Below are 125,668 nucleotides of genomic sequence, written 5' to 3' on the forward strand. Positions count from 1 at the left end.
TGTGTTTCTTTTTTTTTGTGTGACTGCTGGTAACATAATTTCGTTCGGTACCTCGGTACCGAATGACAAATAAAGCTCTGTATTCTGTATTCTGTATTCATCTGGTAAATCTTTCTCCACTTTCTCCAGTGGCTTCAGTGATATAAGAATCAAAACTTTTCAGACTACTCAAAGTATGATATTACAAAAGTTAAATCGACTGGATAAAATAAATATCTCTGCAATGGGCCAATCTTTACCTTTTATTTATTCCCAAAATTAAAATTCATAGTGAAAATCGACATTTATTGCCCATCCTTTTAATTGCTCTTTTACTAGGTGACACAACAGAAACTTATGAATCAATCACAGCACTGCAGGTAGGGAGTTACCAATGGGCCAGATAGGGTAAGGATGACTGAATTAATTCCCCAAAGGACATTAGTGAGCCAGAAGTACATCTTTGCACATTCCCTATCCTGGACTTTCCACTCGTCACTTTAATTTCATGTTTCATGTATCTTGTTGTGTTTTTATGACTGTTGGCAGACCCATTTCCCTCCTGGGATAAATAAAGTTCTAACGTATCGTATCATATCGTATCGTATCATTCTCCCAAAGGACATTCATTAACCAGTAGTTTCTTGATTATCGTTATTTAAACAATTTTTAACTTCAGGTTATTTAATTACCCAGTGTCAAACTTCCAGTTGTCATAATAGGATTTGAACTGAAGTCTCAGGACCTTTAGTTAAGGATGCTGCCAGAGTCAGAGGCAGTGGTGAGGCAGATATGATGGTGGTGTTTAAGAGGCTTTTGGATCAGCATATGGAAGTGCAGGGAATAGGGGGATATGGATCATGGACCGGCAGATGAGATCATTTTAACTTGGCATCATGATCGGCACAAACGTCGTGCGTCGCAGGGTCCATACCTGTGCTGTATTGTTCTATGTTCTACCTTGACAATAAATAACCACTACGACACTCTTCCCATCATAGAGTGCTGCTGCTTATACACTATTTAAGCCTCTTTCCATCCTGCATCTTCTAACTCCGTCACATAACCTTCTATTACCTTCGCACAATTAGATTTCCCTTAAATTACTGAGTGCCACAATTGCACTCTGTGAAAGATATTTTCATTTCCCCACCATTTCTGAGTAAATTTCTGTGGCATTTCCTACTCAATTTTTGAATGTTAGTGTTGTCTGATTTTGTTCTGTTCACAAAGAAACCCTTTCTTTGGGCAGAGAAGTGGCAGATGGAATAAAGTGTGGCAAAGTGTGTAGTCATGCATTTTGGTAGTAGGAATAAAGGTGTAGACTATTTTCTAAATGGCGTGAGAATCCAGATATCGGAGGTGCAAAGGGACTTGGGAATGCTGGTGTAGGTTTCCCAAAAAGTTAATCTGCAAGTCAAATCAGTTGTAAAGGAAGCAAACTGAATTTATTTCAAGAGGGCTTGTATGCAAAAACAGGGATGTAATTTTGAGGCTCTATAAGGCGCTGGTAAGGCCGCAGTTGGAATATTGTGAACAATTTTGGGCTCCGTATCTGAGGAAGGATGTGCTGGCTCTGGAGAGGGTCCAGAGGAGGTTTACAAGAATGATCCCAGGAATCAGTAGGTTAACCTATGATGAGCGTTTGTCGGCACTGGGCCTGTACTCGCTGGAGTTTAGAAGAATGAAGGAGGACCTCATTGAAACATACAGAATAGTCAAAGGTTTGGATAGAGTGGATGTGGAGAGGATGTTTCCACTAGTGGGAGAGTCTAGCCCACTTTAGGAAGGAGATAAAGAGAAATTTCTTTAGTCAGAGGGTGATGAATCTGTGGATTTTTTTTGCCACAGAAGGCTGTGGTGGCCAAGCCAGTGGATATTGTTAAGGCAGAGATAGATAGATTCTTGAATATTACAGGTGTCAGAGGTTATGGGGAGAAGGCAGGAGAATGGGGTTAGGAGGGAGAGATAGATCAGCCATGATTGAATGGCGGAGTAGACAAATGGCCTAATTCTACTCCTATTCCTTTTTTCTCTCCCCTTCATGTATATTTACTCACTCTCTTATGCAATTTTTTTTTAAACCTTCATTAAGATACTTCTCAACATTTACTTTTGAAATTCATCCTTTACATTATTGGTTTCTCTATATTTTTCCCAGTTTCTCATTTAGAAATATGTTGACTGACCAATTATGCATTAGATAAACTTGACTTTCTCTATGTATCACATTAGTTAACTGCCTGATTAAATGAGTATAATTGTGCTTCTGCTAAACATACTGAATTTGTTTAAAATTTGTAAATGCAATCCTTCAACAATAGATGTTTTTCCTTGTTTAAGTTTGATTACTTTACTTAATATCACTCCTCTCTTTATTTAAATAAATTGTGTAATTTCTATCTAATGTCATGGACACCGAATACCAATCACAGTTACTGTGACCTTAACTATTCATATAATTCCTTACAAATTTCTTCTTCCTCCCTTCCACTGTTAACTAGCTCTGTCATTCAGCACATGAGCATGATCGATCACTTCATCCTTTATTTCAATCCATATTGAACCCTATCCTTCCTTTGGTTAGGGTTAGTCAATAGTGCGGCACAGTGGTGTAGCGATGGACCTCTTGCCTTACAGTGCCAGAGACGCGCGTTCGATCCTGACTATGGGTGCTGTCTGTAAGGAGTTTGTACGTTCTCCCTGTGACTCGTGTGGGTTTTCTCCGAGATCTTCAGTTTCATCCCACACTCCAAAGACATGCAGCTTTGTAGGTTAATTGGCTTTGTATAAGTGTAAAATTGTCCCTAGTGTGTGTAAGATCGTGTTTGTGTGCAGGGATCGCTAGTCGGCGCGGACACGCTGCGTCAAAGGGCCTATTTCCGCACTCTATCTCTAAACTAAACTAAAAAAAACTAAACTTAAGGTTACTTCTAATCAATATTGCCACATAACCCCTATTACCTTTCAGAATATTTTGAAGATGCAATAATGAACTGCTCTGCATATTCTTTAACTGGAAATGTTGCTATTATTCTCCTTTCATGGGGGACAGTGGGGGTGGGGGGAAGAGAGAGTGGGGGTGGGGGGGAAGGGGGACAGTGGGGGCCAGGAGAGAGTGGGGGTGGGGAGGAGGGGAGAGTGGGGGTGGGGAGAGGGGAATGAGGTGGGGGTGAGGGGGGAATGGGGGTGGAGGCAGGGCTGGGGAAGCGGGGGCAAGTGGGGGTGGGGTAGGGGGGATGGAGTGGGTCAGTGGGGGGAGGAGGGGGTATAAGGGGGATTGAGTGGGGGGGGGGAGTTCAGGGTGCTACACCAATACAGGAGAGGCTTTGGGTCCAGGGCTCACTCAGTTACATCCTCTCCCCTTCCCTGTCCTCCCTCTATGAGGAATGGACCCAACGGGTCCACTTGGTCTAGTTCTATCTAAAAGTATTTACAGTTCACTGTTCTCTATACTCAAAATAACACATTTTGATTGGTGGGTACATGAAACAATTGCCAATGGAAGTAATTGAGGCAGGTACAATAACAACATTTATAAGGCACTTGGACAGGTACATGGATAAGTAAGGTGTTGAGGCAAATGGACAAAATGCAGGCAACTGGAACTAGATTAAATGGAGCATCTTGGTTGGCATGGGCAAGATGGGATGAAGGGCCTAGAGCTGTGCTCTATGACCTGATGTATCTTCAGAATAAATCTTGGTTCGTCAATCAGTTATGGTAGAAACTCATGTACAGACTTATACAATGTAATTCAACAGGTGTGAACCCTAATGAGAATGTTGACTCCCTTCCAGTGGCTAAATTGATTTCCCTTAAAATTTGTGTCCACTTTCTTGTAATATTAATGGGAAGGCTGATCCTTGCCTGTTTCCATTTGGCAAGTAAAGCTGCCTTCCATTGGAATAGCAGCAAACCAACCAGCAATATGAATCTCTGTATCTGTAAGGTACAATAGGTTGTTGGTGAAGGGAAGATCTTTGCCATTCGTGATCCTTTTTATATGCCCGAGGTTAGATGCTAACTTTTATAAAAGTAGAATCATGATGTTATGTGTTTTTGCTTTTTTGAGCGTGGATCTCTTTTGGAGCAGAGTAGAAACTGTTGTATTCTGATCCTGAAACAAGGATTTTTCTGCTTTTGATTGGACATATTTAGATGGGAGTTTAGAGGAAGGATTCAACCTGAAGATGTCCTTCATATGGCTGCATATGGCTGCATTGTTTTCCTAACTGCAGCATAACTGGGTACATACTTTTTAAATAAAGGGTGCTAGCCTTTAAATGCAAAGTCCTGTTCTTATACCTTTGTGAGTTCTGTAATATCATTCATTCATGCTAGCTTTATATTCAGTTTTACATCTGGCACTGATTACCCAGCCATTATTGAGGAAATGGGGATTTATAATAATGTTAGCCCATGGGTTTAGCTGCTATACCTATGCAAAATGATGGATTTAATGCAATTAAATTTCCCATTCACATAAGACTTTCACTTACTTTTGTGGATCAGTGCTGTAGTCAAAGAGAACCAGAAACACTAGAGCTTATGTGGATTGAACAATTATTCTATCTGGTTAACAGGGTCACCAGACGGCAGGATTTCATGCACGGATCCAGAGACCAGACTCTAAATGGTTCGGTGCTAACTATTATGTGAAGTCCTATAATGTGATTACTACCTATCACCCTGGATGTAATAATCCTGTCAGACCATTTAGCTTTGCATGTGCCATAGTTTCATTTAGAAAGACTGAGGAATTCACCAGTACTGTTATTAAATATTCACAACAACGGCAATCTGTCCAGTTGATATGGACCATAGATAAAGATCTTATATTGTGAAGTATCGATAAAACTAAATAAAATGAAGCAGGCCATCATGTCAATGCTTGCTCTTTGAAAAACAATAGCCAATCTGTCATATTCCCCATTGCTTTGCAAATTTTCATCTTGTTCATTTACAGAAACTATGGAATCAATGGTACAGTGCAAAGCAGCTTATGTTTAATAATTCTAATGACATACATAACACAGGCAAGGCGAACACACTTTACGTCAACTTTTTATTCTCTCATAAAGATAATGGTGAGCAATTTTCTTGAACTGCAATAATCTAAACGGGACCATTAAATAAAATGCAGTGCCTTTTCTACCTTCATTGCTTTTCCAAAATCATGTACTGATGAAAGACAATTGATTCAGTAGCCGAGGGTGATAATCAGCGGGAGATGTTCTTGCTAGTGATCGACCTGAGAACCATGCAATACACAATCAATGTTACTTCCCAAAGTTGACCGGTAATCACTTTGTTGTCTGTCTGTTGGGCATTCCACCTCGTAGAATATTGGCTGATTCTACCAAAATGATTAAGACATATCTTAAGAATTGTTTAACCAATGTTTCCACAAACTCCAATATGTCAAAGAGAACAAATCATGGTAGAATTTGAGTCCAATGCTACGTTGATGCATCAGTGATCTGTCCAGTTTTATTCTTTCCACTTAGCTGTTTGATACCATTGGGTACATCGGTGAGCCATTTTAGAGGATAGACCTGCAAGTCTAGAGTGACATGGTAAAACCAAGATGAATGTCAGACTTTCTTACCTAAAGTAACCGACTGGTCCATTCAAGGGATTTATAACTATCCAATAGTTTTAATATCACTTTTAGGAATCTTTTATTCCAGATTTGTTTTAACTAATTGACATACAATTTGAAAACTCTCATCAAGAGAATTGTTCTAATATCACCATATTGTTAGTTGGGGCTACTGGGTTATTTATCCAGTTTGTAACAACCTTACTGCCATAGTCTGCAGCAAATAACTGATTCCACATTATTACAGGTCACTGAAGGTAACAGTGACAAATGCCGAACATACCTTCAACCCTGTTGCCCATACTATTCAGTAAAGGAAAAAAAAATCAAGATCTTTCTCAGAAGTAATTCTGGACAAACTTGAAATGTTTTCTCTGGAAAGTCAGAGGCTGAGGGGAGACTTGATAGAAGTTTAGAAGATTATGAAAAGCATAGATAGGGTGGATAGTTACAGTATTTTACTCAGTACAGTAATATCATACAGGAGGGCATGACTTTAAGGTGAAAACCTGCTTGGATCAAACTACAGAGTTAAAGAACATACAGATGACTTGAGTGGGTGAGGTGCTCGAGGCATTTTCAGCACTCTTCTCCCAGAATCCGATACAGGCAAGGTTAAAATCAACTTGCCATCTCTTTCTGTCAGGTCTTGTTTCGTCGCATACATAATTTATTATTGGAGAGTTTTCAAAATGCTAATGAGTCTAACATTTCAAAAATGCTGTTTGAGGAAACAGAACCAAATAATAACATGCTTTAGCACATTCTATTAATTATGCAAATTGGTTTTTTGCATTTGCAGTGCTTTTGATCAGAACAGGGGAATTGGGCTCACTGCTTACTGCAGATAAACTTAAGGGAGAAGGAATATCTGTTTTTCCACTCACTGAATCCAGAGATGCACATTTGCAAGCTGCTTAGCAATTGAAACACATTCCTCCTCCTGACTCTCAGAAGTTTTTACTTGTTCATTACCTAGAAAATTCTGTTGTAGTTAACTTCAATTAAGAACTTCAAGGAGAATCAAGCCAACTTTTTTAACCTCCATGGCACGGTTTAATTGCTGTAGGAGGAACCTGTGTATATAATGTCAGGCAGCGGACTGACCAATGGAGCATCAAATGTAATAATGGTACAATTAAGTTACTTCTTCTTCTTGCGTTTGAGGCAGCAGAAGTTATGAAGTTACTTAAGAACTGAAAAGGTAGTTTGATCGAGTTTACAAATAAACCCCTGGTCTAACAATATTGTTGCAAAATGCATATTTCCAGAGCTTCATAAAATAGATATCCTCGAGTCCAAGAGAATTGGAAAACTGAAATCTAATAGCAATATTCAATAAAGTAGAAAGAAAGTAAGAAACAAAAGGCTATAGATAGATCAGTTTGAAGAAGGATCTTGACCTGAAACGTCACCCATTCCTATCCAGAAATGCTGCCTGTCCTGCTGGGTTACTCCAGCATTTTGTGTCTACGGTTTAAACCCATCATCTGAAGTTCCTTCCTACACAGAAACAATAGGCCAGTGTACCTAACATTTGTCATTGGTACACAAAGTGCTGGAGTATCTCAGCAGGTCAAGCAGCAGTGATGAAGAACTTGGATAGGTAGAATTGTGGGTTGGGAACTTTCTTTAGTCAGCAGATGGGTACCGACCCAAATGTCACCTATTCATGTTCTTCATGGATGCTGCCGGAGTTACTCCAGCATTTGTGTCTTTTTTTATAACCAACAACTGCAGGTCTTTGTTTCTACATCTGTTATTGGGAAAACGCAGGAATTCATTACTAGGAAGGTAAAAGCAGAATATTTAGAAAATCATAAAACAATAAAGCATATTATTTTATGTAAGAGAGACCACGATTGCCTAATTTGCTAAGCTTTTATGAAAATATAAAATATAGGGTAGATAAAACTCAGAAAGTCAGTGCAAAGGTACATCAGAGTATATTTCTCATGTTCTTACTTCTTAATCTCTTAAACCTTTAAATTCTAGCCAAGTACAGCTAAAGCATTGACTGAAGATCCAAACCACCGCTAAAAAACATATCATATCATATCATATATATACAGCCGGAAACAGGCCTTTTCGGCCCTCCAAGTCCGTGCCGCCCAGCGATCCCCGTACATTAACACTATCCTACACCCACTAGGGACAATTTTTACATTTACCCAGCCAATTAACCTACATACCTGTACGTCTTTGGAGTGTGGGAGGAAACCGAAGATCTCGGAGAAAACCCACGCAGGTCACGGGGAGAACGTACAAACTCCTTACAGTGCAGCACCCGTAGTCAGGATCGAACCTGAGTCTCCGGCGCTGCATTCGTTGTAAAGCAGCAACTCAATGAATCTCAAGATATACAGCTTTGCATGGTATTGCAACTCTCAACTACAAATTACTCAGATAATCTCCATATGCACTCCAAAAACTTATTGAGATAGCTATGCTCTCCTATGTCATACCTCCAGCAAACTTTAATATAATTCACGTGCGAAAATACATTAAGAAAAAAAAAATCACAGGTGGGATCACTGTGTGATCACGTAATTCATCAATTTAAAACACATTAATTGGCAATAACCCTTTGCTTCTAGTTTGTGAGTTATTGATCTCCCCCTGTAAGGAAGCTCAGGGTGCCGTGAATAGTGTCACATCTCCAGCAATCTGAGTCCAATCCTGAAACATCCTGATCTCTGTTGCTGGTTGTGTGAAATTTGCACTTTCTTCCAGCAACAATGTACATTTCCACTGAGTCTCCAATTTCCTCCCAATGTCAAGCAAATTAGTAGATTAACTATAAATTAATCTAAAAATTATATAGATTTATAATTCTATATATATACATAAATTTCCCCTTGTGAGTATGTAAATGAACAGTAGAATCTGAGAGGAGTTTATGGAAATATACAGATAATTTAAAAATGGGTTAAGGTTAATGGGTTTAGGGTGGCGCAGTAGGTAGAGTTGCAGACTCATAGCACCAAAGACTCAGGTTTGAGCCTGACTTTGGGTGCTGTTTGTATGGAGTTTGCACGTTCTCCCTGTGACCACATGGGTCTTTTCCAGGCGCTCCGGTTTCCTCCCACATTCCAAAGACATGCAGGTTTGAAGGTTACTTGGCCTCTTTAGAATTTCTCCGCTAGTGTGTAGGACGGAACTAGTGTGCATGGGTGATCACGGTCAGCATGGACACGGGGGGCGAATGGGCCTGTTTCCAAGCTGTATCTCTAATCTAAACTTTAAATTAAAGACACTGAAAACTCAGTTTCAACTGTTTTTTGTTTTTTTAAACACAGTACAGGCACTCCATTTAGATTATATTTGGAATAAAAATATCAGATTGCTACTTGGCGTCACATCCACTGGAAAGTAAGGTCGACTCTGATCCACTATTGAAGAGTGGCAATCAGAAGTTAAACCTAATCAAGCACATTCACATGAAGGACTTGTGCAGAAAGATTGCATTGTGCCTTGAGGATTTATTAACAAAACTGAGAATTGTGCTTTCCTTCTGTCATAGAAAATTTAAATTTGCTCCGGGCAGTATTCACAATCCTTGATGTTTTAAAATGAAACATAATTTGGCCTCATCTGCCTCCATTTGCTCATCATCCTTCACCCCTCATTGCTCCACCAAGCAACACTGTATCCTATCTCATTCCCCCCCCCCCCCTCCTCTTTATACTAGCCCTCGTGTCTCTCCATCTCTCTGTCCTTTGCAGTGTCTCAACCCAAACTATGACAATTGCCTTCCGCTCCACAGATACTCCTTGACCCACAGAGTTCCTCTGATTGTTTGTTGCCCTAGCTTCCAGAATTTGCAGTTTAGTTTATTTGGCTGCCTCACAAAAACAGCTAGCATCATCAGAGACACACAACACCCTGGACACATTCTCATTTCACTCCTGCCATTGGGAAGAAGGTACAGGAGCCTGAAAACTGTAACATTCAGGAGTAGCTTCTTCCCTATAACCATCAGGCTATCAAACACTACAACCTCCAAAAAGACTCAGAACTATGTAGACTTGGGGACAGTATTTATCCACTATTATTGTCTATTTATTTGTCCATTTATTTATTTTATATATCATAATCATAATAATTATAATCATAATTTATTAGCCGTATGTTTTGCAACATACGAGGAATTTGGTTTGCCATACAGTCACATATATATATATATATATATATATATATATATATGCACTGTATATACTGACATTTTTGTTGTTGTTTATTAAGGGTTTTACAGTGTATGATGCTTACATATCTGTTGTGCTGCTCCAAGAAAGAATTTCATTGTTCCGTTTCGGGACATATGACAACAAAATACTCTTGACTCTTGAGTAAAATCTTTCTTTACCAACTCCAAGATGAAAAATAGAGGACAAAATTATTGGTATTTTTAAAACTGCATTTGCTTTTTTTAACTTGAGTTAACCAAGGGAAGAATTCAGTTTCAAATCACCGCCTTTTATAACACATTACGCGATTGAAAAGCTGTCAAAGCCTGCTGACCTGAATGCCTTTTGGATGATACTGGTGAATTTTATCTATTCTGATGCCTCAGTTGCTCAAAAATATTGGTTAACATTGCAGAAAGCATGGGACTGATTATGGAATTAAAGGACTCAATTTTGGGGTAATGAAGCCACATGTTTGTGCTCAAAATGATGGGTGGGTGATTAGGTTAGAAGGCAGCATTTCCAAAGGATAGTTGAGCCTCATATTTCATGATCAGAATTTATTGGGGGAAACGGGGGAAAAAAAGCTTGCAGACCACAGGAACATTACTGGAAATGTGGTTTGGATAGGAGGTCTCAGACCTCAGCAAGTGGCCAAGGGATCAGTAGCAGGATTGGAGACCTCATGAGCACCATGAGGAGTCAGAAGTACCATTAGATGTGGGGATTAGGAAGTCACAACTGGGATGATTGGGAGATCTAGCAATTGAAATCGGCGGGGGCAGGGTTGTTGGTCAGGAAGCAACATAGTGGTGCACCTGATAGAGCTGCTGCCTCACAGCACCAGAGACCCAGGTCGGATCCTATCCTTGGATGCTGGGTGTGTTGCCTTTTCACATTCTTCCTGTGACTGCATGGCTTTCATCTGGGCGTTCCGGTTTCTTCCCAAATTCCAACACATGCGGAGTGGTAGGTTAATTGGCCTCTGTAAAATCGCCCCTGATATGAAGTGGATGAGAAAGAGGGATAACATAGAACTAGCGTGAAAGGATGATCAATTGTCGGCGTAGATTCAGTGGGCCAATGTCCTATTTCTATGCCATGTTTCCAAATTAAATAAACCAAACTGTAGCCATTATGGTAAGCATTTTCCTTTTACTTATCTGGTGCTTGGAGCTCGCAGTCACCTGTCCCTTTACCTCCCCCCTCGACCAACACCTGTCCCTTTACCTCCCCCCTCGACTCCATCCGAGGACCCAGTCTTTCCAGGTGAGACAGAGGTTCACCTGCACCTCCTCCAACCTCATCTATTGTATCCGCTGTTCCAGATGTCAACTTCTCTACATCAGCGAGACCAAATGCAGGCTTGGCGATCGTTTCACTCAACACCTTCTCTCAGTCCGCCTTAACCAACCTGATCTCCCAGTGGCCGAGTACTTCAACTCCCCCTCCCACTCCCAGTCTGACCTTTCTGTCTTGGGCCTCCTCCAGTGTCATAGTGAGGCCCACCGGAAATTGGAGGAAGAGCACCTCATATTTCGCTTGGGCAGCTTACAGCCCAGCGGTATGAACATTGACTTCTCTAACTTTAGATAGTTCATCTGTCCCTCTCTTCCCCTCCCCCTTCCCAGTTCTCCCACTGTCTTCCTGGCTCCAGCTATATTCTTTCTTTGTCCCGCCCCCACAACATCAGTCTGAAGGGTCTCGACCCAAAACGTCACCCATTCCTTCTCTCCTAGATGCTGCCTGACCTGCTGAGTTACTCCAGCATTTTGTGATACCTTCGATTTGTACCAGCATCTGCAGTTATTTTCCTACACTCCTCCTCTACAAGTAAATGCCTGAAGGCAAGCCGAAGTTGCAGCAAGGAGCAGAAACAAGTTATAGTCTTTTTGCAGTTGGAGAAGACTATCCCTCTAAAGACTATTTAAGTAGGGGTAAAGAGCATTATCTGCAAAGAGCAAGATTTGCATTATTCCGTGCAGAAATCTTATGCTATGCTTGTATTTATGTATGAATTTAAAAGTGAAAGACTTCTTGATTAAAACATATAAACATCTAGCAATTCTTGACAGGGTGGATGTGAAAAGCATGCTTCCTCTTTCAGGAGATCTAGAACCAATAGTCACTGATTCAAAATATGCTACTATCCATTTAAGATAGGGTAAATCTTATTTTCTCACGCAGAATGTAATGAGCCTTTGGAACTCTCTTCCACAAAGGACTGTGGAAGTAGAATCTCTAAAGTGATAGATTCTTGATAAGCAAAGGAATGAAAGATTACCAAGGGTAGGCAGGAAGGGAGAATTCCATACACAAACTTTAGGAACAGCACCTCATATTCTGCTTGGATAGCTGGATACCTGAATTCAATGGGATGAACATCGAATTCTCCAATTCTCCAATGGGATGAACATCGAATTCTCCAACAGCACCTCATATTCTGCTTGGATAGCTGGATACCTGAATTCAATGGGATGAACATCGAATTCTCCAATTTTAGGTAAACTCCGACTAATTTACCCCCCACCCCCGTGCCCCAACCTGAACTCCCACTTATTTCTCCCCTCTAACCTCCTCCTCCTCCTCCTCTTGCTACCTTCCTCCCTCTGACTTCACAATCTATAATTCTTCAAACTATCTCACACCTTCTCTTATTCACAAAGTGCTGGAGTAACTCAGCAGGTCAGGCAGCATCTCAGGAGAGAAGGAATGGGTGACGTTTCGGGTCGAGACCCTTCTTCAGACTGATGTCAGGGGGGCGGGACAAAGGAAGACCTTCTCTTTGTATCTCTGGCTTTGTTCCAACCATCAGCATCAAATAAACCCTTGCCACGCTTTGTTGACCTGCCACACTTTGTTCTGCCTCTCCCCTTTTCCTGCTTTCTTCTCTCCCACTACAAATCAGCCTGAAGAAATGTCTCCCGACACGGATTGTCTCCTATTCATATTCTCAAGCGATGCTGCCTGACCTGCTAAGTTACTCCAGCAGTTTGTGTCTTTTTTATAGAGAATTGAGATTACATTCAAATTCGTAGTCATAGAGTCATACAGCATGGAAACAGGCCATTCGGCCCAACTTGCCTATGCCAACAAACATGCCCCATCGACTTTAGTCCCACCTGCCTGCACTTAGCATATTTCCCTCTAAACCAATCCTACCCATGTACCTGTCTAAATATTTCTTGAACGTTGCAGTAACAGGATCGTTCCGAGTCAGCATGGATTTACGAAGGGGAAATCATGCTTGACTAATCTTCTGGAATTTTTTGAGGATGTAGAGAAATTGACAGGGGAGTGCCGGTGGATGTGGTGTACCTCGACTATCAGAAAACCTTTGACAAGGTCCCACATAGGAGATTATTGGGCAAAATTAGAGCACATGGTATTGGAGGTAGGGTACTGACATGGATAGAAAATTGGTTCAGACAGACAGAAAGCAAAGAGTGGGGATAAATGGGTCCCTTTCAGAATGGCAGGCAGTGACTAGTGGGGTACCGCAAGCCTCGGTGCTGGGACTGCAGCTACTTACAATATACATTAATGACTTGGATGAAGGGATTAAAAGTACCATTAGCAAATTTGCAGATGATACAAAGCTGGGTGGTAGTGTGAGCTGTGAGGAAGATGCTATGAGGTTGCAGGGTGACTTGGACAGGTTGTGTGAGTGGGCGGATGCATGTCAGATGCAGTTTAATGTGGATAAGTGTGAGGTTATCCACTTTGGTGGTAAGAATAAGAAGACAGATTATTATCTGAATAGTGTCAAGTTAGGAAAAGGGGACGTACAACAAGATCTGGGTGTCATAGTGCATAGAAACATAGAAAATAGGTGCAGGAGTAGGCCATTCGGCCCTTCGAGCCTGCACCGCCATTCAATATGATCATGGCTGATCATTCAGCTCAGTAGCCTGTACCTGCCTTCTCTCCATACCCCCTGATCCCTTTAGCAAAAAGGGCCACATCTAACTCCCTCTTAAATATAGCCAATGAACTGGCCTCAACTACCTTCTGTGGCAGAGAATTCCACAGACTCACCACTCTCTGTGTGAAGAAATGTTTTCTCATCTCGGTCCTAAAAGACTTCCCCCTTATCCTTAAGCTGTGACCCCTGGTTCTGGACTCCCCCAACATCGGGAACAATCTTCCCGCATCTAGCCTCTCCAACCCCTTAAGAATTTTATATGTTTCTATAAGATCCCCCCTCAGTCTTCTAAATTCCAGCGAGTACAAGCCCAGTCTATCCAGTCTTTCCTCAAATGTAAGTCCCGCCATCCCAGGGATCAATCTGGTGAACCTTCTCTGTACTCCCTCTAAGGCAAGAACGTCACTGAAAGGAAGCATGCAGGTACAGCAGGCAGTGAAGACAGCCAATGGAATGTTGGCCTTCATAACAAGAGGAGTTGAATATAGGAGCAAAGAGGTTCTTCTGCAGTTGTATAGGGCCCTAGTGAGACCGCTGCTGGAGTATTGTGTGCAGTTTTGGTCTCCAAATTTGAGGAAGGATATTCTTGCTATTGAGGGCGTGCAGCATAGGTTTACTAGGTTAATTCCCGGAATGGCAGGACTGTCGTATGTTGAAAGATTGGAGCGACTAGGCTTGTATACACTGGAATTTAGAAGGATGAGAGGAGATCTTATCGAAACATATAAGACTATTAAGGGGTTGGACACGTTAGAGGCAGGAAACATGTTCCCAATGTTGAGGGAGTCCAGAACCAGGGGTCACAGTTTAATAATAAGGAGTATAATAATAAGGAATAATAAGGCCATTTAGAACGGAGATGAGGAAAAACTTTTTCAGTCAGAGTTGTAAATCTGTGGAACTCACTGCTTCAGAAGGCAGTGGAGGCCATTTCTCTGAATGCATTCAAGAGAGAGCTAGATAGAGCTCTTAAGGATAGCGGAGTCAGGGGGTATGGGGAGTAGGGAGGAACGGGGTACTGATTGAGAATGATCAGCCAATGATCACATTGAATATTGGTGCTGGCTCGAAGGGCCGAATGGCCTATTGTCTATTGTTACGATAGTACCTGCCTCAACAACCTCCTCTGGCAGCTCGTTCCATCCACCACGTTTTGTGTAAAAAGATACCCCTCAGGTTCCCATTAAATCTTTCCCCCCTCACCTTAAACCTAGGTCCTCTGGTTCTCAATTCCCCTACTTTGGGCAAAATATTCTATGCATTTACTGATCTATTCCTCCCATGATTTTGTATACCTCTATATGATCACCCCTCATTGTCCTGCGCTCGAAGAAATATAGCCTGCCCAACCTCTCCGGATAGCCTAAGCTCTCGAGCCCTGGCAACATCCTCGTAAATCTTCTCTGCACCCTTTCCAGCTTGACAACATCTTTCCGATACTAAGGTGAACAAAACTGAACAAAATACTCTAAATGTAGCCTCACCAATGTCTTATATAATTGTAACATGACCTCCCAACTTCTATACTCAATACTCTGACTGATGAAGGTCAGTGTGCTGAAAGGCTTTTTTGACCACCTTATCTACCTGTGATGACATAGGCAAAAGATGGGCAAAGAATAAACCTTTCCCATCTGTCATTTATAACAGTTGCAGAAGTGCTGCTTATTCAATCTGATCAGTGGTGCTGCATAATGGATCAAAGGTCCTTTGGATGTGAAAAGGGGAACATGTTTCTCTCCAAAGTCAGAGATTTTGAAAATATTGTTCTTTTTATTCTGGACAGTTACTAAACTCATAAAATAGCTGCATCAAATCAAATATAAATTACTGATTTCAAGATTAAAACCATGCAAAGCAATTTATTGCTAAGCTCCAATCTTATCACCAAATATTAAAAGATTTGTTTATCTGACCTCAATTATAATGGATAGCAAAATAATGTGTTGGGTCATTGAAAATAAATATCATTAAAATCAGATATGGATTTTAAGATATCAACATGTTAATAAATTTGCAACCAAATTATTCCAGATTTCCAGTATCAATAGTAATGTGTTCTTTAATAGCTTTTTTGCTCAATTATGGATGTTAAATTTTCATTATAATCCATTGTTAAACAAATCCCACATCTCAACCTATCAAACACATAATTCATAGCCAAATGTATGTTCCAGCATTTCCTTTTGCGTTTGTGATTGCAAATACAAAATGATTTTCTACAGGACACAAGAGTACTTTGGAAAGAAGTTTACATTATTAAATTGTAGCTCAAATGCCCTTGCAGATGACAATTAAATTTGCTCAAAATGTATTTAATGTTCTCAACAAAATGTATAAAGCTTTTCGAGCACATATCCAAATCACTGATTGCTTTGAACCACCAAAGGGGAGTGCAGCATAACTGAAGTAATTTTACTGCTATCATACAGAGCACTGCAGCTCAATAAAATAACAAAGTGATTTGAAATACAGAGTTAAAACTGATTAAAATACCCAGACAGAACTTTTTCCTTTCTTGATAAAATACAGAAGATAAAACCATGCAGGATAAAAGTTTGATCATTCTGGTTGAAGTGTAAGAGTGACTTCCAATGAAATGAGCCATTAATGCACTTCAGACAATGTTGCCAGCAGTGCACTGTTTAATTTCGCTTAGCAGACATTTACAATTAAATGTTAGTTGGCATCATACAAATCAAATCTAGTTATGGAGATCATGAAATGATACACTTCAGAAGGGTTATCAAAGACCTATGAAAAAGTTATTTCATTAGTCTCACTTCCCTCTTCTTTTCCCACCGCAAAAGCTTACTCTCCGACTCCAAATTTATCCACTCGGCCTTTGCACAGCTAAAACTAAACTTTAGTTTCACTTTCACAAATCCGTCTCACTTTCAGGCAGTGCAACCTGATCACAATTCGATGTGAATGGTTTTTTTCCCCTCCACGTTTAGTTTAGTTTAGAGATACAGCATGGAAACAGGGTCTTTGGCCCATAGTTATTGTTGATCACCAATCTCCCATTCACACTAGTTCTATTCTTCACACAATAGGGACAATTTAAAGAGACAATCTACCTATAAACCTGCATGTCTTTGGAATGTGGAAGGAAACAGGGGCACCCGGAGAAAACCCACGCAGTCACAGGGAGAACGTAGACAGGATCAAACCTGGGTCTCTAGCGCTGTAAGGTAGCAACTCTACTGCTGCGCCACTGTGCTGCCCCAAAACATCGTCACCTTTGGTTCTTTCATGAATTGCCTTAAACGTGTTCCCTCAGGTCATATAGAAATTTAGGAGAAGGCGGAGGCCAACCCACAACTTGAGATTACTTCACCGTTTAAAGGGATCATGGCTCAACTGCCCCAGACCTCAACTCCTCCATCTTGCCTGTTCCCTGAAGCCTTTCATTCCCTGACCTTTCAAAAATGCAGATTTTGAAAAATGTTAATTTATCTTTTCTGGATCAAAAGTGGATATCTGTGGATCTTGATGACAGATTTAAGCTATATTTTTCACCCAATGCCAACTGATAAAATAACAGCTCTTTTCAAGTACCCTGGCATTCCCTCTCTCTGTCCCTCCCCGACTCAAGTCGCACCGACTTCTCGTTTTCACCCAACAGCTAACAATGGCCTGTTTCCTTTGTCAACCGTTACTTTTTTACATATCTTTCATTCATTGTTCTTTATCTCTCTACATTATCTATATCTCTCATTTCGCTTTCCCGTGACGTCACCATTCCTTCTCTCCAGAGATGCTGCCTAACCTGCAGAGTTACTCCAGCCTTTTGTGTCCATCAACAGCTCTTTTAACTGGCATCATTAGTGAGGATGAATATATGACTCTATTCTTTCCTCCAAAGTGCTCATTTGAATTCTGAGTAGTTGAGGCCCCTTTATCACATTCTACTGATCTACCCATTCCATTGCCCCAAGCTCCCAATAACACTTTTATAGAGTGCTTCTGCTGCAAAGAAAATCCTTTGGCTCCTGTAAGGACATTAGCAAACAAAAAATTGATGCAGCCACAAAAGGAGATATCAAGATAAACAACAAAATCTACATTAGAAATATATTTTAAGAAGCATCTTTTAGCACAGGAGAGATAGAAAGGTCGGGTAGAGAATTCCAGAATCATCATTGTTCCCTCAAACATGATTTAAAAATTAGGTGTTTCTTTTACCATCAATGCCATGTACGTTTAGTTTTTTTGTGGTACAAAACCTTACCAAATGTCTTCATAAATTTCACATGGGCAACATCCATTCATGGGCAACATCCACAATGGGCAACATCCGTTCTCGGCGCCCCCCCCCCCACCCACCATCGTATCCCCCCTTTGTTCTCGACAGCCTCTGATGCAAGAGGTGTGAAATAAAGATCGTAGAAATAGTCAAGTCAAGTCAAGTCAATTTTATTTGTATAGCACATTTAAAAACAACCCACGTTGACCAAAGTGCTGTACATCTGATTAGGTACTAAGGAAAAAAATGAAACATACAGTAGCACGCAAACAGTTCACAGCGCCTCCTCAATGAGCCTCAAACGCGAGGGAGTAGAAATAGGTTTTGAGCCTGGACTTAAAGGAGTCGATGGAGGGGGCAGTTCAGATGGGGAGAGGGATGCTGTTCCACAGTCTAGGAGCTGCAACCGCAAAAGCGCGGTCACCCCTGAGCTTAAGCCTAGACCGCGGGATAGCGAGTAGCCCCAAGTCGGCCGACCTGAGGGACCTGGAGTTAGAGAGGGAGGTTAGAAGATTTTTGATGTGGGGGGGGAATGTCCATTTAGGGCTTTACACGTGAATAGGAGGAGCTTGAAGTTGATTCTGTACCGTACAGGGAGCCAGTGGAGAGAGGCCAGAATCGGGGTGATGTGGTCCCTTTTACGGGTACCCGTCAGGAGTCTCGCTGCGGCGTTTTGGACCAGTTGCAGGCGGGACAGGGAAGATTGACTGATCCCAGTGTATAGGGAGTTGCAGTAGTCTAGGCGGGAGGAAATGAAAGCGTGAATGATTTTTTCTGTGTCGTCGAATTGGAGGAAAGGTTTGATTTTAGCTATGGTTCGAAGTTGGAAGCTGGCTTTTACCACAGCGTTGACTTGCTTATCAAATTTTAATGCAGAGTCAAATATCATGCCGAGGTTTTTGACATGCGGTTTGACTAGGCAGGATAGACTTCCAAGACTGCCTGTTAGGTAGTTAGGTAGAAATAGGTATGACAACAAAACTTGGGGGTGGGTAGGAGGGGGGAGGCAACTTTCTTCCCTTCCTGCTGGAACCGTGTTTTAATGTGTCACTGGTCACCTTGTAAACTGATTTCCATGTTGCTACATTTATTGGCAAAATTGCGAGCACACTTGCCACTGAGGTAATCAAGGGCAAAGCCCCACAAACTTCAACACCTAATGGGGAAACTAACTTAGGCTTGCAGTAGCTTACAAAAGTTGAATTGAGTAGTTGTTTGCGGGTAAAGGGACATCCACAAATTGGGATGTTTTGAAAAGTGTCATAGTGAGAATTCAAGATGTGCATGCTGCTCAAAAGGGCAAGGCAGGTCAGAGTAGGAACCGTGAATAACAAGAAAAAAAATCAGGCTCTTGCTAGAAAAAAGGCATGGGTCAGGTATAGGCAGCAGTGATTAAATGTATTAACAGTAATTAACTGTTTAGTGGGAATCATAAGCATACTTAAGGAGGAAATCAGGAGTGCAAAAAGGGGGCAAGAGATTTGATCAGTATATTAAGGGGAAATAGGACAACCAGAGAGAGTAGGCCCCCTCATTAACCAGAACAGTCCTTTATGTTTGGAACCATAGGAGATGGGCAAGGTCCTCAATATTTCTCCTGTTGTTACCATGGAGAATAAATGAAGACTTGGGAACATGAGAAAATTAAGGCCCATCTCTTGAGGGCAGTCCATGTTACAGTCGAGGAGGAGCTGGATGTCGTAATATGTATCAAGGGCCAGATCAGCTACATGCAGGGACAATGTTGGGAACCAGGGAAGAAATTGCAAAAGCCTTGGCTGAGATATATAAATTTCAAGAGAGTTAGATTTAGCTCTTAGGGCAAAGGGAATCAAGGGATATGGGGAAAGAGCCGGAACGGGGTACTAATTTTGGATGATCAACCATGATCATATTGAATGGCAGTGCTAGCTCAAAAGGCCTGCACCTATTTTTCTATCTCGATTAGATATGGCTGAGGTACTGGAAAACTGGAGAGTGACTAATGCTATTTAATAAGAACTACAAAGAAAAATCAAGAAGGGTCTCAACGCTAAGCCCTTCAAGCCAGCACCACCATTCACAATCACAATGAATGGCGGTGCTGGCTCGAAGGACCGGATGGTCTCCTCCTGCAACTATTTTCTATGTTCCTATGTTTCTATGTCACCCATTCCTTCTCTCCAGAGATGCTGCCTGTCCCGCTGAGTTACTCCAGCTTTTTGTGTCTATCTTCGGTTTAAACCAGCATCTGCAGTTCCTTCTTACACTTATAGAATATTATGCCTAACTGAGAGAGTATTCTTTTTACAGAACATTAAAAAAAATCCATAGCACTATTTCAAAAAGGGTTGAATTATTCCTGGTGCCAGGATCAATGCTTATCCTTAACTCAACATCATCAAAGCAAATTATTTGGTCATTATTGCCTTGCCATTTGTGGGAACATATGCACAAATTGTCTGCTACATTTCCTGCATTAAAGGGATGATTAAACATCAAAAGTGTTTCATTGGCTGTGAAGTACTTCAGGGCAGCTTAAGGATGCAAAAGCAAGGCATTTAAAGACTTTTGCTGGAACTTCTATTAAATAATGGCAGCACAATTGACTGCCATAGGGTAAATGTGTACCAGAGATCGTTTTCGGCTTAGTTTTTAGTACTGCAGATGAACCACTTTCAGGTGTCACGAGTTTTTTTTAATGCTGTTGACATGATTCTCTAAGTTTTTATAATGTTCTATGAACTGCATTAATTAAACAGCAGCAAATGCTAGCTTCATTACCAAGCTGTTTGTTATATCCAATAAAACTTCATGAACATTACACTTTCATTGTGTGCACAATGGACAGCATGGCAGCATTATCTTTGGTCTCATCCTCAAAATCACACTTTTAAGTATAACTAGACCAAGTGGACCCGTTGGGCCCATTCCTCGTAGAGGGGGGACAGAGAAGGGGGGACAGGGAAGGGGGGGAGACAGGGAAGGGGAGACAGGGAAGGGGTGGGGAGCGCATTAGTTAAAGGTCTGGTGGGGGTGGGGAGCGCATTTGATAAAGGTCCGGTGGGGGGTGGGGGGGTATCGCATTAGTTAAAGGTCCGGGGGGTATCGCATTAGCTAAAGGTCCGGTGGGGGGTATCGCATTAGTTAAAGGTCCGGTGGGGGGGGGGGGGTATCGCATTAGTTAAAGGTCCGGGTTGGGGGGGGGGGGGGGGGGAGGGAGGGGGGGGGACGCAAGCTCATCTCGCAGTCGCACGGGTGCCATTGTGACGTCACACGCTGAAGACCTTCAAGAAATGGGTTAGAAAGGAAATTTTTAAACTTAAAAATGTCTGTAGCTTTAAAAATGTAGCTTCAATTTGAATGAGAGTTGTTAGACATTATGCCCAGGATAATCGTGAGTAACGTGGTGCAAAAACTGTGGCGCTATGGTGTACCGTTTTGGCTGTGCGAACCATAAAAGTTATGCTGTGCACAAACACATGGACAGTTTTAGTAATATATAGATACCACTACTAATTATACTCAAACCAGTCACCCGCTGAACGATGTTATGCATAAATGCAATCCCCCAAGGTCTTAACAGGATAAAGAGCACCACCACTTGTGGGATTTAAGTTATTGCATGGCAATTTACTTATGGTCTATAAATCTGTTTTTAGTACTGCTGGTCCTTTAGTGCTTAATTTACACATTAGGCACAATGAAAGGCAACACGAGTTCATACACTTATTCTTTCTCATTCAGTAAAATGAATCTAGTGTAGAAAATATTCCTGCTTTGCAAATGTTTAGCAGTTATAGACCAGTTTTCAAATGTTAATTTAGGCTTTATTTGTCCAGACTAATATGAATTTTATCCCAATGTGCCTGGTAAACTTTCATTAATGGACCAGTACAGCATAGGAATAGGCCCTTCAGCCCACAATGTCCATGCCGAATAGGATGCCAAGGTAAACGAATCTCAGCAGCCTGCTTATGATCGATGTCCCTGCATTTCCATGTGCCTATATAAAAACATCTAAAACGCCACTGTTGTATCTGCCTCCAACATCACTCCTGGCAGTGCATTCCAGGCATCCACCACTCTTTGTGTAAAAACTTGCCCAAACATCTCCTTTTAACCTTTAATGATTCAATTATACTCTATTGTCACAGCGTGTGTACCCAGGTAGTGAAATGCTTTGTTTTGCATACAACCCGGTAAAATCATACGGACCTCACCCAGGCAGTGCACAAGAGTTGCCACGGTCCTGGCGCCGACAAAGTCTTCCTTTGTGATAGGTATGGCTCCAACCAGAGTACTTTACCCTTGACGCTTATTTTTCCAGGAAGCTTTGATGCTATACTTGGGCAAATGCTACCTTGATATTAAAAGTAGGTACTTACCTAACCACCAGAATTCAGCTCTCTCGTATATGGTTCAACCATGTCTGTGCTGTATCTATTCACCTGGTTCAAGCAAAACCCAAACTGAGCATCAGATGACAAGACCCATTTGATAGCTTGCTGATTATAGAAGCCACTTTCCATTAGAGGTCATGTTTTTCAGTGGACAGATTGGGTGATTCCTATGTGGATTTGTTCTGCTTTTTATGGATAGGACCTGGACATTTTCTTCATTCTGCGGTAGATGTTGCTGCTGTGACCATACTGAACTAAATGTTTGTGGGCCAGAAGCACTGGAATGTATGTTGCCAGTTGACTAAGCTTAACCTTCTCTGCTCTATCTCCAGGTCCCTCAGGTCGGCCGATTTGGGGCTACTCACTATCCAGCAGTCTAGGCTTAAGCTCAGGGGTGACCGTGCTTTTGTGGTTGCAGCTCCGAGACTGTGGAACAGCATCCCTCTCCCCATCAGAACTGCCCCCTACATTGACTCCTTTAAGTCCAGGCTCAAAATCTATTTCTACTCCCTAGCATTTGAGGCCCTCTGAGGGGGCGCTGTGAACCGTTTATGTATGTGCTGTTATGTCTGTGTGCATTTCTTAGTACCTGAACTGATTTACAGCACTTTGGTCAACGTGGGTTGTTTTTAAATGTGCTATACAAATAAAATTGACTTGACTTGCTCCCAAACCATCAAATTATGCTGTGTTTGGGAATTTGATCCACACCTCGTATTCCCATTAATATAGCTCAAAGTTTCCAACCTGCATTCTAATTTATAGCCTCTCACAACATTCCCACTCTAAAAGAAACCAAATGTAGAAACAGGAATCAGAGAAGGGAAGCACTGAGAGATTGTCTCAATCCTGAAACGTCATCCATCTATATTATCCTGAGATGCTTCCTGAGTTACTTCATCCAGCACTGCAACTTTTTTTAAAAAAATCAAACCTGTCAACAAAATTGACTCTAAAACTCAAAAGCATCTGGCCAAACAACACACTTCCCTATTTCTGCTTGGGTAAATCGCTCAATCAACCGTCAAGATTAATTTATGTTTTCAATCTGAGGTATGGGTCCAATTATTTATTAATGTCGCTCAAGTTCACTTGATCGGCATTTCATTTGTAATCTTGCCATATTTTGGATAATACAATGGCAATTGTAATTTAATATTTATACACAGAAATGTGTTGAATTCAATCAATAACAAGTTTTCATAGTACACAAATAATGATGCTAATCACAGGATCCTTGTACTGTCATGAAGTTAGAAAGATGTTTCCATTTTGGATTTGTTCGTTAAGTAAATCGTCTCTCTGACTAGTCCTCAGTGTTTCTTTTATTCAGACTGTTTGACATACTTCATGTCTTCCAAATGATCCAAACAGAGGTAGACCTCAATTAATGCTAATGAAACACAAAACTGCCTACCGGTATTATATTTCTATCACATTAGAATTAATATAAAAATGGAAAAAATGCAGTCAACATCATTCCCAATTTATTTCATAAATTTTACAAGAGTTGGTTCATCAGAATTAAAACTGCTAAAATGAAACAAGTGGAGGAAGACATGCCAATAGCAGCTAGTTACCTTGCCAATTTAAGAAAATGTCCCAGAGAAGAATTAGAATTATTCAACCAAAAACTGCTTCCTCTGATGGTTTTAAACGCAGAACCTACCTGAAGCTAGAACTTAAATGCATGTTCTTGCAACATTTCTATTCCTCCAAAATGGCGATGTTTTACAAAAAAATGAATGGTTGAAGTACAGAGAACTGAAAGTTCCTGGTCAGAACACTGCAAGTAATGCAAAGATTAGGAACATCAAGGCCATTACACATAGTACAGAAAGAATGGGGAACTCTTCTCCTGTGGTTTAAAAATAAACACCATCTTGCTATTATCTGAAATTCTTCAAAATAAAGCAAACAGAAATGAGATGAAAGCAGATAGTTCTAAGCCAGTGAGTAATTTGGTCAAATTTACCATTTGAAATAAAGCCAGTTGATTTTGCTGATAGCTGTGCATGAAAAAGAGAACATAATATCATTTCTTAGAAGTTTTATTACTGTACATTTTTCAAAAGCCCTCGGTTGCTTCTGAAAGACAGATTCACACACTCAGAAGTCAAAGTTTTCTTATAGCTTTGCATAATCTTTAAGGATCATTTCAAGCTTCTGGCTGTGCATGATATTCCCTTTAATTTGCAGCTTGCCTGAAAAGAAAGCCTGTGAAAAAAATACACACAAAATTGAACGAGGTATTAAGATAATAGGAACATTTACATTGTAATACCGATGTGAGAAAAAGCAAGTTGAATTCCAATTATGCACATTTCCCACATTCAAGCAGATACAAAAGGATGGGAATCCATTATGTTTGGTGTTTGGTGTTTATGTTTGGCCCGTTGACCTTTCCGCAATTCCAGCTTTTTCCTGTAGATGGAAATGGAGGCAGGAGGTTCTGCAGCCTCAAACAGGCAAAAGTAATTGAATAATATACAATTGCTAGAAGTATCGTACGCCTTTCATCATTTTTTTTAAGAACCTGGCCAAGTTTATCCTCTTTTAACTCCATCCAGATTTAAAAGATTGGGTAATCACAATCATTTTCTGAAATTCTGACGCAATGGGGCACAAACCACCCATTTATTCATCATTGAGATTACCAAAAAGTGACAGTTTGTGTGTTTAGCATTTACTTTTCAAACGAACTGTTGGAGAACAGGTTGGGCGGCAGGGTGGCACAGCGGTAGAGTTGCTGCCTTACAGCGAATGCAGCGCGGGCCCGGGTTCGATCCTGACTATGGGTGCTGTCTGTACGGAGTTTGTACGTTTTTCCCATGACCTCCGTGGGTTTTCTCCGAGATCTTCTGTTTCCTCCCACACTCCAAAGACGTACAGATTTGTAGGTTAATTGGCTTGGTAAATGTAAAAATTGTCCCTGGACACAATTAAGGAGGGAGGAGGGATGGAGGGAGTGGGGGGGGGGGGTGCTGCACCAATGCAGGAGAGGTTTGGGCCCAACAGGTCCACTTGGTCTAGTCTATGATAAAGTCCCTCTCAATTGGGTACTTATAAAAGTGCATGATGCGAAGTACCATGCCATAGAAGGAGTAGGAAAGCTTAGGCCATTTTGTATTTACATATGGACAGGCCATCTTGCATTCCTTTTTTGTTTACCATTTATATATTTAAAACATTTACCTGTTGAGGATTAAGTTTTCTTGATACCAGTTGCATGAAATCTTCATCTGACAACATGAAAGTAGTGTCAACCTGATGCCGTGCAGCCCCCCTGTACAACTCTCCAGAATCATTCTTCAGATCGATAGCTAAAAAACACCCAAAGGTAATTAGAAGAGATTCTAGGAAAAAAAATATTGGATTAATATCTCAATGTGTTCATACTTTATTATTGATTTCAGAAACTTGCAAGGACAAATTAAACGTGCACAATTTAATTTAGGAAAAATGTCAGAAATTGTGTTAACAATATACTCTATAAAACAAATATAATGAAAACTGGCATAAAACACATCTTCCAGTCAGTTTCCATTTCCCATTAAAATCTAGGGGGACAACAAGCCTTTGTTAATTTTATTAAGTGTTTGATTCACAACTACAGATATAATCATCGTTCCTTGACATCAATGTTCAACTCAATATACAATAAGAATATGGTCAATAACTCAGGGGAAGGTTTATTTTATCAGTGCAAAAAAAACAAAACACAAAATTACGTGAAATACTTTGCAATATAAATTTGACTGTAGACAAGTTTAGTTGAATAGTAAAATGTTTAATAAAATGGGACAACTATCACAAAATGTGTCCAGTTCACTACCCATCAAGGTAATGAATGAGGGATATCAGGCAGACATCTTTATCAAGTCTTTGGCAATGCCCTTACACCTGAAATATGCAAATAAGTTAACATATCTCAAGCAAAACAAGAAAATCAATGGGTACACCATTCTTGTTTTGGATCAAAGGATATAACACTTTAAATCTCAATCACAGGGCAAAACCTGAAACTGCTCCTCTAACCTAATTTACAGCTGTCCCCGTGGTATGCTTGGCTTTACACTATCATAGACACCCCCTCCCTGCAACTTAACAAACATATTTTGGACCCTTCATAGGTTCTGATGAAGAGTCTTCAATCTAGAATACAGATTGTCTCCCTTCCCATGGGTGAGGTCCGACCTGCTGAGTATTTCGAGCAATTTCTGTGTCTTTTTCTGTCACATTATTACTGGTTGTGGTGGATGTGCTATATTTTCATTTTTGTAAATAGAGGTTGCAGCCAAGAACCTGGTTTTAACTGCCCATTTTGTCGGATGATCAGAGAAATAGGGCAGCACAATGGCGCAGTGGTAGAGTTGCTGCCTTACAGCGCCAGAGACCTGGGTTCGATCCTGTTTAAGGATGCTGGGTACGGAGTTTAAAAGTTCTCCATGTGACAACATGGGTTTAGTCCGTGTGCTCCGGTTTCCTTCCACGTTTCAAAGACGGACAAGTTTGTAGGTTCATTGTCTTTTGGAAATTGTTCCTAGGATAGAGGTAGTGTATGGTTGATCGATGGTCAGCGTGGACTCGGTGGACCTATTTTCAGGCTGTATCTCTAATCTAAATAAAAGTAGACTCTAGAGCAATAACCCCAGATCTACCAAGCAAGTCGAAACAATTAATATGAAGCACAGTCTGGGGGCCACTCGAGTCCAAAACAATTAATTTTGTCTCTTTAATTGATTTATTGAACTTCAGTGTTTTTGTCAATCCCTAAATAACTTTTAGAATGTGTTGATAAGCCATCACAAACTACAACAGTCTATCAGCATGTCCAGAATCAATTTAGCACTTGAAATATTTTAAGCTGAACTACTTTTATTGTTCATTAAACCATATCTTCTTGTCAACATTCAGGAAGTCAATTCAAAATTCCTAAGGAAACAGCTTAAAGAAACAGCTTAAACCTTGCTGTAACATTTGCTCCCAGTCTTCTATGAAGAGACATTTTATTCTCCGAGATAATCCACATTGGGTGGATGGAAGGCATGAGTCAGCAATAAACTTAAATCAGAAAAGGTTCTACAAATCTACAGTTTCAAAATAGTCAGTTGTTTTTAAACTTTGTAGGAATTTATTTTCTATTAAATGTAACTGCACTGATTCTAAACCGAAAAAGGACATTTCAATATTTAATACGGTTGCACCCTGCACTAAGGCAGCTCATGTCGACTTGAAATTGCACTGTTTTCCTTTTGCTGTCTAAATGAAAATTCAAATTATCTCAAACCTGCCACATTCACTTTCCCCGACCTCAAGGACATTAACTGAAGATGCCTCAGCTTGACTATGTTGCACATGACAGTAATGAACTAAAAGGGCTCACATTATTTATTTTGCTGTCAATTTCCATGGCTCACTGGTGCCATTGTGCAGGAAAGAGGCAACAAGTCACACCTTACATGTATGGCAGCAGAGCCAACGGCACATTTAACATCAGGTACAGTACTGGAAGGAAATATCGATGAGCATAGCCAATACTTTGTTAACCCTGAGAGTTGATAAATTGGAGCGCATATTGCACAGTATTAAGGAAAACAAACCCCATGTCAGAGGCACAATTGTTTAACTATTAGCTAATGGAAAATTGACAATCATGGGTCAGATCCCAGCACAAACCTTGAACTTGCTCAGCCAGGCACCCTTTAGGTCATGCAGCAGCGATCCCAAACAACACAAAAGGCTGTTTCTGTATGTGTGTGACCTGCAGATGGTCCTGGGGAGGGGGGGGGGGGGGGGTGGGATTTTGCACAGCCAGGGTCCTCCATGGATGATTGTCAAGCAATTGCAATACCAAGAAGAATGGGATTTTGGAAAGTGAAAGTTTATGTTTTGCTACTCGTATACAGTAATAATTGGGAAAGGTTAAAGAAAAATAAATTAAGTTAGAGGATGAAGATAAATTTGGCCATATTTCAAATATTACTAATAATATGTACTTCCATCACGTTCCATGGAAGATTATTTCTAACTTTAATAAGCATACCTTCAGGGATTTCATGCTGTCGTTTAATTAACTATTCACAATTCCATAATTCTGCTCTTAGCAACAAGTTTGGAATTCCTCATTTAGCAAATTCATAACCAACGTCAGCACAGTTTATTATTTTTAGCTACATGGTTTAAGCATCCCATGTTAAGGTAATATTAATACAACAGAAATCCTGCTCCATGGACATGACTCATGTTCAAATGAATTTAGGACTTTCACATTACAGAAAAAAACTGGAAACCCTCCGCAATAAGTGAAGATTCATTGTTGATATATTGTACGTAAATAGAATTTAGAACTTTTAATGTCAGCATCCACATTTTGGTGGAAACACTTCTTTTTAATTCTACTTGATCAGTTAATTCTTTCATCAAAACATTCAGAAAGATTCACCTCATAGATGTTAGCCCCAGTGATTGCACAAACTTCCTCTTAATCCTTTTCAATAAAATGGAAAATTTGTGTCTTCAGTATCCTCTCAACTAACTTCTTAATTAAAACAAGAGACACAAATGATAATCATTCTTCCTGATTGCATTGAATAAAGCTCCACTCTGGCAGGATACCAAATGGCTGCAGATCAGACTCGCTCAAGTCAACAAAATAGGAAAATGATGTAGTGCACACAACAGGCAGCCAATTAAATGCTGCTCACTGTCTAGCTTTAAGTAAACTTCCCAACCAATTAATTCAATTCAATCTGGTATTCCCTCAGCATGGTCTAAAGGAGAACCCCACATACTTAATTTGCAACTATACATCCATTTCAGAATTAAACAAAAACTTGAAAGCATAACAGACAGTCATATAGCATGAAAGCAGGCCCTTTGGCCCAACTCGTCCATGCCATCCGAGATGCCCCATCTACACTAGTCCTGCTTGGCCCATATTGCTCTAAAGCGTTCCTATCCGTGTACCTGTCCAAATGTCTTTTAAATGTTGTTTCGTACCTGCTTCACTGACTGCTCTGGCAGCTCATTCCATATATCCACCACCAGCTGTGTGAAAAGGGTGCCCCTCAGATTCCTATTAGATCTTTCCTTTCTCACCTTAAGCCTATGTCATTTGTTTCTCGATTACCCTACTCTGGGTAAAAGTGTGCATACCCTGTCTATTCCTTTCATGATTTAATAAATTCTAAAAGATCACCCCTTAGCCTCCTGTTCTCCAAGGAGTAAAGTCCTAGCCTGCCCGACCTCTCCCTGGAGCTCAGGCCCTTGAGTCCAGGCAACATCTTCGTAAATCCTCCCTGCACTCTTTCCAGGTTAACGATATCCTTCCTGTATCAGGGTGACCAAAACTGAACACTATACACCAAATTGATTAGTAAGGGTGTCAGGGACTATGGGAAGAAGCCAGAAGAATGGGGAAAGATAGAATAGCCACGATTGAACGGCAGAGTGGACTTGATGGCCCAAATGGCCTAATTCTGCTCTTAGAACCTATGAACCTACACAGCCTTGCCAATGCCTTGTACAACTGTAACATAATGTTTCAACTTCTATACCCAATACCCTGACAGATGATGGCCAATGTACTAATAGCCTCTTGACCACCCTATCTAACCATTGCGCTACCGTCAGGGAACTCTGTACCTGCACTCCAAGATCCCTCTGCTTTACAACAGTCCCCTGCCATGGTTTGACTTCAAAAAATGCAACACCTTGCACTCATCTGCATTAAACTCCATTCCTCAACCTAGTTACCTAGCTGATCAAGATCCTGCGGTGATTTTTGATAACCATCTTGAATTGAATTGAATTGAATAATTTTATTAGCCAATATGTATACATACAAGGAATTTGCCCTGGTGCTTTGCTCACAAGTAACAATACGATATACAGTACACAATTAAAAATAAAACATTATAATTTAAACATGTGAAGAAGGAAATAAAATACCAGAGCAAAAGGAGGCTACAGACTTTTGGCTATTGAGTAGAGCTACTGATGAGCTACTGCATGTGGAAAAAAAGCTGTTTTTATGTCTGGCTGTGGCGGCTTTGGCAGTCCGGAGTCACCTTCCAGAGGTAAGTGCTTCAAAGAGTTTGTGGCCAGGGTGAGAGGGGTCACTATCTATACCACCCATTTTAGTGTAATTTGCTAACTCTGCATGCCTTTGCATTCTCATCCAAACTGTTGATGTAGCTCAAATGTGAACTTTACAAAAAAAGTTGTAAATGAACCAACACTTCATTATTATAGTTTCCATTATCCTAATCATTGACACCCGAGGATGGCAATATACTGTGTGCATCGATGCCCTGCACAGTTACCTCTAATCTAGGCCTCATTTTGACCTCAGCACAAGGTGCGTCGGATCATTTTTAAATGAGTATTTAGCAAAGGTCAAACACTAATTTATGGCAACAATGCAAGATGTCATTGGTTATGTTAGTGACTTAACTAACACGAGGAAAACTGTCATGTCTGGATGAATAGCATAATTACTGACAACCTCCCACCGATATCATTCATCTGGGAAATGTCACTTACATAATCTGCCCCATTCAAATCACCTTTGAGCATGGTTTGAAAAGTTAAAGAAAAGTGCAAAGGTATCCAAGTTTTCGGGCCCAACACTTAATTATTTTGTAATTCATTTAGATGCACGCACTGTAAATTTATTAAAGTAATGCATAAGCCATCACTTTCTAACTTCAAACTTAATTATTCTTTTCTAAAGCAAATATTAATGTAGATGTTACAGGCTCCAAACTTATGGGATCCAAGCTATGTCACCCTGAACATCTATCCATAATTTGTATTTTATCTGCCAGTCAATTATCTATTTTGCCATGTTTCCCTGACTTTTTATGCTCTGACTTTATTTGCGGTATAGTTGAATCTTTCTAAATCTAGATGTATTGCATTGATCTAATATCTACACTCCCTTCTCCTACACTCTCTTCTCCAGCTCTGCTGGAGAGAGGGTGGGGTCCCTCAAGACATGCGTAACGTCAACATTGTCACATTGGACAAGAACAAGGGAGATCGCAGTGACTGCAATAACTACAGGGGCATTTCACTCCTAAGCACTACAGGAAAGGCCTTTGCCAGTGTGATCCTACAAAGACTCCACAAACTCGCTGACAGAATAAACCCTGAGGCGCAATGTGGTTTTCGTGGAGGTAGATCTACGGTGGACATGAGCTTCTCCCTGGGTCAAATTCAAGAGAAATGCAGAGCTGCAAACCCCATTATCATCATCATATCATATATATATATAGCCGGAAACAGGCCTTTTCGGCCCTCCAAGTCCGTGCCGCCCAGCGATCCCCGTACATTAACACTATCCTACACCCACTAGGGACAATTTTTTACATTTACCCAGCCAATTAACCTACATACCTGTACGTCTTTGGAGTGTGGGAGGAAACCGAAGATCTCGGAGAAAACCCACGCAGGTCACGGGGAGAACGTACAAACTCCTTACAGTGCAGCACCCGTAGTCAGGATCGAACCTGAGTCTCCGGCGCTGCATTCGCTGTAAAGCAGCAACTCTACCGCTGCGCTACCGTGCCGCCCATTATACATCACATTCGTGGATCTCACAAAAGCATTTGATTCTGTCAGCAGACGCGGCCTTTACCAGGTGCTAGAGAAGTTTGGGTGTCCATCTCACCTTCTAAACTTCATCCAGTCCTTTCACAAAAACATGCATGTACACTGCAGTTTGATGACGCTACGTCAGAAAGCTTCCCCATGAGAAGCAGAGTGAAGCAAGGATATGTCCTAGCCTCAACTCTGTTCGACATCTTCCTATCTGCCCTTCTGTCCTTTGCCTTCCCGACAGACACGGAAGGAGTCTACCTCCACACCAGAAGTGCTGGGAAACTCTTCAATCTACCAAGATTAAAGGTCAAGACGAAGGTGAAAACTGTGCTCCTCAGAGAACTCCTGTACGCTGATGATGCTGCATTCATCGCCCCAACGGAAGGTGGACTTCAAAGGCTAATGAACAGGATGTCTCATGCCTGCAATGAATATCGACTGACAATCAGCATTAAGACTGTGGTCATGGGTCAGGGCACTCTACTCCCCCCTCAAATCTGCCTAAATACCTCTTTACTGGAATCCGCCAAAATATTCTCCTACTTGGGATCCACAGTGACTGATAGCCTCTCTTTGGATGAGGAAATCAACTCATGCACAGGAAAGGCAGCAACCACCTTCGGGAGACTAACCAAGCGGGCATGGAAGAACAGGAAACTCACAACCAAAACTAAGGTCACTGTCTACAAAGCCCGTGTATTGAGCACGCTAGTTTACAGTAGTGAAGCTTGGACGACCTATCAACATCAAGGGCGGAAATTGAATAACTTCCATTTTCGCTGTCTTCGCCGCATCCTGGGAGTTTCTTGGCAGGACAAAATCACCAACGAATCTGTCCTCTCTCTAACCAACATGCCTAGCTAGCATCCCTGCTATCCTCAAGCAGAAGCACCTCCGCTGGCTTGGACATGTACACAGGATGGACAATGGGCGTATCCCCAAAGACATGCTTTATGGGGAGGTTGCCAATGCTCGGAGACCAAGAGGAAGACCAAAGCTCGGCGACAAGGACACAATTAAAAAGGATATGACAAGCTTCAATGTCGACACTGTCAACTGGGAAGCGGCTGCTGAGGACCATGGCAGGTAGAGGAAGGACCTCCAGGCGGTCATGAAACATCACAACAGCACGTGGTTCAAGACCCTGAAGCACAGGCACTAACACTGCAACATGGTCAAAGACAGCAGCCACGGACTCTCCAGAACAATGACCAGAGACGACTCACCTGTGGAAGGATCTGCCTGTCACGGATAGGCCTAGTCAGTCACACAGGGAAATGTAACCACAGATGAAAAATCCCCCTCTCCAAGCAGGACAACGCCAAGCCGCACCATCATCTCCCGCAGATGGACGGATGCCAGAGAGAGAGAGAATTGTTCAAGGTCAACAGTCTCTGCCAAACCCCATGCATAAAAAACAGGATTCAGCCATTCAGTGCCTCAAGTCTTCTCTGCACTCAAACAGTTTCAGCTGATGTTTAACAGCTGCACTCCTTTCCCAAACTCACAATGTACTCCTGGATTACCTTGATATTTAAAATTTTATGAATCTCTACATTTCATGTCCCAAACAGAACCTCTTTTGCCATCTAGGTTAAGGAATTCCCTAGATTCACTTCAACTTGTGTGAAGAGGTTTCTTTGCATCTCTGTCTTTAATGAATAAGCCCTTATTTTGAGATTGTAAACACAAAGAAACTGCAGATGCTGGTTTACAAAACAAGGCAAAATACTGGAGTAATTCAGCAGGTCAGGCAGCATCTCTGGAGGACATGTGGTGTGAATTGTGAAGCTACAGGAAGGAATATTGGTGGAAGCGGAGGTGGAGAGGAGAAGGGGGGAAAAGGGTGGAAGTCCAGGTGGAGCACAGGGAAAAGGGGGGGTGAAAGGAGGTTGTTTGTGGGTCGGCTGCCTCAAATTGGAGAATTCAATGTTTATACCGTTAGGTTGTAAGCTACCAAGCATGTGTCAGAGTGTAGCTACATGCAAACTGGAGAAATAGCACCTCATATTCTACTTTGGATTACAACCTAACGGTATGAATTGAATTCTCCAATTTTAGGTAACTAGCCCACAAACAAATCCCCCTTCTCCCACCTTTTCCCCCTCTCTTCACTAGGTCCCACCTGGACTGGCACCCATTTCTCCCCTTCCACGAATGTTCCTACCTCTTGCTTCACAATTTACTCCTCTTCCGTCCTTGTCTCACATGTTTTGTCTTTTCATCACTGGTCTTTGTCCAAACATCTGGCTATCCACCCCTGCTGAATTACTCCAGCACTTTGTGTATTTTTTGAGATTGTGATTAAGGTTGTCTATCCAGGCTGAGAGGAACATCATCCTTGCATCTTCTGTCAATTTCCTTTGGAATTTTGTATGCTTCAATGAGATCAACCCTCATTCCTCTGAACCCACGACAGAATAAAGTGGAGAACTTCTCTGACAATGAAAATACATATCACTTTGCAAAACTGCAATACTTACTCCACTGTGTTGCCATCTTCCCTTCCTTAGTGATATCCCATTGGAAGATTGCATTCACCTTTTTTACCAGCTCTCTGCCAACATCTTTAATGCGGCGACCTATTTCTGCAAATACAAGGTCACTTTGCAGTTCTCCTCTCTGTTTAAAAGAAAATAATTCAAAATCAAAGTACATTTGCAGATTCACAAAAATGCACTGCTTCTAATAAATAAATACTACTAATGATATACCTATATCAGCAATGTCAGTGCAATGGGTAATGGTATTTAAACATAGCAATTTTCAAACATTGCATCATATGCCATTAGGTTAAAAAGTGCTGAATATTTGGGAACAGAATTAAAATCGTTGCAAACATTAGCGACTCAGTGGTGCTAGTTTCGGACGGGCAGGGTGATGGAAACACTGCCATAACTCGAGAGTAAATCTCCATCCACAGATACGACCCGATCAATATAATAATAATAATAATAATGCATTACATTTATATAGCGGTTTTCAAACACTCAAAGACGCTTTACAGGGATTACTAGAACATAGAGAAGAAAAGAAATAGATAAATAAGTAAACAAACAGAAAAAGGAGACAGAAGGTGAGGTGACGGTCAGTGGTTGAAGGCAGTGCTGAACAGGTGAGACTTCAGTGATGTTTTGAATGTGGTGAGTGAGGAGGAGTCTCTGACGGTTTGGGGTAGTGAGTTTCAGAGGGTGGGAGCAGCTATATGGTTCACTACTGTTAATGTTCACTTTGCAACAGTAGACTAGCTTCAAATTTATTTAGATAAAATTGAGACCGCCCTGTAGCATTTTAACCTTCTTTTTAAAATTCTGCATTTAGATTGATGTTTCCCTTAGGTGTGGTTGTCAAAAATGCCCGTCATGTTCTTGACGGCTAGGCTTTCAGGATATTTAGCAGAAAGACTAACATCATCAAACGCCACTGTAGAAGAACTAAAATTAGATAAAATGAGCAAAAAGTCTTGACAAAAACAGCTTTACAAGTGACCATGGATTGTAGAAAGGTATGTAGGAAAATAACTGCAGATGCTGGTACAAATCGAAGGTATCACAAAATGCTGGAGTAACTCAGCAGGTCAGGCAGCATCTAGGAGAGAAGGAATGGGTGACGTTTCGGGTCGAGACCCTTCTTCAGAATGATGTCAGGGGGGGCGGGACAAAGAAAGGATAACGGTGGAGACAGGAAGACAGTGGGAGAACTGGGAAGGGGGAGGGGAAGAGAGGGACAGAGGACCTACCTAAAGTTAGAGAAGTTAATGTTCATACCGCTGGGCTGTAAGCTGCCAAAGCGAAATAGGAGGTGCTCTTCCTCCAATTTCCAGTGGGCCTCACTATGGCACTGGAGGAGGCCCAAGACAGAAAGGTCAGACTGGGAGTGGGAGGGGGAGTTGAAGTGCTCAGCCACCGGGGGATCAGGTTGGTTAAGGAGGACTGAGCAAAGGTGTTGAGCAAAACGATTGCTGAGCCTGCATTTAGTCTCGCCAATCCAATCCAATCCAATCCACATTCCCTACTTTACACATTATGACCAATTGCATTGGGTAGATCTCCTCTCCTTGTCCTAATGTATGGACTGCAGGCCGTGAGTACGAGACCCATTCATACCTAAACTTTGCAAACAGGATTTATAACTTCAGAACTTCAGCTTATTTTCCCCCCCAAACACAGTCAATCTTTGCCCAATGCAGAAACTCATGAAAGATCACATTTACAGGCCTATTTAAAATGGTTTAAGCAGATAGAGCTTGGATTCCAGGAAGCAAAGCATTGGTTATTGCCTAGTTCGGGCATGGACTGATTGAAATTACTGATATCCCATGCAAAATGAGGCTCGTGGCCATGTGCAAAATGTCATGGAAAATTACTGGCAATTATTCAAAAACCTTGAAGACATTCAATAAATAGGTTATGCTGTGATTTACAAAGACGTGATTGCAGTCCATAGGACACAAGGGTGTCAAGAAATATGGGGAGAAGGCAGGAGAAAGAGGTTAGGAGAGAAAGGTAGATCAGCCATGATTGAATGGCAGAGTAGACTTGATGGGCTGAATGGCCTAATTCTACTCCTATAACTTATGACCTTTTTATGACTTTCGGCTGTTCCGGGAACCTCACCGTCAGAAGTTTCTATTAGTATTGAAGGGAACACATGTTGATAATCAGACTTCATGGGTTAAACTACATACTGCACAAACTAAGGTTATAAAGCTGGGGTTATGATTTTATTCAGGATACTAAGGGAAATTGATAGTGTAACTGGGCCAGAGTGCAGCTGGAAAACCATTTCTGATGGATAGACCCCAGGAACTGATAATCTTTCAGAAAACAGTTACACAGGCAAAGAATGATAAAAGGTTGGAAATCTCTTCTGGGAATAGCATATGATGCATGGACAATTATTTTTAAATTGAAGATTGATAAATTATTGATTTCCAAATACACTAAAAGTTGCTCTGAGCATTTTGGTAAGAGCTCAGCTCGTAGTTCACTGGATGATGGAATGGGCACAGAGGTTAAACATTTACTCCTGGTACAACATTTCACTGTGGGATCTGTCTGAGGAACCAGTCTAAATCAATGAGGACTGCAGTGACTTTGAATTGTAATAGAGAATGCTGTATTAGTTGCTTACATATCTTGTTGCAAAAGGTGACAACTTGCATCAAGAAGCACAACTTTTATTATCTATTTGCAATATCTTGACCCTTAAGTATAGTTGAAGGGCAGAGATCTCTGCATACATTGACTGGTGTTGACTTCCATGCAACCTTTTATATCCTCCTGTGTTTCTCCTATCATCACAGGAGAGCCCCAGGGAAACCTCTCTGAAGAAATATGCACAACATTGACATATCCAAATCATTTCAGGACGTTTCACAAGTACTTTGAAACAAAAACAAAAACTCGAATGTTTTGGTGGCAAATTGGCACACTATTCCCCCACAGCTTGAGCAACCCAAATTCAATCCTAACTTCTTTGTAGGATTATGCATGTTCTCCCTGTGACTGTATGAGTTTCCATGGGATGTTCAGATTTCCCCAAAACACCTGCAGGTTGGCCAGTTAATTGGTAATTGTAAATTGTCCCAGTGTGCATGTAGAATCTGGGGTTTGATGAGAATATGGGGAAGAACAAAATGGATTAGGTAGGATTATTGTAGAAACATATGTATGAGGGCACAGTGCTTAATCACAGAGAATTGATGGGCCTGTTTCAATGCTTATCTCTCGATGACCAAGTTCCTTTGGATACTATATCCAAGAGCAGGAAAGGATTGTTTAAATATCATTGAAAACGATCATATCTTTGTTCCACCCATGTGTGTGGGCAGGGACCAGAACTAGCATTAACAACCGGGATGATACGGAGAGGGAATTTGGGCAATATTTTTTCAGATATGAAGAGTGAATGCAAGGAATAATTTTTCACTTGATTGAAATCTGGAATGAAAGGTTATATTTGAAATGAATGTTAAGGAGGGATTCCCTCAAAACTTAATGCATTTAGATAAGTAGAAAACACCAAGGCATTAAAGGCTACAGGTTAAGTGCTGGGAAAAATGGTTTAGCATAGATAGGTACTTGGTCAGTATAACCATAGTGGGTTGAAGGGCTCTATGACTCTATATTCTATGACATTGATTAGGGACTTAACATTGTTAGTATAAACCTGCAATCTCATTGTCTGTAAAAAAGCAAGGCTAATAACAAGATAGGTAACTATTTCAGAATATGTGTTCAATTGAAAACAACTTCTCAGAATACTGCAGCATTATGATTAGTGATTATTAGTATTGCATGCTAATTCAATTGATTGTTGTCTTTAGAAAACATATTCAAGGATTAGGAGCAAAGTATTTGCTTCAATCTAACTCTGTAATAAACCACTCAATGTTTTGAAAATCAATTTTAACTATAGTAAAGCAATTCTCCAAATGTAATGCTTAAAGTTAAGGGAGTGTTTTATTATCCCATGCCCTGAAACAGAACAATTAAATTCTTGCTTGCAGCAGCAGTACAACAAACAGGTTGTAAATACAGTATGCAATAGAAAGATAATCTGCAATTGTATGCACATCTCTTGTAATACGAGGCAATGTCTATAACATTTCAAAAAGCAGGGTGTTTTTTCACCTCAATTAATACAACTTACCATGCTGGTACCATCATCTCCGGGCTTATGTGTTGTGTCCACCAGATCAACATATGCTCCTGTAAGCACAACCTCATTGTTTTCCTTTACCTAAGGAAAAGGAGGAAAAAGCCAATATTAAGACTCAAATTCAAAAGGGAATTAATTCTTTAAAAAAAAGCAAAACTGAATGTTAAGCAATTCAGTTTTAGTGGCTAGGCAAATGATGCTATGTAATCTTTAAAACGACAATGTTGGTCCTGCCATAACATCTGCCATAACATCTCCTACCTTTGCACTTACCCCATCCACCAAAGAAACCGAATTCCATTGACCCAAAAGACCCCAAACTCTCGCAGTACAATTTGGACAATGATAAGAAAGCCCTACCTCAAAATGCTTCTGAAAACTTTAACACATTTCTAACTTTGCTGGTACTCAATGTTATTTAGGGTACTATATATTTTTCAAGACAGTTAAGTTTATTGTAATATGCACAGGCATGGTGAGGTACAGATACCATGTAAACCTTGCTTACAGCAGCATCACAGGCACACGGACTCAGACAACACACAATAACAAATTATACATAAAGTACACATCAATGGTACTTTGTCACATTTACCTAGGAACAGTGAAATTCATTTTTAGCACACAGGTCATTAAAGATCTTACCATACATAGGTACGATCATACTTAATTACAAGAGTGTAAGAACAGATTACACTGAGACAGAACACAAGAGTGGCCACATTTGTGGCACCATCTTGCATCGTTCAAGTTCAAAGTTGTTAAAAATGCAGTGGCCATAAAGGCTTGCTGTCCTGGTGGTGGCACTGGGTTAGTCGCAGCGATTCACTCTACCTATTGTATTTGAGTTTGACATGATTGTATTTACGTATATTATCTGATCAGATTGAATAGCATGTAAAACAAAGTTTTTCACTGCACATTGGTACACATGACAATAATAACCGTAAACCTGAGATGTCCTTGAGTACTCTAGCCAGTTGGTCTGCACAGGGTTTAATACTCCACCAGGTAGGTCACCTGGGTTGGATGATTTGCATGGATTCGCCCTCTAGAGGGATGCTCTGTCATTGACCTCAGAGACTGTGGTTATCAGGTATTTGGGGCTCTTGTGGGCGTATTGTTGTTCTCTCTTTCAAAGAGTGCATAAGAGGCGTTGAGCTCATTGGGAAGTGATGCATCCTTGCCACTAATGCTACCTGGTTCACCTTGCTGGAGGTAATAGTGTGCCACGATCTGCTCGAGCTGTCAAGCGTCTGTGGCTCCAACTTATTCTAGAATTGTCTCTTTGCAATCTGGTGGCTTTCACAAGGTCATTCTTGGACAACTTGTGTGCTGCTGAATGACCTTTCTTTTTTAAACTAAGTCTGAGCTTAAGATATCAAATTTACTTCTAAAATTGGAACAAATATTTTTTAAAAATACTTAAAAGGTAAAAAAAACAATAAAAATAATGAACAAGTTCAATAAAAACAAATTCAAATACATACTCCCAATTTACAGTCCAATAGTTCTACTTTAATTCACCTTTCTAGAATTCTGTGCAAAGTCAGTGTGCAATTCACCAGCTTAAATGGCCAGAAATCTTAGCACACTTAGGCTTTCTCACGGCAATCCAAATGCAGTATAGTTAAAGATGACAAATTTAGTATTCCTCGAGTTACAAATTGCTGCCTTTTGATGCCGGATTTATCCTCATTTTATATGCTTAACTAAAATGCCTGCATTCAAAACAACCAGCATTAACAAGATCAAACTCAATGTCATAGCTCTGAAAGAAGAAAGTTAATTATGAAACATTTTATGTTATAATTTGAAATAACTATTTTACATTAGTTAAAAGTCTGAAAAGTTAACATTGTGAAACAGCAGAGATGAATTTCAGAGGGATTCTTCCTTTCATCTGGATGCAGAATAGCTTGATCTGGCATCTGCCCAAAATCACAAGAAATAGCATGGAGTTGTGAATGCAAGCCCATTACATCAGGGCAGACCAACCTGTCCGAAATCGACTTCATACGTACATTACATTGCCTTGGAAAAGCAGCCAACACAACCAGGAACTACTTACATTCGTTATCTCTTTTTTTCTCTCTCACCAGGCAGAAGATACAGAAGCTTCAAAGCACATTGCTCCAGTTTCAAGTATAGGGGGTATGGGGAGAAGGCAGGAACGGGGTACTGATTGAGAATGATCAGCCATGATCACATTGAATGGCGGTGCTGGCTCGAAGGGCCGAATGGCCTCCTCCTGCACCTATTGTCTATACGTTTCTTTTCCTGCTTCATCACTCTTGAATGGACCTCACATAAGCTAAGTAGTTATTCTTGATCTTATGATCTACCTCATTGTGGCCATTGCACTTTCTTTTATGCTGCACTTTCTCTGTAGCTATAAAACTATATTCTATTCTATTTATTTTCATTTTTGCACTACCTTGATGCACTTTTTCACTGTATCTCAACACACGTGACAACAATGCCAATTTCATCAGATTTCTCAGCTTGATTTCTTGGTGATATCCAATCTGTTTGGTTTTGCTAACCCCTGTCATTGGAAGCACTGTCTCTCTTCCTTCCTCCATTAACAGTGTCAAACCCTCTTAAAAAGTTAAAGTTTACTTTAAGGTCACACCTCAGCCATTCATTTTAACATACACGCCCAGCCTTTATATCAGTTCCTCATGGGTATGATCTTCCTATATTGGGTCTTCCTTTGTAGTGCTTTCTGCACCTTCTGTCGTTCCTCTTTATCCCGTTTAAAATATTGTAACCAAAACTGTGTATAGAACTGTAATCAAACCAAAATGTAGGATGCAAGGTCTGCATAGCATAGGCGTTACAATTCTGCCCCTCCAGAAATAAAAAAATTATTTAAAGAAAAATGTTTTAACCCGCATGACTGCAATGTCTGGTGATTTTTTAATGCTTGTAAACAATAATTGACATGCAATATTCGTGGCCTCTCACGCAGATTCCTTCAACAGGACATAGTGAATTATAAATATAACAGTAAAAAAGTGCTGTTCTATTTATGAAAGTTACATAATTAAGCTCATTCTGCTGACATAACTGAGTATATTTCGAATTGTTATCTCTGGTAAAACTGAAAAGTTCTTATTTTATTCTCATCTTATTACACAGGAGGGAAAAACATTACCTATAATTCTGATTTTCACTTCTGCTGATGATTTCACATTTTCAAGGACTGGAATGTAGACGAGTTTCTGAAAACATCAACCCCTTACTGAAGAATTAGAATCCAATCCAGTAAAGCAAATAATTAAGCCATTGCTGAAATTTGATTACTAGTTGTAATGATTTTAATATGCATTCACAGACATTTCACAAATGCAGATAAAAAGTCCTGACCTTTGCCCGAAGATGTATTCGGTTTCCTTCTTTCCACATTTCAGTTTCTAATGTTTGTCCCGGAACGACTGGTTTCGCAAAACGAACCTGTTTAAAAGATTATTGCTATTTGTAACCATTCTATCATGACCATCTTATAACCCATTCACAACAATTGAAAAATAGATTAATGTACCAACTCGCCTAATATGCTCTTTCACTACAACATGATTAACACATTCTCAAAAAACATTAAAATATTTATAAAGACACTGTACTAAATTACTGATGATGTGCATGTATCAATGTGCCATCAGATTTATATGCAAGGACAAGCAGTTTATTTCATTTCATTTTCAACATGATGCGCGTCTTATTCAAATGCACTAATATAAATTTACCATATTATTCTTGCATGAAATTTGCAAATTATTTTGAATTGCAAGCCACTGAAGTAGGAAATGCAAACATAATTTCAACATAAGACACCAATTGAGCCAGGCAGCATACAGAATGCATGCCTTCATTAGCCAGAATAGCAAAGCAAGGAGTTATGGTTCAACTTTAGTTCGGACACAGTATAGGAAGGACATTATTGCACTAGAGAGTGAAGAAGATGTTTACCAGGATTTCGCATTGGATGGAGTGTTAGAATGAATGTTTGGAGAAATTAGGTTTGTTTCTTTTGGATGGAGGAGACTCCTAATAGAAGTGTACAAAATTCTAAAGGGCTTACACAGAATAGAAACATAGAAAATAGGTGCAGGAGGAGGCCAATCGGCCCTTCGAGCCAGCACCACCATTCATTGTGATCATGGCTGATCATCCACAATCAATAACCCGTGCCTGCCTTCTCCCCATATCCCTTGATTCCACTAGCCTCTAGAGCTTTATCTAACTCTCTCTTAAATTCATCCATAGATTTGGCCACCACTGCCCTCTGTGGCAGAGAATTCCACAAATTCACAACTTTCTGGGTGAAAAAGTTCCTTCTCACCTCAGTTTTAAATGGCCTCCCCTTTATTAGAAGACTGTGGCCCCTGGTTCTGGACTCGCCCAACATTGGGTACATTTTTCCTGCATCTAGCTTGTCCAGTCCTTTTATAATTTTATATGTTTCTATAAGATCCCCTCTCATCCTTCGAAACCAGTGAATACAAGCCTAGTCTATTCAATCTTTCCTCATATGACAGATAGACAGAGAGTTTCCCCATTATTAGTGGTCTGTAACCAGAGGGTATAGGTTTGAGAGGATGGAGAGGGTAGAAGTAGTAAGAGATTCAGAAGGGATTTAAAGATAACGTTTTTCACCCTGAAGTGGCTGAAATCTGAAATGCACAGAGTGAGTGGTGGAGGCACGTATTGTCAAAACATCTTGAAAGATATCTAAATAAGCCCTTGAAATACAGCAGAAAACTGTCTGGCTACTGAAAAATAAAATTAGTATAGATAGGTACTCGGAGATCAGCATGGGCATGGTGGATCAAAGGGAGATTTTCATGCTGAATGACTTGAAACAAAATGAACATGTTACTTCATGTACAATCGCTAAATGTAACATATGATTAAACCAAGTGCTACATAAAACCATAGCTCAGTGAATAACACAACAGAAATGTCACATCAAATATAAAATAGAATGTCTTATACCTTGATCGCTTTGAATTTTGTCACATCGTTATTTGCATACTGCTTTAAGACATGCCGTGCAGCAAACCCCATGGTACACAATCCATGCAGAATAGGTTTTTTGAACCCTTTACAAAAAAAAAGACAAAATTTCCTTGATCAATCTGGAAGTTTTTCATAATTTTAAACTTAATAGGCAAATATATGTTAACTGCCTGTTACATTTACACTGCTTTAACAGGCATGAGTTTTCACTTCAATGTTTAGTAGCTTATTGCTTTTCTGTTTGTTAAATGGCAATACCAATGTAATTTGCCATGGTATACTTGGCATTCCACAAATTGCACATGCGTTAGAAATTTCTCAGTCCCACGGAAAACGATGTGACCGTCAGATTTTCTTTAACTTATGCAAATTTTGTAAAATTGTAATATGGAAAAATTCTGTTTCTGTTCGACCCGAAAGTGGATTCTACAATTACAATACAATTTAATCAACATAAAGATATTAAACAAATGAAAGCAATTAATGTTAAAAATCAGCATTTTGTTGATCAGTGGAATATCATTATCAGTTAGTTTTCACAATTGAAAACCGGTCACTTTACAGTGAAAATCCTATAAATCGACAAGCTTGGGACTTCAGTGGTGCAGAAAAGCTGATTTTCCAGTCTACTGGATATTATTCCATCAAGATCCTTACGAACCTTGTGTTTTAGACTGTATTATAACAAATTTTTCAGTGAACCGGGTATGTTTAGTGCACAGGGACTCAGCGAATCGGAAAACGATCATAGCAAACATCACGCAGTGAGTCAAGTTGTGTAGGAACATCAAGTTGTGTAGAAACATCATGTAGTGAGTCAATGTCGAACCATAAGGATTTCCAAATAGTTTTACTATAATAATTATGGTAATCCCAAAGTTGGGGAAGAGTAGAATAATATTTGTATTGGAACACGGAGAATGCAAGAAGAAGGAAATACACACTAAGGCATTTCAACAAGTCTTACACATAAGGTGTGGCTTGATCTGCTTCTTACAACAATCATAGATATTGATTATTTCTACATTGCTCCATTTCAGCATGCTCCTGACTGCCAATAGGTTCTGCTTGGTAGGGAAAGTTAGACTGCATGGGATCTAGGGAGAGCTAGGTAACTGGATAGTGTTGGCTTCATGGATGGCAGCAGCAGGTGGTGATGAGATTGTTTTTTGTTCTGGAGATGTGCCTCAGAGATTGGTGCTGGGCCTATTACTATTTGTGGATTGTATCAACGATTTGGATGAGAATGTACAAGACAGATTAGCAAGTGTGCAGATGGCACTAAAGCTAGTGGTATCAAAGTGAAAATGGTTGATCAGCTAGGCCGAGGAATGACAAATGGAGTTTAATGGAGATAAGTGTTTACGAAACAGTTAGACAGGTACATGGATAGGACAGGTTTGGAGGGATATGGACCAAGCGCAGGCAAGTGTAGCTGGGACATTGTTGGCCGGTGTGGGCGAGTTGGGCCGAAGGGCCTGTTTCAACACTGTAACACTCTTTGACTCTAAGTGCAAGATGTTGCATTTCACTAAATCAAACCACAGCATGACCGTCACAGTGAATGACAGGGCCCCGAGAAGTGTTGTAGAGTAGAAGGATCCAGGAGCACAGGTACATAGATCCCCAAAAGTGGTGCCGTGGGTAGATAGGATGGTCAAGGCAGCTTTCGGTTCACTGGCATCATCAGTCAGGGTAGTGATTATATTATTTGTAATGTTATGTTGCAATTGTACAACACTTTCGTGAGACTGCATTTGGGATATTGTGTTCAGTTTTAGACATCCTTCTATAGGAAGGATGTAATGAAGCTGGAGAGAGTGCAGAGATTTACGAGGATGTTGCCAGGACTCAAGGGCCTGAGCTTCGGGGAGAGGTTGGGCAGACTAGGACTTTATTCCTTGAAGCGCCGGAGGCTGAGAATGTGAGCTAAAAGTGGTGCAAAAAATCATGAGGGGAACAACATTTACCCAGAGCAGAGGAATCAAGAACCAGAAGGCATAGGGGAGAATGTAAAGAGATATCGGAACCCGAGGGGCAATGTTTTCCACACAGAGGGTGGTGGGAACATTGAACAACTTGCCAGAGGAGGCAGTTGAGATAGATTCCAAAACAATATTTGAAATATGCTTGGATAAGAAATGTTTAGAGGGAGTTGTGAGCAGATATGACAATAAGTGCAGGAGTAGGCCATTCGGCCCTTCAAGCACCACCATTCAATGTGATCATGGTTGATTATTCACAATCAGTACCCCGTTCCTGCCTTCTCCCCATACCTCCTGACTCCGCTATCATTAAGAGCTCTATCTAGCTCTCTCTTGAATGCATTCAGAGAATTGGCCTCCACTGCCTTCTGAGGCAGAGAATTCCACAGGAAACATGTTCCCAATGTTGGGGGAGTCCAGAACAAGGGGCCACAGTTTAAGAATAAGGGGTAGGCCATTTAGAACTGAGATGAGGAAAAACTTTTTCAGTCAGAGAGTTGTGAATCTGTGGAATTCTCTGCCTCAGAAGGCAGTGGAGGCCAATTCTCTGAATGCATTCAAGAGAGAGCTGGAGAGAGCTCTTAAGGATAGCGGAGTCAGGGGGTATGGGGAGAAGGCAGGAACGGGGTACTGATTGAGAATGATCAGCCATGATCACATTGAATGGCGGTGCTGGCTCGAAGGGCCGAATGGCCTCCTCCTGCACCTATTGTCTATCCATTGCTCAAAGTCTCAGGTTGTGCCTGCCAGAACTCCTTGCAGCCGGCTGCAGTTGTAAAACTAGCTTCTCGCATTGTTGAGGAAGCTCCTGCACAAATCCAGGTGTTTTATCTGCAGTGTGGTATAATTGCCCAGATATCTGATCATGCAATTACAGCGAGAATTGTCCTCATGATTTTATACATCTTTAAGATCACCCGTCAGTCTTCTGCACTCTAAAGAATAGACTTAACCTGTACAATCTTTCCCTGTAGCTCAAGCTCTCGATTCTTGGTAACATCCTCCTAAATCTCTGCTTTTTTTTCTGTGTAATGACATCCTTCCAATAGCAGGGTGACCAAAAATGAACATCGTACTCCAAATGCCCATTCACCAATGTCGTGTACAATTGTAACAATGTCCCAACATCTATCCTCAATTCCCTGACTGCTGAAAGCTAGCATGCCAAAGGCTTTCTTAAGATCATAAGATAGGAGTAGAATTAGGACATTCGACCATCAAGTCTACTCTGCCATTCAATCATGGCGGAGCCATCTCTCCCTCCGAATCCCATTCTCTTTCCTTCTTCCCATAACCTCTGACACCTGTACTAATCAAGAACTGATCTATCGCTGCCTTAAATATATCCACAGACATTGCCTCCACAGCCTTCTATGGCAAGAAATTCCACAGATTCACCACCCTCTGACTAAATAAATTCTTCCTCATCTCCATCCTTTAATTGTGAGGAGGTCCCCCCATATTCTTCTAAACTTCAGTGAGTACAGACCCAGTACCATCAATCGCTCACCTTCCTTAGCAGCCTCCCATGCGGCACCTGATCAAAGGCTTTTTGAAAATCTAGGTATACAACATCTACTGATTCTTTTTTGTCTGTCCTGCTATTTACTTCTTCAAAGAATTCCTGCAAAATAACTATCCCATCTGTCTGTTGCGCCGCCTTCAGGAAATCATGTACGACGACTCCCAGACCCCTCAGCTCCACCATACTCCCCAAGCCTGACTGTTCACTGTGACCATCCTGCTGTAGTTTGACTTCCCAAAATGCAACACCTCACTCTTATCTCAATATAATTCCATTTGACATTCCTTGGCCAACTTGCCCAGCTGATCAAGATCCTGCTGCAATTAGTGATACATCCAAGGAAATGCAACACCTGGCCCTTTACCTCTACCCTCAACTCCATCCAAGGACCCAAACAGTCTTTCCAGGTGAGACAGAGGTTCACCTGCACCTCCTCCAACCTCATCTATTGCATCCGCTGCTCTAGATGTCAACTTCTTTACATCGGCGAAACCAACCACAGTCTCGGCGATCATTTCGCTCAACACCTTTGCTCAGTCCGCCTTAACCAACCTGATCTCCCGGTGGCTGTGCACTTCAACTCCCCCTCCCAGTCTGACCTTTCTGTCATGGGCCTCCTCCAGTGCCATAGTGAGGCCCACCGGAAATTGGAGGAACAGCACCTCATATTTCGCTTGGGTAGCTTGCAGCCCAGCGGTATGAACATTAACTTCTCCAACTTTAGATAGTTCCTCTGTTCCTCTCTTCCCCTCCCCCTTCCCAGTTCTCCCTCTATCTTCCTGTCTCCACCTATATCCTTCCCTTGTCCCGCCCCCCTGACATCAATCTGAAGAAGGGTCTCGACCTGAAACATCACCCGTTCTTTCTCTCCTGAGATGCTGCCTGACCTGCTGAGTTACTCCAGCATTTTGTGAATATATACCTTCGATTTGTACCAGCATCTGCAGTTATTTTCTTACACCAGCTTCACTGTGTGCAATAGCACCCATTCTTGTGTCATCTGCAAATGTACTCATCATGCCGTGTCCATTATCATCCAAGTTGTTGATGTAGAAACCAAAGGACAATGAAGCCAGCACTGACCCTGGAAGAACACCAAACGAGGGTATACCAGAAGGCTCTAATTCTTTGTGGGAGGGTTCCACACTTCCCACTTCGAATTTCTTAACTTCCAAGTGTTGTTTCAAGCACTGACTAATTCTTATCTTCTAAATGCAGCTCTTATACGGGAATGCACAGTCCACAATTATTCTTAAGTGATTTGAGCAATCAGTGAAGGGACATTATTTCAATCAATGTTTAGATTTTGATTTGTGTCACTGAAACGTAAAAGATTTTGTGGTACTGTGACCTGAACCCATCAATCTTTTCCCTCCAATTTTACAACCTTCTTGCGACTCTTCGCTTCTCCAGGCAGTAGTTAAAACTGCATTCCTTCATCTAGCTTTTGATCGTTGCATCTTATGCCTCCTTCTTGTCAATTTATTTTTGACTGATTATGTATTGGGAGATTTTACTTTCAGGGCGGTATAAAAATAAAAGCTACTCTTGGCAAACAGATCCTGACTTTGTATTCGATATACATTAACTTGCATTCTGTATCACTAAAGTTAGACATAAATACTGAAGTTACTCAGCAGGACATAGAGCATCTCAGGAGAAAAGGAACGGGTGACATTTTGGGTCGTGACTTCTTCAGACAGTATCACTATCCTGATTAAACATATTTGCAGTGCAGCATTCTACCCATTACGGCTGAAGACAAGGTGATACTCCATTCAATTTGATTCTGTCACATTGAATGTCATTGAATTTGATTCTATGTCACATAGAGTCATAGAGAGATACAGTGTCGCACCAGGCCCTTTGGCCCAAGTTTCCTACACCGGCCAACATGACCTAGCTGCACTAGTCCCACCTACCTGCGTTTGGTCCATATTCCTCCAAACCTGTCCTATCCATGTAAGTGTAGGTATCTATTCTAATTAGTGCATCTCACCATATCCTTTCAAAGTCTGCACATGTTGTAGTGTATTGAACAAAAACTCTAAATTGCTCCGAAATTTATTTAGTTATTACTGCATCAATATAAATTATGGATTAAATCTATTTCTAAAATGAAATCCTGAGGCTAATCGCTAGTCCAAACCAGTTAATGATCACAATCTGATAATCGTTTTAATTTTTACCATCAAAGGCTTACATACTTAAAATTTGTGGCACATCTGAGGCAAATTCGTTATTTGACAGATAGACACAGAAAATAGGTGCAGGAGTAGGCCATTTGGCCATTTAAGCCAGCATTGCCATTCAATATGATCATGGCTGATCATCCAAAATCAATACCCCGTTCCGTTTTTTCCCCCATATCCCTTGATTCCCTTAGCCCCAAGAGCTAAATCTAACTCTCTCTTGAAAACATCCAGTGAACTGCCTTCTGTGGCAGAGAATTCCACAAATTCACAACTCTCTGGATGAAAACGTGTTTCCTCATCTCAGTCTTAAATAGCCTACCCCTTATTCTTAAACTGTGACCCCTGGTTCTGGACTCTCCCAAGATTGGGAAAAAAATTCCTGCATCTACCCTGTCTAATCCTCAAAGAATTTTATATGTTTCTATAAGATCTTCTCTCAGCCTTCTAAATTCCAGCGAATACATTAAATACCATTGAATTTGATTCTATGTCACATAGAGTCAATAGAGACATACAGTGTAGAAACAGGCCCTTTGGCCCAACTCAGCGATCAAACATTTTTGCAATCTAATTTATTGCAGCTAATTGCTTGTGGACATTTTTTTTGCTCACTCATTACCAGTAGCAAAAATCAAAGTGATTTAAATAATCAACTATTTCAACTTGTTCAATTGCCACCAAATTTCCAGTTATCTGTTCCAGGAACAGCAACTCATTTTTCATCCATTGACATATTGCAGCTTTCCAGACATTTTCAAATTCTCCAACTTTCAATAAGTCACTTTCTTGCACTGCATCAAAACTGGTAATGTTTTAATGCAAGTTGTCCATTTGTCTCAATTTTTTTTAAAAAGGTGTTGTGGCGGCTCCCGAGGGTCGGGCCATACCACTCACGACCCCTCGGCACGGGAATGGGTCGAGCCAAGGAGGCGGACTTCGGCCGGGAGTATAAAGGTCAAGGACCGCATGACTCTCATTCCCTTTTGGAGTTCCAGAGATACAGTAAACACGCTTTCGTTAACCTTGCCTACTTGTCGTTATTTTGGCCTACTTGGCCCACTACATTGGTGACCCCGAACGGTCCATTATAGAAAAATGGACAAGACATGGGGCTCAGCCTTCGCCTCGCTGTCCGAGGGCGCTACACCGGCTATCGAGGCAATTTCTGTAGCCCTCCCTACCTTTTGGACCCACCGACCCCACGTCTGGTTCCAGCAAGCTGAGGTATATTTCCAGCTCAAATCCATCCGGTCGGATGATACACGGTTTTTCTACCTGGTTGGAGCCCTGGACCAGGACACGGTCCAGCGGGTAACCGAGTTCCTCGCCGACCTACCGACCCAAGGTAAATACAAGGCGCTTAAAGATCTATTGCTGGAAACTTACCGGCTCCCGAGAATGGAGCGGGCTAAAAGAATCCTCCAAATGCCTCCCCTGGGCGACCGGCGCCCATCCGCGCTGCTTAGTGACATGCTCGCGTTGCTGGACGGTCACAAACCTTGCCTCCTTTTCGACTATGTATTTCTCCACTTACTGCCGTCCGACATTCGCATGCAGCTCAGTGAAGGGCCTTTTGATGATCTCCAGGCCCTCGGCAGGCGTGCAGACGCCCTTTGGGCGGCGCGCAGTGATGACGTCATGACGCTGCGCGACACTCCGGCAGCGCCCGAAATAGCCTGGTCGGGAGGGGCGGCTGTGGAAGGAGTCAAACCTGCGCCCCGGAGGCCTGCACGGGCTCCCCCGGCGGCAGCCGCAGGTACTGCACCTGCTTTTCAACGACAGCAGGCTTCAGACAACACCTTGGTTAAGAACTGGTGTTATTACCACCAGCGCTGGGGTGCTGCAGCCCGACGATGCCGCCTGCCATGCGCGTATCCGGGAAACGCTGTGGCCGGCTGCCAGTAGACCCCGCGGCGGCCGGCCAGATTCACCGCCTTTTTGCTTGGGATCGGGTTTCGGGTAATCGTTTTCTTGTGGATACCGGGGCAGAGTTGAGCGTGCTGCCTCCTTCGATGCAGGACATTCATTCTGGGAAGCGCGGTTCCGCCCTCACCGTTGCGAATGGAACCAGCATTCGCACCTATGGCGTGCGCACGGTGAAGATCACCTTCGGCTCTTGCCACTTTACTTGGCAGTTCACCGTGGCCGACGTCTCACAACCGTTGCTCGGGGCGGACTTTTTGCGGGCGCATTCCCTCCTGGTGGATGTCAGGAGGCAGCAATTGGTCCACAGTGCAACAATGCAGCCCATTACATTAGGGTTGGTCTGTCCTGTTGCTCGACCGCTGTCATCGGTCGAATCCACCTATGCTCGAATCCTGGCGGAATTCCCGGACATCACGGCGCCGCAATTTCATACGTCAAACCCCAAGCATGGGGTGGTGCATTTCATCGTCACGACCGGCCCACCCCTCCACGCACGAGCGCGCCGACTTCCGCCGGATAAATTGCGTCTGGCGCGGCAGGAATTCCGCGACATGGAATCCTTGGGGATCGTTCGACCATCGAACAGTCCATGGGCGTCCCCACTTCACATGGTCCCCAAGGCAAGCGGTGGCTGGCGGCCTTGCGGGGATTATCGGCGACTGAACGCCGCTACCACGGCGGACCGATACCCCGTACCCCACATTCAGGATTTCAACGCCCACCTCGCCGGGGCTACTATATTCTCCAAAGTGGATCTGGTGCGGGGTTACAACCAGATCCCCGTCAATCCGGACGACGTACCAAAGACGGCGATCATCACACCGTTTGGCCTGTATGAGTTCGTGCGCATGCCATTCGGCCTCAAAAACGCGGCGCAGGCATTTCAGCGCCTGATGGATGGCGTGTGTCGTGGGCTGGACTTCATATTTGTGTACCTCGATGACATATTGATAGCCAGCCGCTCGCGGAAGCAGCACTGTGCCCACCTTCGACAGCTGTTTCAAAGGCTGAGTGAGCACGGCTTGGCTATCAACATCGCCAAGTGCCAGCTCGGCGTGGAAACCATCGATTTCCTCGGCCACCGCGTGGCTTCGCAGGGTGCGGTTCCTCTGCCGGACAAAGTTGAGGCCATCCGCCGGTTTCCCCGTCCCTTCTCGTTACGTGGCCTGCAGGAATTCGTGGGCATGGTGGCTTTTTACCACCGTTTTTTGCCATCTGCGGCCCACATCATGGAGCCGCTGTATCATCTTCTGGCAGGCGGACGTAAGGACATTGCGTGGACCGATGAGGCGGCGACGGCTTTCGATGGCGCAAAGGAGGCCCTGGCTCGGGCTGTGCTGCTCGTCCACCCACGGGAAAATGCCCCGACGGCCCTTACAGTGGACGCATCAGAGGTAGCTATCGGCGCCGTGCTGGAACAACTGACAGACAGGGGTTGGTGTCCCCTGGCCTTTTTCAGCCGACACCTTACCAGCGCCCAGAAGAAGTATAGTGCGTTTGACCGCGAGCTCCTGGCCCTGTACCAGGCGGTACGTCACTTCCGCTACTTTCTGGAAGGACGTCCGTTCACAGCATTCACGGACCACAAGCCACTAACTTTCGCCTTCACGAAGGTTGCAGACCCGTGGTCCGCCCGACAACAGCGTCAGTTGGCGTACATTTCAGAGTACACAACCTCCATCCGTTTCGTGGAGGGGAAAGAAAACCGGGTGGCCGACGTGTTGTCGCGCCCCGCCGTCGAGGTGGTTTTGGATGTGGCGCCTGGCATTGACTATTCAGCCCTGGCGGTGGCTCAACTGGTGGACGACGAGATACCCGCCTACCGGACTGCCATCTCCGGCCTCCGCCTTGGGGATGTCCCTCTCGGCCCCAATGGAGCGACAATTTTGTGCGACGTGTCATTGGGCCAACCACGCCCCATCGTGCCTGCTGCCTGGCGCAGGCGGATTTTCGATGTAATCCACGGGTTGGCTCACCCATCCATCCGGACGACAGTCGCACTGGTGGCCACACGGTTCATGTGGCACGGTCTCCGCAAGCAGGTTGGCAATTGGGCCCGCACCTGCGTCGCGTGCCAGACGGCGAAGATCCAGCGCCACGTCCGGGCGCCTCTCCAGCAAATCGGTCTGCCAAACCGCCGATTTGACCACCTGCACGTGGACATTGTGGGTCCCCTCCCGACTTCGAGGGGCATTACTCACCTCCTCACGGTGGTTGACAGGTTCACCCGGTGGCCAGAGGCCATACCATTGACCGACACGTCCACGGCCACGTGTGCTCGAGCGTTGGCTGCAAATTGGATCGCACGCTTTGGGGTGCCGGTGGACCTTACATCAGACCGGGGACCACAGTTCACCTCTGAGTTGTGGTCAGCCATGGCTGAGCTGTTAGGGGTTCGGCTTCACCACACCACGGCCTACCATCCGCAGGCTAACGGCCTGGTGGAGAGGTTCCACCGGCAGCTCAAGGCTGCGTTGAAGGCACGACTCTCCGGCCCCGATTGGATGGACGCACTGCCGTGGGTCTTAATAGGCATCCGGACGGCACCCAAGGAGGACCTCGCAACGTCATCAGCCGAGCTCGTCTACGGGTCGCCGCTCACCGTGCCCGGGGAGTTCGTGCCCTCATCGCCGGGGCAGCAGGAACCGTCCTCGTCCACCCTACAGCGCCTTCGTGAGCGAGTGGGAAAACTGGCACCCGTCCCTACCTCTCACCATGGGACGTTCCACCCGCACGTCCCATTGGCCCTTCGAGATTGTGCCTACGTTTTTCTCCGCCGCGACGCCCATCGAGCACAGCTTCAGAGACCTTATGAGGGCCCTTTCAAGGTGCTGAAGCACGGTGAGACAACTTTTGTGTTGGACATGGGGGGCCGACCGGAGGCCGTGTCAATTAATCGCCTCAAGCCAGCGCACTTGGACATTGACCAGCCGGTGCGGGTTGCACAGCCTCGGCCGCGCGGGCGCCCCCCTTTACAAGTGCCTCCAACACCGCACCCGCCGATCCCCTCATCTCGACCGGTATTTGTACCCCCTTCTCCGCCCCCGTTTGTCCCTCCAGCAGTGCCCCCGCCAGCCCCCCCGGTTGTCCCTTCAGCTGAGCCCCCGCCAGACCCCCCGCCGGACGGGTACCGTACACGGTTCGGTCGACTAGTGCGACCACCGGTGCGCTTCGTGCCTCTGGTTCTGGGGGGGGGGTCCTGTGGCGGCTCCCGAGGGTCGGGCCATACCACTCACGACCCCTCGGCACGGGAATGGGTCGAGCCAAGGAGGCGGACTTCGGCCGGGAGTATAAAGGTCAAGGACCGCATGACTCTCATTCCCTTTTGGAGTTCCAGAGATACAGTAAACACGCTTTCGTTAACCTTGCCTACTTGTCGTTATTTTGGCCTACTTGGCCCACTACAGTGTTATTTTTTCTCTTCTCCATTATTGCACCCTGATCTGCAACACATCACACATCTGACTATTCCACTAAAAAATCATCTCAACCACAGTACAGGCTTTAACCTGTGGCAGTTACACACTTTGGTTGTTTATCCCACCCTCACACAACCTCTCTGCAACTTAAAGCTGGTTTATTTTCCCAACTTGTTCTGAAAAAAGGGTCTTTCATAGAAGCTACTTGACTTTCCAAGAGTTTCTAGCATTTTCCGGTTTTATAGAGGTTTGTTAAAATGAGGGTTCAGTAGATAGATCTTTGGGGAAAAAAAATTGAGATCCAAATAGCAGAGATGAGAATACAGGTCCACCACCAATTTTCCTGCAACTAGTGGTCTGGCACCTCCTTTAATCTGTAAAAATTCAGAGTGCACTCTTGAAATCCCCCCAGAAGTGCCCCCTGAAAATGTGGCGCCTAGGCCAGGGTGAGGCGGGCGATCTCGACCTCATCGAGATTTCTGTGGCGATTTTGCTCCCTGTGGGCAAGGTTCTGGATCTCTGGCTGGCAGATCTGTTTCTATAGCCGACTTCCGAGGCCTACTTTGCAGGCCGGTATCTCGGCTCCTCAGCTGCCTAGGTCGACCGCTGTTCCACTCGTCTCAGAGGCAGTGACCACTGTTGGTCCAGCAAAACGGATAATCCAGAAAGGCTCCGGAATCGAGGATGCTGGGGAAAAAAAACTAAACAAAAAACAGTGGTGTACCTATAGTTACCGCTAACATCATTGCAGCATTTACTGGAACATGATACCAATGAGTTCTAACAAAATTGGCCAATCAGAACAAAATGATAAACCTTCTATATGTCAATATCTTACTTGCATGCAACAAGATGATTACAATTACAGGAGACTAGCAATCAGCCATGGCTACAAGACTTCGTCAGGAAAGCATCATCAGACCAACTAACTTCCACTTGTTCAACAGCAAGTCTTCATCACCTCAGGAATGAAGCAGTTTACAGTTAATTCCACTCTCCGTTCAAACCATAACACAGATAATGAAGAAGCAACAATGTTAACCCACCATATGAACACATTCTAAGTGAATAAGTTCTAAAGGTACCCATATCTCCCAACCAACTCTATATGAACCAAAATCTCATATAGCATTTTCCACTACAAGCCCACAGGGAGATACCATTCAAGAACTGGTTCACATTTGCCTGGTAATGTATATGTAAATAATTTAGCAAATATAAACAGCTCAGTTAATTGTAGAATCTTAGTGAAGAAGAAAGAATCTACTCTTAGTTATTGCTGCCCAAAATCTGGTTGGATCATTATTTCAATGCAGTAGCTAAAAGCACAGAAGCACTCACTGCTAGTTCAATTCCTGGCCCATCAATGTCTCCTCCCTATCTGTAAAGGTTATATTCACCACTTGCCAGAAGTTTCCATTGACACGTCATGCCTTTCCTTCGATTTATATTATGAAGAGTAGAGGACACACCATCACAACCCAAAAACAAAGTGACACATCCACGACTGACAAGAGAAATTACAGATAATATCAAACCAACAGAACAGGCTTATCACGTTGGCTGAAACTGCAGAAGGTCTGAGAATTGGGAACATTTTAGAACTCAGGAAATGAGGACCAAGAATTGCATTAAGAAATAGACAATAGACAATAGACAATAGACAATAGGTGCAGGAGTAGGCCATTCAGCCCTTCGAGCCAGCACCGCCATTCAATGCGATCATGGCTGATCACTATCAATCAGTACCCCGTTCCTGCCTTCTCCCCATACCCCCTCACTCCGCTATCCTTAAGAGCTCTATCCAAGATAGATTATGAGAATGGAGTGTCACAAACCCAAACGATTGACTCAGCTTTTAGGAAGTAAAAAGGAAAATTCTAGTCTGGTCAAATGTGTGTCCTTGTAGACAGAGGCGGGACTATTTATAATAAGGAACTAAGAAATGGCAAAGGAATAAAGAAATGCATCTGTCTTCAACGATAAAATCACAAGAAAATTTGCCAGGTGGTGAATATGAAGGAAGGTGTGGAGAGACTTCAAGTGGACATGGACAAGCTGAGTGAGATGGCAAAAACATAAATGCAATACAATGTCAAAAAATATGAGACCATCCACTACTTTGCACATAATAGAAACAAGAGTTAAATGGTGAGAGACTGATTAAAGTCAAGAGTGTTTTATCATCATATGTCCCAGGCAGAACAATTAAATTCTTAGTTGCTGCAGCACAACAGAATATGTAAACACAGTATGATAAACGAGAGGAAAAAAGTTCAGTATGTATATATACAAATACTCACAAGTACACACACACATACACCGATCTGCAAAAACATGATCACTGACAGGTGAAGTGAATAACATTGGTTATCTTGTTACAAGGGCACCTGTCAAGGGGTGGGATATATTAGGCAGCAAGTGAACAGTCAGTTCTTGAAGTTGATGTGTTGGATGCAGGAGAAATGGGCAGGAGTAAAGACCTGAGCGACTTTGACAAGGGCCAAATTGTTATGGCCAGACGGTTGGGTCAGAGCATCTCTGAAACGGCAAGGCTTGTAGGGTGCTCCCGGTCAGCAGTGGTGAGTATCTACTGACAGTGGTCCGAAGAGGGGCAAACCACAAACTGGCGAAAGGGTGTTGGGCGCCCAAGGCTCATCAATGCGCGAGGGCAACAAAGGCAATCCCGTCTGGTCCGAACAGACTGTGGGAAGACGACGTGTGATGCTTTGGGAAATTTGCTGCTGGGAAACCCAGGGCCAGGCCATTCATGTGGACGTCAATTTAGCACGTGTCATCTACCTAAACATCGTCACAGACCTGGACACCACTTCACGGCAATGGTATTCCCTGATGGCAGTGGCCTCTTTCAGCAGGATAATGCGCCCTGCCACACTGCACACATTGATCGGGAATGGTTTGAGGAACATGATGAAGTGTTCACGGTGTTGCCCTGGCCTCCAAATTCTCCAGATCTCAATCCGATTGAGTATCTGTGGGATGTGCTGGATCGACAAGTCCGATCCACGGCTGCTCCACCTCGCAACATACAGGACTTGAAGGATCTGCTGCTAATGTTTTGGTGTCAGATGCCACAGGACACCTTCAGGGGTCTTGTAGAGTCCATGCCCCGGCGGGTCGGCGCTGTTTTGGCGGCACACGGAGGACCCACAGCATATTAGGCAGGAGGTCATAATGTTTCCTCTAAGATTCACCACATTAGATCCAGCGTGGCAGGTTTACTGTATGCAAAGAGATTGAATACAATGGGATTCTTCTCTGGATTCTAAATACGATAAGAGACGAGACCTTGTTGGAACCAAAAATTCTTAAGGTGCTTGATAGGTTGCTTGAAGGGGGAAGAGTCTAGGACCAGCAGACACAGTTTCAGAATAAGGGGCAGGCATCTAGGACCAACATGACAAAATATTTCTTCACTCTGAAAGTGTGAACTTTTGGAATTCACTATCCCAGAGGCTTATTGAAAACATTCAAGACAAAAATCCCTATCTCTGGACGGACAAAGAATCAAGGGACAAGGAAGCAGCACTGGAAAGTGGCATTGTTCAGCCATAACTCCTACTCTTTTTTCATGTATTCTTATATATTATTTCCCATTTTACATCAGAGAACAACCTATGTTGCACAAATGATCATTCCTTACTAATGCTGTGTCAGAATCTTGAAATTCCCTCTCTGATACCAATGTAAAAATTATCTTTGTTACAAGGACCTCAAGGAGTTAAACAACAGCAATTGCCATTATTATGCCATTGCATCTAGTCAAGGATCATAATGGCACCCTTAGTAACATTGCCCATATCCTATTATCAAAAAGAACATGAAAACTGTGAATCCTATTAATAATTAGCAGTTATATTATAATTCACTGTTAGATATAATACATAAATAACAAAATCAGTGAGCAAAACATTTATTTTGATGAAGTTATTTTGCATTACCTCCAAATGCTGCAAAATTTGGATCAATGTGCAAAGGGTTCCAGTCTCCATTCAGTCGATATAAAGCAGCCTGGAACAGAGGAATCATTGTGTAGGAAAGCACTGCAGATGTTGGTTTACACTGAAGATAGACACAAAATGCTGGAGTAATTCAGTGGGTCAGACAACATCACTGGAGAAAAGGAATAGGTGATGTTTTGGGTCTCGACCCACGTTCAGACTGAAGGGTCTCGACCCAAAATGTTACCTATTTCTTTTCTCAAGAGATGCTACCTGACCCGCTGAGTTACTCCTGCATTTTGTGTCTATCTATTGAGGAATCATTCCCATATTAATCATTACAGTATTTCATGACATTTAAAAGCACATGTCGTGCATTGATAATTTTGCAACATTTCCAAACACATTTCACAATGAATGAAATTTGCAATGTCTTACTCTTGCCCCCTCTGCATGTATGGGGCTGGTTCAGCAAAGTTTAATATCTGGCACTCTTGTGGTGCGCATATTACTTGCCAATTATCAAACTATGACTGAATGTTGTTTATATGCAGGCATGGGCTGCTTCTCTCACTGAGTTGTGAAATTTGTGCAAACATCAGTAAATATTTATACTTCTTATCTCATGATGGAAGGACAATTATTGGTGAAACAGCTAAAGATGGCTGGGTCAAGAAACTGCCCAAAGGAACTCCTATAGTGATGCTCTGGGGTTGAAATGATTGACCTCCAACAACCACAGACATCTTCCTTCATAAGAGGCATGACGGCACGATGGGCGGAATGGTGGAACAGCGGTAGAGTTGCTGCCTTACAGCGAATGCAGCACTGGAGACACGGGTTCAATCCCGACTATGGGTGCTTGTCTGGACTGAGTTTGTACGTTCTCCCCGTGACCTGCGTGGATTTTCTCCGAGATCTTCAGTTTCCTCCCACACTCCAAAGACGCACAGGTTTGTAGGTTAATTGGCTTGGTAAATGTTTTTTTTTAAATTTTTAGTTGGCCCTAGTGGGTATAGGATAGTGTTAATTTGCGGGGATTGCTGGTCGGCACGGACCCGGTGGGCCGAAGGGCCTGTTTCCGCGCTGTATCTCTAAACTAAACTAAGACTCCAAATACTGGACTATTTTCCCTTTGGTCCAACGGACCAGTTTCATCAGGCCCCTTGATGCCAATCTACGTCAAATGCTCCTTTGTATCAATGACCTGTTCGTTAAACGGTCAGTGCAACACCATAGGAGTGCTTCCAGTTTAAAACAAATTCCAAGCACACAGTATAATTTGGGTGAAAAGTAACGAGTTATTGTAGAACAGATAATATTGCTAGATAGATTTCCTTTTGTCCAATTAATTGAGATAATCTTTCGAGTCCTTCATTTTATAAATTACATTGAGCTTACAGAAAACAAACTCGTCATCCTGATCTATCTTTTACATAAAAGAAACTCATTAATTGCATCCATTTTGCAATACCATACCAGTTTAGCAGAATTCTTAAACTCTGCCAGGAACTGCACACATACCCCATATTTATGTAGTTGACATCTATAGCTTATAATATGGTAAATTAGTAATTCAAGTATATTATCAAAAAATAATGAACTGGAAGCATGTTGTGCATTGTTATAATAATACATTAGTATTTTAAATTCATCCAAGTTAGGTTTTCTAAAAATAGATTTTCCATTGAAAGGAAGCTCATAAAAACTGGCATAAACCAAGAAAGATATACCTGGTTTATACTAGTTACATCAGTCATTGTGGCATCAGGGGGTCTACTGGGAGGATTCACAGTAACCTGGACAAAACAAAACACTTATTTTATTAATGTACTAAAAAAATAAACAAGATGTTCAAAAGTAAACCAATAAATTACTGACTGTCAAGCAATACGAATTTTGTGAAATAGAACATAGAAAAGTACAGCAGATGAGCAGGTCTTTTGACCCACAATATCCATGCCAAACATGATACCAAATTAAACTTTTCTTTGTCTGATCCATATTCCTCCATTCCCTGCATTTCCATGTGCCTATCTATAAAAGCCTCTTAAATGCCACTATCATCTCTGTCTCAACCTCCACCACTGGCAGAACGTCCCAGGTACCCATCACTCTATGTTCAAAACTCATGCCGCACATCTCCTTTAAACTATGCCCGTCTCACATTAAAGCTATTCCCTTTAGCCTTTGACATATCCACTCTGGAAAAAAGGTTCTGGCTATATTTTCCTATCATAATTTTATATATTTCTATCAGGTCTTCCCCTCAACCTCAGACATTCCAGCCTCTCCTTATAGCTTACACCGTCAAAGTGCATCAGGTAGCAGTGTTGCAGCAGGCAGTGTTGCTACCACACAGCTCCAGTGACCTGTATTCTTCCCTGACCTCCTGTCTTTGTGAAGTTTATACAGTCTCTCTGTGATTACATGGAAGCTCAAGTTCCCGCCTGCATCCTGAAGATGTTAAATTGGCTGCTGTAAATTACTTAGTGTCGGTGAGTGTTTGAACTTTATTCAAAGTGCTAGGACTTTATTCCAACACCTCACACCTTATCTGTACAAGATCAAAAGAGGAACTCAAAGGGCAAATGCACAGAGCTTTTTACCCAGAGCAAGGCAAATCAAGAACCAGAGGACATTGGTTTAAGGTCAGGGGGAAAGATTTAACAGGAACCTGAGGGGCAACTTTTTCTTTTAAACGCAAAGGTTGGTGGGTATGCGGAACAAGCTGCCGGAGGGGGTAGTTGAGGCAAGAACTATCACAACATTTAAAAAAACATTTTGACAGGTGCATGGGTAGGATAGGATAGGTTTACAAGGATATGGGCCAAACACGGGCAGGTTGGACTAGAGTCGATGGGGCATGTTGGTCAGCATGAGCAAGCTGGGCTAAACAGCCTGTTTCCATGCTGTAAAACTTAGAATAAGGAGAAATATAGGAGGTTGGAAACATAGAGGTCAAATAATATTCCAGTAACATAAACACTCTACCTCGATATGTGACAAGGTAAATATATTTATGATGGGGCCATAATCGTCAGCTTTAGGGGAAATTGTGGTCCATCCAGGACTAAACTCTGGGTACGATATCAACAAAAAGCAGATTGCAGATTAGACTGAGGTGTTGTAGAAGTTGAGCAAGATTTTTCAGTGATACACGTAAGAGGTGCATATAACACAAAATAAGATTGAAATTCTTGGAAATGTTCCCAAATTTTAGAAAAATGCCTTTGTATCCCAAACACTTTCTGCAGCCGTGATTTAAGCGCATGACTAATAAAATATTTTTGCTAGAAATTAAAATTGAACATTATATTCTAAGAACCAGCAAATTTAAAAATACATGAGCTTATAAATGTTACTATGAAATATGCCATGTTTGACAAAGCCACATTTTCATTAAATTATATATTCATCTTGCTTGGACTGGTTTGTGTGAACATACATAATCTTGCAGTTAAATAGTCTGAATTTAACATGACAGAAGGAATTTTTAGAAACATTCTTCAAACATACAGACCTTAACTTTATCAGACATCCTCTTTCCACCAAAGCCTCCAGCTCCAACAACAAATACAGAGAACTGGTTAAAGCAGACCAGGTCTCTCTCATTGTAAGTATGAACTGAAAAAAAGCAGTATTACTGTTAACTTTGTATATATCCAGTCCAAGCCAAGTTTCTGTAAATGTGCTGAGATAGAAAATACATACAAATTTAAAAAATGACCAAGCACATGGAGAAGAATAATATTTGGTAATTGGCAGGATAATTTATGACTTAAAACCCTTCAACAAGTCAATATTCAGCAGCCTCCTTGTATAACCCTTATTCTTCCTTCCAACTGCAGCAATGTACTGGTATTTTCGAAATTATTGCTTTCTAAACAAGGTGATGGTGACCCAGAAATGATGCGCACATAAAACTCCACTATATGGCTGCTGAATGGTGTGCAACCTACTTGATTGCTGGTCCACTACAGCAAACCTCAAGTACTACTGAAAAAGAGACACAAAGTGCTGGAGTAACTCAGCGGGTCTGACAGCATCTCTGGAGAACATGGATAGGCGACCTTTCTATAACCTGAAGGGTCATGACCTGTTCCTATTCATATTCTCCAAGGATGCTGCCAGACCCACGAGTTACTCCAGTACTTTGTGTGTTTTCTGTAAACCAGCATCTGCAGCTCCTTGTTTCTACTCAGGTGCCACTGAATTGTCTTCACATTCTCCTTTGCATATCCAGATCCAAAGTTTGGTCTCAAATGTTAGGAGGAAGAAAAGGTGAAGCTCAGCAGTCAAAGGGTTATGGGAATGCCAATTCTGGTGCCCATGGTTGGGGGCAATGAAGGTGGATGCTTGAAGAGATTGGCAAGTTCTGCTAGGTGGAGATCAAAACCCACCTTTGTGTTTTGGGGAGTGGAAGGGAAAGAGATGTTGGAACCCGAGCAGGTTATTACTGTGATCGGTAAATGGACTGCGGCACAGGAGGTGAAGAGCCTAAAGGTTAGAGAGTAAACAGTAGGACTTGCGTTCGTTGGTTTCTACTATTTAAAACATATTTGTCCAAATGAGTGCTCAATGATATGCTCAAATGAACCAATTTCCCCAGTAATACTCAAATTATTTCACATTTGAAAGTGCTCATCAAATTTCCAAAGTGATGTGAGTTGACCTAAATATGGTTGCCTTTGCATTTTGCACCATGCAAAGTTTAGTTTACCTGAGAGGCACAGCATGGAAACAAGCCCTTCAGCCCACCGAGTCCATGTCAACCACACGTTCACACTCATTCTATGTTATCCTACTTTCACGTTCCCTCCTTACAAACTAGGGGCAATTTTGGAATGTGGGAGAAAACCAGACCACCCGAAGGAAACCCACGCGATCACAGGAAAATGTGCAAACTCCGCACTGACAAGAACCCACAGTCAGGATTTAACCAGGGACCTTGGCATTGTGTTACAGCAGCACTACTTACAAGTTGAGCCACTGTGCTATATTCAATTGCAAAGCGCCAAAGTAAACCGGCAATCAAATACATGTTCAAATAACTGTTCAAATCTCATGGGGAGCATGTTTAGATCAGAATTATATAACAGTGTTGCTATTTTCATCCAATCTCCCTTTTTATTTCTTGGCAATACATATGTTCTTTTTTGCACTGCAAGAATGAAAGAAATAGCAAACAAACTTTAAAGAAAAAAAAATGTCAAAGGCTGACAAAAAGTGCAAGATTACTTTAAGTAGATAAGAGTTGCAATGAAACTCAAAGTGAAAATGATAATGACACGAGACTCACCATCTAGAAGTATGACAGCACCAGATCCTTTATCAAGAATATCTGTAATGACGCTCTCTGATTTCAGTGTCCCTACCAATTACAACAAATACAGTTAGCATTAAAAGATTAAACTTCTTAACTTCCAAAACATCAAGGCTGGTTTGGGAAAATGCTTTCACTTTACAACAGATCAATTACGTCACAGTATTAATAAGCAGCAATGTGAATTACACAGCTTTTAATTAAACATTTCTCAACACTGGGAAGTAAGAACACAATTGCACAAGAATTTAGGCTTTGCAAAGAAAATGAGCAAAAGCAATAAAGGATGTGGGTCAAGGTATGCAAAGAGTTTCAATGGTGCAAGTTAATGTTTTGAATGAGAAACATGAATCCAGTTTTCACGGACACAAAAAGCCAGGAGTGCTTAGGAAGGATAAAGTTTGTAAGAATGCACAGTTTAGCATTTTGAGCGGCGAGATGAGGCATTCCGAATGGTCTGCAGGTAAATAGATTGTCAGAGCAGAAATGCTGTGAAATTAGATTTTGTGAATGCATGGATTAGATGGTCAATAGTAGAGAAAGATCTGTGAAAGCAAAGAGAATTGAGAGCATATGTTTGGGAATGGATTAGTTGTGGATAAGAAAAATTCCGCATGAGGAAATTTGGAAATCGCTTCTGTAAATGTCAATTATTTCTAGGTCAATTATTAACTTGATCGACAGAGGCTTACGCAAGATATGAAGTAGAAACAAGGACAGATTTATGGAAATATAGTGCACTCCATAATGTTAGGGACATAATGTTTGATAAATAATCATTTATTTATTTCTCTCTGAACTCCACAATTTGAGATTTGCAATAGAAAAAAAATCACATGTGGTTAAAGTGCACATTGTCAAATTTCTATAAAGGCCATTTTTATACATTTTATACAATTTCACCATGTAGAAATTACAGCAGTTTATACATAGTCCCCCTATTTCAGGGCACCATAATGTTTGGGACACAGCAATGTCATGTAAATGAAAGTAGCTATGTTTAGTATGTTGTTGCATATCCTTTGCACGCAAAGACTGCTTGAAGTCTGTGATTCATGGACATCACCAGTTGCTGGGTGTCTTCTCTGGTGATGCTCTGCCAGGCCTGTATTGTAACCATCTTTAACTTATGCTTGTTTTGGGGGCTAGTCCCCTTCAGTTTTCTCTTCAGCATATAAAAGGCATGCTCAATTGGGTTCAGATTAGGTGATTGACTTGGTCACTCAAGAATTTACAATTTTTTAGCTTTGAAAAACTCCTTTGCTGCTTCAGCAGTATGTTTGGGATCATTGTCTTGCTGTAGAATGAACCGCCGGCCAATTAGTATTGAGGCATTTAATAGACAATAGACAATAGGTGCAGGAGGAGGCCATTCGGCCCTTCGAGCCAGCACCGCCATTCAATGTGATCATGGCTGATCATTCTCAATTTGTTTGAACTTGGGCAGAAAGGATTTGTCTATACACTTCAGAATTCATTATGCTACTACCATCAGCAGTTGTATCATCAATGAAGATAAGTGAGCCAGTACCTTAAGCAGCCATACTTGCCCAGGCCATAACAACCCCACCACTGTGTTTCACAGATGAGGTGGTATGCTTTGGATCTTGGGCAGTTCCTTCTCTCCTCCATACTTTGCTCTTGCCATCATTCTGATACGTTAACCTTCGTCTCATCTGTCCACAAGACCTTTTTCCAGAACTGTGGTTGCTCTTTTAAGTGCTTCTTGCAAATTGTAACCTGGCCATCCTATTTTTGCAGGTAATTTTGTGGTTTGCATCTTGCAGTGTAGCCTCTGTATTTCTGTTCATGAAGTCTTCTGCGGTCATTGACAAATCCACACCTGAAGAGTGTTTCTGATCTGTCTGATAGGTGTTTGGGGATGTTTCTTTATTATAGAGAGATTTCTTCTGTCATCAGCTGTGGAGGTCTTCCTTGGCCTGCCAGTCCCTTTGCGATTAGTAAGCTCACCAGTGCTCTCTTTCTTCTTAATGATGTTCTAAACAGTTGATTTTGGTAAGCCTAAGGTTTGGCTAATGTCTCTAACAGTTTTATTCTTGTTTCTCAGTCTCATAATGGCTTCTTTGACTTTCATTGGCATAACTTTCTCAATAACCAAAGTCTGTAGTCTCTTTTTTGCTCTGGTTTATTTTCACCCACATGTTTAGACCGTAATGTTGTATCCTTATTGTTTTGATGTGTTTATGCTTAATTGTTAACTATGTTTGTGTTGTCATTTGTGAGCGGAGCACCAAGGCACATTCCTTGTATATGCATACTTGGTCAATAAACTTATTCATTCATTCATTCATTGGTCCTCATATTTATAAACAGCAATAAAAGTTTCCAAAGGTGATGGAAAGACTGGAGGAAAGACTGGGTGCTGAGAGCTTTTTTATACCTGCATTAAGGAGGCATTTAAACACACCTTGGCAATTACAAACATCTGTGAAGCCATGTGTCCCAAACATTATGGTGCCCTGAAATGGGGGGACTATGTATTAACAGAGTTGTAATTTCTACATGGTGAAACCAAAATGTATAAAAATGGCCTTTAATAAAATCTGACAATGTGCACTTTAACCACGTGATTTTTTCTATTACAAATCTCAAATTGTGGAGTACAGAGGCAAATAATTAAATGATGGGTCTTTGTCCCAAACATTATGGAGCGCACTGAAGATCACCAATTACTCAAACTTTAAAATTTCAGAATATGCTCAAGGGTTTCAAAGGTCTAATACTTTGGTTGTGTAGCATGTTGGTTGAGAACCTAAATTGTTCAACATGGGGAAAAGGGATTGGTCGGGATTCGATTTTATGATTTCACTGTGTTTACGATTCATTCACAATGTTCGATTCCCATCAAAAGTTGCCCAAACATCCAATGGGTTCTCTCCCATGAAAGGCAGCCACGTTTTTACAACATTACTATTCTCTTGGTTCTAAGAAACAAATTAACTGATTTACAGAACCAATTCCACAGCTTAGTGTGGAAGGGGGCGTGGCTGTGTTCTGCAGTTGCGGCTCACCGGCAGTCTCTCCGTTTTTTTGTTTTTGTTTTTTTGTCATTGTCGTTGTTAAATGTACGTTTTGTTTTATTTTTAATTCTGTGTATGTAGGGGGGTGGTGGGGGGGTTGGGGGAAACCTTTTTTTCAAATCTCCTCCTCAACGGAGATGCGACCTTTACCGTGTCGTGTCTCCGTTCGCGCTACGGCCTAACATCGTGGAGTCGGCGGCCTCCAGCTGGGATCGACCTTGAAGACTCCGGTCGCAGGGCCTGGACTTACCATCTCGGAGGCTTCGGCCGTGGGCCCTGCAGACCGCAACATCGGGAGTTCGCAGGTCCCTGGCTGGCGACCGGCTTTTGGGAGCTCCAGCCGTAGCAGCTTCGACCGCCCCGAAGCGCGAGGTACGATCAACCCGCCCGCAGGCCCTTCATCGCCTTGCGTGGCCCGGCCACAGCACTTTACATCGCCCGGTGGGGGCTCAGGACTTTCATCGCCCTGCGTGGCTCGGCCGCAGCACTTTCCATCGCCCGGTGGGGGCTCAGGACTTTCATCGGCCTGCTCGGCTCGGCCCTGGGACTTTCCATCGCCCGGTGGGGGCTTCAAAAAGTTGGGAGCCTAGATCACCTCGTGGCACCGCGGGAGAAGAATGAGGAGGAGAAAAGACTTTGTCTTCCATCACAGTGAGGGTATGCCTAGAGCAATCACTGTGATGGCTGTTTGTGTAAAAAATTATATCTGTGTGTCTTGTGCTTTTTAATGTCTACTGCCGGACCCTGACGTGAGAGGACGCTGGCGTTGAGTATTCGCCGCTTTTCCGTCAGGATAGTTTGTCTGTTTGTTTCTATGTTAATTGTTTTTGTAAAGCACTTTGAGCATGTGATAAGGCGCTATATAAAATAAATGGATTATTATTATTATTAGTGTAGTTGCAAGTTGATGACCATGACCTCTACAAAACATACTTCAGGTTACTTACTGTTATACATCTTCTTGTTCGTAGCACAATTTAATCTTAAATCAAAACTAGCTTCTATTTGTCCTTTTCAAGGTAATTTGTGGATTTTGCACAAGGAACATTCATTAAACGTAATCATGGCTGGAAAAGCTGACTTCATTTAATGACAGAACAAAATTCATTCAACCTATTGCATGCAAACCTGTTATTTAAAGGACTTGGCTATTTAGTCCCACCTCAAAAGTCCTTCACATTTTAAATTTCCAAGCATACAGCCAATTTAGTTCTGAGTTACTGCCACCTTGCAATAATTGCCAGATCCTTTCCAATTTGCTACATAGAAATAAATCATCTATCGTTTGGTGTTTCTCTGAATAGCTTGAACTACTGCCCTCTGGAATGAGTAAACAGCTTCACACCTATTGACTTTCAAGGCTATTGTACTGACACTTGTTTTTCAGTAAAAGGAACTATTTTCAGATTATTTGGTTTTGGAACAACAGTGGTAGTTCAATGCTTGGATTCGAATTAACTTCTATATTATAAAAAACTAGACCATGTGGACCCGTTGGGCCCAAACCTATCCTGCATTGGTGCAGCACCCTCTCCTCCCCCACTCCCCTTCCCCTCTCCTCCCTCCGTCCCTCCTCCCCTCCCCCTCCCTTTCCTCATCCTCCCATTCCCTCCCCACACTCCATCCCCCTCAACCCCCTTTATCCTCCCTCCTCCCCCCCTGCCCAGGAAATAGATTTAAACTTTAAAATGTGAATAACTTAAAAAATATAACACCGATTTCAATGAAGCTTCTTCCATTAGCACCAAAGGGACGACGGTGAGTAAGATGGGGCTAAAATTGCCGCGCTAACATGTACCGTTTTGGCTGTAGTTCAGGAACAAACAAACAAATTAGAGTCTTAGTATATAGATGTAGTTACCTGAAGTAGGCAGTGGTTTGTACAGTTCCAGATATTGTTCACCATGTAGCACCTGTAATAAATGAAGGAAACCAAACACACGTTTATGAATCTCTTGATAAATCTCAATTGTTATAAAATTATATTGGTAGATAAAAAGGAAAACAGAAAGACGATGCAGATTCTTCACAGAGACTGAAGATGTTATTTTGAGGTTAAAATAAAGTGTCCTAACATTGTTCATATGTTGAAAGTGGGGCACTGAAAGCCTTCAAAGTCTGAACATAAAGCATTCGCTGGGTTTCTCTTATATATTCTGTTGCAACATCAAAACAAAAGCTCAAATAGATTTATCCAGTATGATTTATCCATTAATAAATCCACATTGACATCACCCACTCAATTATTGCTTTCTAAATTCCCTGTTACCACATCTTTAAGATAGTCTTGAAATTTTCCTATTACTGTATCGCAATAGACAAAAGGTGCAGGAGTAGGCCATTCGGCCCTTCGAGCCAGCATGACTATTCAACGTGATCATGGCTGATCATTCACAATCTGTACCCCGCTCCTGCCCCCTCCCCATACCCCCTGACTCCGCTATCATTAAGAGCTCTATCTAACTCTCTCTTGAAAGCATCCAGAGAATTGGCCTCCACTGCCTTCTGAGGCAGAGAATTCCACAGATTTACAACTATGAGTGAAAAAGTTTTTCCTCATCTCCGTTCTAAATGGCCTACCCCTTATTCTTAAGCTGTGGCCCCTGGTTCTGGACTCCCCCAACATTGGGAACATGTTTCCTGCCTCTAGCGTGTCCAATCCCTTAATAATTTTATATGTTTCAATAAGATCTCCTCTCATCCTTCTAAATTCCAGTCAAACACGCCTAGTCGTTCCAGTCTTTCAACATATGACAGTCCCGCCATTCCGGGAATTAACCTACGCTGCACTCCCTCAATAGCAAGAATGTCCTTCCTCAAATTTGGAGACCAAAACTGCACACAGTACTCCAGGTGTTGTCTTACTAGGGCCCTGTACAACTGCAGAAGGACCTCTTTGCTCCTATACTCAACTCCCCTTGTCATATAGGTCAACAGGCCATTAGCTTTCTTCACTGCCTGCTGTACCTGCATGCTAACTTTAAGTGACTGATGAAATAATTTGTCTCGGTACATATGACAATAAGAAAACCATTAATCTGCGCTGACTATTCCTGATCAATCCCTATCTTTCCCCCATGTAAATTAACCCCGTCACCTAGAATTTTTTTCAAGTAATTTCCCTCCCGCTATGGTGGAATAAGTGGCTTTTGATCATCTGGCTTTTCATTGCCCTTCCTGAATAAAGGTAGCACATTCAGTCTTCCAGTCAACTAGCACCTTCCCTACAGCCAAACAATAGACAATAGATAATAGGTGCAGGAGGAGGCCATTCGGCCCTTCGAGCCAGCACCGCCATTCAATGTGATCATGGCTGATCATTCTCAATTTGTTTGAACTTGGGCAGAAAGGATGTGTCTATACACTTCAGAATTCATTATGCTACTACCATCAGCAGTTGTATCATCAATGAAGATAAGTGAGCCAGTACCTTAAGCAGCCATACATGCCCAGGCCATAACAACCCCACCACTGTGTTTCACAGATGAGGTGGTATGCTTTGGATCTTGGGCAGTTCCTTTGCTCCTCCATACTTTGCTCTTGCCATCATTCTGATATGTTATCCTTCGTCTCATCTGTCCACAAGACCTTTTTCCAGAACTGTGGTTGCTCTTTTAAGTGCTTCTTGCAAATTGTAACCTGGCCATCCTATTTTTGCAGGTAATTTTGTGGTTTGCATCTTGCAATGTAGCCTCTGTATCGTTTCAGTATCTCAGTCAGGACCTCGGGAATCTCCCCTCTTGCCACCCAAAAGTATCTAGGGTACATCGCATCAGGCTCCGAAGATTTATCCACCATTTTGCTCAATAAGACATTAAAGAACTCATCTTTCAACGCCCCGATTGAAATCTCCACCTAGATTCTTTCTCCTAACTGAATACAGATGAGAATATCATTTACCAGTTCATCCATAGCCTTGCTCCCATGTGTAGATTGCCTCCTTGGCCCTTACTGGGCACTCACTCTTTTTCTGGTTACCCTTTTGGGCTTAATAGACAAGAATTTTCCTTTATCCTTTCTATTACTGGTGTTTCATGGTCCCTCTTTATCTTTCCAGTTATTTAAAGCACCATCTAACACTCTTTACTCCTGAAGGTTCACCTTATTTTCAGTGCTTCCTTTTCTTCTGTTATCAAATGATCAATATTCATTGACATCCAGGGTTCCGCAGAACTACCATCCTTAAAGTTCACCCTTATGGAGGGTGGAATTTTGTGTTTAGTTTAGTTTGGAGATACAGCATGGAAACAGCCCCTTCTGCACACCGAGACTGTGCCCATCAGCAATTATATCATATCATATCATATACATACAGCCGGAAACAGGCCTTTTCGGCCCTCCAAGTCCGTGCCGCCCAGTGATCCCCGTACATTAACACTATCCTACACCCACTAGGGACAATTTTTACATTTACCCAGCCAATTAACCTACATACCTGTACGTCTTTGGTATGTCAATTACCCTGCACATGAGTACTATCCTACACACTAGGGACAATTTACAATTGTTTTTACCAAAGCCAATTAACCTATGTCTTTGACTTTGTAATGGAGGAGGAAGTCGGAGGAAACCTACAGTCACGGGGAGAACGTACAAACTCCGTACAGGCTGCACCTCCAGTCAGGATCAAACCTGGGTCTCTGGTGCTGTATGGCAACAACTCTACTGCTGCACCACCGTGTCGCCCACGTCAGCAAGTGAATTTACCTGCAAATAGCTGGTCCCAATCTATTTTTGCTAGGTTCTGTCGAAGAAAAATGAAATTAACCTGCTCATTTAAGCTTTCCCCCTGAGGCAATATCAGTCAAAGATGAAGTTCAAATCAGTTCAAATCATCTATTACGACATGTCTATTCCTCTTGTACATCAGCGCATTGTTTACTTAATGGCTCGTGTCGACCACTGACTGTTGCTAGGCCTCATTACCAATGGAGGACTGTTGGAAGAATCTTCAAATTATTTCATAAAAGAAATGCTGGTCTCCTTGATTAATTATGCACACATACCCCAGATTGCATTGACAACGTCATTGAAATGGTCGAAAATGTCAATATCGCCAACAAATTCTGGACCACCCATATTGAAGCAACGACGAAGAAAGCACACTAAAGCCTCTACTTCCTCAGAAGGTTTAGGAGGTTCGGCATGTCCCCTACAACTCTCACCAATTTCTACAGATGCGCCATAGAAAGCATTTTATCAGGATGCATCACAGCTTGGTTTGGGAACAGCTGCATCCAGGACTGCAAGAAATCGCAACGAATTGTGGACGCAGCCCAGTCCATCACACAAACCAACCTGCCTTCTATTGACTCCATTTATACCTCACATTCCCTCGGCAGGGCCAGTAGCATAATCAAGGACGAGTCGCATCCTGGCCACTCCCTCTTCTTCCCACTCCCATCAGGCAAAAGGTGTGGAAACACACACCTCCAGATTCAGGAACAGTTTCTTCCCAGCTGTAATCAGGCAACTGAATCATGCTACCACTCCAGAGAGCAGTGCTGAACTACTATCGACCTCATTAGTGACCCTCGGACTATCCTTGATCGGACTTTGCTGGCTTTACCTTGCACTAAACGTTATTCCCTTACCATGTGTCCCAGGGAGCCGCACGCGCGGCGGGTGTGTCCCGGGGAGCCACACAGGCCATATCCACCTGCCGACGACCTGAACGACGACCAATGACCGGAACGCGTCCCGTTAGGCCTGACTCGCCCCACAGGCCTCCCAGGGGACTGCGGTGAAGCTGGGCAGCGAGGACTGTCTGGGCCGAAGGAGCCTCAGAGGTGGCAGCGGGAGCATCGGTGGCGGTGGGGCCTCGCGGTCGATGAGCGTGAGGGGGGGAAGGGGAGGACAATGGGGACTCGGCATGAGGGGACCGCCGAGAGAACAAAGGGGGACCCGGTGTGGGGGGCTCTAGTTTAGGATCCTCGACCCAGGGGATGTCTGCGTTCATTTGTTTGTTTGTTCATTTGTTCCAGTGAAGGCGCTGTGTACACGGCAGCCAGCCAAGTCGCTTGGCTTTTTCTTTTTGTTTTCACTTTTAATTTCAACTTTGTGTACCTCGTGTGTTGTGAATGTCGGCAGACCAATTTATCGTATGTAACTAAACACAATAAATGGCTCTATTGTAATCATGTATAGTCCTTCCGTTGACTGGATAGCACGCAACAAAAGCTTTTCATAATATCTTGGTACACGTGATAATAAACTAAACTGAACTAAACTGAACTAATGCCCTTCTCCTCTCCTATACTTCTCCCCATCATACCTGCAACTTTTAAGCCTTGGGGAATTTTGAGTTCCCAGCCCTGCACCTCTTTCAACCACATCTTAGTGACAATATTATATTCACACATACTGCTCAATACTAATATCATCTCCCTTCCCAGTCAGACGTTTAATACGCCTGCGTGCTTCATCCTACTCACTTATTCACAAGCAATACCAATTATTTGGATGAGAGATTAGGTGTAATACATGCAAATTAGTTGATGATACTCGGATGGGAGTCAATGATAATCGTGCGGAGGATGTAGAGAGGCTTCAAAGAAATATGGACAGGGCTAAATGAATGTGCGAGGTCATGGTATATAATATGTACTGGCATAAAAAGCTCTCCTGGATGCACATTTAAGATTCCTATACATCTATCTCTTTCACACCAAGCCAATCCCAGTCAATGTTATCCACTCTGCTGCAAAAATAAACGCAATGCGTTAATAAAACATTTGGATAAGAAGATAGAAGGCAGAATTAGTAAGTTTGCAGGCAACACTAAAGTGATCTTGATCAGTTGGGCAAGTGGGCCGAGGAATGATTAATGGAGTTTAATGCAGATCAGTTGGGAACACAAACCAGGGCAGGACCTACATAGTGAATGGCAGTGCCCCAGGGAATGTTGTAGTTCGCAGAGATCTAAGACTGCAGGTACATAGTTCCTTGAAAGTAGCATCACCGATAGGGTGGTCACAAAGGCTTTTGGTGCATTGCCATTCTTTGGTCAGGGTGCTGAGTGTAGAATTTGAGATGTTATGTTACAGTTGTACAAGATGTTGGTGAGGCGATATTTGGAGTACTATGTTCAGTTTTGGTCACCTTGCAATAGAAAGGATGTTGTTTAGCTGGATAGAGTGCAGAGAAGATTTACAAGGATCCAGCCTGGATTTGAGGCCCTAACTAGAGAAAGACTTTGAGCAGGCTAGCACTGTGTTCCTTGGAGCACGAGGATGAGAGGTGATCTTATAGCAGTGTAGAAGATCATGAGGGGAATAGATAGGATGGATAAACAGTGTCTTTTGTCCAGAGTAGGGTCATCTAGAATAGTTTTAAGGCGAGAGGAAAAAAAGTTAACAGGAACATGAGGGGCAACTATATTTACAGAGTATATGGAACCAGCTGCCAGAGAAGAGGAGGTAGTTGAGGCGGGTAACATAACAACGTTTAAAATACATTTGGACAGGTACATGGATAGGAAAGGTTTGGAGGGATATGGGCCAAATACGGACAGGCGGGACTAGTATAGATGAGATGTCTTGGTCGACAAGGGCAAGTTGGGCCAAAAAGCCCTCGTCTATGGTGTATGACTATTTTTAAAAAATAGAAAATACTGGAAACACTCAGGTCTGACAGTAAATTTGGAAAGAGAAATATTTAACACATCAGGTCCACAATGCTTCATCCAAACTCTGAAAGAAAAAAAGTTAGTTGGGTAGCTGAGAAGATGGCAGAGAGATGGAGTGGGGAGGAACACACAGAATTTCTTTGATAGGGTAAGACCAGATGACATAATGAGGCAGTTAAGCAGCAGTCAAGAACAGATCTCATGTAGAAATGAACTGGTCAGATGAAATCTCAAATATATAGTACAGAATTAATTTTGAGAACTTCTCAGAGGTAATGCAGTAAACATCAATTTGGGTAGTAAATGCAATTTTGATCAATAGTGCACAAAGTTTTTGATATAGTACAGTGAACCAAGTGTCCTAACTGTGCAAAGTCTCAGAGGGATCTTATTCATCCTCACGCAGTCACATTTCTTAAGTGCACTATGATCGACAGAGTATTACACAATCAATTCACAGATTCAGATGACATACAATAACAAATTATTACTGGATACTATAAGGTATTACTGGTTATGCTGCCTGCAATTGCCAATCAACTCAAATTAGACAAAAACACTTGTTCAACAAGATACAGCACAGCTTTCAAGCCTTTCCCGAACAAGAAGAAATACCTTCATCGAGTAAAGGTGAAAAAAGCTGCTCAATATTACAGATTTGGCATCCAATGGTTGAAAACAAAATCTTAATTTCCTTCAAAATAGCAACTTTTGAGCACCCATCTTTAAAATAATCATGATGCACATTTATAGATGAATGAACTCTTGATTGAACAACTGTACAGTTATTCAGGAAGAGCACTACAATCTTTTTTTTTGGTTCAGGCAGTTATTAATGAATTTCTATATCCTGCAATCTCATTAAAGTGCAAGCATTGCACTGAAATAGTGCTTCAGCATAACTTTCCTAGCTTAAGGGCAATAGGGAATAACAGAAAATTAGATGAAAAATATTCTTTTGAGACAAAGAAAAATTCCTTTGAAAACTTTCAAACACAAATACATAAGATAATTAAGATTTTGCATGTGATCTCATTTAAAAAATACACTTGATCCTGAAAGCATCAATAATATAGAAATTATTTTGATATTAATTTGGACTAAACCTAGGGGATCTTAAATCCGTTGAAGACAACATATTACAAGAAATTAATGGTAGGAAATTTATGTATGGCTTTAGAAATCAATGTAAGATTATTCAAAATGACTGCTAGACTTGCCTTTGTGAAGTCAATGTTCAGTCCAGGAACAGATGCAAGACCACCAAGCATGACAGCTTGGGCAGGAATTACCCCAAAAGAAGGCAAACATGAGAACTCTTCATTTTTTTCAAAAAGAAACTTCAAGTGATCTGGATCTTTTGTTGTCATGCCAACTCCAAGAGCATAAAGAATAGGCTGTAGATTGGTGTAGGTATATTCAGGTGCAGACAATCTTTTACCTATAGCTTCAATCTGCATTAAAAAAAATTAACAAAAAACAAGGCACGGTGAGGATACTAGACATATGCAGTTTCAAACTAGATCCCTACACAGCTCAGGGGAAAAAAAACTCATTATCTGTACTACTAACGCATACTACCTCGTTATGAACTGGTCCTAGATCAACCTACTGCCCCTCGCTTAATGCACCAATTTGCCTTATGATATTGTTTTAATGCAGAAAATGGTCCTGGGCACTTCAAATTCACAAACAAAAAAGACACCATTCTAAAGAAAGAGGTAACACTCAACTTCTGGGTGTACTTGAGGCCACAATATACTTGACATTGAGACAGGTACATGGATAGGACAGGTATAGAGGGATATGGGCCAAATGTGGGCAAGTGAGACTAGAATAGATGGGGCATCTTGGTCCGCTTGCACAAGTTGGGCTGAAGAGCCTGTTTCCGTGCTGCATGTGATTGGCCTATTTGAGTTTCAACTGTGTCCACTCTGGAGCATTGAGGACAAGCGATGTGCCAATGGTAACCACTGTCAAAGAGATTTTAGAGATACAACGGGGACACAGGCCCATGGGCCAACCAAGTCCACACTGATTAGCGATCGCCCCCCGTAAACTAGCACTATACTACACACTTGGGACAATTTACAATTCTTTTTACCAAAGCCAATTAACCTACAAACCTGCACGTCTTTGGAGTGTGGGAGAAAACCAGAACACAGGAGAAAACCCATGCGGTCACAAGGAGAATGTACAAACTCCGTACAGACAGCACCCTTAGTCAGGATTGAACCTGGGTCTCTGGCGCTGTAAGGCAGCAACTCTACGGCTGTGCCCACTGTGGGAGATGATCATTGCATATGGACGAATTTACATCTGAGAAACTGAAAATGGAACTCAGCACCCAAACAATCAAGATGCAGGTTTTATGACTATCTATAATCAACATATTATCTTATCTATATACTAAATCGCTCAGGTTGTTTGTGTTTATGTGTTTACGTGTGTACCATGCCCCCAACACAGCCAAAACGATACACGACAGTGCAACAATTTTAGGCCCACCTTACTCACCATTCCCCCGTGGTCTGAATGAACCCACTTTTGTTACTTTTTAAAAACAATTTACCTAATAAACTTCAATAAATGCGCTCCCCCCCTCGGGAGGACCAGTGGGAGGACCGGCGCCCGTCGTAGCGTGCCCCGCGCCTGACCTTCCTCTCGTGGTGCAGCGCCATCATCGCCAGGGTGAGTGGCTCCCTCACCCCTTTCCTCTCCCCCCTCGCCTGCCCCCGACCCCGGGGGCGACTCCCCGGCAGGCAACGGCTCCACAGCTCGTCAGTTGGGGAAGGATTGCCGGGCCCGCAGGAGAGGTTTGGACGGCGTATGCCGGGCCTGCAGGAGAGGTTTGGACGGGGTTTGCCAGGCCTGCAGGAGAGGTTTGGACGGGGTTTGCCGGGCCTGCAGGAGAGGTTTGGACGCCCGTCTAGTGATATTTAAAACACATTTACAGGTCCTCCCCAGCTATCAACCAGTTTTCAGGAATGTATCCTTAGGAGTTCAGGTAATCAGTGAATCAATTGGCTCTTCTCTGACACCCTGGTGACAAGCAGTGTGCATTAAGATAAAGCACATTTTTCTGAACTTCCCTATCCAGAGAGCTAAAAATTCCAAGGAGATAAACCAACTGGATCATCTGACAATCTGAAGAAAAGCCTTTATGGACAAACTTATTCAATATACGAGAACTACCAACACCTTTTATTAATGCATGACACCTACTGGATTGATGCCTGAAGTGCTAGTTTGTCGTGAGCCACTGGTTGGATTTGTGGAGATTCCTTGTTTCGTGCCCAGCTTGTTCAGTACCTCATGGAGAGTCATAAGTGAATCTGTAACAAAACAAAAGAGCATAATCTGGAACTTATGCTCACACATGACACATGTTATTTACAACCAGCAAACCCGTGAGTTGCACTTGGATTGGATTGAAAGTATGATGTACATAATGGCTGCATTGCTTAGCTGAACAAAGCAAGTGCAGTGGAACATGGTCAAATGATCGAAGATAGACACAAAAATCTGGAGTAACTCAGCAGAACAGGCAGCATCTCTGGAGAGAAGGAATGGGTGACATTTCGGGTCGAGACCCTTCTTCAGATGCTTAGGGATAAGGGAAACGAGAGATATAGACGGTGATGTGGAGAAATAAAGAACAATGAATGAAAAATATGCAAAAAAATAACAATGATAAAGGAAAAAGGCCATTGTAAGCTGTTTGTAGGGTGAAAATTAGGAACTAGTGCGACTTGGGTGGGGGAGGGATAGAGAGAGAGAGGGAATGCCAGGGCTACCTGCATATGATCAACACTTGGACATTTGGTTAATGTCAATGTGAGGAGGTAGAGTTGCGTGACACAGCTGTGTGACCTGACCCCGTGCACACGATCCGCAGATAAAGCTGTTGTGATACGAACAGGCATCCTTATAAATACAGAATTACATATCATTTTACAATGGCAGGCTTGCAAAGTAGAGGTCTTTGGAGTTTCAGAAAATGAAATTATCACAGACAGATAAGTAAGTTAATGTACACATGAGGCATTTTATGAAGAATTTTAATAGTTGGGAACTTATTGCCCATCCCCCCTTGCTATTCTTATTTTTAAGCACATCAAGTGCTGGTAAGGATAATGGAAGCGATTCAACAATAGTTTTGAAATGGAATTATGTATGGAAAAAAAAGCTTGTATATTTTAAGTATCCTATATCCTTGCTTCCCAGTTGTTAGTAAACAAAACTCAGCAATAGCCCTATAACAGATTATTCCAGATGTGACTAATCATAGATTTTAAAGAAGCATTTTTAAAAGAATTAAAGATAGGGAAATGGAAGCATTTAAGAACAAATTCAAGAACGTAAAACTTTGCAAATGATGCTGAGAAGGTTAGGCAATTGAAAGTGAGGACATTGAACCAAGAACTGGATGGTTATGGAGCTCATAGGTGGTTTCAAGGATGGAGGGTGTGAGATTTGGTAACAGCAAAGCACAATGGGATTTAAAACTAAACAACAAGAACAATAATCATGTATTGTCTTTCTGCTGACTGGTTAGCACGCAACAAACTCTTTTCACTGTACCTCAGTGCATGTGACAATTAACTAAATAAACTAAACTCAAAGTTAAAATGAAGCCAATCTAGGTCGACTAACACAGGAATGGCAAATAAATAAGAGGATGAGTGTTACGATGTGGGGGATAGTGGTTAACCATGACTTAGCACTGTTTAGTTACAGAATGGGCCAATACATTTCAAGGAGCCCAAACATGTGCAATTGGTGGAATGACCTATTTCCGGATAATTCTTCACATGTTTCAAATATTACCTTCCAAAATTCAGTGGTTAAAAATCAGCAAATTCACCTTGTTTTAACTCTGCTGGTAATTAAAACATTTTAATATTAAAACTTGCACTGTTTACAGTATCAAGGTATACTACTATTTGTGTTGTTAAAAGTGGTCACTTCAAAACTAGACCGTCAGCACTTACATTATTCACAAACATAATCTTCACAATCTTTCTGAAAATTACCTCTGCCACTTTTGGGTTTGATTGCATTATCAAAGTCACAGATCTGTTTCCAGTTGTCACGCACCGCTTCAGGGGTCATTTGTTGATTGTTCTGTCTTACAATAGCTCCCAACGTTCGCTCCCAACGCACTAAAGAAAGAAAAATAATTAAAATGGATGAAGAGTCAAGCCAGGCATAATGCAAATTGTTTTCCCAGAATCATAAGCACTGTGGGAGAAAAACTATTCACATTTTCATTTCAAAGTTTTCAAAATTACAAAAGATTTGTTTAATTTCTAAAGATTTCTCAACAATAACGTTTGAACACAATTACGCAGCTTAAAAAAAGAGCTCAAAACCACCTGAATACATGTCCTTTCAAAACTGAGGAATTTAACATGTCAGTCTTCATACATTATTCCCTGTCACATTCCTGACAAAATAGTTACTGCTGCCACTCTGTCTCAGTCAATAGTTTGTAACGCAATATCAACTTACTATATATAGCCCATAAAATAGATTCAGCACATAATCCTGACTGATATTTCTGTATTATGCTGAAGCTTTGCATTGTTAGAGGCGATATTAAACCAAGGAACCACTGTTGATTCCAGAGGATTGGCTGTAGGTCTTCTTGGCAAAATGCATCCCATCAACAAAGTGGTTATTTACCTCATGCAAAATGCAAACAGGAAGCCATCTTTATCTACATTGCAGTGACTAACTTCAAAAGTAACGAATTGGATCCAAAATTATTTGTTATGTCCAAAAGACATAATGGCTAATTTTCCTGAAAGGTAAAGCTATGTATCCTAACTATCACTACCTTAAGCAGCTGCACCAAGTTAAAATTTCCTCAAATATGTGTCGAAATGGGTCCCTTTCAGAATGGCAGGCAGTGACTAGTGGGGTACCGCAAGCGTCGGTGCTGGGAGCGCAGCTATTTACAATATACATTAATGACTTGAATGAAGGGATTAAAAGTACCATTAGCAAATTTGCAGATGATACAAAGCAGGGTGGTAGTGTGACCTGTGAGAAAGATGCTGTGAGGTTGCAGGGTGACTTGGACAGGTTGTGTGAGTGGGCGGATGCATGGCAGATGCAGTTTAATGTGGATAAGTGTGAGGTTATCCACTTTGGTGATAAGAATAAGAAGGCAGATCATTATCTGAATGGTGTCAAGTTAGGAAAAGGGGACGTACAACGAGATCTGGGTGTCCTAGTGCATCAGTCACTGAAAGGAAGCATACAGGTACAGCAGGCAGTGAAGAAAGCCAATGAAATGTTGGCCGTTAATAACAAGAGGAGTTGAGTCTAGGAGCAAAGATGTCCTTCTGCAGTTGTATAGGGCCCTAGTGAGACCGCACCTGGAGTACTGTGTGCAGTTTTGGTCCCCAAATTTGAGGAAGGATATTCTTGCTATTGAGGGCGTGCAGCGCAGGTTTACTAGGTTAATTCCGGAATGGCGGGACTGTCATATGTTGAAAGACTGGAGCGGCTAGGCTTGTATACACTGGAATTTAGAAGGATGAGAGGGGATCTTATCGAAACATATGATTATTAAGGGGTTGGACACGTTAGAGGCAGGAAACATGTTCCCAATGTTGGGGGAGTCCAGAACCAGGGGCCACAGTTTAAGAATAAGGGGTAGGCCATTTAGAATGGAGATGAGGAAAAACTTTTTCAGTCAGAAAGTTGTGAATCTGTGGAATTCACTGCCTCAGAAGACAGTGGAGGCCAATTCTCTGAATGCATTCAAGAGAGAGCTAGATAGAGCTCTTAAGGATAGTGGAGTCAGGGGGTATGGGGAGAAGGCAGGAACGGGGTACTGATTGAGAATGATCAGCCATGATCACATTGATTGGTGGGGCTGGCTCGAAGGGCCGAATGGCCTCCTCCTGCACCTATTGTCTATTGAAACCTGCCGGTCACTCTACACCATCCTTTACCCATCTGATCTGCAATACTGGATATGCCAGGAGCTGATTTACAGGCTACAAATGAGAAGATGCAGGATGGTGGAAAGCCTCTGGATGGATGAAGCAGTGATAGCGCAAGGTGTTTAGTTCTGCCTGTGATTATATCATAACAGGTGCCTAGTTCATCTAAAGCAGAATACATAGATTTAATGTATATTTAAGATCAATATAGTCTTGAAGATGAAGTTCAATTTAAAATTCTTAGTTTAAAATAATTCAAGCAGTTTATTGCAATAAACACACGACTGTGTTCCTGCATTCGACACCAACACCATTGTCAAGTTTGCAGACGACACAACAGTGATCGGGCTTATCACCAACGGGGGTGAAACAAACTATAGAGCGGAGGTGCAGAACCTGGCGGACTGGTGCTCGGAGAACAACCTGTCCCTAAATACCACCAAGACCAAGGAGCTGATCATCAACTTCCGTAGGTCACACAACGGGGAATATGCCCCGATCTCTATCAACGGGGACAGTGTGGATAGAGTGTCCAGCTTCAAGTTTCTGGGCACTCACATTTCGGAGGACCTAACATGGTCCAATAACACTGCTGCGCTGGTCAAGAAGGCACAGCAAAGACTGTTCTACCTAAGAACATTGAAAAAGTCTGGTCTACCCCAACAGCTGCTGACGACCTTCTACCGCTGCACCATAGAGAGCATCCTAACGCATGGCATCCCTGTGTGGTACCTCAGCTGCACGGAGGCAGAAAGGAAAGCTCTACAGCGGGTAGTCCATAGAGCTCAGAGGGCCATCGGAACACAGCTACCAGACTTGGAGGGCATCTACAACACACGATGCCTCAGAAAAGCCACCAGCATCCACAAAGACTCTTCACACCCCTGCAACAGTCTGTTCGAACTCCTTCCATCGGGCAGACGATACAAGGCCTTCTACCCCAGGGCCATAGCTGCTATGAACCGGTCCTGCTGAGCCGGATGGTCACAACGCATAGATCAACTTGCACTTTACCCTGTCTAAAACTGTTACAATTGTTTCGTTGGGTTGCTGTTGTCTAAATTACTTAAATTATTGCATCGTATGGGAGGCGCATTACCAATCTCATTGTACCCCTGGGTACAATGACAATAAAGATATATTGTATTGTATTGTATTGTATAATGGCATCAAATATATTGTGTTGTGAACTGTTGTTAATGTTTAAAGATCTTTAAAATTTGCTAACAACTTGCAACACTGAATACCTCAGCAGTGCTCAAGTGGTGAAGTAGTTCAAGGATTTCCTCTCAAGGGAAAATACAGAGCTATAGCCGAGGAGGAAGGAAGGATGGACAATAAATGAGGAGTGGGAACACCTAAAAGCTGCTTGGAGCTGAATCTGTGAGGAGGCCCTACGGAGAAGGACCCAAAAGCACAAGGAGTGGTTAACACCAGACACCCTCAATACAATCCAACAAAGGAGAAAGTTCAAAGAGAAAGTGAACAACAAGTACAAAAGCTGAAAAGGCTTTGGCCCAAAAGGAGTACAACAGATGCCACAAAGTCCAAAAGAACATCAGGAGGGACAAGAGAACACGGGTGGAGAGGCTAGCCAAGGAGGCAGAAATTGCAGCAACTCAAAGGAACATGAGGGAGTTATATACCATCACAAGGAAATTGTCCGGGACATACCTGCATAATAATAAACCAAATACAGACAAGAACGGCCAACTGCTTTCAACCCAGGAGGTGCAGCTCGACAGATGGGTAGAGCATTTCGAAGAAGTCCTAAACAGGCCGCCACCAGCAGTACAGCCACATATTCCCAAAGCTAGGATACCACTACAAATTAAGTGTGTTAGACTCAGAATCAGAAATAAAGGCTGCAATCAAGCAACTGAAACTGGCAAGGCAGCTGGCCCTGACAATATTCCACCTGAAGCCCTTAAAGTAGATATAGACTCACCAACAGACATGCTCTACGGTTTCTTTGGGAGAACTCAGGAGGAGGAAAAGACACCCACAGAATGGGCAGAGGGATACATTGTAAAACTGCCCAAAAAAGGTGACCTAATAAAATGTAACAACTACCGAGGGATCACCCTACTTTCTGTACCCAGTAAAATTCTCAACCGTGTCATCCTCAACCGTCTTCAGGAAGCTGTAGACGAAAGGCTCCGGGACCAGCAAGCAGGATTCAGGAAGGATCGCTCATGTACAGATCACATAGCAACACTACGCATCATCATTGAACAGTCTATTGAATGGAACACGTCCCAGTACATCAACTTCATCGACTTTGAGAAAGCGTTTGACAGTTTAGACAGGACAACACAATGGCGCCTAATGGACCACTATGGAATTCCCACCAAGATCATAAACTTAATCAAGAACTCGTATGATGGAATCTCATGCAGTTATGCATGCAGGCCAGCTCTCCCAGAGCTTTAATGTCAAGACGGGCGTCAAGCAGGGATGTCTACTGTCACCATTCCTGTTCTTTCTGGCAATTGACTGGATCATGATGGAAACAACTGAAGGGAAAAGAAATGGAATTCAGTGGTCACTGTGAGAGCAGCCAGATGACCTTGACTTTGCAGATGACATAGCTCTCCTTTCACATACACAGATACAAATGGAGAAGACGGACAGACTCTCACAAACTGCAGCAAAACTTGGTCTTACACCCAATACGGCAAAGATACAGGTGATGAAGATCCACTCCAAAACTAGCTACCCTATCCTCATGCACAGCACTGCCCTGGAGGAGGTAGAAACATTCACATACCTAGGCAGTGTTGTGGACACTACCGGAGGGGCAGATGTAGACATCAAAAGCAGAATCAATAACGCTAGGGTGGTGTTTAACATGCTCAGGAAGATCTGGAGCTCAAAACACCTCAATCAACACCAAAATACGCATCTTTAACTCAAATGTGAAGCAGGTGATGTTGTATGGCTCAGAGACATGGAAAACAACAAAACACAAAACCAACAGGCTGCAAACATTCATTATCACCTGCCTCAGGAGAATACTAAACATCTGGTGGAGAGACAAAGTAAGCAATGTGGACCTGCGGAAAAGAATAAGCCAGGACCCCATTGACTTACAAATTCGAAGGAGAAAATGGAGTTTGATTGGACACACCCTCAGAAAACCTGCCACAAACATCACCCGGCAAGCCCTGAAATGGAACCGCCAAGGAAAAAGGAAAAGAGGTCGCCCCAGGAACAGCTGGAGAAGAGGGGTCCAGGCAGAAATGTCTGGGAATGGGCTCAACTGGGGAGATCTTGGAAGAACTGCCAACAACTGAGTGAGGTGGAGGAAATTTGTCAATGGCCTATACTCCCTAGAGGAGCAAAGGGCTTAAGAAGAAGTTGAAGAAAATTTGCTTATTAGTAGGTAATTTAAAAAAATGGCTTAGCCAAATCTGTAGTTTGCCCCAATGTTCAAATGTACAGTAAGAGTATTACTGGAATGCAGGAATAGGTAACCCAAGAACTCTCACCTACGAAAGGTATTGGCATATCAAACAAAATAGCTGGATTTACACTTGGATTAGTGTTATTTCATTTTTAACAAATAATAAAATGCCTTCCATTCTTAAAAAAGAAATCTAATTTTAATTTTCCTGCATTATTTCCAAATTCCAAACAATGTACTTTGAATCACAGTTAAATCTATAGCGAAACAGATTAATACTATGGGGTCTGTAATTTTCTGTTTTGTGATCACATCCACCAGCAAGTGATTAATAGCATGCCAAAATCTGAAAGAAAAGTAATTTACATTCTCTCTTCTTCCCCATCCGTTGAAAATGCTCAGGCACTTCAACAGAAAATATACTGCATAATTATTTCTAAAGCTAATTTGACAACAATATACTTTGCCTACTACACTGGGCAAATTACATGAAGGATGCCATTTAGCATGTAAAATGGCTGCTATAAGACATCCATATTGTTTTGATGTGTTTATGCTTTATTCTTAATTGTTAACTGAATGTTTGTGTTGTCATTTGTGAGCGGAGCACCAAGGCACATTCCTTGTATATGCATACTTGGCCAATAAACTTATTCATTCATTCATTCATTCATATTGTAAAAACATTGATCTATAGCAGCACCAAAGGGGAGCTTCATGCCATTTGCAAAACTGAGAATCATAAATACATAGTCTTACATTCCTATGGCAGACACACACATATACATAAAAATAAAATTGTGCCCTTAGCTCCATTACATATGAATCAAACACTGCCCCAGGAGACTAGTGCACAAATATAAAGGTTTGCACTTGTATAGAAGCTGCTGTGTACAGAATGTCAGAAATGCTGAATATCAGCATTGTTTTCTTTTGGATGAGATTGTAAACCGAGCTTTCGTAGTTGTAGAAGATCCCATAGAGAAAAGCTGTGTCGTTGTTATCAGTGTTCTAACTAACTAATTCTAACTAATATACATACTTTAACCAATGCCATTACAAGAAATTATCCAGGAGTTTATTGTGTGCAAATTAGGTGCTATGCGTCTTAAAGAGTGACTTCACTTTATTTAATTAACTTGGAAGTGATTTGAGACATCGAGAAATTAAGAAGGTTATTTAAATGAAGGTATTTCCTTTTCCTAAACAAGTATGTAAATATTTAAACATTTATCTGCCAGAGGGCAGTTGCTATATATGATCAAAAGACTATTGAATTATATTATTATTAGCCAGGTACCCAACTTGGCAGTCATATGCACACACTTACTGGTTGAAAGGATATTAAGCAAAAACAAAATGGTAAAAATGGAATTGTACCTACTTAATTAAAATATATTGCCTTAAAAGGTGTCTAATTATACTATTATATGAAGATTTTACATTACTTGACTCTTTGTATCTTAATGCTACCTTATTGTATAATGATTTCAGAAAAAAAACTTTAAAAGAGTTACATTTATTCCAAGTATCCATGTTAAAAATCATATTTTCAAGATTTTACTTTTCTGCATCCACAGTTACTTGTGTCAGCATTTAGAACTACGATGATTTAGACAAATAAAAAACCATTGATGAATGCAATGAATTTAAACTATTTAAAGTCCTGGATGCAGATTGGGAGCCACTCTCACTTCATCAGGTTTGTAAATCTCAACACCAAATAATAAACAGAAAAAATAAAATGCTGCAAAGAGTTGAGGTTTTTAACCTCCTTCAAATTGCAACTAAAATAATTTAATAAGTTACATTTAAAATATTACATACAGAACTGCAGGAGAAAATGTTCCTATTTCCACTTAAGTATCGTTGCCTTTCATTATAGAAACATAGAAAATAGGTGCAGGAGGAGGCCATTTGGCCCTTCGAGCCAGGAACGCCATTCATTGTGATCATGGCTGATCATCTACAATCAGTAACCTGTGCCTGCCTTCTCCTCATATCCCTTGATTCCACTAGCCCCGAGAGCTCTACCTAACTCGGTTTTAAATTCATCCAGTGAATTGGCCTCCACTGCCTTCTGTGGCAGAGAATTCCACAAATTCACAACTCTCTGGGTGAAAACGTTTCTTCTCACCTCAGTTTTAAATGGCCTTCCCTTTAAGCTGAAAAGATGAAGTATGAGGGGAAGCTGGCCAAGAATATAAAGAAGGACAGTAAAAGCTTCTTTAGATATGTTAAGAGAAAAAAGAGTAGCAAAGTCAAATGTGGGTCCCTTGAAGGCAGACACAGGTGAAATTATTATGGGTAACAAGGAAATGGCAGAAGAGTTGAACAGGTACTTCGGAACTGTCTTCACTAAGGAAGTCACAAACAATCTCCCAGATGTATTGCCAGATGATCGAAGGAAGACACAAACAATCTCCCAGATGTATTGGACAGATGATCTAGGGGGGTAGAGGAACTGAAATAAATTTTCATTAGGCGAGAAATAGTATTGGGTAGACTAATGGGACTGAAGGATGTTAAATCCCCTGGGCCTGATGGTCTGCATCCCAGGGTCCTCAGGGAGATGGCTCTAGAAATAATGATGATCATTTTCCAACGTTCAATAGATTCAGGATCAGTTCCTGTGGATTGGAGGATAATGTTATCTCACTTTTCAAGAAAGGAGCGAGAGAGAAAACGGGGAATTACAGACTAGTAAGCCTGACTTCGGTGGTGGGAAAGATGCTGGAGTCAATTCTTAAAGAGGTAATAACGATGCATTTGGATAGCTGTAAAAGGATAAGTTCAAGTCAGCATGAATTTATGAAAGGGAAATCATGCTTGACTAATCTTCTGGAATTTTCTGAGGATGTGACAAGTAAAATGGATGAAGGGGAGCCAGTGGATGTAGTGTATCTAGACTTTCAGAAAGCTTTTGATAAGGTCCCGCACGGGAGATTGGTGACTAAAATTAGAGCACATGGTATTGGGGGTAGGGTGTTGACATGGATAGAAAATTGGTTGGCAGACAGGAAGCAAAGAATAGGAGGAAACGGGTCCTTTTCAGAATGGCAGGCAGTGGTGAGTGGAGTGCTGCAAGGCTCGGTGGTGGGGCCACAAGTGTTTACCATATATATTAATGATTTGGAAGAGGGAATTAGAAGCAACACTTGCAAGATTGTGCATGACACAAATCTGTGTGGCAGTGTAAACTGTGAAGAGGATGTTAGGAGGTTGCAGAGTGACCTGGACAGGTTGAGTGAGTGGGCAGATACATGGCAGATGCAGTATAATATAGAGAAATGTGAGGTTATCCACTTTGGCGGCAAAAGCAAGGAGGCAGATTATTATCTCAATGGAGTTAGGTTAGGTAAGGGGGAGGTGCAGCGAGACCTGGGGGTCCTTGAACACCAGTCACTGAAAGTTGGCGTGCAGGTACAGCAGGCAGTGAAGAAAGCAAATGGAATGTTGGACTTCATAACAAGAGGATTTCAGTATAGGAGTAATGAGGTTCTTCTGCAGTTGTATAGGGCCCTGGTAAGACCACATCTGGAGTATTGTGTACAGTTCTGGTCTCCTAATTTGAGGAATGACATCCTTGTAATTGAGGCGGTGCAGCGTAGGTTCACGAGATTGATCCCTGGGATGGCGGGACTGACATATGAGGAAAGATTGAAAAGACTGGGCTTGTATTCACTGGAGTTAGAAGGATGAGAGGGGATCTTATAGAAACATATAAAATTATAAAAGGACTGGACAAGCTAGATGCAGGAAAAATGTTCCCAATGTTGGGCGAGTCCAGAACCAGGGGCCACAGTCTTAGAATAAATGGGAGGCCATTTAAAACTGAGGCGAGAAAAAACTTTTTCACCCAGAGAGTTGTGAATTTGTGGAATTCTCTGCCACAGAGGGCAGTGGAGGCCAAATCACTGGATGGATTTAAGAGAGAGTTAGATAGAGCTCTAGGGGCTGGTGGAATCGAGGGATATGGGGAGAAGGCAGGCACGGGTTATTGATTGGGGACGATCAGCCATGATCACAATGAATGGCGGTGCTGGCTCGAAGGGCCGAATGGTCTCCTCCTGCACCTATTTTCTGTTTCCATATTTATACTTAGACTGTGTCCCTTGGTTCTCGACTCCCCCAACATTGGGATCATTTTTCCTGCATCTAGCTTATCTAGTCTTTTTATAATTTTATACGTTTCTATAAGATCCCCTCTCATCCTTCTAAACTCCAGTGAATACAAGCCCAGTCTTTCCAATCTATCCTCATATGACAGTCCCTCCATCCCAAGGATTAACCTCGCGAACCTACGCTGCAATGCCTCAATAGCAAGGACGTCCTTCCTCAAATTAAGGGACCAAAACTGCACACAATACTCCAGATGTGGTCTCCTTGGTAACACAGATAATCTTCTTGGAAATGCTGGCAGAAGTGTTATTGATAGTCAGACCATGCACCATTACATCTGTACTCTTCTCTGAATTGCCCAATTAGTTTTTTTTTAATGTACACAGGTGAGAAATAACAAGGGCTAAATTTAATAACTGAAAACTAAAGAACACTATTTCAGTATGGATTGCTGTTTCAGTCTAGAGTTCTGTGCTAGAGTCTCTGCTGTTGTCTCTGTCCCAAAAGGAGAACTCCAACATATATTTTTAAAAAATGTTTACTGCGGCTATTTGAGAAATTGGCCATAGCAGTTAAAAAATCATAAAGTCATCGCAGAGCAATAAATTCAAAACCTATTTTGATCTTTCTTCAAGATTCTTAGTTTGAAACAAACTTTTAACTCTAAAATCCACTTGGACACTCAATTTGTAATGTGCAATATTTACATCAAACATGAAATCCATACTGCAATGAAACTCCAATAATCCATAACTCAATTGTTTAGAAATTCCAATGGTTCGGCACCCATCTTACCAGGTGCTGATGAGGGCAAAACCCTGAACACACCAGGGCTCTAGTTCGTACACTCCTTTTAAACTTAACAGGGCACAGTTTCCCATGGTTCCATTAGAGTATTGAAAAGAAAATTCATCATTCTGTATAAAATCTAATAAAAAAGTGAATGAAAAGTGTTGGGGTATTAATTGGAATTACATCCAATAGTCTGGAAAATCTGCTTGTCTGGCACCAAAGTTATGAGCTTGCCGGATTAACAGTGTTTTACTGGACCATGTTTCTTGAAGAATAATAATATTCCAGTATGAAACTTCACTTACGTTTTCCAATCCAGCCAGCCCCCACCTGAATGAAAGGAGAAAAACAGAAATACAAAATATTTCTCAACACATTTCCACAAAAACGGGTGCAAAAGATTAATGAAAATCTGATGTAAATAAAGATAATCATCCTACCTCAAATAAGCTGCCATTCTCTTGGCAACTTTCGTGGCACAACCAAACCACCAAGGGTGCTACAAACTCAGGCTTCAAAGCATCCACTAATTCTAGAGAGAAGAGAATATCCAACTGAAAATGTTTTACTGCATCTCAAGATGCAAGATCAATACCAATTCCTCAAATATCAAAAACAAAATGTTTTTATCATTCTGCTTCTTTTTTTCCCCTTCAAACCTTTTTAAGCGATCTACCCGAACTGCTTATTCTCGCACTCCAAAAAATAACGGGCCAATGTATGAACTGAATATTTTTGAATGGATGGCCTTCCGAAGATATTTAAAAGTTATGGCTTGTACCATTTGGCCCATCAAGTCTACCCTGCCATTCAATCATTGCTGATATATCTCTTCCTCCTAGCCCCATTCTCCTGCCTTCTCCCCGTAAACCCTAACACCAGTAGTAATCAAGAATCTATCTATCTCTGCCTTAAAAATATCCATTGACTTGGCCTCCACTGCCTTCTGTGGCAATGAATTCCACAGATTCACCACCCTCTGACAAAAAAAATTCCTCCTCATCTCCTTCCTAAAGGAACGTCCTTTAATTCTGAGGCGATGCCCTCTGATCCTAGACTCTGCCACTAGTGGAGTCCTCGGAGTCACCCTCAGCCTTCTACACTTCAGTGTATGAATTTAATATAATTATGAGGCCCAATGTGTTCTTGTCAAGGGACAGTCAATCGAGTTAAAATACAGCACAATTCATTAACGTTTTAAATAAATAGATCGCAGATAGAATATGCTGTGCCTCCAAGCTAAACTCCAATTAAGACAGAAAAACATTAAAGCTCTCTCCTCAAATCTCTCCAAATCCACTAAACTTATAAATGAGCTAATATGCTTTTGGCCTAATTCCCCCCCCCCCCCCCCATTTAGGTTTTAAAGTACACTCAGCACTTTGCACTTGTGGCATTCAAGGCACTCAATTCTGAGTTCTGTTAGTGGAAGTAATTGTCAGGTAGGCATAGAAATAAGATTCTCTGAACTGCTTTGAAAGATTGCAAATCCCCCTCTGCCTCTTGGAAATCACTAGTCACGACCACTCATTGTGGAGCAGTATTTTGGATGGAACCAAGACCCTTTGGGCTGCACTTCACAAGTCCATATAAACCCAGCACAAACAGCAGAGGAAAGCACCATCTCACAAACTAACTCATTCTCCTATCCCATCAGAATCTATGTGTTCGAGTCTGCTGGCCCTATACTACCCTCATCACTCACCTCAGAACCCAAACAGAAGCAAATTATTTTTGATCCCAAGAGACTGCCTGGAGAGGTTCTAAGATATTAAACAACAATCCTGCTTAAGAATTAACTTCAGCAGCATTGCTCTGCAATGTTACTTACCTTGAGGCAAAACAGTTTGGGTCAATCTGGAACCAGCTGTTGGTGCGATAGTATTACATTGGATGTTGTATTTTTCACCTTCGATAGCTAAAGTATTTGCAAGTCCCAGTAGTCCAAGTTTTGCAGCACTGTAATTTGCCTGCCCAAAGTTGCCATATATTCCAGATGTAGATGCAGTCATAATAATTCTAGCAAAATAAAAAAAAAATTTTTGTCACAAATTGTTGGGTTTTTTTTAAAGCAGAGAATGAATAATATCTATAGATATTCAAATTAAAATATGCAACTCTGTAGGAAGCACCAATATTTTGTCTTACCTGCCATAATTTTGATTCTTCATGTGGTTCCACGCTGCTCTTGTGACTTTGAATGAGCCCCTCAAATGAACTCTCTGAATTAAATCTAAGAAGGAAAACATTTCTTGAACAAACCGGCTGAACTAAAATAATGTAGAAAGTTAAAGATACAATATATAGTTCAAGCCAAAGCAAGTTTTAATTAAAATTTTGAAGATTTTCAGGGAAAAGGTACCAGGCTGAAGGTTTATGTCAAGAGACTAAAGACTGGAACTCTTGCTTTCACCAAATAAAATGGCTAGGGAAAGATTGCTGAGAGAGATACAAAATGATCTCAGCGACAGAGCTGGGAAATCCAAAAGATTGCATGATGTTGAATTGTGAAATCTGGGCAAGAGAATGTGGGTTCAAAGTAGTATTTTAATGTTAAGATCAGTAACAGAACATGTGCTTCCATGCAGAATGATTAACAAGCAGACAAAGCTTCTGAAAGAGTGATCTTAAAGATTCTGCAACAAAGAAGAAAGCTGCAGCAATGAAGGCAGCAAAAATATAGGAGTTATACCAAAATTGATTTAAATGCAGGATTGATTTAAATACAGGTACACCCTAAACAATAAAAACTAAGGCCACAATTCTAAGCCAGTAAAGAGTGCCAAATAAAATGTAGCCAACTGACTTTACATTGATGTAACAACATTTGGTGCGGCCACACTTGGAGTATTGTGTTTATTTTGGCCACCCTGATATAGGATAGATGGCATTACTCTGGAAAGAGTTCAAAGAAGATTTGCGAGGATGTTGCTAGGACTAGAGAGCCTGAGCTATGGGAGCCGGCTGAGCACGCTAGTATTTTATTCCTTAGCGTGCGCGGGAGGAGGAAGGGGTGATCTTATGTGCAGAAGTGCACAAAATCATGAGGGAAATAGATAGGGTGAATGCATGATCTTTTACCCAGGGTAGGGAATTAAGAACCAGGGGACGAAGGTTTAAGGTGAGGGGAAAGATTTAATAGGACCCCGAGGGACAACCTTTTCCACACAGTGTGATAGGTAAATGGAACGAGATGGCAGGGGAAGTAGATGAGGCAGTTACAATAACAACATTGAAAGGACATTTAGATAGGTACTTGGATAGAAAAGGATGAGAGAGAGAAGGCCAAACGCAGGCAGGTGCAACTACTTAGGGCATCTTGGTTGGCATGAAACTAGTTGGGCCGAAGGGCACATTTTCATACTGTTTGATTCTACGACTCATCATGTCTGCTTATCCAGTTAAAATAATAATTTAAAGTTTGTCCAACAGTCGGAAATCATTTAATATCTAATAAAAGATGAATAATTTAAATGAAAATGTCATAAGAAAAAACATAACACATAACAATAGCGTAGCCATGTAACAAGTCTGGTTATCGTGTTTAATTCGAACTGTAGCTCCATTCTGCACATACTCACCCCAATCCAAATCACTTGTTCTTGCAAAAGAACGATCTCTTAAAATCCTAAAAATATCAAGGCAATTAAAAGGAAGTTAAAATGTGTTGCAAACTAATCAACTACCAGCAAAAGTAGTTAAAATCTGACTTAAATTCTCTATATGCTATTGAAAATCAAACTTGCATGGGAAGATTTTCTCCTGGTATTTAAGATGCTGAAGAGTATCTGAGGTAGAAATGGTAGAACTAAGGAGCTGAAATGATGGTCTTTATTCGAGGAAATAAGTTTTCTTTGTAAAACAGCTAAAACCAGCCACGGGATTAATAAAACAGCTGATTGCTCCCATGGTATTTCAATAGCCTGACATACTTTCTCGCTATAAATTATTGTGTAGAGGATTTCATGGGCTACGTAATACATCATTGTTAAGATTCATTGTAAAGAACTTTACCAATTTAAAAAATGCATTTCCTTTACATAAAGCTATATAGGCTCGTTTGATTGTCTTATGCTTTTCCCAATGTACTGCTACTACCTTCAGAATAAAAGATTCCAGTTTCTCCCCCAATGAGAGGCACGTGTCTGTCTCCCTCCTTTCTTAAACAGTGGCACTCCGTTTTCAGTTTCCCAGTCCTCTGGGAGCTCTCCAAATCAAGGGGGTTTTAATAGATTACAGCAAACATTTCACCATAGAGCCGCTTCCTTTGAGACCCTTGGATGTATGCCATTAGATCCAGGGGGCTTGTTGGACACTCAGTTTGCCTAGTACTTTTGATTCTTTGTTTTATATTCTCCCAGCCCCATCCTTGATTATACATTATTATTGGAAATATTTGAGTGTCTTCTGCCCTGAAGACTGGTCTAGAATAAATATTTGGAATCTTATCTTTTTCCTTATTTCCTATTGTCAATTCCACAGTTCCATCAATTCTATGTTTCAGCTTTTTTTTAAATCTGCCCATTGAATGTTTTATTATTGTGTTATATGATCTGAGATTTCACTCTCAAACCTAATTTTTCCCATAGTTTTTTCAGCACCTTTTGCTGGTTTACAATAATTTCTCAATCATTTCACCCACCACTAGCCTTCACAATGTTATATACTTTTTCTTTCACTAGCACTCTTGATTTGATCAGCTAGCCATGAATGATGCATCTTTCTTGGAGTGCCTTTTGTGACTCACCAAAATATACCTTAGCTGCAATTTATGAAAAATCTTCTCAAATCTCTGCCACTGCTCACCTATTGTCTTACAATTTGATTTGTTTTTGCCGTCCATTTTAGCCAAGGCTGTCCTCATTTATTTTTTTTGTAATTGCTTTTATCTGAATTTAGGACACTAGTTTCAGACCAAAGCTTCTCACTCTCAAACTGAATTTGAAATTCTATCATTCTTTTCTTGGGCATCCTTTGCTAAGAGATGTTAGGCCGAGCAGAGCAGGAGAGAGGGAAAGGAAGGCGATGTGGATTCAATCAACTCCCTCTCCAGGATCCCAGGACAAACACGTGTGCCATTTAGCACCTCCACATGTTCAAATTGGGTGCAAAACACTCATGCTAATGGAGACTTGCATTCACATAGCAATCAGACAATTTTGGAATCAGACATTTTTTGAGGCTCAACACATAAAATACTCACCCAGCATTGTTAACAACAACATCTGAAATAAAGAAAAGGAAAAATGGTGTTAGCCACAATAAGTTGGTAGGCTGAACCTAATCATGTTTTAAATAAAATTCCAATGTTAAATGATGATCATGTAGCAAGATGGCACCAGAGAGGGGCAACTCTTTGCATGCTGGTCTCAGAGGAGGATCTACTGTGATCCAGGTGTGGAGCCGCAGGAGATGGGCAAAGTCCTCAATTAATATCTCTCCATTGTTTTTACCGCAGAGAAAGACATGAAGACTAGGATCCTGGGAAATTGAATGAAGGCGTTTTGAGGACAGTCCATATTAGCAAAAAGATGTTGCTAGATGTCTAAAGACATATGGTAGATAAATCTACCGGCCTGATCAGATATATCCAAGGAAATGGTGGGAAAAAACTGAGAGATACGTGAATCAGCGTTAGACATGGATGAGATGCCAGAAGACAGGAAGGTGGCTAATGTTGTGCCTCTATTTAAGAAAGGTTGCAAAGAGAAACCTGGGGTCTATAGATCAGTAAGCATAAAATCTGTGGTTGGAAAATTACTGGAGAGGAATCTGAGGGATAACATTTACATGCATTTGGAAAGGAAGACATTGATTAGGATAATCGGCATGGTTTTGCACATGAGATAATGTCTCACAAATCTAAAAGAATTTTGAAGAAGTAACCAAATTTGCTAAAGAGGGCAAGGCCGTAGATGTAATCTGTATGAACTTCAATAAGGCCTTTGATAAGGTTCTGCATTGTAGGCACCTCTGGGAGGTTTAATCGCATGGGATCCAGGGTGAGCAAGCTGACTAGACAGAGAATTAGCAGTAAGTGATGGCAGAAGGTGGTGTCTTGGACTAGAGGCAGGTGACTAGTAGTGTGCCTCAAGGAGCAGGGCTGGGCCCATTGTTGTTTATAATCTAATCACAATTTGGATCAGAATGTACAACGCACAAATAGTAAGTTTGCAGATGACTCCAAATTAGGCGGTATCATAAACAGTGAAGATTAGTATCTAGAATTACAGGGCCAAGTGGACCAAGGAATGGCAAATGGAGTTTAATTCAGGTAAACATGAGGCATTGCATTTTGGAAAGTTAAAACAGGATAGGACCATCACAGTGAACAGTGAACTGGGGAGTGTTGGAGAGCAAAGGAATCGAGGAGTACAAATATTAGTTCCTTGAAAGTGGCTTCACAAGTAGATAGGGTGGTGAAGGTGACTTTTGGCAGATTGACCTTCATCAGGGCATTGAGTAGAGAAGAAGTAGGGATGCTATGTTACAGTTGTACAAGACGTTGGAGTATTGCGATACTTGGAGTATTGGAGCACTTGGAATATTGCGTTCAGTTTTGGTCACCCTGTTATAGGAAAGATGCCATTCAGCTGGAAAGAGCGCCAAGAAAATTTACGAGGACTGGAGATATTGGGAGTGGTTGGCAGACTGGGACTTTATTCCCTGACGTGCAGGTGGCTGGGGTTAATTTTATAGAGATGTATAAAATCATGAGGGGAACAGATAGGGTGAATGAAGACAGTCTTTTTTGCCACAGTTGGGGAATCAAGAACTATAGGGCATAGGTTGAAGGTGAGATGGAAAATATTTAATAGGAACCCGAGGAGACCCATTTTCCCACACAGAGGGTGTGGAACAAACTGCCAGAAGAGGCAGCTGAGATAGGTACAACAGCAACAGTTAAAAAAATAACTGGACTGGTGCATGGATAGGAATGATTTAGAGAAATACAAGCCAAACATCTGCAATTATTCTAGCTTAAATGGGCCATCGTGGCCGGCATGTACGAGCTGGACTGTACTCTGACCACTACTTATTATACCAAGATGGATAATCTCACATTTTTCCATGCCATATTCTATTTGCTAATGTATATGCCATTCACTTTGTCAGTCTATATTCTTCTGAAGCTTCTCTGCATCTATCTCCACAGACCCCACTAAGCAGCTCTGTAACATCAGCTATCTTGCATCTATTGATCTTGAACTCTTCATCAAAAATCACAGTGGCTGTGAACATCTGGGGCTCGTCACGGAGCCTGCTGCATCTGTTAGTCACAAGATTCACAGTTTGATAACAATCAATTTCCACCAAAGATTTGAGATGCTTTTTAAACCAATTTCCTCAATCATCCCAACTCCTTCAAAAGCATGCACACACAAGTCACAAACATCAAAAATAATTGCAAGCACTTTAAGGAGAATATAGTTGCACTGGAGACAGTCAAGAGCAGTTTCACAAGCATGTTGATTGAATTGGAGGACTTGAGTATTGTGAGAGATTCAATAAGTTAGACTTGTTTTACTTGGAGCAAAGGAACAGAGTTGATAGAGGTATATAAAACTATGAGAGGCATAGATAGGGTCGACAGTCAAAATCTATAATTGCCCACCCACACTACTATACACACAGTGCCAACTAATTTCCCTAAGGATATTATCCTGTACCCATCGAATTTTAACAATCTCATTTTGTATAGCTCCTTTTCTAAGTGCAAATATCCATCAAATACATCATTACTCACCTATCCTTCCATAGGCATCCAAAGCAGCCTGAACAATTTTTTCCCCTTCTTCAACAGAATCTAGAATTCACAGTAAAGAATTGTCGAATGCAAGACAAATTACACATAAAACACCCTTAGTATTACACATGTACACAATTCCCATTCCATCCTTATTGCACAAGTTCAAGAATGAGTAATTATTCAATAAAACACCCATAAACCAGTGTGCACAGGATTTTGGTGGTGATGAAATGGCAGATTATACAAAATTTTGGCTATTATTTTTTATTAATGCATCAACATTCTTAACTCTTAAAAAAAATGTTACAGAGCATGATAATTTTCCCTGTGAAATGGGTGAGTTAAAAGTGAGCACTGAAATAAGAGCCCAAGTGAGATGAAAGGCAAACATCACTTAGTGAACTGAATGCTGAACCACAGGAATTTCCAAATAGTTGAATAACAAACTATCAGAGATTTACTGAACTAATTTTTTTCTCTTTCACTTACTTAATAACAGCTCACAATGTTCATAATTACAGGTGACACAGTTGGCACATTGAGTCTGTGCTGATCCAGGTTCTCTTGTAATACAGGGGAGCTTTTTGTGGGCCTGCCTACAATAACAAACCTTAACTCAACCTGCCACTTATTAATAAAACATAACATTTGCAGTCCTAGTAGCCTCATTCAAATAATACTTGGCACCTAACACTACATTTGCTCTCTATTGTGAAGATCAGTGAAAGACAACGAAAATTTCTAACTACAATTTAAGCATTCTGACACAGTAAAGGGAATAGGTACACAGAAACTGAATGATGAAATAGAAAAGTAAAACTGCATTTAATGTCAAAAGAAGAATGTCACTTTAAAATATTGTACCTCATCAGTCCCCACAAATTTAGCATTCATTTCTCCATGTGAAATTAAAATTACAAAATGCAGTAGCTGTGTTGGTTCGTCTTACATACTAATACAATGCTGAGTTTGTTGCTGCATCTGATTTAAATTCCTGATTCAGAGATTAATTTCAAGCAACTTCAGTCATAAACTTGTAATTGACTCATGAGGCCATCGTGCTTTTCTGGTAATATGGAGTCAAAGAGTGATGGTTACCGAGACGGGTGGTGGAGGCTGTTATGAAAGTGGCGCTTAAGACAGGCAGATGGATTTGCAGGGAATGGATCATGTGCAGGCAGGCAAGAGTTTGTCTTGGCATTATGTTTGGTACAGACATTGTGGGCCAAAGGGGATGTTCCTATGCTGTACTGTTCTGTGTTCTAAATAGGATCCTAACATTCCTGACAGCATATCTCAGGCCTGCCTCAAAAATAAATGTAATCTCCCATGCATAATGCTCCATGATTTTAAAAGTAAATCAGTTCCGAGAGGCAAGCAGTGGAGAGTGGAATGTTAAAAAGGAAACACTGCAAAAACTCAGCAGATTGGGAAGCATCTGAGGAAAAGTGCTTCAGGTCATAAAAACTTACTTATTTTTCTCCAGAGATGCTGTCTCTAGCAGAATATTTACAGGATTTCCTATTTTATTCATTGTTACAGATAAATTGTTTTTCAGATACAATTGAGTGGGGGATGTGGGGAGGAATAGAGACACTGGGAATCAGATTTTAAAAAGATTAGATAACAAAAAGAATAATGGTACAAGATAACAAACGACTAGCAGTGGTGAAAATGCTACCCAGATAATTTGGAAAAAAGCAGTGGTGATCTTGAATGAAAGTATCAAAAGCAGATTATTTGGAATTGCTGAACTCAGCGCAGCAAGATGCTGAGTCAGAAGATAATTTGCTGTTCGTCAACTTCACGTTAATCTTAGTTGGAGCAGTGAAGGAGGTAAAGGGCAGTGTGGGAATGTGATGGGAGGTACTGGGTGCTCAGGGTCACACATGCAGACTGGTGGATGCAAAGCAGAGCTTCACCCATGTGTTTATTTTTCAGTCCTCTGCCATCCTACAGACAGCAAGATACAAAGTATGCTTTTGTTGCAGGGTGGCAGCACATTCCAAAATCTAAATCCAGTGCCAGAATATACCACACACCAGGCTACAGTCGAGAACTATTTATCTTTTGCTAGTGTAGCAAAGGAAAACTTGATGGTGCAACAAAGGAACAGGGGACTTTAAGTTCTGGTCCATGCACAAGCAATAACGGGGGAACCAGCTGCTTTTATTAACCACAGTAATCTGGCATTTTACTGACAAGAATGAGCTAATGATTTATTATCAGTCCACAATATGATCAGTTTTAATCTGCAATTTGAGAGGGAGAAGGTGATATCAGATGTGTCGGTATTGGCTTTAGGGCAAAGGGGACTAATGAGGCATGAGGGAGGAGCTGGCCAAAGTTGGCTGGAAAGGGACCCTAGCAGGGATGACGATGAAACAGCAATGGCAGGAATTTATGGGAATAATCCGGAAGATGCAGGATCTTTTTATTCCAAAGAGGAAGAAGGATTCTAGGGAGCGAAAGACCATTTAAAGGGACAAGGGAAGTCAAGGATAGTATAAAACTAAAAGAGAAGGCGTATAACATATTAAATATTGGTCGGAAGTCAGAGGATTGGGAAGCTTTCAAAGAACTACAGAAGGTAACTAAAAAGGCAATATGGGGAGAAAAGATGAAATACGATGGTATGCTCGCAATAGCAATAGTTTCTTCAGTTATATTAAGAGCAGGAAACAGGCAAGAGTGGACATTGGACTGCTGGAAAATGATGGAGGAGAAGTGATAATGGGGAATAAAGAAATGGCAGAGGAGTTGAATAACTTTTTTGCATCAGTCTTCACAGTGGAAGACACCAGGAAGGTGACTGAAATTCAAGAGAGTCGGGGTGGAAATTAGTGGAGTAGCTATTACTAGGGAGAAGGTGCTTGGGAAGCTGAAAGGGCTGAAGGTGGATAAGTCACCTGGAACAGATGGACTGCACCTTAGGGTTCTGAAAGAGGTGGCTGCAGAGATTATGGAGGCATTGATAGTGATATTTCAGGAATCACTAGAGTCAGGAGTGGTCCCAAATGATTGGAAAATTGCTAATATTACCCGCTGCACAAAAAGAGAGCAAGGCAGAATCGTGGGAACTATAGGCTGGTTAGTCTGACTTCGGTGGTTGGTAAGATTTTAGAGTCCACTAGACCGTTGGGCCAAAACCTCTCCTGCATTGGTGCAGCACCCTCTCCCCTCCACCTCTCCCTCCATTCCCCCCTCTCCTCCCCCCTCCCACCACAGAGGACAGTGGAGGCCAAATCACTGGATGGATTTAAGCGAGAGTTAGATAGAGCTCAAGGGGCTAGTGGAATCAAGGGATATGGGGAGAAGGCAGGCACGGCTTACTGATTGTGGATGATCAGCCATGATCACAATGAATGGTGGTGCTGGTTCGAAGGGCCAAATGGCCTCCTCTTGCACCTATTATCTATGTTTCTAAACCCCCCCCCCCCGTTTCCTCCCTCCTCGCCTCCCTCCCTAGGAGATAGTTTTAAACTTTAAAATGTGAATAACTTTTAAAATATAACACCGATTTCAATGAAACTTCTTCCATGAGCACCAAATGGTGAGTAAGGTGGGCCTAAAATTGTTGCGTTATCGTGTACAGTTTTGGCTGTAGTTCAGGAACAAACAAACAAACAAACGAGAGTTTTAGTATATAGAAGTTTATAAAGGATGAGGTTACGGAGTACTTAGAAGTTCACAATAAAATAGGCCAAAGTCAGCAAGGCTTTGTGAAGGGGAGGTCTTGCTTGACAAATTTGCTGGAATTCTTTGAAGTAAATAGCAGGACTGACAAAGGTGAGTCAGTAGATGTTGTTTACTTAGATTTTCAGAAAGCCTTTGATAAGGTGCCACACATTAGGCTGCTAAGGAAGATGACAGCCCACGGTATCAAAGGACAGATACCAGCATAGATAGCAGGTTGGCTGGATGGCAGAAGACAAAGTGGCAATAAAGGGAGCATTTTCTGGTTGGCTGCCAGTGACTAGTGGAGTTCCGCAAGGGTCGGTGCTGGGGCCGCAACTCTTCACGTTGTATATTAACGATTTGGATGAGGGGATTGAAGGCTTTGTGGCAAAGTTTGCGGGTGATACGAAAACTTGTATCACAAGTGGAGGAGCAGGTATGATAGAGAAAGCAGGGACTCTGCAGAAGGACTTGGACAAGCTGGGAGAGTGGGCAGAGAAGTGGCAGATGGAATACAGTGTATCAAAGTGTGGAGTCATGCATTTTGGTGGTAGGAATAAAGACGTACACCATTTTCTAAATGGCGTGAGAATCCAGCAATCAGAGGTGCAAAGGGACTTGGGAGTCCTGGTGCAGGATTCCCAAAAAGTTAATCTGCAAGTCAAATCAGTAGTAAAGAAAGCAAACTCAATGCTAGCATTTATTTCAAGAGTGCTTGTATATAAAAACAGGGATGTAATGTTGAGGCTCTCTAAGGCGCTGGTAAGGTGACATTTGGAATATTGTGAGCAATTTTGGGCACCATATCTGAGGAAGGATGTGTTCGCTCTGGAGAGGGTCCAGAGGAGCTTTACAAGAATGATCCCAAGAATGAGTAGGTTAACCTATGATGAGCGTTTGACAGCACTGGGCCTGTACTTGCTGGAGTTTAAATAAATGAGGGGGGACCTCATTGAAACATACAGAATAGTTAAAGGCTTGGTTGGAGTGGATGTGGCGAGCATGTTTCCACTAATGGGAGAGTCTAGGACTACAGATCAAAGCCTCAGAATTAAAGGACGTTCTTTTTGGAGGAGATGAGGAGAAATTTCTTCAGTCAGAGGGTGGTGAATCTGTGGAATTCTTTGCCACAGTAGGCTATGGAGACAAGTCAGTGAATATTTTTAATGGCAGAGTTGGATAGATTCTTGGTTAGTACAGGTGTCAAATGTTATGGGTAGAAGGTAGGAGAATGGGGGAGGAGGGAGAGATAGATCAGCCATGATTGAATGGCGGTGTAGACTTGATGGGCCTAATGGCCTCATTCTACCCCTATCCCTTATGACCTTATGATCAGTCAACCATTTTTTTAAAAAACATGGGTAACGATGGGAAGGTTAAGAGAAGAGGAAAGATTAAATGCTTGCCAAAACATAGGTAACTGGGACTCCACTAGGAACTCCTATAAAGGGAGACAACTATAAAATATTCTTGGAAACAGAGGATTCTGAAATAGAAGTTGTGAGAACAGACCTCAAAAGTGTTACCTGGTATTGGCATGTGCTCAACAGGTAAATAGTGACATAAATTTGTTTATCTGACTTCATATTATTGAAAAAAATGTCAACACTGAAAAATAGTGATGAGGCTGCAAGTCCATTGCAAGTTTCAGTGAAACTACCCCAGTTATTTGTGTTTTACATTGGGGCAAAAAGGGAACACCACAGAAGTCCAAAAACAGTATTAGTTTGAAAAATTCAAAGAATCCCAACACGGCAGTGACATTAGGTAATATGGAAAAATGAATGTTGAAGTTATCAGAATTGACAGTGTCATCCTAGTCTTTAGACTTTAGAAATACAGCGTGGAAGCAGGCCCTTCGGCCCGCTGTCCACGTTGACCAGTGATCACCCCCTACACTAATACTATCCTACACACGGGGGGGGGGGGAACAATTTTACCAAAGCCAATTAACCTACAAACCTGTAGGTCTTTGGAGTGTGAGAGGAAACCGGAGCATCCGGAGAAAACACACATGGTCACAAGGAGACCGTACAAACCCAGTACACACAGCACCCGTAGGCAGGATTGAACCCAGGTCTCTGGTGCTAAAAGGCAGTAACTCTACCGCTGCGCCACTGTGCCGCCCTGTAGTTACCCCTGTAGAACAGGCTGAAAATCAGTATCCAAAACACAAAGTGCTGGAGTAACTCAGCAGGAAAGGTAGCATCAGCGAACAGGTAGCATCAGTAGACAACATTTTGAATCAGGACCCTAGTTTGGATCATTTTGAGCTTGTGTTTTGAGGTCCCTGATGGTAATCTCTTAGCACACCTGACTTCTTTGTCCAGGGGAGAGCCAAAGTACTGAGCCAAGTGATCAGGTACATTTTGCACCTCACTGTTATGCCAGCCATGGCTGGTGTACAGAGCTGGAACTCCTTTCATTTTAATAAGTTACTGAACTTGATTAAAAAGGCAAATTGTAATTACTTGAATCTATTTGAATGCCCCTTATTATCAATGATCTTTAGAAACAATTCAAAAGACTTTGAAATCTGCAAACTATCAAATCACTCCAAGAAGATTTTGGGGGCGATGCGCAGTTTGTCATCATGCGCAGCGGTAGAGTTGCTGCCTTACATGGCCAGCGACCGGGTTTCAATCCTGCCTACGGGTGCTGTATGTACTGAGTCTGTTTCAAGCGATGGCCATAAAACCAGACCTCCAGTTTGATTAATCCCACAGACAAGAGGCAAGAGCAGCTGGAAGAAGCATACAGGCCTTCATTGCAAGCACCTAGACAATCAAGCATGATGCTGCTGCTAGCATGTTAAACATCCTTGCAGAATTTGCATTCAGTCAAATAACATTGGGTCGATTCACTTTTCTATAACCACATCCTCTACAAATTAGTTTATGATAAGTCATAGGCCAGTATTTGGCTTCGTTAGTTCCCCTTCCATTGTTGTAAGATGCAACTTTTGCAATGCAAAAAATATGGATGAAAGGAAATTTAGAATACCACCCCCCCCCCCCCCCCCTCCGCACTTTAAAAAAGTTAGAGGAGCCTGCATGTTATTTTCCAAATATCACATGTTCAATAAACTTCTTCATCACTTTGTGGTCAAATTGTCTGAATGACTGATATAATTGTTTTTTAATTTATTTTCACTGGTAGAGAACTACCAGAAACAGAAAAGCAAGTTTTTAAATCGAAAGATAAATAAATTATGTAAAAATTGCAACTGCACAACACACTATAACCGATTGTTTCAGTAGCATGAGAATGTCCTTCACTCAAAGTTTCAAGTATCATTTCACCTTGGCTCTGATTAGTGATCAGCATTTACAAAATCTGCAATTTTTTGTATGTTGATAAAATATTTAGTACAATTCAACGGTGAAATGTTTATCTCAATTATAGCTCATCTTCGTACAAACGTTTAAATTATGATCTTCTAGAGAGAACAATCCAATCAGGAAATAGAACAGATAATAATGCATTTTGAACATTAAACGGAACAAGCTGAATAAAACGTTAAGCACAATACCATAGCTGGCCACAGCATTGCCTCCTTTTGCCCTTATCTCTTCCACCACTCTATCTGCAGCAGATGAACTTTTGCCTTCTCCTTTGATGTCACCACCTAGGTCATTTACTGCAGCAAGAAATTAATAATGTTAGATAAAAATAAATATTTCACTTCCTATAATGTTGGGACAGGAACAGTAGCCGATTTAATTTTATTCAATTCCAAGATATATAAAAAATGACATATTTTACTGTATTCTTCCCTCGCAAGTTTCTGCATTTACTGTGTCAAATCTTTTCATCATTTTAAACACATTGATTCAATTAACCCCTACCCAAAAGAGCATTAAGCATATGTCACCTCTTCTTACAGTTTAACCTTTGAAGCCATTTAATAAAATCATGGCTGATCATCTGCAATCAAATCTGCATTCTGGTCTACCCATGGAAACCTATCATCATCCCTTTTCCTCCTTGCTTATCCACTAAATCCTTCTGCCTTAAAAATATTTAAAAGCTCCTCTGTGAGGAAGAGAATTCCAAAGACTGATGAAGTTCTAAACTTGAATGAATGAATGATTGAATAAGTTTAACTTTTGCCTCATCTCTATCATAAATATGTGACCCCTATATATTTTTTTACAACAATGACCCTCCAGTTCAAAATCCCCCCACAAAAGAAAAATTCAGACAACATTCACTCTATCACGATCTCTCAACATCATGTGTAGTTTTAATGGTCATCTCTCACTCTTCTAAACTCCAGCAGGTATAAGCCAAGCCTCTCCAACTTTTCTCTGCCCATTCAAGGTTTTACTGTGCTAAACTTTTTCAGATGCTTCCAATGCCTTAAATTCTACCTTATGCAAGAAGAATTATATACATGGTATTCCAGTTGTGGTCTCTCTAATCCCCTTCCCCAAGGATAATCTTGTTTTATATACATTCTGATAGCAGTAAACAATAATTTTGATAACCTTCCTTAGAACTCATTGTACACATGTCCTAGCCATTTGTAATGCATGTACTGAAACATTCAACTCTTTTGCATCTCAGAACTCTGCCATCTCACACCATTTGGAACAGTGTACTTTTTTTTAATCCTGTCAAATTAGAAAAGTTCACATATTCCCACACTATGTTTCATTTGCCAGATCTTTACTCACTCATTTAACAAATCTACATCCCTTTGATAACATTTCTGATTTAATCTGCATGATACTCATTCAGACAAGTAGGTAGACAAATGCAAGTAAGTTTTCCTTCACAACGATGGATCAAAAAATAAAACATGGTCTGGCCCAGTCCCTGTATAACTAAGCACGACTTCATTATTGAATTCCAATCACCGAGAGGAATAATATACTATCTACATAATTAATTCTGCATTAAAGAAACAGAAGCTGGAAATTGTAGCCCAAAACTTACTACAAGAAAACATTTCGAAAGAAAGTAATGTTATTGGTTGCAATAGAACTACTGAAGACATTATCAGTTTTATATCATGTAATTTTAAAGTTGCTGCAGTTTAAAATGTTATACTGAAAGTGGTGAAAGGGAGAGACTTACAGTCCTTTACAGAAGCAATACAAATCAATTAAATAATTCACTGAATGTGAGGGAAAGAACTGCAGATGCTGGTTTAAATCGAAGGTAGACCCAAAAATGTTGGAGTAACTCAGCGGGACCGGCAGCATTGATGCATCACTGATCCTGATAATTCACTGATCCTGATTACCTACAAAATCATGCTGTCACTAGTAGTCGAAGAATTACTGCTTTGAGAATATTACTTAAAGCACTAAAACTGAAAGACAGAAGCTCAATTCTTGAATTGTGCCAAGACTTTTTTTTAAAGAAAAACTCATCTCAGCCACCAGATGGAAGAAAATTGACTATGGTCCTTACCTTGACTGCAGAAAATGCACTACGCACAGAACTGACAGCAGGACTGGGTTCAGTTTTATTGTCTTCCAAGATAAAATAGTAACTCACATTCACCAATACTGAAAATGCATGTAAAATGTTTTCTTTGGCAACGCAATCAGGCATTTCTAATGCCCGCAGTAGCAGTTTAACAAGTCTCAGAAGACTTAGGGTAAATATGAGAGAGCAGAGTGAAATTCGACAAAATATACACTATGATTAACTGGGAATGATCTTCAAAAAGCACTTACCAACAACAGAAGCTCCTCTTTCTGCAAATAGTAATGCATAGGCTCTTCCCAAACCTTTAAAACAAAAAAAACTTTGAAAAACCTACAAGCCAAAACAAATATATTTTGTACTTTAAACTTTTCTCTCTTTTTTATATGAATGCAAGGTCAAAGATAAGATGCTTTACAAATGGCAAGTTATTTTAATATATCTGGACGGTATTTTTCCCATTGTTACATATGTTTACTATTTCGAATGACTCCACTTCAAATACAAAATGGTTGGTTAATACCAATTTACACAGCACAATATCTGAATTTGCATTCAGGAGTATTATAGGTACTGTCCTTCAAATGAAATGATCTGATAGATCATGTAATTTCAAAAAATCTCTTGTAACTATTCAAACATCCCCATTCCAATCAACAATTTTCAGGAACCTGCTATATCAGCTTGAATAATAATAATAATAATATATTTATTTTATATAGCGCCTTAACACATGCACAAAGCGCTTTACAAATACAATTAACATAGAAACAAACAGACAAACAGACAAACTATGAATGGACCTTTGTTAAGGAAGTATTCCCGATCATTCAATCTGCTACTGTGCAAACCTGGCACTTTATTGAAATCTGCACTTGTAAATAATTTCTGACTCTCTGCAAGGCTATGCCCGTTAATACATGCATCGGTTTTGCCACCTGTTTCTTGTAAAACTATCAATTTCTCGAGTCTATCTTAATAACTAAAGTTCCTCATTACTGGAGACACAAGAGATAAGAGGTGCTTGAATCTCAAGAAAAAAAATACAAGCTGCTGGAATAACTCAGAGGGTCAGGCAGCATCTGTACAGGGAAATGGACAGACAGCGTTTTGGACAGGACCCTCCTTCAGACTGATGGGGCAGAGGAAAGTTAGCTACGAGAAGTAGGGGGGAATGATTACTATGAACAAAGTATATTTATCCTATTTCAAAACTCACAGCCAAAAAATGAATTGCCAATAGTAAATTAGAACCCTTGACACTGTTACAAATGAACTGCTGTTGGAACTAAGCTGGTCAAACAGCATCTTAGTGGCAAAGGGATGGTCTCCATTCTAATGCAGGATTTCAACCCAAAACATTGACCCTCCCTTTGCTTCACAGGCACTGCTCAACCCACTAACCTCATCTAGCAGATCACCAGATGGAAGATCATTCACTTGAAACATAACTCTGCTTTACTCTTCAAAGATGTTACCTGAACTGCCGAATATTTTCACAATGGTTTTCAATCTCATTTTTGCTGAATCATTGCCCAAAAACTGTTGTCAATTTTTCTCACTTCACTGGTGCACTTTGCCTCAAACAACCTTCCCACATTGTCCAGCCAATCATCAGAACCAATGGGAAATAGTTCAATCTACAGTGACTACTTTGCAGAACAAACTATCATCAAAACCTCAGTAGTTGAGTTGTGGTATGAAGACAATGTTTAGGTTTACACACGTTCAGAGTCACAAAGTCAGGAAACTGACCCTTTGGCTTGCCTATGCCGATCAAGATGCCCTACCCATCCGTGTTCGGCTCATAAATCTCTAAACCTCTCCTTTCCATGTACCTGTCCAAATATCTTTAAATGTTATTTTTGTACCTGCTTCAGCTATCTCCTCTGGTAGCTTATTCCATATACCCACCACCCTCTGTGTGGAAAAAGTTGTTCCTCCGGTTCCTATTACCTTAAACCTATGACCTCTGGTTTACAATTCTACACTCTGGGGAAAAGGATCTACCCTATCCTAACTGTTCGCCTCATGATTTGAACACCTCTATTAGCTTAGCCCTCATCCCCCTGCGCTCTGAGGAAAAAGGTTCTAGGTTGCCCCACCTCTCCCTATTGCTCAGGCCCACAGGTCCTAGCATGATCCTCGTAAATCTTCTCTGCACTCTTTCCCGCTTAACAACCTCTTTCCTATAGCAGGGTGACCACAACAAAACACAATACTGCAAATGTGGATTCACCAATGTTTTGTACAACTGTAACATTACATCCCAAATTCTACACTCAATATCCTGAATGATGAAAGACAATGTTCTTGACCACCTCTATCTACCTGTGACACCACTTTCAAGGAACCTTACCTGCACTCCGAGATCCAACACTCCCCAGAGCACTGCCATTCATTGTGAAAGTCCTGCCCTGGTTTGACTTCCCAAAATGCTGCATTTAACCATTAACCATTCCTCAGCCCACTTATCCAACTGAGCTTAAATATATTGTTAATTCATTCACTGAAGCACAAGGGTGGGCTTCATATTTGACATTCATAAGAATAAGATTCTCTAACAATAAAAGGCTCCATTTCCAATTAAACATTTCCCATATCTCAGGAGTCACCTCTCAGAAAAAATAGTAAAATTCACCACTGCCAAAAGAGCCCATGGTCGATTAAAGCAAAAGATCTCTCGACTGTGGCACACAACTCACGATCTACTTATCAGTTCAATCCTACCTGTGAGGTGCTGGAAAAATACAACTAAAGCTGACTCGAGAAAATCCTGCAAATTCACTGAAAAGTAAACCACCATCCTCGCACAGGCAAACATACCCGACAATGAAGCCATTGTTACCCCCAGTTGGCTGCATCATTCAAATGCACTACACCAAACTCTTGAAACAAAGTACTCCAAGTTCTGTCGTGAGAGGAAATTGAGAAAAAGATTCAGAGATGTGCTCAAGGTGCAAAATCCCTGTTGACTCCAGATCTTCTAGCCCACGATCACACCAAATGGAGCCACATAAGCTATGAAATATTGAAAGTCTTGAGATTGTGCATTGGAGCCCTGCACAGAGTATGCCATTTTACAAAATACCCACCCATTTTTTCCAATAAACCACCATTCTACTCCATCTCTGGAAATGTACTTTGCTTCCTAAAATTCCTTTGCTTCCAAATGTACTTTGCCACTCCAGAACCCTCAAAACTGAATGGAAATCATTTTCAGTTTCATGGGGGTTGCCCAAGATTTATTTTGCATGTTTCAAATAAAGTATTGTGTAATTTTAAAGTGAAACGCTGTGGAGGATTCCATTTGTTTGCATCAACTTGAATGTTAAGGCTAACCGTACAACTTTTGTTCAATGATATTCAGAGAACATTTAGTGAACCCATGTAAACGTAGAGATGTATGTATATACTTTTTATAACAAACCAGCTAAAGATTTCACTTTAAGATCAAAATGTCAAAAACAAACATTAGTGGATTACAGCAATATATATATATATATATATATATATATATATATACACATATATACATAGTAATTAAAATATATGTATATATGCACTGACATCAACCCAAAACAGTGTGAATGCAAGGAAGTTTGCAAACCCTGTGCAGCCAGCCAGCAGTGGTTGCAAATTGCCGACCTTTACCCCCGCCCAGCACTGTGGGGTCTCTCACTGCAACCACCGCCGCTCCCTGCGCGCAGAACAAATTGCTGAAAGAACGCAAAGTACACGGGCCATTACCGACCTCCTCCGGCCCCTGTGACCAGTGCCACCTTCCCGTCGAAGCGCAAGGGGACGGCGGGCAGCATCTCGGCCATTGCACGGCTCTCCGTGACGTAGCTGCCACTGAGCTGCGTTTGGAACGCCGGCGTGCACTGAGCTGAAAACTGAGCTGCGTTTGGAACGCCGGCGTGCACTGAGCTGTGCTGCAGTGCACTCTGGGCGATGTAGTTCATAATAATAATAATAATAATAATATTCATTTATTGTCATTGCAACGAGTACAACGAAATTAAAAAACAGCCAATCCTGACGGTGCGTACAAACATATATGCAATAAATGCAAAAACAAATAAATACATAAATACAATTAAATTAAGTACAAGATTTTTTAACGGTGTTGCCTAGTGCACAGGTAGTGTTCAGTTCTCGTATGGCCCTGGGGTAAAAACTGTTCTTAAGTCTGTTTGTTCGGGATTTGATTGACCTGAAACGTCGACCAGAGGGCAGATGAACAAACAGACGGTGGCCGGGGTGGGATGGATCTTTTATTATTTTGCCTGCTCTACTGAGGCAGCGCAGGCTGAACAGGTGCTCCAGGGAGGGCAGTGAGCAGCCGATGATTTTCTGGGCCGTCGTGATGACCCTCTGAAGGGCCTTCCTGTCCTTTTCTGAGCAGCTGGCATACCATGTGGTTATACAGTATGCCAGCACACTCTCGATGGAGCAGCGATAGAAGGACAACATGAGCTTCTCCTGCAGGTTGGTTTTCCTGAGGATCCTCAGGAAGTGGAGTCTCTGCTGTGCCTTCTTTACTGTGGTGATGGTGTTGGTAAACCAGGTGAGATCCTCTGCGATGTGCGTACCCAGGAACCTGAAAGCTGGTACCCTTTCCACGCAGACCCCATTGATGTAGAGTGGGTCGTAATCTCCACTGGTTTTTCTAAAGTCAATTATAAGTTCCTTTGTTTTGGAGGAGTTCAGGACCAGATTGTTCACTGAACACCATGCTGCCAGCCTTTGGATTTCATCCCTATAGGCTGTCTCATCTCCTTCTGAGATAAGTCCAACCACAGTCGTGTCATCCGCGAACTTGATGATGGTGTTGGTGGGATGGGTGGGGGCGCAGTCGTGAGTGTAGAGGGAGTAAAGGATGGGGCTCAACACACAGCCCTGTGGTGAGCCGGTGCTCAGTGTAATGGTGGAGGAGAGGTGAGGGCCTATTTTGACTGTCTGGGGGCGGTTGGTCAGGAAGTCCTTGATCCATTTGCAGATGGTTAGGGAAAATCCAAGGTCGGAAAGTTTGGTGACCAGTCTGCTCGGGATGACCGTGTTAAAGGCAGAGCTGAAGTCGAGAAAGAGCATCCTCACATAGCTCCCCTGGTGTTCAAGGTGGGTCAGTGCAGTGTGAAGAGCAGTGTCGATGGCATCCCCTGTAGACCTATTTGCTCTGTAGGCAAACTGGTATGGGTCGAAGGTGGGTGGGAGGCTGGCTTTGATGTGCTGCAGGACCAGTCTCTCGAAGCACTTTGTGATGACCGGTGTGAGTGCTACCGGACGGTAGTCGTTAAGACCGCTGATGACAGGCTTTTTCGGCAGTGGGATGATTATGGCGGACTTCAGGCAGGGAGGGATGGTGGATTTTAAAAGGGACAGGTTGAAGATTTTTGTGAAGACCTCAGATAATTGGTCTGCACATTCCCTCAGCACTCTGCCCGTCACACCATCGGGGCCTGCAGCTTTCCTGGGATTCACTGCTCTGAGCACTCGCTTAACGTCATACTCCTGCACAGTGAAGGTGTTGCTCTCAGGTGCTGGAGAGGGTGTAATGTCTGCCACTGTAGCTTTCACCTCGAAACGAGCAAAGAAACAGTTAAGTTCCTCAGCCAACGAGGCGTCGCCGTCGGCAGTCGTGCGGTTGCTGGTCTTGTAATTGGTGATGTGCTGGATGCCTTGCCATACCCGCCGTGGGTCATTGTTGGAAAAGTGGTCCTCAATCTTCCTCTTGTAGGACGCTTTGGCATCCTTGATGCCTCTCTTCAGGTTGGTTCTAGCAGCACTGTATAGAGCTCTGTCACTAGACCTGAAGGCGGTGTTACGGTCCTTGAGGAGAGACCTGACATCCTTTGTCATCCAGGGTTTTTGATTGGGGTACAACCGGATGCGTTTGTCGACGGTGACATTGTCAACGCAGTTTTTGATGTAGCAAAGTACAGTTGATGTGTACTCCTCCAAGTCCTGATCCTCAAAAATATCCCAGTTGGTCCTTTCGAAGCAATCCTGCAGCTGCGAGGAAGCTCCTTCAGGCCATGTCTTCACAGTCTTTATGGTGACTGGAGCTTTCCTCCTGAGTGGGGTGTATGCTGGGGTTAGGAATATGGACAGGTGATCTGACTGCCCCAGGTGTGGTAGTGGTGCTGACCTGAACCCCTTCTTAATATTTGAGTAAACCTTGTCTAGTGTGTTTTTCCCCCTGGTAGCACATCTTATGTGTTGTTCAAGTTTCGGGAGAACTGACTTTAGGTCTGCATGGTTGAAGTCCCCGGCTATGATGTGGGCTGCTTCTGGATATGTGCTCTGTTGTGAGTTTATTGCACCTAGCAGGTAGCCTAAAGCTGTGCTAGCGTTAGCATTCGGTGGGATGTAGACTGCTGTTACTATAACCCCTGTAAATTCGCGAGGAAGGTAAAAAGGCCTGCATTTAACTGTTAGGGACTCCAGATCAGGAGAACAGTGGCTATCTATGGTTTGGATATTAGTGCACCAGCTGTTGTGCACATAAATGCATAACCCCCCCCCCCTTGCTCTTACCGGAGTCGATGTTTCTGTCCCAACGAAACGCTGTGCGCCCGGCTAGCTCAATGGCTCCGTCTGGGATAAGTGGATGAAGCCATGTCTCTGTTACTAAGAGAATGCAACAGTCCTCCACGAGTTTGTTTGCTGATATCTGTAGTTTAAGTTCGTCCATTTTGTTGATGATGGATCTGGCGTTGGTGAGGAACATGCTAGGTAGCGGTGGTTTGTGTGGCTGTCTCTTTAGCTTGGCAAGTATACCGGACCGGCATCCTCGCTTTTGCTTCCTGTTTCTCCTCCGTCTGCGACCCTGTTCGCGCCGACAACTATCCACGGAGCGCCCGGTGTCCTGGCAATCTCTTCCGGTATATTTCGCGGGTGTGGAAATTCGCGCACAAGGTCCCGATTGCACTGGATTGCATCGGGGAGCGAGCGCCTCCCCTGTCAATGACCTGTGTTGGGTTAACCACCTGGGCCCAAAGATTAACCGTCGCTTCACCAAGCCTTAACTGTCAGCATTCCGGAAAACAGGTGACGTTTGGTAACAAAAACGTTAGAACGGAGATGAGGAAGAACTTTTTCAGTCAGAGAGTGGTGAAGGTGTGGATGCTTTCAAGAGAGAGCTGGATAGAGCTCTTAAGGATAGCGGAGTGAGGGGGTATGGGGAGAAGGCAGGAACGGGGTACTGATTGAGAGTGATCAGCCATGATCGCATTGAATGGCGGTGCTGGCTCGAAGGGCTGAATGGCCTACTCCTGCACCTATTGTCTATTGTCTATTGTCTAAAAACGTGTGCAACCTTTTAAATTTTCTTTTTGTCATTGTGTTATTTATAAAGAAATATTGGGAGATGAGAAGAAAGAGTATTTGACAGTGTTGAACTTTTTTAAAAAATTATTTCCGTTCCTGTCCCAAAATAAAAAATAAAAAATTTAAAAAAACCTGAGCAGCTACAATATCTTTCATTAAGTTTTCAACCAGTTATTTTGTTCATAAGTTCTAGGAGCAGAATTAGGCCATTCAGCACATCAAGTCTACTCCGCCATTCAATCATGGCTGATCTATCTTTCCCTTTCAACCCCATATTCCTGCCTTCTCCCCATAACCCCTGACACCCGTACTAATCAAGAATATGCCAATCTCCGCCTTAAAAATATCCATTGACTTGGCTTCCACAGCCATCTGCAGCAATAAATTCCACAGATTCACGACCCTCTGACTAAATAAATTCCTCCTCATCTCCTTTCCAAAGGTACATCATATTTGTGTTTTATTGCATAGAAGCAAAGAGGATCTAACTTGAAACATGCCTTTGCCAACATTTTGAAAGAGCAGCTTTGTTATTGTTCCACATATGTTCCACGGCGGCCCGGTAGCGCAGCAATAGAGTTGCTGCCTTACAGCGCTTTCAGCGCCAGAGACCCAGGTTCGATCCCGGCTACGGGTGCTGTCTGTATGGAGTTTGTGCGTTCTCCACGTGACCGCATGGGTTTTCTCTGAGATCTTCGGTTTCCTCCCACACTCCAAAGACATACAGGTTTGTAGGTTAATTGGCTTTGTATAAATGTATAAATTGTCCCCAGTGTGTGTGGGATAGTGTTAATACGCAGGGATCACTGGTCGGCACGGACTCAATGGGCCAAAAGGCCTATTTCCACACTGTATCTCTAAACTAAACTAAACTAAAATAAATATGATGTGGAAGAAGACCATTTAGCCCATAGGGGGAGCAGAGCATCTCCATCAGTCCTATTCCCCCTTTACTTTCCTTGTAGTCCTATGATTTATTCCTTGAGATTTATTCCTTCTCATGTGCCTGCCATTTCCTGTTTGATTGTTTTGCTACTTAACAACATTAATGGATTATTTTTCCATATGGAAGCCAATCAAGAGGAAACCTATGCAGTCTCAGGAAGAATGTGCAGACTTCAACTGCACATCTCCATTTCAGGTTAGGATACTAGTGATATGGATTCCAAGGAACTTGAAGCTGTCAACCATCTGAGCAGCAGCTCCATTGGTGAAGACCCAGCTGTATTCACCGCTGGCTTCCTTAGGTCAACAACCAATTATTTTGCCTTGCTGACATTCAGGGCTATGTTGTTCTGACACCAGGACACAAGATTCTCAATTTCGTTCTTGTATTTTGTTATTATTGATGCAGCCATCAACAGTGGTATCATTGGTGAATTTACAGATTGTGTTGCTGCTGTATTTGGCTGCTTAGTCATGGATGAACTAGGAGTCGAGTAAGGGACTGAGCACACAACCCTAAGAGACCACAGTGTTGAGGGTCAGGGTGAAGGAAAGGCTTTGACCAATTCTGACTGACTGAGATCTGTTGGTCAGGAGGTCCAGAAGCCAGTTGTAGATGGAAGCTCTAAGGCCAAGATTCAGAAGTTTAGGCATGAGCATATTCAGTATTAAAATGTTGAAGGCTGAGGTGTAGTTGATGAATAACATCCTGACATAGGCTGGAAACAGTAATGGCTATGGGACCAGACAACATTCCAGTTGTATTTCAGACGACCTGTGCTCCATAACAAGTTGTGCCTCGAACCAAGCTACTCCAGTATAGTTACAGTAACAGCATCTACCTCACAAAGTGAAAAATTCTCTGGGTAGATCCAATTCATAAGAGCAGGACAAATTGAATTTGGTTCATCATTGACTAATTATTCTGGGCCCAGATATAAGTAAAGTGAAGGAAACTGTCTTTGACAGGACTTACCAGTTTAAGTTTGTTGTTGAAGGTCCCTCATCCCGGCCCGAGGGCATTACTGCAGGACTTAGTCAGGGCAAAGTCACTTGCCAACCATTTCCAGCAACCTCATCAATGACTTTCCTTTTGTCTCGGCCTTTTGGCGGCGGTCACGATGAAGAATGCCCGAGAGAGTGAGCAAGATGATTGCCAAGAAAGGCGCCAAGAAGGCGGCGTCCATGTCGCATTTGAAGGGCGAGAAGAGGCGACGCCGGGTTCGCAGGGAGAGCTACGGCATCTACGTGTACAAGGTGCTGAAGCAGGAGCCATCATCCGCCCTCCCTCGGTGTTCGTTATCGGAGGGAACCAAGGCGACATGTCCTACGCGGGGTAACCCAGGGTTGGCTGAATGCAAGGCAGTTGGCTGCAAGAACTGCAAGTTGGAAGGCCACAAAACGAAGGACTGTAAAAAGAGCAAGAACGGCAACCTGTGTGGGGAGGCAGGCCACCTCTACAGGGCCTACCATAAAAGAGCCTGCACCAACGCACAGACAACAAGAGGGGCTGCTGCCAACACCCCCAGGGTGGTCGAGACACCTCCCACCACTACCAAGACCCCAACAGGAAGGGAGAACAGGAGTGATCACGGCCCAACCACTTCGAGCCCCTAACCGTCAGACAGAGACCCCCAGCCCTCTGTCCAGGAGGAAGAGTCGATGGAAGAGGGGGAACCGGAGGAGGAATGGAAGGTAGTGAAAAGGAGGAAACCCCAGAGGGCTCTGCCCAAAGAGCTAAGGTCTCCTGGTGTCAGAACAACATAGCCCTTAATGTCAGCAAGGCAAAATAATTGGTTGTTGACCTAAGGAAGCCAGCGGTGAATACAACTGGGTCTTCACCAATGGAGCTGCTGCTCAGATTGTTGACAGCTTCAAGCCCAATAAAAGGGTCCACTCCCAGACCGATGCCAGCAACCTCTCCTCATCGGAGGATGAGGCGACATCGAGGACCTGACAACGGAGGCAGAAGAAGAAAAAAGGGAAGGAGACCAGAAAGCAAAAGGACCCGGCTGTTGTCCGCCAGCTCCAGGAGACCGGGAGGAGTGCAGAGGCCAATGGGCCCCAGTTCCAGGAAACCAGGAGCATTTCAGCAGCCAATGGGCCCCAGCTCCGGGAGGCCGGGAACAGTGCAGCAGCCAATGGGCCCCAGCTCCGGGAGACCGGGAGCAGTGAACCTCACACCGTACCTGACACCGTACCCCAGCTACAGGAGACGGAGGGGGCGGTGCGCCCAGAAGAGGCTGGAACAAGGAGGACCCCTCTAACAACTCCAGCTACGCCAGAGAATGCCACCCTTCCTGAGGAAGCCAGCACCTAGTTCCTGAGCCTCAAATCGAAGCTGCAATTCACCAAAGCGCTGTGCATGATGGGATAGAATGACGGCCAGTGACTCTAACAGACAATGGAGTTAAAACTGGCATCTCTAAACGTGCGCAGTGTGAAGAACACTGCGCGATGTGTAAACGCCTTGCAGTAGCTGGCCATGTTCAAGGCGGACGTGACTTTTCTGCAGGAGTGCAGGCTGCCACACCTCCGCTGCTATCGGAGGTGGTCGCGATGGTGGCCCCACGGACTGTCAGTGTGGTCGGGGGGCAATGACTGTCGTGCTTCCGGTCTGGGGATCTTGCTGCGGGGAGGGAGCTTCGCCATCACTGAGGTCAGGGAGGTGGTTTGGGGGCATCTCCTGGTGGTGGATGTAACATACCGTACTGATTAATGTGTACGCCTCACCCGTCTCCTGATGGAGACGGTCAAAGACGCAAAGCTACGCGATGCCTTCAGCGACCCTGCAGGTGGGGCCCAGCCGCGGTTCACCTGGACGAGACCGGACGGTTCAGCCCAGTCCCAAATAGACTTCCTCTTCATGTCGAAGGCCATCATGGTCAGACACACCGAGCTCACGCCGGTGTTCTTCTCTGACCACTGCCTCCTTCAGGCTTCCTGTCACCTACAGGAGGACCGGAAAGCAGGCAGAGGGACGTGGATGTTAAATGTGGAGCTGTTGACCCCAGAGAACACTGAGGAGCTAAAGAGGGACTACGCATGTTGGAGAACTGTGGAGCCCCTCTTTGACTCCCCGACACTCTGGTGGGAAGCAACCAAGAAGTTCTGCATCTACAAAGGGGTTCAGAGAGCAAGACAGAGTAAGAGGCAATTGTGTCAACTCCAGACAGATTTGCAGCAACTGCTCCTTCTGCAGTCAAGAGGGAGCAACTTAGAGAGTTGAACGGCCGGCAAGCTCAGCTCTTTACCTGCGAATCCTCCAAGATCATCTTCCGGTCCAGGGTCCGCCACGTAGAGCAGGATGAGACGTGCTCACGCTCCTTCTTCCATAAGGTTCACAGGGGGAGCTCTGTGATCAACAGCCTTAGGGAGGAGGACGGCTCGGTAACATCCTTGCAGACAGACATGCTGAGGATCTGCAGATCCTTTTGCAAGGATTTGCCACAGACAGCACCGTCCTCTTTCATGGAGGTCTTGGAGGACAGCAAGCGGGAGAGTCTGGACCAACCACTGACCCTGGAGGAGCTGACTGGCTCCATCCGTTCCTTTGACTCGAATAAAACTCCCGGAAGCGATGGCTTACCGGCCGAGTTGTATTCGGCTCTGTGGGATTGAGTGGGCCCGGATCTGCTGAAAGTGTACAATGACATGCTTCTAGACGGCAGCATGTCAGACTCTATGAAGAAGGGCAGCATCACCCTAATCTACAAGCAGAAGGGAGAGATGAATGATATAAGCAATTGGAGACCCATCGCATTGTTGAATGTAGATTACAAGATCCTGTCTAAGGCCATCACCTTAGGTCAAGTCTGCTCTGGGACAGGTGATCAACCCGGACCAAACCTGTGCTGAACATGGCAGGAAAATCTCAGACAGCCTGGCGCTGCTGAGAGATACCATTGCCTACGTGCAGGCAGACGGGTGGATACCTGCCTGGTCAGCTTGGACCAGGAGAAGGCCTTTGACAGGATATCGCGCACGTACATGAGGGACGTGCTCTCCAAAATGGACTTTGGGGAGGGAATCAGGAATTGGATCCAACTGCTCTACTCTGATATCTGTAGTGCAGTCCAAATTAATGGGTGGGAATCAGACAGCTTCCCCGTCAGGTCTGGAGTCAGGCAGGGTTGCCCTCTCTCCCCTGTCTTGTTCGTCTGTTATATTGAACCCTTTGCCGAGTCCATCAGGAAGGACGCGAGCATAAGAGGAGTGATATTGCCAGGTTGTGGGGGCACTCAGGTCAAGGCCTTGTAAGATTTGAGAAGTTTTCCCTCATTCTGCAAAACAACAAAACCAAAGAGCTGCAGTTTGGACATTTTATACGGGAGACTGGGGCTGATAGCGGAGAAAGGCTGCGGTCAGTTTTTTAACAAGGGATGTCACAATCAGTGGGTCCCAAGATGGCCGCGGGACCTCGTGACCAGCAAAAACCCCACAGCCCAGTCTCTAGGTTTCTGCAAAGCCACGGCCAGAACAATGGATGGATATTGGCCGTGCAGAAACCTGCGAAACCAGGTCGAAGTCCAGACACTGGGGCGCTGACATCAGCATACTCACAATGCCCCAAGCCGACCTACACAGTTAATCTCGTTAAGGGGGCACAATAGCCCATAGAAACCTACCTGGCAGGAGATGGGAAACCAGTTAAACCCATCACCTCTCAACGAGAAACAGATTAACAGACCGTCTGGCCATCACCGGTACCCCCGAACATAACGCAGATCAAAGAGAAATCTCAAATACCCATCTTTGAAACAAAGAGATCCCGAGATCTGGCGGGAGATAGGACGAGTCAGAATAGTATAACTGGCCACGATTTTTAGGTTTTAAACTCAAGAAGAAAAGACAGGCAAGTCAAACGGATGCAAGACAGAAGTCAGAGGAGGCAACAAACGGCACGGAGAACGGAGACTCACCGAGAAGAACGGAAGGAAGAAACTCACGGAACAAGCACGACCCTCATGGAGAACAGCGGAGAAGCAGCACGAACAGCCAGTAACCCCAGTAATAGCCCCATGGTGAGCATGTACCCCGATCCTGCACATCCTGGACATAGTTTAGTGTAGAGGGGAGGGTGGTTTATTTAACGTGGGTGTATAAGTAAATATGTGTTGGCCAATTTTGCGATGTGTCGTACGTTCCCCATCTTAGTTGTGTATATGTCTTGTAGAACTGTACGTTTTATAATTCAGAGTCAAAAGTATTCATGTATATGTCTTGTAGAACTGTGCGTTTTATGATTCAGAGTCAAAGGTATTCATGTCATTCGGTATGTGTCTTATAGATATGTCTTATAGAACTGTGAAGAGCATTCGTGTACAATAGTCCCGAGTGCTCAATAAAAGCCTTTTCCATTTAAACCCTGGTCTTCAAATCTGGTCTGGTTGAATTTTTCTGCACTATCAACGCTCCTGCATCTAAGTCCAGTGTCTAGAACCGTAGGGGGTGAGTGGGTCGAACCACTCACGGGGAACCAGTGTGCGCGGCCTGGTCAAGGGATCAGAGCAAGGCACGGGGACCTTAGGTCGGACGAAAGCTCGGCGCAGAAAACCCCTTACAGCCTCCCTGTACAAGGACAATGTCGCCGTCTTCTGCTCGGATCCAGGGTCGGTCAGCAGATTAATTAGCATCTGTGACCAGTTTGAGTCGGCCACGGGGGCCAGGGTAAACCGCAGGAAGAGTGAGGCCATGCTCTTTGGCAACTGGCCCGACCGATCTTCCATCCCCTTCACCATCAAGCCTGACTTCTTGAAGGTGCTGGGGATGTGGTTCGGGGGGGCTGAAGCGTGCGACAAGAATTGGCTGGAGCGGATAGCCAAGCTGGGGAAGAAGCTGGAACTGTGGAAGCAGCACTCCCTCTCTATCGCGGGGAAAAATCTGGTCATCAGATGTGAGATGCTCTTGGGGCTGCTGTACCTGGCGCAAGTGTGGCCTGTCCCTCCTACGCCACAGGGATCACCCAGGCTTCATCTGCAGGTCGAGGATGGACCGGGTGCGATGGGCAACAATGCACAAGTCGGCAGATAACGAGGGTAAAAGCGTGCCCAACATCGCCCTCATCCAGATGGCCATCTTTGTGTGTGGCTGCATCAGGCGGAGCGTAGAGCCAAGGCACGTGGGCACCAAGTGTCACTACCTGCTGAGGTTCTACCTGTCCCCAGTTAGTCTGACATCAGTGGTGGGGAAGATGCTGGAGTCAATTATAAAAGACGAAATTGCAGAGCATTTGGATAGTAGTAACAGGATTGTTCCGAATCAGCATGGATTTACGAAGGGGAAATCATGCTTGACTAATCTTCTGGAATTCGTTGAGGATGTAACTAGGAAAATTGACAGGGGAGAGCCGGTGGATGTGGTGTACCTTGACTTTCAGAAAGCCTTTGACAAGGTTCCACATAGGAGATTAGTGGGCAAAATTAGAGCACATGGTATTGGAGGTAGGGTACTGACATGGATAGAAAATTGGTTGACAGACAGAAAGCAAAGAGTGGGGATAAATGGGTCCCTTTCAGAATGGCAGGCAGTAACTAGTGGGGTACCGCAAGGCTCGGTGCTGGGACCGCAGCTATTTACAATATACCTTAATGACTTGGATGAAGGGATTAAAAGTACCATTAGCAAATTTGCAGATGATACAAAGCTGGGTGGTATTGTGAACTGTGAGGAAGATGCTATGAGGTTGCAGGGTGACTTGGACAGGTTGTAGGAGTGGGCGGATGCATGGCAGATGCAGTTTAATGTGGATAAGTGTGAGGTTATCCACTTTGGTGGTAAGAATAGGAAGGCAGAGTATTATCTGAATGGTGTCAAATTAGGAACATGGGACGTACAACGAGATCTGGGTGTCCTAGTGCATCAGTCTCTGAAAGGAAGCATGCAGGTACAGCAGGCAGTGAAGAAAGCCAATGGAATGTTGGCCTTCATAACAAGAGGAGTTGAATATAGGAGCAAAGAGGTCCTTCTGCAGTTGTACAGGGCCCTTGTGAGACCGCACCTGGAGTACTGTGTGCAGTTTTGGTCCCCAAATTTGAGGAAGGATATTCTTGCTATTGAGGGCGTGCAGCGTAGGTTTACTAGGTTAATTCCCGGAATGGCGGGACTGTCACATGTTGAATGACTGGAGCGACTAGGCTTGTATACACTGGAATTTAGAAGGATGAGAGGAGATCGAAACGTATAAGATTATCGAAACGTATAAGAAACGTATAAGATTATTAAGGGGTTGGACACGTTAGAGGCAGGAAACATGTTCCCAATGTTGGGGGAGTGCAGAACAAGAGGCCACAGTTTAAGAATAAGGGGTAGGCCATTTAGAACTGAGATGAGGAAAAACTTTTTCAGTCAGAGAGTTGTGAATCTGTGGAATTCTCTGCCTCAGAAGGCAGTGGAGGCCAATTCTCTGAATGCATTCAAGAGAGAGCTAGATAGAGCTCTTAAGGATAGCGGAGTCAGGGGGGATGGGGAGAAGGCAGGAACGGGGTACTGATTGAGAATGATCAGCCATGATCACATTGAATGGTGGTGCTGGCTCAAAGGGCCGAATGGCCTCTTCCTGCACCTATTGTCTATTGTTGCGAAGGATGGGCCTGGCGCAGATGCCACGCAATGTACCAGTCATCTGGACATTGCCGCACCATCTGTCGTTTGTGGAAAGGTTTTTCCGGACCAACACCTTTGACCACAAGTCCATCGAGCAGTGGTCAGCACGGAACGTCCTGCAGGCACTGCAGGGAAATGACTCCATGGATCCTGAGGCGTGGTTCCCAGAGCAGACTGCCCAGCTTGTCTGCCGAAATGCCTCATTGCCAGAACTCACCAACAAGCACCAAGACCTGGCTTGGCTGGCGGTGAGGGGAGCCCTCCCAGTCAGATCCTTCCTGCACTGCCAGAACCTCACTACCAGTGCACACTGCCCTCGGGGTGGCTGCTCTGGAGAGGACACAATTGCCCACCTCTTCATAGAGTGTGGATTTGCAAAGAGAGTGGAGAGGTTTGCAAGGGTCCCTGTCATGATTTATTCCGAGCAGCTCCGTCACAGAGGACTCTGTGATTTACGGTCTGTTCCCAGGGACACATTCAGAGACTGACATTGAGTGCTGCTGGAAGGTCATCAACTCGCTGAAAGATGCTCTTTGGTCTGCCCGAGCTTTGTTGACTTCCCAGCAGAGCGAGATGTCCGTCGGGGAATGTTGCCGACTGGCCCGCTGCAGACTGCAGGAGTACGTGCTGAGGGACGCACTGAAGCTTGGTGCAGCTAACGCCAAGGCTCTGTGGGGGAGGACCACAGTCTCGGGTCCTTCCGCTGCCAGACACGGGGGACAGGGTGTGGTGGAGCCCCCCCTCCAAATAAGGGAAGGGATTTCATGCAGTGAGCCACGTGAGTGGCAAGGGTGTGGGGTAAAATTGTGATTTGAATAAATAGTATTGAATGTACTATTCAATACTATGCATTCCAATATAATTGGATTGGTGCTTAATTTATACATTATTTTACCTCTAGATGGTGCCAATGACATACAATTTTATTTCTTCAAAAGTGAGTTTCGCAAGTTTAGTGCAGAGAACAAGGCCTACACAGGTTAAGTGCAGGTCATTCCATTGCTAAATTGATATTCATTCTGCCTATTTTATACGCTAACCATTATCATTCTCGGGGGACTTTTGTGTCAAGACTACTGTTAATTTTTTTTAATCTAATCAGTGGACTGGTGATAAAATCGGTATACATGTAGGTCTATCTTACAATTGTTGACAACTTTGGAGTTGATCGGTATGACTCATACAGAACATTCTGGTTTGTGGTTATGTTTATAGAATCTGCAGAGCAGACTGCTATCTGAAAACAGTCACAAACTGACCAAGTCTATCACTGCATTTGTGGGAAAAGAAACTGTTGCTAAATGTGCTATAAATTAGCAGGGTCAGACAGGCACTGCCTTTGGATCACGACCCAAAACGTCACCCACTCCTCTCCAGAGATGCTGCCTGTCCCGCTGAGTTACTCCAGCATCTTGTATTTATCTTCGGTTTAACCCAGCATCAGCAGTTCCTTCCTGCAATGCCTTTGATTGGATTAGTGAACAAGGGATTAACATCAAAACATTTGTAGACACAAAGAGCTGGAGTAATGCAACAGGTCAGGCAGCATCTCTGGAGAACAAGGATAGGTGACATTTTGAATCGGGACCCTTCAGACTGATTGTGGTGGGGGTGCAGGAAGAAAGCTGGACAAACCCTAGCAGGTAATAGGTTATCCACTAGTAGAGTGGATAAGGGAGAACCAGTCGATGTGTTATATCTGGACTTTCAGAAGGCCTTCGACAAGGTCCCACATAGGAGATTGGGGTACAAACTTAAAGCACACGGTATTGGGGGTTCAGTGTTGAGGTGGATAGAGAATTGGTTGGTGGACAGGAAGCAAAGAGTAGGAATAAACGGGTCCTTTTCGGAATGGCAGGCAGTGACTAGTGGGGTACCGCAAGGCTCAGTGCTGGGACCCCAGTTATTTACAATATATTAATGATTTGGACGAGGGAATTGAATGCAAGTTTGCGGATGACACGAAGCTGGGTGGCAGTGTTAGCTGCGAGGAAGATGCTAGGAGGCTGCAGAGTGACTTGGATAGATAGGAGAGTGGGCAAATGCATGGCAGATGCAATATAATGTGGATAAATGTGAGGTTATCCACTTTGGCGGCAAGAACAGGAAAGCAGAGTATTACCTGAATGGTGGCCAATTAGGAAAAGCGGAGATGCAACGTGACCTGGGTGTCATGGTGCACCAGTCATTGAAAGTAGGCATGCAGGTGCAGCAGGCAGTGAAGAAAGCGAATGGTATATTAGCATTCATAGCAAGAGGATTTGAGTATAGGAGTAGGGAGGTTCTGCTGCAGTTGTACAGGGCCTTGGTGAGACTGCACCTGGAGTATTGTGTACAGTTTTGGTCTCCTAATCTGAGGAAAGACATTCTAGCCTTAGAGGGAGTACAGAGAAGGTTCACAAGATTGATCCCTGGGATGGCAGGACTTTCATATGAAGAAAGACTGGATAGACTAGGCTTATACTCGCTGGAATTTAGAAGACTGAGGGGGGATCTTATTGAAACATATAAAATTCTTAAGGGGTTGGAGAGGCTAGATGCGGGAAGATTGTTCCCGATGTTGGGGAAGTCCAGAACCAGGGGTCACAGCTTAAGGATAAGGGGGAAGTCTTTTAGGACCGAGATGAGAAAACATTTCTTCACACAGAGGGTGGTGAGTCTGTGGAATTCTCTGCCACAGAAGGTAGTTGAGGCCAGTTCATTGGCTATATTTATAAGGGAGTTAGATGTGGCCCTTGTGGCTAAAGGGATCAGGGGGTATGGAGAGAAGGCAGGTACAGGTTACTGAGCTGGATGATCAGCCATGATCATATTGAATGGCGGTGCAGGCTCGAAGGGCCGAATGGCCGACTCCTGCACCTATATTCTATGTTTCTATGGTACAGGTGGAGGGGGGGGGGGGGGGGGTTCATAGGCAGGTGGTTGGACAGAACGGTACGGCACGGTAGCGCAGCGGTAGAGTTGCTGCTTTACAGCGAATGCAGCGCCGGAGACTCAGGTTCGATCCTGACTA

General features: G+C 42.5%; 1 protein-coding gene across 2 annotated transcripts; it reads right to left on the minus strand.

Moving 5' to 3' along the window:
- Positions 1 to 23,368: 23,368 nt before the first annotated feature.
- hsd17b4 (hydroxysteroid (17-beta) dehydrogenase 4) lies at positions 23,369 to 113,388 on the minus strand. Of its 2 annotated transcripts, none has more exons than XM_078396299.1 (24): positions 113,314 to 113,388; positions 107,025 to 107,078; positions 104,867 to 104,974; positions 97,654 to 97,713; positions 95,110 to 95,131; positions 93,488 to 93,534; positions 92,055 to 92,139; positions 91,738 to 91,925; positions 90,347 to 90,438; positions 90,212 to 90,236; positions 79,664 to 79,792; positions 77,853 to 77,962; positions 75,848 to 76,081; positions 68,862 to 68,913; positions 63,936 to 64,007; positions 62,157 to 62,260; positions 60,367 to 60,432; positions 58,634 to 58,703; positions 43,598 to 43,704; positions 41,969 to 42,055; positions 38,588 to 38,677; positions 34,417 to 34,555; positions 25,523 to 25,650; positions 23,369 to 24,544 (listed from the first exon to the last, which is right to left on the minus strand). In XM_078396299.1, exons 7-24 carry the CDS (start codon positions 92,075 to 92,077, stop codon positions 24,455 to 24,457), a joined length of 1,806 nt encoding a protein of 601 aa, XP_078252425.1. In that variant the 5' UTR covers positions 92,078 to 92,139; positions 93,488 to 93,534; positions 95,110 to 95,131; positions 97,654 to 97,713; positions 104,867 to 104,974; positions 107,025 to 107,078; positions 113,314 to 113,388; the 3' UTR covers positions 23,369 to 24,454. The 2 variants fall into 2 exon arrangements, with proteins under 2 accessions (XP_078252425.1, XP_078252426.1); XM_078396300.1 differs by lacking the exon at positions 113,314 to 113,388 and adding an exon at positions 110,528 to 110,651.
- Between the last annotated feature and the right edge of the window lie 12,280 nt (positions 113,389 to 125,668).

This window comes from Rhinoraja longicauda, chromosome 3 (genome assembly GCF_053455715.1).
Source record: "Rhinoraja longicauda isolate Sanriku21f chromosome 3, sRhiLon1.1, whole genome shotgun sequence".
NCBI classification, from domain to species: Eukaryota; Metazoa; Chordata; class Chondrichthyes; order Rajiformes; family Arhynchobatidae; genus Rhinoraja; species Rhinoraja longicauda.

Coding starts and splice junctions, on each gene's coding strand:
- hsd17b4 (XM_078396300.1), bottom strand. CDS start 110,600: ATGGCCGAGATGCTGCCCGCCGTCCCCTTGCGCTTCGACGGGAAGGTG. Junction 68,914..75,847: donor TGAACATTGACTTCACAAAG/GCAAGTCTAGCA, acceptor CATTTATTACAG/GTGCTACATGGTGAACAATA. Junction 60,433..62,156: donor GGATGTCTGATAAAGTTAAG/GTCTGTATGTTT, acceptor TGTTTTGTCCAG/GTTACTGTGAATCCTCCCAG.